A 140125-nucleotide genomic window follows, 5' to 3' on the forward strand; every position below is an offset into this window, starting at 1 on the left:
CATGACTTTTTTCATAACTTCTTTCATTGCTTTTTTCCCTAACTTTTTCATTACTGTTTTCATGACTTTTTTATGACTTTTTTCATGACTTTTTTCGTAACTTTTTCATTACTTTTTTCATAACCCTTTTCATTACTTTTTTCATAACTATTTCCTAATTTTTTTCATAACTTTTTTTCATAACTTTTTTCAATACTTTTTTCAATACTTTTTTCAATACTTTTTTCATTACTTTTTTCAAGACATTTTTCCTGACATTTTTCCCGACTTTTTTCATGACTTTTTCATAACTTTTTTCAATACTTTTTTCGATACTTTTTACATTACTTTTTTCAATACTTTTTTCATTACTTTTTTCATTACTTTTTTCATAACCTTTTTCATTACTTTTTTTCATTACTTTTTGAGACATTACTTTTTGAGACATGAATTTTTTAGACATTCTAAATCATGACTTTATTCATGACTTTTTTCATGACTTTTTTCATGACTTTTTTCATGACTTTTTTCATGACTTTTTAGCCATGACTTTTTTCTAGTGCTGTCAATATTAACGCATTAATCTTTGCGTTAATTATGAAATATTTAACGCGTTCATTTTTTTTTACGGAATTAACGCAGCTGTGTTTTGTTTACTTCCTTGTGTTTTGGCGACTTTTTTCCTAACTTTTTTCATGACTTTTTCATAACTTTTTTCATAACCCCTTTCATTACTTTTTTCAAGACTTTTTTTCATAACTATTTCATGACTTTTTTCATTGCTTTTTTCGTAACTTTTTCATGACTTTTTTCACAACTTCTTTCATTGCTTTTTTCCCTAACTTTTTCATTACTGTTTTCGTGACTTTTTTAAGACTTTTTTCATGACTTTTTTCGTAACTTTTTCATGACTTTTTTCATAACCCTTTTCATTACTTTTTTCATAACTATTTCCTAATTTTTTTCATAACTTTTTTTCATGACTTTTTTCATAACTTCTTTCATTGCTTTTTTCCCTAACTTTTTCATTACTGTTTTCATGACTTTTTTATGACTTTTTTCATGACTTTTTTCGTAACTTTTTCATTACTTTTTTCATAACCCTTTTCATTACTTTTTTCATAACTATTTCCTAATTTTTTTCATAACTTTTTTTCATAACTTTTTTCAATACTTTTTTCAATACTTTTTTCAATACTTTTTTCATTACTTTTTTCAAGACATTTTTCCTGACATTTTTCCCGACTTTTTTCATGACTTTTTCATAACTTTTTTCAATACTTTTTTCGATACTTTTTACATTACTTTTTTCAATACTTTTTTCATTACTTTTTTCATTACTTTTTTCATAACCTTTTTCATTACTTTTTTTCATTACTTTTTGAGACATTACTTTTTGAGACATGAATTTTTTAGACATTCTAAATCATGACTTTATTCATGACTTTTTTCATGACTTTTTTCATGACTTTTTTCATGACTTTTTTCATGACTTTTTAGCCATGACTTTTTTCTAGTGCTGTCAATATTAACGCATTAATCTTTGCGTTAATTATGAAATATTTAACGCGTTCATTTTTTTTAACGGAATTAACGCAGCTGTGTTTTGTTTACTTCCTTGTGTTTTGGCGACTTTTTTCCTAACTTTTTTCATGACTTTTTCATAACTTTTTTCATAACCCCTTTCATTACTTTTTTCAAGACTTTTTTTCATAACTATTTCATGACTTTTTTCATTGCTTTTTTCGTAACTTTTTCATGACTTTTTTCATGACCCTTTTCATTACTTTTTTCATTACTATTTCATAATTATTTTCATAACTTTTTTTCATAACTTTTTTCATAACTTTTTTCAATACTTTTTTCAATACTTTTTTCATTCCTGTTTTCATGACTTTTTCATGACTTTTTCATGACTTTTTCATGACTTTTTTCATTGCTTTTTTTCATTGGTTTTTTCCCTAACTTTTTCATTACTGTTTTCATGACTTTTTTATGACTTTTTTATGACTTTTTTCATGACTTTTTCGTAACTTTTTCATGACTTTTTTCATAACTCTTTTCATTACTTTTTTCATAACTATTTCCTAATTTTTTTCATAACTTTTTTTCATTACTTTTTTCATAACTTTTTTCAAAACTTTTTTTATTACTTTTTTCAAGACATTTTTCCTGACTTTTTTCATGACTTTTTCATAACTTTTTTCAATACTTTTTTCGATACTTTTTACATTACTTTTTTCAATACTTTTTTCATTACTTTTTCATTACTTTTTTCATTACTTTTTTCATTACTTTTTTCATAACCTTTTTCATTAATTTTTTTCATTACTTTTTGAGACATTACTTTTTTAGACATTCTAAATCATGACTTTATTCATGACTTTTTTCATAACTTTTTTCATGACTTTTTTCACAACTTCCTTCATTGCTTTTTTCCCTAACTTTTTCATTACTGTTTTCGTGACTTTTTTAAGACTTTTTTCATGACTTTTTTCGTAACTTTTTCATGACTTTTTTCATAACCCTTTTCATTACTTTTTTCATAACTATTTCCTAATTTTTTTCATAACTTTTTTTCATGACTTTTTTCATAACTTCTTTCATTGCTTTTTTCCCTAACTTTTTCATTACTGTTTTCATGACTTTTTTATGACTTTTTTCATGACTTTTTTCGTAACTTTTTCATTACTTTTTTCATAACCCTTTTCATTACTTTTTTCATAACTATTTCCTAATTTTTTTCATAACTTTTTTTCATAACTTTTTTCAATACTTTTTTCAATACTTTTTTCAATACTTTTTTCATTACTTTTTTCAAGACATTTTTCCTGACATTTTTCCCGACTTTTTTCATGACTTTTTCATAACTTTTTTCAATACTTTTTTCGATACTTTTTACATTACTTTTTTCAATACTTTTTTCATTACTTTTTTCATTACTTTTTTCATAACCTTTTTCATTACTTTTTTTCATTACTTTTTGAGACATTACTTTTTGAGACATGAATTTTTTAGACATTCTAAATCATGACTTTATTCATGACTTTTTTCATGACTTTTTTCATGACTTTTTTCATGACTTTTTTCATGACTTTTTAGCCATGACTTTTTTCTAGTGCTGTCAATATTAACGCATTAATCTTTGCGTTAATTATGAAATATTTAACGCGTTCATTTTTTTTAACGGAATTAACGCAGCTGTGTTTTGTTTACTTCCTTGTGTTTTGGCGACTTTTTTCCTAACTTTTTTCATGACTTTTTCATAACTTTTTTCATAACCCCTTTCATTACTTTTTTCAAGACTTTTTTTCATAACTATTTCATGACTTTTTTCATTGCTTTTTTCGTAACTTTTTCATGACTTTTTTCATGACCCTTTTCATTACTTTTTTCATTACTATTTCATAATTATTTTCATAACTTTTTTTCATAACTTTTTTCATAACTTTTTTCAATACTTTTTTCAATACTTTTTTCATTCCTGTTTTCATGACTTTTTCATGACTTTTTCATGACTTTTTCATGACTTTTTTCATTGCTTTTTTTCATTGGTTTTTTCCCTAACTTTTTCATTACTGTTTTCATGACTTTTTTATGACTTTTTTATGACTTTTTTCATGACTTTTTCGTAACTTTTTCATGACTTTTTTCATAACTCTTTTCATTACTTTTTTCATAACTATTTCCTAATTTTTTTCATAACTTTTTTTCATTACTTTTTTCATAACTTTTTTCAAAACTTTTTTTATTACTTTTTTCAAGACATTTTTCCTGACTTTTTTCATGACTTTTTCATAACTTTTTTCAATACTTTTTTCGATACTTTTTACATTACTTTTTTCAATACTTTTTTCATTACTTTTTCATTACTTTTTTCATTACTTTTTTCATTACTTTTTTCATAACCTTTTTCATTAATTTTTTTCATTACTTTTTGAGACATTACTTTTTTCGACATTACTTTTTGAGACATTATTTTTTAGACATTCTAAATCATGACTTTATTCATGACTTTTTTCATAACTTTTTTCATGACTTTTTTCACAACTTCTTTCATTGCTTTTTTCCCTAACTTTTTCATTACTGTTTTCGTGACTTTTTTAAGACTTTTTTCATGACTTTTTTCGTAACTTTTTCATGACTTTTTTCATAACCCTTTTCATTACTTTTTTCATAACTATTTCCTAATTTTTTTCATAACTTTTTTTCATGACTTTTTTCATAACTTCTTTCATTGCTTTTTTCCCTAACTTTTTCATTACTGTTTTCATGACTTTTTTATGACTTTTTTCATGACTTTTTTCGTAACTTTTTCATTACTTTTTTCATAACCCTTTTCATTACTTTTTTCATAACTATTTCCTAATTTTTTTCATAACTTTTTTTCATAACTTTTTTCAATACTTTTTTCAATACTTTTTTCAATACTTTTTTCATTACTTTTTTCAAGACATTTTTCCTGACATTTTTCCCGACTTTTTTCATGACTTTTTCATAACTTTTTTCAATACTTTTTTCGATACTTTTTACATTACTTTTTTCAATACTTTTTTCATTACTTTTTTCATTACTTTTTTCATAACCTTTTTCATTACTTTTTTTCATTACTTTTTTTCATTACTTTTTGAGACATTACTTTTTGAGACATGAATTTTTTAGACATTCTAAATCATGACTTTATTCATGACTTTTTTCATGACTTTTTAGCCATGACTTTTTTCTAGTGCTGTCAATATTAACGCATTAATCTTTGCGTTAATTATGAAATATTTAACGCGTTCATTTTTTTTAACGGAATTAACGCAGCTGTGTTTTGTTTACTTCCTTGTGTTTTGGCGACTTTTTTCCTAACTTTTTTCATGACTTTTTCATAACTTTTTTCATAACCCCTTTCATTACTTTTTTCAAGACTTTTTTTCATAACTATTTCATGACTTTTTTCATTGCTTTTTTCGTAACTTTTTCATGACTTTTTTCATGACCCTTTTCATTACTTTTTTCATTACTATTTCATAATTATTTTCATAACTTTTTTTCATAACTTTTTTCATAACTTTTTTCAATACTTTTTTCAATACTTTTTTCATTCCTGTTTTCATGACTTTTTCATGACTTTTTCATGACTTTTTCATGACTTTTTTCATTGCTTTTTTTCATTGGTTTTTTCCCTAACTTTTTCATTACTGTTTTCATGACTTTTTTATGACTTTTTTATGACTTTTTTCATGACTTTTTCGTAACTTTTTCATGACTTTTTTCATAACTCTTTTCATTACTTTTTTCATAACTATTTCCTAATTTTTTTCATAACTTTTTTTCATTACTTTTTTCATAACTTTTTTCAAAACTTTTTTTATTACTTTTTTCAAGACATTTTTCCTGACTTTTTTCATGACTTTTTCATAACTTTTTTCAATACTTTTTTCGATACTTTTTACATTACTTTTTTCAATACTTTTTTCATTACTTTTTCATTACTTTTTTCATTACTTTTTTCATTACTTTTTTCATAACCTTTTTCATTAATTTTTTTCATTACTTTTTGAGACATTACTTTTTTCGACATTACTTTTTGAGACATTAATTTTTTAGACATTCTAAATCATGACTTTATTCATGACTTTTTTCATAACTTTTTTCATGACTTTTTTCACAACTTCTTTCATTGCTTTTTTCCCTAACTTTTTCATTACTGTTTTCGTGACTTTTTTAAGACTTTTTTCATGACTTTTTTCGTAACTTTTTCATGACTTTTTTCATAACCCTTTTCATTACTTTTTTCATAACTATTTCCTAATTTTTTTCATAACTTTTTTTCATGACTTTTTTCATAACTTCTTTCATTGCTTTTTTCCCTAACTTTTTCATTACTGTTTTCATGACTTTTTTATGACTTTTTTCATGACTTTTTTCGTAACTTTTTCATTACTTTTTTCATAACCCTTTTCATTACTTTTTTCATAACTATTTCCTAATTTTTTTCATAACTTTTTTTCATAACTTTTTTCAATACTTTTTTCAATACTTTTTTCAATACTTTTTTCATTACTTTTTTCAAGACATTTTTCCTGACATTTTTCAATACTTTTTTCATGACTTTTTCATAACTTTTTTCAATACTTTTTTCGATACTTTTTACATTACTTTTTTCAATACTTTTTTCATTACTTTTTTCATTACTTTTTTCATAACCTTTTTCATTACTTTTTTTCATTACTTTTTTTCATTACTTTTTGAGACATTACTTTTTGAGACATGAATTTTTTAGACATTCTAAATCATGACTTTATTCATGACTTTTTTCATGACTTTTTTCATGACTTTTTTCATGACTTTTTAGCCATGACTTTTTTCTAGTGCTGTCAATATTAACGCATTAATCTTTGCGTTAATTATGAAATATTTAACGCGTTCATTTTTTTTAACGGAATTAACGCAGCTGTGTTTTGTTTACTTCCTTGTGTTTTGGCGACTTTTTTCCTAACTTTTTTCATGACTTTTTCATAACTTTTTTCATAACCCCTTTCATTACTTTTTTCAAGACTTTTTTTCATAACTATTTCATGACTTTTTTCATTGCTTTTTTCGTAACTTTTTCATGACTTTTTTCATGACCCTTTTCATTACTTTTTTCATTACTATTTCATAATTATTTTCATAACTTTTTTTCATAACTTTTTTCATAACTTTTTTCAATACTTTTTTCAATACTTTTTTCATTCCTGTTTTCATGACTTTTTCATGACTTTTTCATGACTTTTTCATGACTTTTTTCATTGCTTTTTTTCATTGGTTTTTTCCCTAACTTTTTCATTACTGTTTTCATGACTTTTTTATGACTTTTTTATGACTTTTTTCATGACTTTTTCGTAACTTTTTCATGACTTTTTTCATAACTCTTTTCATTACTTTTTTCATAACTATTTCCTAATTTTTTTCATAACTTTTTTTCATTACTTTTTTCATAACTTTTTTCAAAACTTTTTTTATTACTTTTTTCAAGACATTTTTCCTGACTTTTTTCATGACTTTTTCATAACTTTTTTCAATACTTTTTTCGATACTTTTTACATTACTTTTTTCAATACTTTTTTCATTACTTTTTCATTACTTTTTTCATTACTTTTTTCATTACTTTTTTCATAACCTTTTTCATTAATTTTTTTCATTACTTTTTGAGACATTACTTTTTTCGACATTACTTTTTGAGACATTAATTTTTTAGACATTCTAAATCATGACTTTATTCATGACTTTTTTCATAACTTTTTTCATGACTTTTTTCACAACTTCTTTCATTGCTTTTTTCCCTAACTTTTTCATTACTGTTTTCGTGACTTTTTTAAGACTTTTTTCATGACTTTTTTCGTAACTTTTTCATGACTTTTTTCATAACCCTTTTCATTACTTTTTTCATAACTATTTCCTAATTTTTTTCATAACTTTTTTTCATGACTTTTTTCATAACTTCTTTCATTGCTTTTTTCCCTAACTTTTTCATTACTGTTTTCATGACTTTTTTATGACTTTTTTCATGACTTTTTTCGTAACTTTTTCATTACTTTTTTCATAACCCTTTTCATTACTTTTTTCATAACTATTTCCTAATTTTTTTCATAACTTTTTTTCATAACTTTTTTCAATACTTTTTTCAATACTTTTTTCAATACTTTTTTCATTACTTTTTTCAAGACATTTTTCCTGACATTTTTCCCGACTTTTTTCATGACTTTTTCATAACTTTTTTCAATACTTTTTTCGATACTTTTTACATTACTTTTTTCAATACTTTTTTCATTACTTTTTTCATTACTTTTTTCATAACCTTTTTCATTACTTTTTTTCATTACTTTTTGAGACATTACTTTTTGAGACATGAATTTTTTAGACATTCTAAATCATGACTTTATTCATGACTTTTTTCATGACTTTTTTCATGACTTTTTTCATGACTTTTTTCATGACTTTTTAGCCATGACTTTTTTCTAGTGCTGTCAATATTAACGCATTAATCTTTGCGTTAATTATGAAATATTTAACGCGTTCATTTTTTTTAACGGAATTAACGCAGCTGTGTTTTGTTTACTTCCTTGTGTTTTGGCGACTTTTTTCCTAACTTTTTTCATGACTTTTTCATAACTTTTTTCATAACCCCTTTCATTACTTTTTTCAAGACTTTTTTTCATAACTATTTCATGACTTTTTTCATTGCTTTTTTCGTAACTTTTTCATGACTTTTTTCATGACCCTTTTCATTACTTTTTTCATTACTATTTCATAATTATTTTCATAACTTTTTTTCATAACTTTTTTCATAACTTTTTTCAATACTTTTTTCAATACTTTTTTCATTCCTGTTTTCATGACTTTTTCATGACTTTTTCATGACTTTTTCATGACTTTTTTCATTGCTTTTTTTCATTGGTTTTTTCCCTAACTTTTTCATTACTGTTTTCATGACTTTTTTATGACTTTTTTATGACTTTTTTCATGACTTTTTCGTAACTTTTTCATGACTTTTTTCATAACTCTTTTCATTACTTTTTTCATAACTATTTCCTAATTTTTTTCATAACTTTTTTTCATTACTTTTTTCATAACTTTTTTCAAAACTTTTTTTATTACTTTTTTCAAGACATTTTTCCTGACTTTTTTCATGACTTTTTCATAACTTTTTTCAATACTTTTTTCGATACTTTTTACATTACTTTTTTCAATACTTTTTTCATTACTTTTTCATTACTTTTTTCATTACTTTTTTCATTACTTTTTTCATAACCTTTTTCATTAATTTTTTTCATTACTTTTTGAGACATTACTTTTTTAGACATTCTAAATCATGACTTTATTCATGACTTTTTTCATAACTTTTTTCATGACTTTTTTCACAACTTCCTTCATTGCTTTTTTCCCTAACTTTTTCATTACTGTTTTCGTGACTTTTTTAAGACTTTTTTCATGACTTTTTTCGTAACTTTTTCATGACTTTTTTCATAACCCTTTTCATTACTTTTTTCATAACTATTTCCTAATTTTTTTCATAACTTTTTTTCATGACTTTTTTCATAACTTCTTTCATTGCTTTTTTCCCTAACTTTTTCATTACTGTTTTCATGACTTTTTTATGACTTTTTTCATGACTTTTTTCGTAACTTTTTCATTACTTTTTTCATAACCCTTTTCATTACTTTTTTCATAACTATTTCCTAATTTTTTTCATAACTTTTTTTCATAACTTTTTTCAATACTTTTTTCAATACTTTTTTCAATACTTTTTTCATTACTTTTTTCAAGACATTTTTCCTGACATTTTTCCCGACTTTTTTCATGACTTTTTCATAACTTTTTTCAATACTTTTTTCGATACTTTTTACATTACTTTTTTCAATACTTTTTTCATTACTTTTTTCATTACTTTTTTCATAACCTTTTTCATTACTTTTTTTCATTACTTTTTGAGACATTACTTTTTGAGACATGAATTTTTTAGACATTCTAAATCATGACTTTATTCATGACTTTTTTCATGACTTTTTTCATGACTTTTTTCATGACTTTTTTCATGACTTTTTAGCCATGACTTTTTTCTAGTGCTGTCAATATTAACGCATTAATCTTTGCGTTAATTATGAAATATTTAACGCGTTCATTTTTTTTAACGGAATTAACGCAGCTGTGTTTTGTTTACTTCCTTGTGTTTTGGCGACTTTTTTCCTAACTTTTTTCATGACTTTTTCATAACTTTTTTCATAACCCCTTTCATTACTTTTTTCAAGACTTTTTTTCATAACTATTTCATGACTTTTTTCATTGCTTTTTTCGTAACTTTTTCATGACTTTTTTCATGACCCTTTTCATTACTTTTTTCATTACTATTTCATAATTATTTTCATAACTTTTTTTCATAACTTTTTTCATAACTTTTTTCAATACTTTTTTCAATACTTTTTTCATTCCTGTTTTCATGACTTTTTCATGACTTTTTCATGACTTTTTCATGACTTTTTTCATTGCTTTTTTTCATTGGTTTTTTCCCTAACTTTTTCATTACTGTTTTCATGACTTTTTTATGACTTTTTTATGACTTTTTTCATGACTTTTTCGTAACTTTTTCATGACTTTTTTCATAACTCTTTTCATTACTTTTTTCATAACTATTTCCTAATTTTTTTCATAACTTTTTTTCATTACTTTTTTCATAACTTTTTTCAAAACTTTTTTTATTACTTTTTTCAAGACATTTTTCCTGACTTTTTTCATGACTTTTTCATAACTTTTTTCAATACTTTTTTCGATACTTTTTACATTACTTTTTTCAATACTTTTTTCATTACTTTTTCATTACTTTTTTCATTACTTTTTTCATTACTTTTTTCATAACCTTTTTCATTAATTTTTTTCATTACTTTTTGAGACATTACTTTTTTCGACATTACTTTTTGAGACATTATTTTTTAGACATTCTAAATCATGACTTTATTCATGACTTTTTTCATAACTTTTTTCATGACTTTTTTCACAACTTCTTTCATTGCTTTTTTCCCTAACTTTTTCATTACTGTTTTCGTGACTTTTTTAAGACTTTTTTCATGACTTTTTTCGTAACTTTTTCATGACTTTTTTCATAACCCTTTTCATTACTTTTTTCATAACTATTTCCTAATTTTTTTCATAACTTTTTTTCATGACTTTTTTCATAACTTCTTTCATTGCTTTTTTCCCTAACTTTTTCATTACTGTTTTCATGACTTTTTTATGACTTTTTTCATGACTTTTTTCGTAACTTTTTCATTACTTTTTTCATAACCCTTTTCATTACTTTTTTCATAACTATTTCCTAATTTTTTTCATAACTTTTTTTCATAACTTTTTTCAATACTTTTTTCAATACTTTTTTCAATACTTTTTTCATTACTTTTTTCAAGACATTTTTCCTGACATTTTTCCCGACTTTTTTCATGACTTTTTCATAACTTTTTTCAATACTTTTTTCGATACTTTTTACATTACTTTTTTCAATACTTTTTTCATTACTTTTTTCATTACTTTTTTCATAACCTTTTTCATTACTTTTTTTCATTACTTTTTTTCATTACTTTTTGAGACATTACTTTTTGAGACATGAATTTTTTAGACATTCTAAATCATGACTTTATTCATGACTTTTTTCATGACTTTTTAGCCATGACTTTTTTCTAGTGCTGTCAATATTAACGCATTAATCTTTGCGTTAATTATGAAATATTTAACGCGTTCATTTTTTTTAACGGAATTAACGCAGCTGTGTTTTGTTTACTTCCTTGTGTTTTGGCGACTTTTTTCCTAACTTTTTTCATGACTTTTTCATAACTTTTTTCATAACCCCTTTCATTACTTTTTTCAAGACTTTTTTTCATAACTATTTCATGACTTTTTTCATTGCTTTTTTCGTAACTTTTTCATGACTTTTTTCATGACCCTTTTCATTACTTTTTTCATTACTATTTCATAATTATTTTCATAACTTTTTTTCATAACTTTTTTCATAACTTTTTTCAATACTTTTTTCAATACTTTTTTCATTCCTGTTTTCATGACTTTTTCATGACTTTTTCATGACTTTTTCATGACTTTTTTCATTGCTTTTTTTCATTGGTTTTTTCCCTAACTTTTTCATTACTGTTTTCATGACTTTTTTATGACTTTTTTATGACTTTTTTCATGACTTTTTCGTAACTTTTTCATGACTTTTTTCATAACTCTTTTCATTACTTTTTTCATAACTATTTCCTAATTTTTTTCATAACTTTTTTTCATTACTTTTTTCATAACTTTTTTCAAAACTTTTTTTATTACTTTTTTCAAGACATTTTTCCTGACTTTTTTCATGACTTTTTCATAACTTTTTTCAATACTTTTTTCGATACTTTTTACATTACTTTTTTCAATACTTTTTTCATTACTTTTTCATTACTTTTTTCATTACTTTTTTCATTACTTTTTTCATAACCTTTTTCATTAATTTTTTTCATTACTTTTTGAGACATTACTTTTTTCGACATTACTTTTTGAGACATTAATTTTTTAGACATTCTAAATCATGACTTTATTCATGACTTTTTTCATAACTTTTTTCATGACTTTTTTCACAACTTCTTTCATTGCTTTTTTCCCTAACTTTTTCATTACTGTTTTCGTGACTTTTTTAAGACTTTTTTCATGACTTTTTTCGTAACTTTTTCATGACTTTTTTCATAACCCTTTTCATTACTTTTTTCATAACTATTTCCTAATTTTTTTCATAACTTTTTTTCATGACTTTTTTCATAACTTCTTTCATTGCTTTTTTCCCTAACTTTTTCATTACTGTTTTCATGACTTTTTTATGACTTTTTTCATGACTTTTTTCGTAACTTTTTCATTACTTTTTTCATAACCCTTTTCATTACTTTTTTCATAACTATTTCCTAATTTTTTTCATAACTTTTTTTCATAACTTTTTTCAATACTTTTTTCAATACTTTTTTCAATACTTTTTTCATTACTTTTTTCAAGACATTTTTCCTGACATTTTTCAATACTTTTTTCATGACTTTTTCATAACTTTTTTCAATACTTTTTTCGATACTTTTTACATTACTTTTTTCAATACTTTTTTCATTACTTTTTTCATTACTTTTTTCATAACCTTTTTCATTACTTTTTTTCATTACTTTTTTTCATTACTTTTTGAGACATTACTTTTTGAGACATGAATTTTTTAGACATTCTAAATCATGACTTTATTCATGACTTTTTTCATGACTTTTTTCATGACTTTTTTCATGACTTTTTAGCCATGACTTTTTTCTAGTGCTGTCAATATTAACGCATTAATCTTTGCGTTAATTATGAAATATTTAACGCGTTCATTTTTTTTAACGGAATTAACGCAGCTGTGTTTTGTTTACTTCCTTGTGTTTTGGCGACTTTTTTCCTAACTTTTTTCATGACTTTTTCATAACTTTTTTCATAACCCCTTTCATTACTTTTTTCAAGACTTTTTTTCATAACTATTTCATGACTTTTTTCATTGCTTTTTTCGTAACTTTTTCATGACTTTTTTCATGACCCTTTTCATTACTTTTTTCATTACTATTTCATAATTATTTTCATAACTTTTTTTCATAACTTTTTTCATAACTTTTTTCAATACTTTTTTCAATACTTTTTTCATTCCTGTTTTCATGACTTTTTCATGACTTTTTCATGACTTTTTCATGACTTTTTTCATTGCTTTTTTTCATTGGTTTTTTCCCTAACTTTTTCATTACTGTTTTCATGACTTTTTTATGACTTTTTTATGACTTTTTTCATGACTTTTTCGTAACTTTTTCATGACTTTTTTCATAACTCTTTTCATTACTTTTTTCATAACTATTTCCTAATTTTTTTCATAACTTTTTTTCATTACTTTTTTCATAACTTTTTTCAAAACTTTTTTTATTACTTTTTTCAAGACATTTTTCCTGACTTTTTTCATGACTTTTTCATAACTTTTTTCAATACTTTTTTCGATACTTTTTACATTACTTTTTTCAATACTTTTTTCATTACTTTTTCATTACTTTTTTCATTACTTTTTTCATTACTTTTTTCATAACCTTTTTCATTAATTTTTTTCATTACTTTTTGAGACATTACTTTTTTCGACATTACTTTTTGAGACATTAATTTTTTAGACATTCTAAATCATGACTTTATTCATGACTTTTTTCATAACTTTTTTCATGACTTTTTTCACAACTTCTTTCATTGCTTTTTTCCCTAACTTTTTCATTACTGTTTTCGTGACTTTTTTAAGACTTTTTTCATGACTTTTTTCGTAACTTTTTCATGACTTTTTTCATAACCCTTTTCATTACTTTTTTCATAACTATTTCCTAATTTTTTTCATAACTTTTTTTCATGACTTTTTTCATAACTTCTTTCATTGCTTTTTTCCCTAACTTTTTCATTACTGTTTTCATGACTTTTTTATGACTTTTTTCATGACTTTTTTCGTAACTTTTTCATTACTTTTTTCATAACCCTTTTCATTACTTTTTTCATAACTATTTCCTAATTTTTTTCATAACTTTTTTTCATAACTTTTTTCAATACTTTTTTCAATACTTTTTTCAATACTTTTTTCATTACTTTTTTCAAGACATTTTTCCTGACATTTTTCCCGACTTTTTTCATGACTTTTTCATAACTTTTTTCAATACTTTTTTCGATACTTTTTACATTACTTTTTTCAATACTTTTTTCATTACTTTTTTCATTACTTTTTTCATAACCTTTTTCATTACTTTTTTTCATTACTTTTTTTCATTACTTTTTGAGACATTACTTTTTGAGACATGAATTTTTTAGACATTCTAAATCATGACTTTATTCATGACTTTTTTCATGACTTTTTAGCCATGACTTTTTTCTAGTGCTGTCAATATTAACGCATTAATCTTTGCGTTAATTATGAAATATTTAACGCGTTCATTTTTTTTAACGGAATTAACGCAGCTGTGTTTTGTTTACTTCCTTGTGTTTTGGCGACTTTTTTCCTAACTTTTTTCATGACTTTTTCATAACTTTTTTCATAACCCCTTTCATTACTTTTTTCAAGACTTTTTTTCATAACTATTTCATGACTTTTTTCATTGCTTTTTTCGTAACTTTTTCATGACTTTTTTCATGACCCTTTTCATTACTTTTTTCATTACTATTTCATAATTATTTTCATAACTTTTTTTCATAACTTTTTTCATAACTTTTTTCAATACTTTTTTCAATACTTTTTTCATTCCTGTTTTCATGACTTTTTCATGACTTTTTCATGACTTTTTCATGACTTTTTTCATTGCTTTTTTTCATTGGTTTTTTCCCTAACTTTTTCATTACTGTTTTCATGACTTTTTCATGACTTTTTTCATAACTATTTCATAATTTTTTTCATAACTTTTTTTGTAACTTTTTTCATAACTTTTTTCAATACTTTTTTCAATACTTTTTTCATTACTTTTTTCAAGACATTTTTCATTACTTTTTTCATGACTTTTTTCGACATTACTTTTTTAGACATTACTTTTTTAGACATTCTAAATCATGACTTTTTTCATGACTTTTGTCATAACTTTTTTCTAGTGCTATCAATATTAACGCATTAATCCTTGCGTTAATTATGAAATATTTAACACGTTAATTATTTTTTTACGAAATTAACGCAGCTGTGTTTTGTTTACTTCCTTGTGTTTTGGCGACTTTTTTCCTAACTTTTTTCATGACTTTTTCATAATTTTTTTCATAACCCCTTTCATTACTTTTTTCAAGACTTTTTTTCATAACTATTTCATTACTTTTTTCATAACTTCTTTCATTGCTTTTTTCCCTAACTTTTTCATTACTGTTTTCATTACTGTTTTCATGACTTTTTTATGACTTTTTTCATTACTTTTTTCATAACCTTTTTCATTACTTTTTTTCATTACTTTTTGAGACATTACTTTTTTTCATTACTTTTTGAGACATTACTTTTTGAGACATGAATTTTTTAGACATTCTAAATCATGACTTTATTCATGACTTTTTTCATAACTTTTTTCATGACTTTTTTCATAACTTCTTTCATTGCTTTTTTCCCTAACTTTTTCATTACTGTTTTCATGACTTTTTTATGACTTTTTTATGACTTTTTTCATGACTTTTTTCGTAACTTTTTCATGACTTTTTTCATAACTCTTTTCATTACTTTTTTCATAACTATTTCCTAATTTTTTTCATAACTTTTTTTCATTACTTTTTTCATAACTTTTTTCAATACTTTTTTCAATACTTTTTTTATTACTTTTTTCAAGACATTTTTCCTGACTTTTTTCATGACTTTTTCATGACTTTTTCATAACTTTTTTCAATACTTTTTTCGATACTTTTTACATTACTTTTTTCAATACTTTTTTCATGACTTTTTCATAACTTTTTTCAATACTTTTTTCGATACTTTTTACATTACTTTTTTCAATACTTTTTTCATTACTTTTTTCATTACTTTTTTCATAACCTTTTTCATTACTTTTTTTCATTACTTTTTGAGACATTACTTTTTGAGACATGAATTTTTTAGACATTCTAAATCATGACTTTATTCATGACTTTTTTCATGACTTTTTAGCCATGACTTTTTTCTAGTGCTGTCAATATTAACGCATTAATCTTTGCGTTAATTATGAAATATTTAACGCGTTCATTTTTTTTAACGGAATTAACGCAGCTGTGTTTTGTTTACTTCCTTGTGTTTTGGCGACTTTTTTCCTAACTTTTTTCATGACTTTTTCATAACTTTTTTCATAACCCCTTTCATTACTTTTTTCAAGACTTTTTTTCATAACTATTTCATGACTTTTTTCATTGCTTTTTTCGTAACTTTTTCATGACTTTTTTCATAACCCTTTTCATTACTTTTTTCATTACTATTTCATAATTATTTTCATAACTTTTTTTCATAACTTTTTTCATAACTTTTTTCAATACTTTTTTCAATACTTTTTTCAATACTTTTTTCATTCCTGTTTTCATGACTTTTTCATGACTTTTTTCATTGCTTTTTTTCATTGGTTTTTTCCCTAACTTTTTCATTACTGTTTTCATGACTTTTTCATGACTTTTTTCATAACTATTTCATAATTTTTTTCATAACTTTTTTTGTAACTTTTTTCATAACTTTTTTCAATACTTTTTTCAATACTTTTTTCATTACTTTTTTCAAGACATTTTTCATTACTTTTTTCATGACTTTTTTCGACATTACTTTTTTAGACATTACTTTTTTAGACATTCTAAATCATGACTTTTTTCATGACTTTTGTCATAACTTTTTTCTAGTGCTATCAATATTAACGCATTAATCCTTGCGTTAATTATGAAATATTTAACGCGTTAATTTTTTTTTACGAAATTAACGCATCTGTGTTTTGTTTACTTCCTTGTGTTTTGGTGACTTTTTTCGTAACTTTTTTCAATAGTTTTTCATAACTTTTCAGGACTTTTTTCGACATACGAAACTGTAATATAGTATGTTAAAAAAAAGTCAAGAAAAAAGTCAGAATAGTATGTCAAAAAAGTCACAGTAGTATATACGGAAAAGGTCATGAAAAAAGTCAGTATAGTTTGTCTGAAAAAGTTATGAAAAAAGTCATCGTATAGTTTGTCAGAAAAAGTCATGAAAAACGTAGTATAGTTTAAAAAAAATGTCAGTATGGTATGTCGAAATTGGTCATTAAAATGTTTGACTATATTATGTTGAAAAAAGTCATAAATAATGTAAAATGTTCGTTGTGCAAATACAGTGGGAGAGTTGACAGCCTGCAGGTTCCCTGGGTCAGCATAGAGTAAAAATGTGCAATGTGCAAATCCTGTGTGAGCTGCACACCATAGATCAATGTTTGCAACACTAAATATCCTGTTCATTTGTTACAGGTATCTAGCCTATAAGCGCTTTGTGAGCTGGTGCTGGGGCTTCCTTGGGCGCAGAAACCGGATCGTCATCTCAGCCTCTTTGGTCCTGTGCATCCTCATGGCGAATATCTGGTTTTATGGCCCAGAGCTACGACCTCTTCCTGCTCAGGCCACTCGAACTGTGCAGTGAGGTCCTCTGGAACAGGGATGGCCAATACTGCATCTGTGTATGGGACCGGGTCCTCGAAGACTTTTCTCATGCCTGGGGAGTTAGTAGACAGGCTAGGGACACACATTATTCTTAGAAAACCATAATGAATTTTGCATAATATGGGCCCTTTGAATTTTTTGGGCTTGTGTTAACAACAGACCTTATTTCAGGCATCTAATAAAAAATCAATAAAACAAAACATTCAATATAGCCATCGACTACAAGACGAAGCAACCAGTATGTTAAATGTTAAACTCATTTCCAGGTTTTAGGCTCTTTCCTTCAGAAAAACTGAACTGCAAAATTCAAAAGTTACTGGGTTTTTTCCCCTCAGAAGTGTGCGAGTGCTACAGTAATTGTCTGCTCCCCAAAAGCTACAGCTGCTATTCTGCTGAGAGAGCTCAAGAAGAATGTGTTCAAGTGAACCTGTATGACCGCTGAGGAAGATTTACGAGCTCATGTGTTTCCCAGCTGGTCCTTTTTCAGGCCCTATGCCCCCACCCTTCACCTTAACACCCCCAACCTCCTCCCATTCTCCTCATCCTCTCACTGCTTGTTAGGAATGACAGAAATAGTAGGTTGATGACTCACTACACCCAAGTCTTTTCTGACACCAGGTGCATTTTCTCCTCTGAAAAAATTAAAAGTCATATCATCATGAATTCATATCATCTTGAGAGTACACAAATAGTTGAGAGTGATGCTTTATTGAATTTCAATAGTTCTTGCCTGTTTGCATTAATTAACACGTTTCATCTTTGCAATAAATACATCTTCGCTTTCATGACTTCCTGTGACTCGATTATGTAACTGAAAGCAGTGAAACAAACACTTCCGACCAGGCTCAAGTTATTAAAATACAGTTCTTAGACAGCAGCAGCCATATAAATTACCAGAATAAGGCACAAAACAAACATGTATGAAAATAAACATCTTTTTTATAAATGTACAACCCTTTTTCAAATGATTTAATTGTCCTGTATTTCTCATATACAATTACAGATAAAATACCTCACTGAAACTCTATAGTGAACAAAGCGTTTGCACAATATCCTTCCAATTCACATTTTTTAGTGTTCGATGCAGTACATTCTTAAAAAGAACATCACTACTCTCTACAGTAATAAGATTTCCAATGAGTTACCTTTGCTTTCTTTTTTTAGGTGTAAGTGAAGGACTTTATACCTTTGAGGTGTAAAGCTGGTACAGTTTGTATGGTGGTGAAGCTCCACTGAGGTCATGTGATCGCACCTCAGGCATGGAAGAGAGGCACCACTCGGCTGATGCTCTGTCTGCATATGGGGCACCGGCCGTCTGGAATGGCCTGGTAGCAGCTGTGGCAGCAGCACACATGCCCACAGTACAACAGAATACAGTTACGTGGCTGACTGAGGCAAATTACACAGGCATTTTCTATCTGTTCGTCTGCACCATCTTGAAGTGCCTCAGGGCCCGTTACTGGAGCATGTCCTCTTGGAGCTTCAGCCTGCAGTCTCTCAAATAGCCTCCTTTCCTGCTCCCTCTCCCAGCGAACCTTTAGATGGTAGTAGTAGCGTCGGCCAACCCAGAGGAAGACCGATGCCCCTACCAAAGCAGACGCAATAGCCAGCGCCTTCCACCAAAACGCCACGCTCTCTTGCTCTCCTCGCAGGGTGTCAAAGTCCATTAGGCTTAAAAAGTACTGTGAGCCATTAGAAGGGGGTCGGAGATTCAGGGTGCCGTCCGTGTCCATTATCAACTCACCCACACCGGTAAGAATTGTGTGCACCTTGAAAAAGAGGGGAATATTTGTGAAATGTATCATGAATATCAGGTTTTGTTCATATTTAGCAAAAAACAATAATTCTCTGTGAAATAAATATGACTTAATTATTAAGTTATAGAAGTTAACAATGTTAATATCTCATCAAACTACTGACTTTTAGCATTTCCTCTGTCTCCAGTTGCCCTTTCAGCTTCTCCCCACTCAAGTATTGTCCTATGATGTCACCCAAGCCGTAGTTGACCTGGTGAAACTTCTCGTAGGTCGTCTCCATGTTCAGTCCCGAGGCCTGCAGAGGGCACAGCACTCGGACGGCCGTCTCATTCGATCCCACCAACACAAAGGGCACTGCATTCACGCTATTGTGCAAGACTCGTTCACTGTCTGTCCTGCATCAGGGAAAGGGAGGAACAACAGGTCTTTTTAATAAACACATAAGATTGCACTAAAAAAGAACAGACAGAAAGAACAAGAGACTACAACACTGGCCTCCTCTCTCACCATTCCAGCCACCAGCACTAATACAACAGTAAAGCCCCAACCCAACAGCAGCGCTGCACTGTATTATTGTCTTGATAGGGTTCTCACCAAGTGCGTGAAAGGCCGTTCCACACCAGCTTGTGTTCTCTCAACATGAATTTCTGCAACACTCCGACAAATTCTTTTTGGAAGTGGCTTGACAGAGGCTCACCTACTGGTTGGACAGCACCTACAGTATGTATACACACATTACAGAGAATAAGACAGTAACCCATTTTCAGAGGAAAAAACTATGCTACTATCAATTCTTGTCTGTTTTAGAAAGAGCAATATACGGTTTACCTTCGATGACAGCATACTGGAGACACGCTCCTGGGGTAACTTTCAAAACGTCTTTGAGTTTTCCATCTATGGTGAAGTGTGGAGCATCCTGACAACACCAGACACAGACTGTTTAAATATGCAGTGTAGTAGACAGGAAGAGGTATGTGAAAGCTGAAGATTGTTGGATATAAGATTATGTTGAATAAACATGAACCATAACTAACATTGAGTTTATCTATCGTCGTCCGTCTCTTCCTATAGATATAGTAGCAGATGCCTGATAGGGCAAGGCTGGCCCCAAAACACACAGCCTCTGTAATCGTCACAGGATTTATATCCATTCCGTCTGAGTCTCCTGTCACTGCAGACCTGGAAGAAAGTACAAAATAAAATTAAAAATCAAACTTGTTGTCTTGTTTCCCATCAGTGATGGCAGAAAAGTGCATGTTGCTGTGTGTGTTATGACTGAGAGCAGTGAAACATTCTGCTAAACTGATTGTACTTCAGTCACTGCGAGATAAATAAGTATTGTTATAAGCAGAACTATAAATACATAAAGGGAAGTAATACATGTCAGTATTTACACTTGAGTATTATGGAAGATCAATTTAACTCTTGCATTAATAGTCAATTAATGTGTCAGCAGTTTTAAGTGCAACCTCTTGCACATGACTAGAGTTAGTTAGCTACCACATGGTTTTTACATTCATATGGTTCATCATTGAGGATCCCTGAAGTACCATCAGAACTACTACTAGTACTACTACGTAAATAGACACATTTCTATCGAAAATAACCATAAGAGAGGCACGAACTGGAGCTAGTACTTGGACATGCAAGTTAACTGTTACTTACTAAAATGTGAGGGTGAAAGAAATACGACAGATTCTAGATGACAGCTAGTCTACCTCACTGAACTACCTGGATAGTGAGTACGAAGCAGTGGACAGGTGAGTGATTTCAGACACAACCTTTGTCAATAGTGCCACTAAAATGATTAACAATATACCACATAACGTACGTCAGTGAATTAACTTCCTTTAAAACATCGATTAAAGTCAGTGTCGTAGAATGAGTGAATGAATTCTCGTTACACGGCTCCAGCTAACGTTAGCAGCTAGCAGCTAATGGTGTCAAGGATGCAGGGAAACCAGTCGTGACCTCAAACTTTAGCCGTTTTCACAACATTAACGTTAGCCAACCACGTGAGCAAGATTACACAAGTATAACAACATGTGTGTGCGTGTTTATTGTCAAGTACAATTATTAAACAATCCGTTTTTTTTTACCTGTCAGAGAAAATAAGTCTCGCAACCTGCTCTCAATTTGACATATTCGGTTGTTGTCCATGTCACGTGACGCAGTTGATCGAAACGTTGCGTGATGACGTGGACAGCGCATGTCATCTGCGGCCCTCTCCCTCCCTCCTTCTCTCTCTCGCTACCTACGCCGCCGAGATGGCTGGAGGTGTGCGGAGGAAGTCCCCCGGTTCCCCGTCCCCGTTGTGGGGCAAACTTCACACGCTGTGGCAGGACAAGCATTTGGTCCTGTTCAAGACGGAATACACGTTACTGGTCGTTTCGGTGTTGTGGTTGTTGGAGATCGGGATCAATGTGTGGGTCATACAGAATGTAGCATGTAAGTAGCTGCGCGGCTAGTTACCATGCTATGGGGCTTTGTCGCGTTTCTTGACGTGTATGAACGCTAAGTAGCTAGCATTAGCATACCTAACTAACTCGCACTGCCACCTGTCAAAGGGAATCTTCTGCCCTTGCACGGCCACATACGACGGTCTGATCGAGTGTTAAAAATATTCATTATTTACAGGAACTGCGCGCTAAATACGATGTTTAGCGACAATAACTTTTTATATTAGTTTACATTTTCCTGGGTTGTTCAAAACCTAAATATATTCAAATACAATTATACAAAGTAAAGACAAATAGGGTTGGGAAGCTGGAGGCTGTGAATGTATTAATGTTTCTACTATAGTTGGTGATTATATTTCTGTCAACTGGCTAACCGATTAATCAACAAATCACTGATTTGATGAAAAGTGACTTTTTGTTTATTAATTAATTATAGTACACCACTTTAAACCCAGAGAAGTTGTGCTGCACATTTGTCATAATTAAAAAAATGTACAAACAAAGATTTAAATTCTATCCAGTAGAAAACAATGATAATGTTGGTAATATAAATAACAACACAATTCTGTCAACTCTGCAGACACAGAAATAGACTGGAAAGCCTACATGGATGAAGTGGAGGGAGTCATCAACGGTACCTACGACTACACAGAGCTCAAAGGAGACACCGGCCCATTAGTGTGAGTTTCAAAGGTTTTTAGTCATGCAAGTCTCTCACTGTAGTTAAAGGTTTCCAGTCCAGGATGAATTGTTGCTGTTGCAGGTACCCGGCTGGCTTTGTCTACATCTTCACGGCTCTCTACTACATCACCAGCCGTGGAGTGAACATCCGTCTGGCTCAGTACCTTTTTGCTGCTTTCTACCTCGTCACACTGCTGCTCATCTTCAGGATATACAACCGCACGAAGAAGGTCAGCTGTGCGACAAAAGCTTCAGCTACCATATATGACAGTCTAAAAAACTGTAGTGTGAAGCCACTCGGTTTACATGAAGCCATTTCAATGCACTTTTTCCGTTTAATCTGCTTAATTCCCATAATTAAATTGTTTTTTTCTTTGTATTTTCGCAGGTTCCACCCTACGTGTTCTTCTTTGTGTGCTGTGCTTCCTACCGGATCCACTCCATCTTTGTGCTCCGTCTCTTTAATGACCCAGTGGCCATGATGTTGCTGTTTGCATCCGTCAACCTCTTCATGGATGGACACTGGACTCTGGGCTGCGGCCTTTACAGGCAAGTGTGTACACCTTAAAAGCACAATGCAGCCTTTCTCTGGAGGAATATGTATCCGTTGTCATATGTATCTTTATAACATAACAGATTTATATTTCTGTGTTGCATGATGAAATTACAACTCAATCTTCCTCTCTTTCTGACAGTTTAGCAGTGTCTGTGAAAATGAATGTGCTCCTTTTTGCTCCGGGTCTGCTTTTCCTCCTCCTGTCTGAGTTCGGTCTACTCAGGACAATCCCCAAACTCTCTGTATGTGCAGGCATACAGGTAAAGTATTCCCTATAACATAAAACCACTTTTACCAACATACAACATGTTTAATAATACCGGTATCCAGTATTGCTATGCATCATCTCAAAAATGAATCAATCTTGATGTCACAGCTTCTGCTGGGCCTGCCTTTCCTCCTGGAGAATCCCGTGGGTTATATGAGCCGGGCTTTTGATCTGGGCCGTCAGTTCATGTTCAAGTGGACGGTGAACTGGCGCTTCCTGCCAGAATGGCTCTTCTTGAATCGGTACTTCCACTTAGTCCTGCTGGCCGCCCACCTGCTCACCCTGCTGCTCTTTGTTTTCCGCCGTTGGAAGAGGTGAGACCGACTGTGATATGCAATGACAACACCGTTTTGTTGCCACCATGTTTACTCTTAAATAACCTGGCATCACGAGATGAGATCATGCATCGATTCTTGGGCAGGAAAAAACGCACTTAATCTTAGTCAAATGTAGGATTTTTTTTACATTATAAATTAGTTACTATTTTAGGGCACTTTGTCATTGGTTGTTGGTACCATTGGTTGTTTTCCACAAATTACTTTTGCCAATTAAAGTTACAGGTGTAAAATAAACTATTTTCTTTCTTACCAGGCCAGGAGAAAGCATCTTCGAACTCCTCAAGGATCCAAGCAAGAGGAAAATGCCTGCTCAGAAAAACACTGTTGATCATATCCTTTTGTTCCATTTGAATCTAATCCTGTATTGTTCTTTAAATGACAAATTAGGATCGTCGGGAACACCATTACTTTAAATTGGCTAAACATTCATGATCTTCCTAATATTCAAAGGCGTTTCTGTCAAACCTTAACATAACAATCACAGATGGTATTGATTCTGTTCACCTCTAACTTCATTGGCATGTGCTTCAGTCGTTCGTTGCACTACCAGTTCTACGTCTGGTACTTTCACACGCTGCCTTTCCTGCTCTGGAGTGGTGGAGTGGAGAAGATGGCCCACCTGCTCAGGTAAGAGGCTGTCTAAATATTAAACTACAAGTTCCCTTGTAGATACAATGAGCTTTAGGCCTGCAGCATAGCATATCTCCTTGTGTCCAGGGTCCTGATCCTGGGTCTGATCGAGCTTTCGTGGAATACCTACCCCTCTACGAATGGCAGCTCAGCCGCCCTCCACGTCTGTCACCTCATCATGCTCCTCTGTCTGTGGCTGGCTCCGCCGCTGCCTTCAGCGCCGGCAGAAACACAAGGACATACACCCGTCAAGGACAAACGCCAGTGAGCCACAGCCTGATCCGACCAGACACTGATGTCTGATCAGCCGCCTCCATCATCCTCCTCTTTGATCCTACAACACCAGTGAAGAGGGAACTCACTGGGACAGACTGTTCATGAGTGAATACAAGGAGCCGTTAAATGCTTCTCAGCTCAGCTCACGGCTGGACGTGATGGAAGCCAACGCGTTGGTGCAGTCTGCAGATACATACATGATGTAGTAGTCCCGTGAAAAGAGGAAGGAAAATATGGATTCTCAGGTTTCATTTTCAGATCTATAATAAGAGTGGAGTAGAGTGAGGATATTGTCAATGTCAACTGTCCTAATCATTTCCCCCCTGCTTGATATTCTCATTATCAAAAATTAATGGTGCACAAATGATCATGAACATTGAATTAAGAGGGCAATGTGTTATAATGTATTGTCATTGATACATCATTAATATGATACAGAACTTGAACGTATCACCAAAAGCTTTAAATTATTGCACACCATGCATTAGGCTGTGGCATAGAAGTTAGAGTATTCTACAGTACAAGGTCAAAACCCTTAAGTGGTTATCATTTTACACAGACGTGTAAAACTAAGCTGTAGACAATCATGGCTGTCTGATATGTTACTTGGTGGATTCATCGTTTGCACTCATAGATTTAATCAGAAACATTTGCAGTAGAAAGCAAAAGTGTGATGTTTTATATTAAACAGAGATGCCACTTAAACTGGGAAGTTTTCTCTTCTTCTTGCATGTATGTTTTTGTTACACGTACAACAAATGGCTAAATTCCACAGTTTTTAATCATTTAAAGTAAGATTTGATGAGTTTATCACATAATCATCCTGATAATCAATATTATTTGCCATTCAACACTGACTGGATAAAGCAATACATACATTTATGATGGCTATTTTTAGGCTTCACCATCATTGGTAAAAAGGGATTGTGTTAATCGGTAGATTTATCAACAAAGATTCTTGATACTTGGCATTGAAAAGTCCCAACCAACAGCAGTCAAAGCTAACTCGGTTACTCGGCTAATAAGGGCTTTACTTATTTAGAAGACACAAAGACGTCTGGTTGACAGCTTATATCTTATATTTATAATAACTGCCAGACTGAAGTGGAGCGCTATTGAAATAAGTTTAAATATCGTGAAACTAGATGTCAGCCTTTTTAAGATTACTGTAGCATCTCAGCAGTGAACTGGAATCATTTAATATAGTGTTTTCTTTTTCTTTTGTCTCCAAACTGCATCTAATATCTACTTCTACACAAACACACACAGCACAAAAAAGCAAGGTGGTTTGTTCATATATAAACATTAACAAACAGAATCAAATTTGAGTTAAATTATAAAAATCATAATTTTAGTTCATCATTCTACTCTTGATTGTCTTATACCAAGTACTTTTATTCAATAAAAATATGACACTGTATGTCTGTGTAGTTCAATTGTTATCAAAAATAAATCTGCAGTGTTTCTATATAAACTAAATCATCATCATCATCACCACTCCATTTAGATAAAGTGGATATTTCATTATTGAACAGTTGGTGGTTAATGTGCATTTAATGGCAGTTAATGCGAGTGTTGAGGTCATAATAGATCTAATTAACAACATGTCTAACAATGACCCACTCCAGGCCGGTGCAGACGAGCTGCTTCTGCTTGACTATTGTCAGCGGGTTCAAGTGTCTGTCTGTTCTGACATGTTGGGAGCCTCTTCTCCGCTGCGTACCCCACTGACCTAGATTTACATTGTTTTCCGCCTGAGACAATGGGAGAAATGGTTTCATAACCGAACACAATACCTGGGAACACCCAACAATTCAACACGTTTTCTTCATGTAACCACATCATGATTTCTATATGTATGAGACATTACTGTCAAATACAGTATTTGTTTTGGTGCTTTGAGAACCACAGGCCAAGGGCCATATAACTATAACTATATAATTATATTGGAGAGAAGGCAGAGATCTTGAAGGCCAATATCTCCAAAACTATCTAGATCGATAAACAGCCTGGAAGAGGCAAGCCCATCTCTGCATGCTTTTCATTTTTTATTTCATTTTTTTGTAAATGGGTAAAATAGTCAGTAGCGATCAAGCAATTATATACTTATTTCACATTTTAAAAACGATCCAAATAATAATTTCTTATTTTCTTAGGTATTTTTGTCATGCCGATATGCAATGATGATTTATGGGTAACGTGTATTGATGAGACAATGATGATGTAGGTTTGTGTATCATACCTTTGGCTCTCCAGCTGCAGAAGCTCCAGGATGAGGCTGAGTGGAGCTCTGAGCAGGTCAGTGTGTTCTATCAGTCCACCTGCACACATCAGGGTCAGGGGTGAGAGTTGTGCTCATTAAATCAATACAAACTGACTGGCATGGGAAAAAAACACAATGCTGCCAAAGCATTATAATATAAAAGTACACAATAATATTATATTAACTATCATTGTCGTCACCTTAAAATAATGGCCTCAGTCACAAAAGCATGTTTGTAAAAATAATCCTCTTGTGTTACATAAATGACTGGCAGCATTAACTGTATGCCGAAAGTCATGTATTGTCATAACTTTTTTGTGAATTGATTAATAAATATATACTTGGTTCAGTTCTGTTTTTTTAAAAACTTGAAAATATGACTTGGGCCATTATTTTAAAAAACAACAACATTTGCACCATCGCCTAAAACACAGAACTACTTACACACGCAGTCATTCACACATCAACACTTAAAGGAGTCATCACCTGGTTTTATACGTATCCAGCCCCCCTTGGATCGCTTTGGATCAATTCGTAAAACTTATTAGAAAAAAAAAAAAAAAATTTAATCTAACATTGAGCTTGTTCTGACCCTTTTTCGTACCGCGATTTTATCACGCGAGATTACGCGCGAGGTTTTGACTGGTCCGGATGTGCATTGTATAATATGTAATGAGGCGCGCGTTGATTCGCCGCAGGAAGGACAGAGCCGGGGGGGCTTGCCTGCATGCAGACTCCAAAACATAATGGCGGCGCTTCGGCGATTTCAGGTAGCGGACGGGGCGGGGTTGGGTGGTGAAAGAGGGGTGGGCTTATGCAAGTAGTCGCCACGGTGACGTCACCGAAGGCGCAGAATCAAAATCTCGTGCTTTAGGAATGCACACCCTTGTGTGCTATTCCTGTTCGGAAAAAGAGCAGAAGCGAAAAAACGGCGCCACTTTCAAACTCCAGCCTTTCAGGCAAGTTTCAACTGAGGTCAAACACAGATATGCATGTTTTAACAAGAGAAATTGCGATTTCCAGGTGATGACTCCTTTAAAAGGACCAATCAGGCGCACGTTTGTTTACTGTCGGTCCACATGCTAGGCTGCTAGCTAACGTGCTAACGCTACAGCTAGCAGTTAGCTAGCAGCAACATTTAAACTGATGTCGCTCATTTCTGTTCGCTGAAATACAAAAACACGCGTACTTACACTCAGCTCCTCCTCCTCCGACCTCAGCAAACCCCGGAGCGACTCTTCCGGAAGCCGCCGGTGCTGCCTTCGACGAGTCGGAGCACTCGCGCATGCGCGCTACAGCTGTTATTTAAACAGCGCTCCCATTGGAAGCTGGTCCACCTGCTCAGGTAAGAGGGCGTCTACATACTAAACTAGCACATCATCTTGTACGTTACGAAGGAAGAGTATTGATAAATCATTGATATTTCATCAATATAATACAGAACTTGAACATAGCAACCAAAATCACATAATTGATTGATTCTTCTGTTGTGAGGAGTTCACTCATAATTAGATTTAATGAGGAAAAATGTGGAGTAGACGGAAAGAGCAAAAGTGGCATTTTATAGTAAACAGATGCAACTTGAGTTTTTTTCTTACATGTATGTTTTTGTTACACATGACAACAAATGACTAAATTCCCCCAAAATAATTTCATAATGTAAATCAAGATTTAATTAGTTTATCAAATAATCATCATGACAATCAAAATCACTCCCATTTAATAACGACTGACTGTGATTAGACATTTGGCAAAGTAACTGACAACATACAACAAAAAAATCAGATGGTCAAGGCATTCTTGTGATTGCATAAAGCAATGTATAGATTTATGATAAAAGGCCACTTGGTCTATTTATGTGTATTCACATGAATATTAATTATCGGTAAAATGATTCATGTGCAACTCAGTGGCACTGGGTTATGGTATTAGCTGATCCTGCAGATAAAATAGAGGATTTACTCTTCCATGTCAATGTGTTGCTTCTTAGGACTCACTATCATCGGTGATTATTCGTCACTGGAATGATAACTCATCGTCACTGGAAATGAGGGAAACCTCAGTGTCCTACGAGTATAAATAAAGGTTGATTGATTGATTGATTATGTTAATCAGTAGATTTGGCTCAGTTTCCTCACATATTATTGGGGTTATAGCACAGCATGTTGAGCTTGATGTTCTCGTCCCAGTGGCGCAGCAGCAGGAACAGCTGCCTGGCGGCGCCCTTCAGCCCGGCCGGGTCCACTCCCTCAGGCAGCTCCTGACAGCGCAGCCAGAAGTCTGCTTTCGCCGCCACCAGCTCCCACTCCATGAAGTAGCCGGCACAGCGGTGCTCCAGCCAGGCTAGAGCCACAGCCGTGGCCCAGCTCGAGCCCTCCAGGTCCTCTTGAGCCAACTGGCTGCTCCCTTGGGGGTCGACGGGCTCTACGGAGGAGCCTTCACACACATCCGTCTCCGATCCGCGGCCGCTATCCGCCTGGCCGTGGCTCTGGCTCTGAGAGGGCCCGATAGAGAGCTCCAGGGAGCCCTCCTCCGAGCTGGGGAGGTCAGGGGGAGAGGTGACGGGGTCTCGGTCCGACAGCTGTCTTCGGCGCAGCCTTGGTTCCAGCATCAGGGGAGTGTCGTCTGGTGTGTGGTGGAAGGGAGGGGCGCTTGGTTTGGCTAGCGAGCAGGAAGAAGGAGAAAACGTCACGTGATGGCTAGTGGGAGCACCAGGAGGCTTGGCAGAGGTGGATAAAGACGGAGCGCTGGGAGACGAGCAGCGGAAGGGCGGGCTGAGGCTGCGACGGTGGAGGCTGTAAGGTGAAGCCCTTTTCAGGCGGTCCAGGGGGATCTGGACACACTCGGAGTAGACCTCCGTCAGAAGAAAAGCTCCCGATGCCAGCTGCAGATGCACCTGAGTAGACAACGTGTAGGCACAAAAGAATAAATGTGATTGCACACTTGTGTGTCGTTATGTTGTAAGTGTGTGCACAGCTCACCAGGGGCACGTAGTCTGGAGCTTCGGCTTCAGGCTGTTTCTCAGTCTCTGCAGACAGACAGTGGGACTTGAGAGGGACCTGCTTCCCCGATGAAATAGAGGACCTGAGTCTGCCCAGGGGAAATCTGGAATATAACATAGACATAATACACACGCCACACAGGAACTTGAGCACATTCACAAGAAATGTAATTTAATGTGATAGTCTTACCTGGCGCCAAAGAAGCTCTCCATGGACTTGCTCTCGATGGATCGCGGTGAACGAGCGCATGAGCTGCCTGATATTACCGGGGCTGTGGCAGAGTAAGCACCGCCTCCTACACATGAGACAGCAGCGTGGAATCAAAGATTAAACAGTATTAAAGCACACTGATGAAGTGATGTTTCCCCGACTGTGTTTAAAGGCTCAGTTCACCCTTTACATGACATAGACCTTACAAACAAACCAAAAACACTTTACAGTGAGTTTTTCTGGATTATTAAGTGTAAAGGGGGAAATGTTTCTGGGATGAAATGTTGCGACTATAGTTTTTTTTCAATGCTGTGATTAAAAAAATCCTTCAGGTTCAACAGATATGACGCAGATAACTTCCTTTTTTGTAATTTAGGTATTCTGATCACTTAAGAAATACCTCGGGGTTGCTTGTGTGTCAGGGGAGAGCACTTCAGATTTCTCTCCTCCCAGACAGACTCACCTTCAGTTTTGAACTGGCTTCCTGATCAGACGACTCTCACCTTGACGCTACACTGGCACTAGAATATTTTCACCTGATCGAGACGACAATACTTACTAGAGTCCCAGGATGTAAGGCTACAGGGTGGGGCAGGAGTGTCATCTCTGTCTGAGAGATACAGAGATTGTTGATGCCCTAATGTCTTGACAACAGAAATGGGGCGTCGGTGCCTTCAAGTCCGTCTACCTGTGGAGTTCCAGCTGTCCTCGATCTCGTCGCTGTCTCTGCTGGTGCGTCGCCGGCCTAAACCGATAGAATAGGCCCTCTGCCTGCTGCTACCTAACTGGGAACCCCGCCTGTTCCCCAGATGCATCCCTGCACACACACACACACACACACACACACACACACACACACACACACACAGAACATATAAGTCACATCCTTATCGATGCCTTAAAGCATGAAATCAAATCTGTATTTTGCTAGTGATAACAATGCTAGTGATTTAGCATTATTATCATTAAGAAAAGGGACTTAAAAGAAACAGATAGAAAAATATAATCCAGACTACGGTTCGGATACCAAAAACACTGATTCCTATAATTCCCATAATGCACCACATTAGCATCCTTAATAGACCCATGCTGCTTCCATGACTCGATGGCGTTCAGTTGAACATTGGTGGGTTGGGAGCCACACCTGGGTTTTGGACGTCCACGCAGTCTGGCAGGCCTTTGTTGGGGTTGCTGTCCGTGGTCGTGAAGGCTGTGTACATGCAGACGATGTTACAATGCTTACTGGTCTGGATAGCCTTCATGCGGTATCGCTTAGCCGAACCTAAGACACAGTAAGGTACACAGTTTGTACACCCAATAACTTCAAGTTGAGGTAAGCGTTTGAAGTAGTTGAGCCTCACCGTGCCCGATGTCGCTCTCCTTCTCCGCCATTTTCTCAAAGTCCCTGATAACTGAGCGAGCAGTCAGTTGGTGAATGATCTCCTCCCACGGCCCTCCTCCTTTCCCTTCTTCCCCTCCTCCTCCTCCTCCGCATCCCTCAACCCCCGGTGTCTCCTGGCCCTCAGGGTCCCAGAGGTGCCCCAGGTCCACAGTGACCTCCCAGGACACGGGTTTGCCGTTAAACAGGCCGTGAATGAGCGAGCGGCACTGACCCGGTAGAGGATCCTCCAGTGGGGCGGCGTTGAAGAGGTACTCTGGGTCTGTGAAGCTGTCCCAGTCCAGAGGAGAGGCGGGGAACAGGAGTCCGTCTGAGGGTCAGAAGGGTAGAAATTTGTTGGAGGCAAAGTAGGAATCCTGCTTTTGTGGTTTCCACTACTAAAGCTTACTAGAGTCAGTGAGGCTTCTGCGGGACAGCGTGCCTCTCGATGGGGACTTGGTCTCCCCATCGCTCTCGTCCAGCCTCCCTCCCAGCGCCTGGTCGAAGGAGACCCTCTCCAGAGCTCTCCTGAGGCGATGCATCTCCAGCTCGCCCTGGGGGGACGAGAAACTCCGCGCTGCCATGGTGGACCGGGCCAGTGTCTTATGTCTCCTACGAGACTCCTCACCTCCACCCAGACGCCCACCCTGCCGGAGGAGAGAAGTTCAAAAAGGAGTTAGAGCGCTATTTTCTCTGTAACCAGTTACGGTTATCTATTTGTGATATTTTGTACATTACAGTATTTCTGCATCGAAACGTTCCCAGGAACCTGCAGGCACACTGCTAAGAAAGCTGCTTTAGTGTGACTCTTCCAGGGAATCATACCGTCTCTGACCCGTTTTCAGGGTTTTCTGCGGAGAGGTTTTGCTGCCAGGCAGCGTCCGCCCAGCGAGACAGGGATGATCTCTGTTCCGGAGGGGGCATCTTCTCAAGGCCTTGGGGTAGAGAGCCGGTATCCAGCACCGAACCAGAGGAGTGAGGGTCGGGCAGAAAGACCCCGCCTGCAGAGTCCGAGTTGGACGAGGCATGTATGTGCGAGTGGGACTGTGTTTGCAGACTGCGCTCACTACTGAGGGAGCAGCAGGTGAGGACGTACTGCTCCTGGATGTAGGAGCTCTCCTGGATCCTCCTCCTCACGTCACTGGACCAGTCTAGCTCCACACCTAGAGCGGACAAAAGCCCGACATTAACCACAATTGTATGAGGTGGCCAGTTTTCAATTTATATCTATTCACTGTGGAAATCCATTGATGAGTGACCGACCTGGGCTGGTTCCAGGATCTGTGTTTCTGGCACAGGAGAACTCAGAGGAGATTTCTCTGGAGATTTCCCTCAGTGCCTCCTCCAGGTCGGTGCCATCTGCACACGTCCCCACGGACATCAACTCAGAGGGAGGCGGAGGTGAAACCTCATCATTTGATTGTCCAAAGACTGAACCCGTGGAGCCGCGGTATGCACCTTTATAGCCGCGTCCTTGAGACTATAAGACAGCTCGATTAGAGACTTGCTATTGAAACACATTCCATACATTTAAAGAGTGTGGTTATGTGTACCTCTGTCCTTTTTGATTTGAAATACGTCATATCGTATAGAGTGCAATATCCAATGAGACGGTTCCCTGGGTAGAGCGGAGGGATTTCATTGGGTGATAGAAACGCCTCCATGTTTTCTGGCAGGTACCAGTCGATCCGTACATCCGTCAGCACAGGTTCAAAGGCTCTTTTCAGAGACTTTATCAACTGAGAACATAGATCACAATCTTTCTCAATCATTTATACATCTGAATGGGAGCCAGTGGTGGAGGAAGTAGTCAGGCTCTTTACTTGGGCCTTGCATTCAAAATCTTACTTACTAAAAGTGAGTAGATGTACTTGTTCTGAATATATTACATTATGAGTAGTAATACAGATTCATCAATGTGTACTTAAACTAGTATGGTCGTTTAGTTTAGTGGATCCCAGCCTAGGACAGCGCCCCCTTCAGAGGGTCAAAAGAGAAATCTGTGAAGAGAATTGTCCTTAAGAGGAGTAAGCAACTAATGGCTTGTGGATTGTAAATGTGAAAAACTAAAGCTGTATGTATTTATCTTGTAAGAATAATCTTTCTGTAATTCATATTATCGACAATAGGTGGCAGTGCTGCAGCGCTGCTGACCTTCGGCTGAAGTCTCTCCTCATCATCCAAGAACTCTGTAGTTCCTCCCGTCAGCCTGGCGATGCCCTGCAGGAGTCTCCTGCAGGCTCGGGGGCCAAGGCCCAGACCGAAGCATCTGCAGAAGAGACATTATTATTATTATTATTTCATGATGACCACCATCATTATGTCATAACAATGAGATAATTATCTTCACAACTACCAGCCTTTCCAACTATCTATTTGTGAACCCCCATGATATGCACAAGCTTCAATTGGTCAAAGGAAAGAGAACATTTGGAGTCATCAAACAGACAGAACTGTTATTTGGTTAGTCAGAGGGATCACAAGCTATTTAGCTAATTGAGAGTTTGAAAAGAGCAGGGGACAGAATAATTGAAGAGGCTGGGCTCTTGCTTGTGTGCCGTCCGGTTGGCCACATACTGTCCATCTGAATAAGAAGACAAAAAACCCAACATGCTATAAAGGCGATTTGTATTTTGGGGACTACAGATAGTAGTTAGACTGAAATGTAATCAACATTCATTTAAATGAGATGGACTGAGAATAAACAAATATGCACATAGTGTGCATAGGGAATGCCAAAAATACAGTGGGGAAAGAAAGTCAGTCCAGCAGGAGAATACTAATGAGATAAATGGAGTTATTGTGCATTGCTGAAGGCCTGGGGAGAACCGGAGGGGCGTGACGCTCACTGCAGAGGAGAGCACTTAACGGGATTACTGGGCGGGGCAGAAGAATACCTCCGCCCTTCCTTCTCTTTCTTTCACGGTGCTTTGGTCTCACTTCTTAAATTCGCTGTTTGCTTGTCTCGTCCTCTCTCTTCCTTCACAAGGTGTCTTAGTAATATTTATCACCTCGTTCTGCCTGCACTCACTGCACTCCATTCCCCGTCGCCCACAGTGATTTATTGTCCTCTCTCACGCCAGCCGTAGAATAAATCTGTATTAACTAGTTGTTTGACTTAATGTCCATTTGGTGTGTTTTCAGACATCCAGCTCATATCGCTGTTTCATTCTTCACACATTGGAGGTTAAATAGAGGTTGAGTTTTGCCTCCATACCTGCCAGCACATGTGTTTCTACGGACCAGCTCCAGCACTTTGGCCACATTGCTGATGGATCCATCCGTGACGATGAAGACCTGGCGAGGATGTGAGCGCTGCATGGGCTGCTGGTACACCCAGGACAGCGCCCCCAGCAGGTTGGTGCCTCGCATGTCGGCTCTCATCCTCTGGACGTACTCGTACGCCTGCAGCAGGGTGACCTGACGCAGAGTAAAAGAAGAAGGAGATGATGATATCAGATCTGGAGTAAAAGGTGGGAGAAGCCGACAGCGTCTGTTCAATGCTGCCTGTGCACACAACACCCATGTTATTAAGATTGGCAAAGAATTGAGTCGGTACGTCTAATAAAGGGAGAGCAAACATAGATGCATTAGCAACTACCAGCTGGAATCACACCGTGGACAAACACGCCTGACAGGAGCGGAGATGCAGAGACGTCGTGCCTTCGTGAAAATGCATGAAAGGTCACCATATGGTAGGTAGGATGTGCAAAGACTGTTTGTCCCTGCAGCCCCTGGTCTGGAGGAAACCTGATACTCTGCTACTAAGGCAACCCAAGGAACTGACCTATTGTCTGATTAGAGACAAAACAGGACAGATAGTCCCATGTGGTAAAAAAAACTAAACACACATCTGCTTTCAGCAAACACAATCCAAATGCTTTGCAAAGGTTGTTTTTTTCACAGAAAATAATTCACATGTAATTAAGAATAATTAGTTTCACTGAAAATCCTATAACAAGACATATTCTGATGATGATCTTATTGCAGGTTATTGGGTGAAACTAACATCAGTGCAGAGCTTGCTGGAGGTGAAGAGAGGCTTGATGGTGGTGCCGAAGCCCACGATGTTGAGCATGGTGCCGGATGGAAGACTCTTCAGCGCCACCACCATGGCGTCCTGTGGGAAGACATGAAGGGGGACAGACAGGAGCCGGATCAACGTCTCTACATCTAAAAGCTGAACCTGTGTGTTTTCATCCCGCCTGCAAGCTCACCTTCACACGGTGGATGTTGGCGCCGCTCATGCTGCCGCTGCGGTCCACGAGGAACAGCAGCTCTCTGGTGGCTTTGTGCAGCTCCAGAGGTTCCCGAAGGAGGTCGGGACAGAAGTTGAGCATCAGGACGGGGCTGCTCAGGATGTCCTTGTGGTACCGCTTCCTCACAAACTCCAGCTGCAGGCCAAGGGGGAATGTGTTATCTATGCAGTGACACCATCAGGGTCACATGACCCGGCACGTGTGTGAGATTTCAAATAACCCCCAACCTTCCTCTCTGGTTCTGAGTCTTTGCGAGTGCAGCGGATGAAATCGCGGCGGGAATAGATCTGCTGTTCATACTGGCTGAACGAGAGTCGGCCGCTCTCTAAGATGACTAACGGGCTGTGAGGTTCTGTGGAAACAAATTTTCATATTAATATTCAAATATCAGGGTGGAGGGGGGAAACTGAGTGTACAAGCAAGGGGACAGGATGATGGACATCTCACCACTGAGGTGCAGAATGATCTCTATGTGTCTGTCGTACGGATGCTCCTGGGCCAAGGTGATGTAGGTCGCAGAGGCACTTTGGGCACTGGGGTCCGCATCGGCCCTCAGAGCATGAGTGGGGCTCTCCAACCCTACCAATCAGTTAGGGAAGAAATAAAGCTTTTCATTCATTTTCATAGTAATGATGACTTTTCTGATTTAATAAACACCAGTCATGCATATTACATTATATATATATAATTATCTTAGTTTCCATTTCTACAGCACACACCAGCAAAGGAGATGAAATCCTCACTTTGGATTTTGGATTCAGGCCCTTTTTGTAAACCCATTCATTTTTTATTTTGTATTGTCATCGCTCAATATTACAATATTTCACCGTGACCAGCCGTACCGGCCAGTAGGCAGGCCCCTCTGACCAGCAGCTGGAAGTTCAGCTCATACGGGGCCAGGTTGGCAGCTGGACTGGTGAACATGGCGTGGGCACACTGCTGCCCAGAGTCCAGGGCCCGGTCTGGTTTTCCTGAGGTGGCACCGAAACAGCTGGTTGGTCTGAGGAGGAGAGACGTGGAGTATTTCAATAAAACAAAATACAGCAGTGGTTTGCATATTATTCATTACAATATTTAATACCCAGTTTCTTCACTTTTCCCCCCATTGTCACTCTTGCTCGGAGTCATCTGGCCGGTGACGATCGGTGTGAGCAACGTGGGGTAGACGATGCGGATCGCTCCGTTCTCTAATGTGGGGAGCTCCAGTGTGGTGCTAATGACGACGGACACGATGTCCATGGGCCCGATGACCCCCGTGCCCACAATGAAGGTGGTTCTTTCAAGGTCTTCGTCCAGGATCAGATGTCCTGAAGCAGAAATAAAGCAGCTGTGTATAAATGTATAATCAATATCTCAAAATCATATATTTCTGGCAAACACATCAACAACACATATAATGAAATAACGACTCTTCCAAAGAGCACAACGTTTAATACTTAAACAAACATTAATATGTTGTTATTTACTTGTAAATTAAAGACTGTCTCTCAAGATCTTCTATTCCATATCATATCTTTTATTAAAGGGACCATTCACCCCAAAATCAAAATATATATGTTTCCCCTGAACATGTGGCTATATTTAAAAATGGTTCCATGCACATTACACCGTCCAATAAAATATGCGTACTTCAGGCTGATATATGTCTGTACTAAGTGAACGCCATATCACCATTAGGCAGGCGGCCAAATCTATTAGCATGTCTCCTCTATCCCTTCTCTCCCCAGAGCAGCTAAAACAGGAGAGCAGGGGGATTAACTGTGGCTCTACTCATAATTATGCAGACCCAAGATCATTAAAGCAGTGGACAACGATCCCCATTACATTATAGTAAAAGTGACCATTTATATCTGCGAGGGAGACACAGGAAGTCCCCCCCTCCTCACCATTGGTGCATTGCATGTCGAGGCTGGAGCGACCGCAGCAGCCCCACTCCAGGCCGTTCCCATACTGGCCTTCCAAACCGGATCCAGGGCAGCAGTCTAAGCAGCAGTCCTTCAGCTTCCCCCGGCTCTTGATCTGGACCCCCACCAACCGGCCCGCGATCACGGCCTCGAAGCCCACCACGACCTCCTTTTCCCCCAGAGGGTACACAAACACACCTAGGTGACCAAAGATGTTTCAAAGTACAAGAGATATTTAGCATGATGAAGATTTCCTACTCAGCTGAATGTTTTTATTTTACTTGATTCATTGACATAGCAGTGCTGTTTTATTCCCTTTCTAAAAATCTTAGATAAAAAATAAAAGATACATTTCGTTTGTAAATCCCGATGAAGCTTCCTGGCTATGAATCCTATATGAGACCAGTTTTGGTCCTGTTAGAGTTAAATACAACTTTAGATCACTTTGAAGCGTGGATCTTCAAATAAAAATGTTATTGCTCCTCTACCACAACCTTTCTTGTTGTAGAAGACTCTAAATCTTTAAAAATTATCTGTGGTGTTCTACAGGGGTCAGTCCTCGTCCTCTACTGTTTCAATTCACAGTATATTTTCCTCCCAGTGGCACCGTTTATAAAATACAGTCGTTTTCGAAATACTTGCTGTGATTCTGACTTGTTGAGAGCGAATCACTCACCTTCGACAGACTCGATGTCAGCATTAGCATAGGTGAGGTGTGCGGTGATGCCCAGGGAGCAGCCGTTGGCACAGGACTTAATGCAAGAGGCCTTCAGGAGCAGCGGTTCCCATGTGGAGCAGTTTCTCAGTCCCACCATCTTGGCATCTAGTCTGCTGGTTGCACGGGAACGCAGGTGAGTCTCAGCAGACAGGAAGAGGAACATGCGTGCATTTCAATTCTCGGATTTTCACAGTTTTCTTTGCTGCAATGATTAAAATGTCGGTTCCACATGTATTATTATGTATACTGTATATGGCTGCCAGATATCTATACCATATGTACACATAAGCACTTGGACGTGTAACCAAGCTTTCTCCTCTCCCCAGGCTCTTAGCAACCACCCGGAGTGTCCGAGGCTCGGTCAATCATTAACCTTGCAGGTCAGCACTTACACGCTGCACCGGGCCTATCAGATGCAATCAGTAGTCAACGTCCATGCAAATCACTCTGAACTACTGTCTCACTCTTGCCTCACTGCACTCTGAGCTAAATGTGAGGACACACAAAACTTTACTCTTCTGCTTTTTCACAGAAACAAACCGCAAACTAATCTGATTCATCGTGACTGACCACTTACTAACTTTGAGTGCAGCAGGTGCAAAGACCAGTGTGCAGCTTAGGGAATGGTAGAGTGCACACACACACACACACACACACACACACACACACACACGCACGTGCAGTTGAGTGTGTGTGTGTGTGTGTGTGTGTGTGTGTGTTTGCTGTGGTCCAGGTAATGGTTTTTTTCACATCTACCTTTCTAACAAGATCAACAGCATCCATCTGGCTCCCGTGCTCTCGGGTCGTAACAGACAAATAATAAATGTCTGGGTCGTTAAAGTGGAACAAACTTCTGCTGTTAGGATACACACAAAGCTAAGTACGACGTAGCATCTCCTAGCAGACTGCAAAGCTGCTGAATATGCCTAAAAGAAGTACATAACAACTCCTTTACACTTTATTAGTGTGTGATCGTGTGTGTGTGCTTTTACTTACAGTCACATGGTACAGAATCATGTAAACAGTGCACATGCATGTAGTAACCTTGTAAAGTTCTGGTTGACGCTCAAATTAAATATGACAACATTCAGTAACACATCTTTGGTAAATGTCAAAGTAACTACAGAAGGTCTTATGTGGGGAAATAAAGCATTCAAAGGAGACCAACATCGTACAAAGTGCAACATTCTGCATGATGTGAGGTTTAGTTATGATGTCTGGGTGTTTGCAGCCGCAGAGCTGGCTGAGTTCGCTCTGGGCAACGCTGCAGTCCATTATGTCGGCCACCGGCTCCAGATAAGCAAAAGAATCACAGAGGATCACTTACTGTACCGGGTCTGATCATCTGCCTCTGGGTCCAGCGTCGGCATCACTCCTCCATCACATCTGCTTGCAGCTCTGCTACGGATACAAGGGAAGGAAGCTCTCTCTCTCTCTCTGTGTCTCTCACTCTCTCTCTCTCTCTGTCTCTCACTCTCTCTCTCTCTGTGTCTCTCACTCTCTCTCTCTCTCTCTCTCTCTCTCTCTCTCTGTCTGTCTCTCTCTCTCTCTGTATAATGTATAAAGGGATTTGATATATTACAACTACAGTACAGAACAGTACCTGAATATGAATATCTTCTACTACCTAAAGATAGTAGATTATATACTAATATCTAAACCTACTCTGAGACATCCACGCAAAATCTGGAGTAACTACAAAAAAAAAGGTAAAAGCAGGAAATCATTGAATACAAATTCAAATGTCAGAAAAACTGGAAATCTCAATCACACACACACACACACACACACACACACACACGCACACACACACAGAACTAAGCGGAAACTCTGATCCTGAACCTGCTCTTCGCTCACACCGGTAAGCGAAGCAGAGCCTGCGTTTCATCCAGACAATTGGCCGTGATGGTAGCAGCACCATTATTCATGGCTAATGGCTTGGCCAGGGGGGGGGGGGGGGGGGGGGGGGGGGGGTCTGCTGCCTCTCCCAACAGGTCAGTCAGACAGCAGCAGTGGGGAGGTGAGACCTGGATGAGACCAGCTGTCTGTCTTCTGATCTCCAGTTTAATGAGTCAAAAATAAGTGACCATGACTAACTGTTTTTGGATGTTATTTATAAACAAAAAGTAGATTTATTCATATTTTAAAAATTAATCTAAATGTTATCAAAGCAAACATGTTGTATAAAGTCTTTATTGTACACCAACGCAAAGAACAAAGGTGATAAATAATTAATTTGCTGTATCACACACATAAGTGAGCAGTTTGACTCGTAGATTAAAAATTAGCAATTTGGTTGTTTCCGCTAATTAGAACTTCAAATATCTGCCAGTTAAGCTGTTATGTTTTATTTACTAATCAGTAATTACTTTTCTTAAATTACTGTTTTCTTGGAAGTTTAAAAAAATTCATATAGTATATTACTGCTCTATATAATTTAATTTTCCTTCATTTTGCCAAAAAGTGAATGTTGTTTGTTTGTTTAAGGTGGAACTGCCTGTTGATTGCTTGGATTTAAGTGTAACGTTCAATCGATGCTATGTGGTGCATTTGGTTGACACAGACTCCGTAACAGGCCACCATTATTTCAAGCAGCCAAACACATAATTAGTACAAGGAGCAACAAAGGAAGTGATAAATCCAAGAGGACAACGTGATTATAATATTGCTTTGAAAACAAGTAACGGGTCGGTGTTTTGAATCGGTGTCCCATGCTGCCTCCATGTGGCCTTTTTCATCCCCCTCTCTGTGTGTTCCTGCCGTGGCGTCTGATGGAGGAGGGACTTCAGTCACAAGCTCTCAGTAAAACAGATACAGGTCAAATCAATCAGAAACCATTCATTGTGTATGGCTCCTCTGCAGACCGTGACTGGTGAGTAATTAACAGTAATTACAAAGTAACTTAACATACAGGACTCATCATTGTCATGTTTGTTGTTGTTGTTGTTGTTGTTGTTGTTGTTGTGTTACACCTACAACAAGCTAGTTTAGTAGCCGCTGCTGTTACCTGCTGCTCACACAGGAGCAGGTCAGACTGTTTTATTCTTTTGTCCGGCCCATGAAAGTGGTAGGCTTAGATCAGCGGCGGGAGGGGATGACATTGCAGGAAGGGCCGCCGGGCGGATTGGAACCCGGGCTGCTGCGGTGAGGACTCGTCCTCGGGACGTGGGGCGTCGACTCTACCGAGCCATCCCGGCACCCCCTGTGTTTTTTATCTAACAGACCGGCTATTTGTGATGTTATGTGGTGGGCCGCTCTGGGCCAAAAAGCCAGGATGACATGAGTCCATAAGCAAAGCCATACAAGGTGTCAAAAATAACTAGATATTTAGCATAAAAAAACAAAACAATCTATATAGTTTGAGTTAAGTCAGCTAGTGTGAGGTTATTCAGCTGAGTGTGCAGGGAGCTAACAAAGCTTACTGAGCTTATATCACTTTAACAGAATCAAAGGTGTGATCCCATTAAAACCCCCCGTTACACCCATCAGGGCTAATGTTAGAAATCATGCAGAACATAACAGGTCCAGCAGAGGAAGATGACTGCCAAACTGGAACTTTATTCAAAACAGTTTCAATATTTCAACACTAGATGTCAGCCTTTTCCAGTCTGCTGGACTGGAATCACTTAATAAAGGTTCTTTTTTTCTTCTTTCCCCTGGTCTGGTCCGCTTTGTCTTTGGTCCACACCGAGAACCAGAGACCATTTCCACCTCTCTGATTGCAATCTACTCTGTGAGCAGTCTACATCACTTATTATGGTGACAATATCGTTTTCTCATTCTGTTTCTGGCTGTAGGGTAAAGAGTGGGAGGCCGTGTCTGAACTAGCAGCAGGTGGACAGAGTGAAGACGTACAAACTGAGGTAGATCTTAGCCTGGCCTCCCTCCCTGCAGGTAACACACACTCACCTGCAGATGTAAAGTAGTTCCAACAGGTCCACCAACAATCAAGGATGCAGCCTCCCGATATCTCTGACGATCACAGCATTCTGTGAGGGGCCGAGGAGAGGAAGGAGCCTTCGCTTAATGCAGAAATAAACATTCACAAAAGCAATTTGAGGTGATTTTAATGATATGCCTTTGATTGAATTTGACCAAGCACGTTTTATTCAATACAAATATGACACTTTAATGGACTGTGTAGTTTAAGTACCAGGAAAAAGAAAATCTCTAACTTAATCATCATCATCATCGTCATCATCATCATCATCACCACTCCATTTAGATAAAGTGGATATTTCATTATTGAGCAGTTGGTGGTTAATGTGCATTTAATGGCAGTTAATGTGAGTGTTGAGGTCATAATAGATCTAATTAACAACATGTCTAACAATGACCCACTCCAGGCCGGTGCAGACGAGCTGCTTCTGCTTGACTATTGTCAGCGGGTTCAAGTGTCTGTCTGTTCCGACATGTTGGGAGCCTCTTCTCCGCTGCGTACCCCACTGACCTAGATTTACATTGTTTTCCGCCTGAGACAATGGGAGAAATGGTTTCATAACCGAACACAATACCTGGGTGTTATTCAACACGATTGTTGTGAAGGTTCTCATTGTGGTGTGATTTTGTGCTGAGCATTGTTTGTTTTCTTGTAACCTGCCCCAACAGCCAGCCAGCGAGCAGCCAGCGAGCAGCCAGTTCACATCACCGGAAAACACTGGTGACGGGGCGTCAAATACAAACACGCTTTTTTGCATGCAATCTTACTTTTTAAGTTAATTGTGTCACTAAAAAAAAGTGGACAAACTCATTCAGACATTTAAGTAAGTTGAGTTGGGCAAGAAAAACAGAATCACCTTGGGTATGACCGACTCATTCACTGATGGCTGATCGTCCAACGAGGCGAGGCCACTTTATCTGGAAAGTGTCTGTAAAACAAAGTACTTTATATAAGTCAAAGAAATACACACAGAAAAGCAATAAATAAATTAGAATAAAGTTATAAAATAAGATAAAAAGGTACAAGTACAAGTTTAAGTTATTGTCAATTAACAACAGGATTGAAAAATTGTATTTTAGTCCCATTTTTGCTACATAAGAAAACACTCAAAACAACCTTGTATCCTATGGAGGAGAGTGGAGGATGCATTGTGGAGTCTGGCAGCCTGAGGAAATGTGAATGTGGTGGTAGAGCTGGTCTGGGCGGCCAGACGGCAACAGGTGAACAGGGTGAACAGGTGAACAGGTGAACAGGCTGCGATGAGTGTTGTCTCATCACCGTCTGTAACAGATTCCTGAAGAAATACAGCCATTTTCCCAGCAGGATGTGTGATGATCAGGTTGTTTGTGCTGCTGATCCGCAGGAACGTGAAACTGTCCAATCAGGAAACCCCCTCCCGTTGTAAGAGGAGATGCCCAAAATTCTATGAAGGAAGTAAAAGCACAATAGAGAAATGTGTCAATCAAAGGGTTAATCTAGATTTTTATAGTTGACTAAAGTTGGACACATTAAAGATTGTCAGGTCGGTTCAGCAAAGCAGCTAAAAACAGCTTCTGATTGTGATGAGAGGGAATACCGAATATAAACTTCCACACGGTGTACCGGATCTTCATTCATGTTGCATGAGCATATAAGTACAGTCATAAAATCTAGGCCTTTTCTGATAAAACAAGTCATCACTTGATCACTAATGCATCACGTAAAAGTATAAACATAAATAACATTAAGCATGCACAACGAGTAGTTAATAGTTGCATGTGGCCCCCGAGAGAAGCAGGTTTGTGGCGATGGAGAGGAGCGAGGCCGAGCGCTCCGTGTTCGGTGAGGAGATGAAGGAAGAGCGAGCAGAAGGCAAATTAATCAAAGGACATCAAAGGCGGACGGACGGAGGGAGCGGAGGAATGAAAGAGTGCCGCCCGTTTGTCCCATGCCGTTCCCGCTCCGCTCCGCCTGAGCCTGCTCTCAGATCTCAGGGCCATTGTGCCGCACGGGTGCATGAAGGGGGCTGGGGCACAATGCACACACACACACACACACACACACACACACACACACACACACACACACACTAACAAAAGTCTGAAAGCACTTACTCAAACTTTTGCTTCTTAGCGTTACATATGAGGTTTTGGGGTTTTTCACAATAAAAGCATTTGAATCCCCCCGAGTTGACATGAACACACAGACACACACTCTCCAACACGTACTGTATGTTGTTGTCAGCTGAAACTCGGGGCTGGCTTGTGGCAGCGGTGGACGGCTCCTCTTTGATAATGCCCCGCCAGACTCAGCCGCCACTCTTTTTATCCTTCAGCCAGTTTGTCGGCTCAAAGTTGACTCCAATTTGCGCTCCTCGTTTGGGTTAGTGGTCGCCACAGACTCCTTTCTGTGCATGAAGACTGTCTGTTGTCTGTGAATGTACAGAACATTTTGTTTATATCAGTTTTATACTCGACTCACTCTCTGCAGAGATGTTTACAATCCAATGTGGTAGCATAATGAATTACATTATATACTGAAAGACATGATCTGGACTATGGAAGGTCATCCAGCACACAGCAACTGTTTTGCTTCAACTATAAAAAAGATTGCACAATGGCACCTTGCATGCACAAACGCTTTAAAATGTAAGGTTTGACTTTATCTCTCCTCCTGAATTCCATTTCTGTCAAATGTATTTGGTGAAGTTGATAAGAGGTCCTAGTTTTATTACGTTCTGCATCATTAAGAAGACACGTTTACCTCATTCACTGGGAGAACATAGAATGTTCTTGTCAGAGCTGTAGGAGGACAAAGAAGACGAGCTTCATTGTTTTCAGATACAAGGATTTAGAAACGTGTTTCACTTTTCTATAAAAACACTATAAATGTGTGTTAATTAATCAGAAGCATTCACTCCTTGAATCTTCCTGAATAAATAAACATGTCTGAAAGTCAGTATGTCCGTTTACCTCAAAAACAAATAAAAAGTTGACTGTCAAAGAACAACGTACATTTCTTCAATGAATCATTACATTTGGACTTTAAAAATAGTGTTAATTTGCCTTTTTTTTTTTTTTTACTGTATCTTTATGTAACAAAAGCAGAGTTCAGCAGAGAAAGACAAAAGTGATGTGAACTGACAATATTTTAATGGGGGGGATAAAAGACTGTAAGTGATCAATGGAGGCGGCGGCCAAGTGATGCCCGGGGGACGGCTTTGATGTGGGCATCCTCAGAGGGACGCCGGGGACAATGCCCTCTTTGAGGGGCATGCAGAATGGCAGACACTTCCCTCTCGCTCTCTCACACTCTGTCACTCAACCTCCCTCCATCTCCCTCTCCGCTCACGCTGCGACTCTTCGCTTCAGACGGCCGTCCACGTCCCGTTCCCTTCGACGTGGCTCTCCCCCGGTGTCACATCAGCCCATATCTTTATCTGCATAACTTTCTCCCTCTCCCCCCTCGCATTAATTAATTCAAAATAACACCCCCTTCGCTGCCGCCCAGCCAATCGCTCTGGCTTCCCCTCCTCCCCCCTCCCTATCGGCATCCCTCTTCCCCTCCCTCTCTCTTTTCATAGAACCAAACCTCTTTGTGATGTCCAGCCTTGGCAAGTTGCACCCGATTTGCTGTCACAGTCTTAATGAATTCATCTGTTTGTGTATTGGCCATGGGAGCATTTCTCCCTCCTCCCTCTCTCTCTCTTTCCTCTCTCCTCTCCCCCTCCTCCCTCTTACTGGTGTTCCCCTGGGGACTCTATATATACCAGGGACCACTCCAGGCACCTATTGTTCCTCTAAGTAAACTTACAGACAGATGCCCTGCACCACAGTGTGGGAGAGAGAGCCCAAAGAGTCAGGAGGAGGGAGACCGTTACGGAGCAACCAGGACCTGGAAACACATCCGGCAGCCCAGCATCCTCTCCAGCCGTTCTGTGCGTCTCGCCGCCTGTTTGCTTGTTGTCACCGTGGAGCGGCGGTCTGATGCTCTGACACCATGCTGCTGCTGACATCGCTGCTGCTCGTGGGACTCGACTGCCTGCTGGGGGCCCCGACAGGTCGGGAGGTCTACAGGATGCCTCAGAGTGCACTCAAAGGTATGGCAATAACATATTATACATATATATATATATCCTCAGAGGTGGAGCTGACTAATTAGAAATGACTTGAGTGTATACAGTCCATCAAAGTGTCCTGTAGACAAATACTTCTCTTTTTTATTTCATGGATCCTAGTTAGCAACCAGACACTGCCGATGCTGTGATGCTTCAAAAGCTTCTTTCTAGTCGAGTCAAGCCAACGAAACATCTGGTGATACTACCAATCCCAATGAGATACTATTAGTTTAATATGGGCGTCATACACATATCAGATATGTGTCTTCAGCCTGTGTGTGAGAGCTACAGCAGAGAAACTTAGATCCTGCAGTAAGGCACATGAGAGACCTCTGGCCTACTCCGGAGCACAGCAGAGCCTCCATACAAACGGCTGGTGATGGCGGTGTGTGTTTGGAGTGTTTAGAACAAGGGGACTCGGGTCCCGGCTGCCCCAGGGCTGCCTGCCCAAGCCCCTCGGGCCCGTCGCTGGCCGCCAGCTTCTGCCAGCTCAGCCCTGGCCTTCTAATTAAGTCTTCAATCAGCATTGTGTTGTTAGTGGCCTATCCTGTGATGTGGTGCGGCACAGAGGGGGGCTGCCGGGTCGGGCGGCACGATTGATGTGTGCCTGCAGAAGCCTCACCAGCGCGCTGAGCGTGAGCTAGCTTCCCTAACACGCTGCCAATGAGCTCAAAGAGCAGCATGAGAATGAAGGGGGCTACTCTCACACACACACACACACACACACGGGAAAACTGCACCAGTTTATACTTTAGCTTACATACACATCTTAACAACCTAAATGTCTGTATGTATTCGGCAAAAGTGTATGACTCTGAAAAGTAGAATCAGTAAATTATGCGTTACTGACAATATTTATTTCATACATTTTTAGAAGAAATAAAAGTATTTGTTACCAAGATGTATACCGACCAGTTGTGGCAATACCACAGTTTTGTCATTCCATTGTAATACAGTTTCTTGTCAGGAATTGGCCGTCATATACGACACAATTTATCAGCGTATCATGTTGACCAATATGTCGTGGCGGCTCCTTCTGTGTCCGTCTCACGTTTTTCTCTCTTTCCTCTTTGCTGCAGCTCTGTCTGATCGTGGCACCGTGGTTCTAGAGGCGGCCATGACAAGCGCCCTGTCGGCCCTCGAGCGTTCATCCTCAGAGAGGAGCCGGGCCGAAGCAGGCTGCCAGGGCTGTGCTCCCTGTCTGTTTCAGGACTGTGGACAGCTGTCTGGGTCCTGTTGTAAGTTCAATAAGACTCTTCCTGCCCTTTTCTTCCACGTGCAGTTGTGTCCCGTATCACCAATGAAGTGTTTCTTAGTCCATATCTCCCTTTGTTGCACGACAGCGTCTCCTGCCAATGCCCTATCGGAGCCCAGCTGTGATGTGATCAGTAAGGCCCAGAAGCTCCAGGATGAAGCGGAGCGTAGTTGGGCTCTGAGTCAGGCCTGTGCGTACTATCAGCATCGCTGCCCGCCCGGCGACCTGGACAAAGAGAGCTGCATCAGGATCATGGGCGAGAGCTGCAGCGCCCGCGTCCTCCAGTGCAGCCTGCTCAACACCATGCAGAACCTGGAACCGGCCACGCAGACGCACGCACAGGGTGAGGCCATCAGGCCATGCAGATCCTCTCTGTCAAGAGGCTCATTTGCAAAAGGTAGCGTTTGGTTCCAGTTTTTGACCACCCGTGTGTCTCTGTCCCAGCAGCAGTGTGTGGTCAGCGGTCATCCACAGCGCAAAACATCACCCAGCCTCGCTCGCGGATCGTGGGCGGCTCCCCGGCCCCTCCAGGTAGCTGGCCCTGGCTGGTCAACCTGCAGCTCGACGGGGGCCTGATGTGCGGAGGGGTCCTGGTGGACAGCTCCTGGGTGGTCACTGCTGCTCATTGTTTCGCTGGGTGAGTGTGCATCATTTTTTTATGCGACTACAAGGAGATCTTTGATTTTTTTTTAATCGTTTTCCTCTCTCTGACCTCTGCAGCAGTCGAAGTGAAAGCTACTGGACGGCCGTGGTGGGGGAGTTCGACATCACCAAGACCGACCCCGATGAGCAGGTTCTCAAAGTGAATCGCATCATCCCTCATCCTAAGGTAACGATCCGAGTATAGAGAGGCACAATGTAATATAATCTCACATCACACCTCCACTTATCAAACCAGTCTGTCATTCTTCAATTCATCCAATCAAACGTTCTCCCCCTGCAGTTCAATCCAAAGACATTCAACAATGACATCGCCCTGGTGGAGCTGACGTCCCCGGTGGTCCTGTCCAGCCGTGTCTCCCCGGTGTGTCTCCCCTCTGGCATGGAGCCCCCTACTGGCAGTGCATGTCTGGTGGCGGGCTGGGGCTCCCTCTATGAGGGTGAGTGGGAGAGAGTTTTCTGTGCACAAGCGGTTTGGTTTCCTGCTTGAGAGAATGTGTGCTGTCGTGAAAGCTGCAAGTCTAAATATTTAACCCTGCGTATTTTTCTCCAGACGGCCCGTCTGCTGACGTAGTGATGGAGGCCAAGGTGCCCCTGCTGCCTCAGAGCACCTGTAAGAGTGCCCTCGGCAAAGAACTGGTCACCAACACCATGCTGTGTGCCGGCTACCTCTCCGGAGGCATAGACTCCTGTCAGGTGAGCACGACAACATTCCTCTTTTCAGATCTTTCCACTCTTATTTGGGGATTCAGTGACTGAATGACTTTCTGTCAACTGCAGGGAGATTCAGGAGGCCCCCTGATCTACCAGGACCGGGTTTCAGGTCGGTTCCAGCTCTACGGGATTACCTCCTGGGGCGACGGCTGCGGGGAAAAGGGCAAGCCCGGAGTCTACACCCGGGTGTCTGCTTTCTCTGACTGGATTCAGGCTGAGATACTGAGTGAGTTTCCACCAAAGAAACGAAAATGTTCATAAGTCATCATACATCGAAATATTAAGATATTATCTGCAATACTACAATGTCCGCCTTTGATTTTTTTTAGAGTCATTTGGAAGCAGGGAGCCGACGTGTCCGGAGCTTCTAAAGACGACAGAAATGACGGAGGAGGAGCAGAGGTCGGAGTTCGGGTCTCTCTGTCGCTTCTACACCCTGACCTGCCCCCCCGGTCAGTCTGCCAGCACCTGCAGACGAATGGCCGAGGACAAGTGCCTCACCCGCTTTAAGAAATGTCGTGAGTGTGCTTATTATCATTAGAAAAGCTGATGAAGTTACTAATTATTATTCATGTTGCTTTGAGGGTATGCTGTCCACGTTTCTGATCTGTTGCTCCCCTTCTGTCTTCCAGAGTTGCGTTCGTTCCTACAAACCCTGCTGGACTTGCTCCAGAGGGCCGAGGACTACATCCGGGACAAAGTAGACCTGACCTTCTTCACCCAGACTCTGCCTCAGCTGGTGGAGCACATCTACAGCACAGCGTTCATCCACACCAGAGAGAAGAGGGACCTCGGCTTGAGCCACGGCCTCACACAGATTAAAGGTAGAGATTATGTTAATCCACCTTCTTTCCAAGTTTAACGTGTCCATCATTTACAACTGTCATTCTCAGGTGCTTTGTTACATATATGCAATAACATATGAACATTTTTTTTTTAATTCTTTGCAGGACAGCTAGGTGGAGCTGTGGTGCCAACAGAGCAGGGTCCTTCTCCGGTTGCCCCAGGCTTATTCAGAGAGGTGGGGCCCTCGGTGGACGACTGGGAGAGATACCTAAGAAACATGGCTGAGGACCTGGTTAAACACCCAGACACATCCACAGACATCTCCACTCCAGCAAGACTAGAGGCCAACCTCTTCTTACAGGTACGTTTCTAAAAATGTCCAAATACGGATGAGGATTCAACACATTATTTAAGCTTTGAAATATAAAAAAAAAACAGATTTCCTAGAATCATTCGCTCTATTTTTAAATGTCATCTCCAGACAGAGGACGCCTCAGTTCATCAGCTGCAGGGAGAATTTCAATCTGTCATCTCGGCTCTACGCTCCAAATTGGACTCCAGAGCTGCTCCTCCCATCCTGCACTTGGACCCGGTCTACCTTCAGGAGGATTCTCCCAACAGTCCCCCTTTAACTGCTTCTACCACGGGAGCACCAGTCCAGACTGGCCCCTCATCATCCTCCTCCTCCTCTTCTCAGGGACCCCAGGAGCCCTGGTCACTTATAACAGCCCTCATGAATGAAATCCAGAAATTAAGGACCCAAGATGAAATTGTTACAGATGATGCTTCCCAAACTGAAACCTCGTCCAATAGAGACGCTTCTCCTGATGTAGAATGGAGCGCCACGTCGGAGGATTTCAGTTTTGTTGAAAATGAAGAGAGAACGGAGTCAGGATCTTCGGCCCTCCCGTTTCCAACAGCTGCCGATCAGCTGGTCACCGTGGGAACCGAGACCGAGACGACCGCCGAGCCCAGACAAGCGATGAAGCCTTTAAGTCTTCACCGAAAATACAGGAGCCTTCTTCGCAAGAGGCAGATACCCAGCGGGAAAAGTATGTGCCACACCTCGTAAAAATACCATCACTGAGCAATCCATGTCATATTTGTTCATTTCTCATAAATGTTTTTATCGTCCCTGTAGTTTGTCCCGGAGTGAGAGAGTCCTCGCAGCAAGTCAGCCAAGTCAGAGACTCGTACAGCTGGGTCTTAAGCATCCCAAACAAGAACCTGCGCATGAGCTTCCAAGAGGTAAATCATCACTTTAGACGATCAAGAGAGGTTCAGAAAACAGGAACACTCCTCATTTACTAAGTTCTCTCTCTTCTGTTCAGGTGTTAGTGGATCTGAACTCCAAGAACGATCGAGGACTTTACCAGGCCCGAGTCAGAGCAGTGGTGGGAGGACGACCCTTGACCTTCTACAGTCTCGTCGGCCTCGAGAACGAGTCCTTCTACCGCAGCGTGCCACGGATCATCGCGTTGGCGCTGGAGGCCCTCAAGACTTAACTTCCTCATCACAGCGAGTGAGATGACGTGAAAAAAAGACACTCAGACAATGAGAGACGACGGCACAAAGACACTCGTTGGGACCAGAAAAGCCTCGTCGTGGGACGGAGAGACGCACAGAAACGAAAAGCACTCAAACTCTTCTTCTCCCTCCGTCTCCTGTGAAAAGCATTATTTTCTTTTCCCTATTTAAGAGCTCGACCTCGGCTCTAAATGAAAACACAAACGTGAATGTATGAACCCAGCTATCGCCGCCCACCACCCACAGGAGCTATTTTTTATGTGGCTGCAGCCTTGTCTACCTGACCAATCTGTATAAAATGATAAGTTATTCATATTGTCTTTTGCAAAGGTTGAGCCTCTTGTGAAGCACACAGACTGTATATATTATTCTTATTCTTACCATATTTATTTGTATAGAGAAAAGCATTTGTATTTTTGTAACAAAAAACAAACAAAAAACCTATATATGAATTAAAATTGTTAATGCTACGGCATGTTGTGTTGTAGTATCTGTAGTTATGTAATTTCAGATGTGTGATATTCAAATTAGCTGACAGTAATGCTGCTAATCCTGCAGCGGTTCTGCTGACACCCAAAGAGATAGGTGTCGATACCGATTGGTTCTTCTTGTGAGCCTGACTGACCTCACCCCCCCCCCCCCCCCCTCCGGGCCTTTAAGGGTAAGCTTTCCCATCACCACGGCAGCTGCCGAGGTGACCAGCACTTCCCACCACATCCCGTCTCCGCTCCTCGTTTCCAGGACGGGGCGACTGTAACGGGACACGGGACCCATCTGACCTTTAGAGCTTATTATTGTCCGTCATGAGTCCCGGCATGGCGAGTAAAGACAACTGGTGCTTTGAGGAAGTGACGCTCCAGACGAGCCAAGCTGCGTCTGCTGAGTGTTGACTTTTGTCGGCGGTGATGGAGGAACCTCACAACTAGCCTGTGGCCCGGTCCAAATACTGATATAAGAGAGACATGCAGGGAGACGAGTGGGACAGCTGAGTAAACACACACACTTCTGTTGCAACGCGTCAACCTGGTGTGTGTTTATGGCAGGAACACACACACACATCACAGAGGGTGTGCTGTAAATGGACCAGACTTATCACCTGTTCTCTTCTCCACTGTACTGCTTTTTTTAAACGCCCCTCTTTATCGCCTAATCGTTCCGTCTGGGATCTTTTTGTTGTAGAAAACGCATTTAACCGCGGCCGCTGGCAAACTTTTTTATAGATCGCAGTGTGTCCACGAATGTTATGTTGTTGTTGGGGGGGGGGGGGGGGGGGGGGGGGGTTGTCTGACTGACAACAGCCAGGTGCACTGAACACAATCGTGCTTTAGTGGTGTACGTTAAAACTGGAGGGCAGCCATGCACCGAGTACAATGCCTCAACGAGGTGTGTGTGTGTGTGTGTGTGTTGTGACAGCTGGCTATGCCGTACTGGAAATAAACTCTTGGATTTAACCCTAACAATCATCAACCCAACCCAACCCCCCCCCTCCCAACAACCCCCAATCATTCCTCTAAACCTCAACCCATCCCATCTTCCTACACTCACACACACACACTCACACACACACACACACACACACACACACACTGCCAGCAACTCCATCAAGTCCAGTCCAGACAGCAACGCGGCACCAACACACACTCATGGATTCTGCCCCTCCGCTCTCGCTGCCACTCTGCCTGAGTGTGTTTCTGATTTCTGCTGCAGGTAGGCTGATCGACCTGCTGCCACATTTGGGAGAGAAGCCATAAATGTCTCGTTTCCAGGGATTTGCATGGTGCGGTGTGAACTTGTGATGTCAGATTTACAGATGTATGTTGTATTGATTGCATTAAGGTACAACGAAATTCAAGAAGGCGTCTAATTCACACGCAGACAATTTGACTTATCCAAATGTAATAAGATGAATTTAAAGATACATGAACAACTTGCTTTCTTTATTATTCACTGGGCTTCTCACATTCAAACCATATGTGGTGTCATTACAAAGGTTGCAGTACAGCATAACAAACTGTGACAGACTTCATTCATAGAGCTGAACCACACACTTCATACTGTGTGTGTTCTCTACTGCACACTCCATTGTTTGTCTGTGGTTGGTAAGTTTGCCAAACTCACCTAACCGGCGTTCTGTTTGCTGTCTACACTTCATACACTTTAATTACCCAAAAAGAAAGCTTCTTCTTTATTTCTGTCCTAATGTGATGTTCTAACAAATGTGCTACTAAATACTAAACCACGATCTTGATTTTAAAAAGTCATCTACTCTCATGACCATTAATATTACTACACAGTGTATGTTGGGGGACTCAGAAGAGGCAGATTAACAAATAATGGTCAGAATTGAAGCAGCAGAAGTTCAGATATCCTGACTTTAACATCAAAAACTACGGATCCTATATTTTCCCAACTGAATAGTATAAAAATAAAGAGGCTCAGGCTGGCTTGTTTTAAAGGGAGGTTGTTTAAACTGGTGCCCCCTAAATGTCTTTTGAAGTTCACACGTCCAGTTTTTAATGCTGTTTTTTTGTTAATATAACAAACAACTATTAGCTATGTAAAGATATCGAGGAGTCACGTCTACCTGCATAGAGAGAAGTCGCTCTCCCTCTGTGTGTGTTGTTATTCCAGCGTCTCCTTGCTTTGTTGACATTACCGAGACACCCACGGGTGCTTTAAGTGCACGGCCATCAAAAAAGCTACCAATCTCATGTCATGCACCTTTAACAACACCTCCAAGCCTTTGGAAAGTTCCAAAGCCACCAGAGACATTCAACAACTGTTTTCTCAGTTTTCTGAATAGTACAACTATAGTATAACTGTCACTATTTGAGTCTCTCATGTCTTCTTGCCCGACCTGTGTGGTCTGCATGCAGCATCAGCAGTCAACCTCGAAGGGGAACTTTTCAAGGACTTGATGAGAGGCTACAACAAGAACATCCGGCCCATGGAGAACAGTGGTGACATCACGCAGGTCGACATCAAGATGACGCTCACCAACCTCATCTCTCTGGTGAGTGGAGTTCAGTGTGGTACCGGTGGCTGCTCAGGCCTGCTAGTTCACATCCTCAACTTCACCATCTCTCCTTAGAATGAAAAGGAGGAGGCTCTGACAACAAGCGTCTGGATAGAACTGGTAACCTCCCACACACCTCGCCTGCTGGATTTCTCTTTGTTTTTAGTTGCTTTGCAATAATGCCAGACACACTCTTTCTGTGTGTAGCAATGGTGTGACTACAGGCTCAGATGGGACCAGCCGCCCAGGTCAGCTCTGTACGGGAACATCACCTCGGAGCTCCGGGTCCCCTCCAAGAGCATCTGGCTTCCAGACGTCATACTGGAGAACAAGTGTGTGCCGCAGCCTTCACATTTACACAATACAACTGCCATGTAGAATAATTACAAGACTAGATGGTCATAAAGGCTCTGTGTAGCTTACAACAGATAAATGAAAGCAACAAAAATGTTTAGCACTCGACAGACGGTTGCTTTCTTTTTTTCCACTGAGATGAAAACCTGATTTTGAGAGCAGTTTGTTGTAAATGACACTAAATCAAAAGTTGGATTCATTTTTAAGAGATTTGTACAAACTCCAGTATAAAATCTGCTCTAACCTGCACAGTGTGGACGGACAATTCGAGGTGGCACTTTACTGCAATGCTCTGGTGTCTCCCAACGGCTGTGTGTACTGGCTGCCTCCTGCCATCTACCGCAGTGCTTGTGCCATCACTGTCAACTACTTCCCCTTTGACTGGCAGAACTGCACCATGGTCTTCCGGTGAGTAGGGACCGGGTCGTTTGGGGTTTGAAGACTGGCCAGTGGGCAGTATACATGAAGTTATATTATGTCATATCACTAAGTTCACTCTATTAAGGAGATAAAGTGCTTAAATTATGCCGTATTCTTTAAAGATCTGCTGTCATTTTTATGTATTTTTTATTGAATTGATCCCTGAAGGGAAATTCACATGTCACGGCAGCACAGAGACAGCCTGAGAGGTAAGGCTGAGGGCAAAGAGAAATAACTCTTTGAAGCATAATGGAGGACATGAAAGTAAAATGCTTGCTACAGATATCATTTATACAGATTTATTTTCTTATTTAAGAATAAATATCGTCATATTCACAGAGCTGTGGCCTCCAATGACAGAGCGGTCATGCCCTCAATAGTTTCTGGATTTTTTTTTAATATGACAGTTTTATCTTAAATATTAAATCAGATTTAATACGGGGGTCTAGTCCTTCTTAACATGTAATACATTGGCAGTATAGGTATTACATGTTAGTCTTTAAAAATAATTGAATTGATTAATTAATAAAAGCAGGGGAAGGTAGGTTCACTCTGAAAATCTGGACTCTCGACCTTCAATTCACATGTTCACATCAGGTCTCTTTGTCTTTTAATAGAATCCAGAGTCCAAACCAGGAACAATGACTGTCTTGTAAAAGTGAATAGATGGCTGTGTTTTTGGTGGTGATAAGTCTTCTCCCTGTGATCAGCTCCCAGACCTACAGTGCCAACGAGATCAAACTGCTTCTCAAAGAGGAGGACAACCACACGTTGGAGTGGGTGGACATTGACCCGGAGGCTTTTACAGGTATAGGTACATCTGAATGAGAGATGTGGAACAATTGTTCAAAGTAAAATCTCGTAGCAAAGCGTCCATCTGCAATCTAATTGTGTCGTTAGAAAATGGAGAGTGGGCCATCAAACACAGGCCGGCGAAGAAGGTGATCAACACTCAGTACACCAAGGATGAGCTGGAGTACCAGGAGGTGGTCTTCTTCCTCATCATCCAGAGGAAGCCTCTCTTCTACATCATCAACATCATCGCTCCCTGTGTGCTCTTCTCCTCCCTCGGCCTTCTCGTCTACTTCTTGCCAGCCAAAGGTCTTTTCTTAGATTGTCACACCTCCACATTTCTAGTGAATATCTGTTTTCGTCAACATAAAACATCACCACTGACTGATTCTTGCTTTTCTTGCAGCGGGTGGTCAAAAGTGCACCATGTCTGTTGCCACTCTTCTGGGCCAGACTGTGTTCCTCTTCCTCATCGCCAAGAAGGTTCCAGAGACTTCGAGGGCAGTGCCTCTTATTGGAAAGTAAGCTTGTGTGATTTTGGTTCGGAGTTTGGGTTTGACTACAGCTGACCCAAAGAGAGAAAAAAGATTTGACTCCTGAAACTTTGACTTGCAGGTATTTGATGTTTGTGATGTCAGTGACCACCACGGTGGTGATGAACTGTGTGATCGTCCTCAACGTTTCCCTGAGAACCCCAAACACTCACATAATGACAGACAAAGTCCGAAAGGTGAGACTGTGGCAAGGACCCTTCTGATTTCCATTCAGAAGTTACTGAATGAACGAAGTAAACATGGGTTTATTTACCACCGGATCACCTTCTGACCCTGTGACCCCTTCAGATCCTCCTGAACATCCTGCCTCGGCTGCTGAGGATGCAGATACGACCCTGGACACCAAACGCCGACAACTCTTCAGAAACTGGACGCGGAGGAACTCCGGACGGGAACGGTGTGTTCCTGGTGCCCTGCCGCCGCCGCCGCAGCTCCATGAGCCTCATCACCAAGGCGGAGGAATACGTCATGAAAACAGCCCGCTCCGAACTCATGTTTGCCAGACTCAAAGACAGAAACGGACTGATGAAATCAGTATTAGAGAAGCTGCGTAAGGCTGTGAAGGAGTTTGCAGGTTAAAGTGCAGATGAAGGTATGTGTTCCCCTTCATCATGGATATCTGGTGTGTTTTGCACACAGGTGACGGGCTGGACGGGGGTTCAGCTGAGCAGCTCAGTGCCAGCCTGGCAAAGGCCTCTCCACAGCTGAAGCAGTGTGTGTCCTCCTGCAAACACATTGCTGAGACTGCAAGGCAGCACAACAACTTCCAGAATGTAAGAACATTTTTACATTTGCTCGTTTTCTTGGTTTACAACGTCATTGATTATCTCCCATTTTTTCTTCCCACCCAGGAGAACGAAGAGTGGTTCCTGGTCGCCCGGGTGATCGACAGGGTCTGCTTTATCGTCATGGTGTCGGTGTTTTTTATTGGAACGATTGGGATCTTCCTGATGGGCCATTTCAACCAGCCTCCCTCATTGCCTTTCCTTGGGGATCCCAGGAAGTACCTCCCTCCACTAGACAACCTCACTGATCTGACGGAGAATGAGATAGCCGGACTAAACTTCCTGGGGTGAACCGAAGAAGAAAAATCTCCAGATTTTATCCCTAAAGTGGGAAACCGACAGGGTCTGTCAGTGATCTTTCAGTGATCGGTGCACGGACAGAGTGGGGTCTGTGGACTATCGCAGCGTTTTAGTCAAACGAGTTCTTGGTGATAAAAGATCCACTGCACAGCTGTGTGGACGCCACGCTTGATCTGCAGCAATGCATGCTGGTATCAGGATGTGACCGATCGCTGAATACTTTTCTCATGAAATGCAGTGTAAGAAAAAAAGAGCATGTTCCTTCGCTCTGAATAAAACTCAAGGCCATCATGACAGACAGCATGAGACGTGTTGATCACACACGGTGAACAGCCAAGTGAATGATTTCTATCAATAAAAGTACAACTGTAATCTTATGACGCCTCGCTTTCAGACATTTCTTAATCCAGTGTTTGACACCCTTTTTTTTGGAGGTACATACAGAGCAGTGACACCCTCCAGACCCCCCTCCACCTCTGGAAGCAGGATTTCAATTACATGGCTGAGTGGTGCCTTTCTAAACCAACAAAAGACAGATCCGGCTGGTTGAGATGGAAACGGAGTCAGGGGGCGACACAGAGCCGGGTAACGGGTCACACAAACACACAGAGGTGGTGAGACGGGCTTGTGGTCCGCCCCTCCAGATAATGATGACTCTTGGTCTCTTCCTTCTCAAACATAAGATCATCAGAGTCTGTAGGTACCTGGAGGTCGGTCGCAGATGGTACGTAAGACACTTTTCATGCTCTTTTATGCCATTTTCTGTCTTGATTTGAAAAGAGTAAAATACTGTAGAAGATGTTGTACTCGGGAATCACTGTCTATATGCAGGACATGAGGTGGGGCTCCTTTATGGTCCTTTGTTGTGGAGGAATATACTGTTCAGTGTTGCATGCAGCTGCAGAATGTGTGTGATGTGAATAAATAAAGAGGCTCAGGCTGGCTTGTTTTAAAGGGAGGTTGTTTAAACTGGTGCCAGATAACTGTCTGACTGTGCTGTGAGGAACTGTGTGTGGTCAGGCAAAAGCTGGATTTCTTGAACCTTGCCTAATTCAAGACTCAGACTAAATTGTAATTCATTTAATAGCAAAAACACAAAGTTTCTGGATTTCCATTTACAAAACACAATACTACTGCTATATAAAATGATGCATACGTTTCTTTAATAGCTCTTTTTAAATCAGGTCCTAGTTTCACAGTAGCTCTCAATCACTTGTAAGTAGGCTTAACACTTAAAATGATTGTTATATTTCATTATTTATTATTTTTTTCCACCCTGTGTTGCTAGAATAATTTACATCATATATCATAAATGTTCCATCTTCCCCTTTATTATTATTGTGTTGTACATTATTTTGTCTAAGGTATGGTAAGAGTTAATTCCACGATTGCTGCTGTGATGAGAGTAAAGTCAGGCCATTGTAGTAAATACATTTAGCTGCTGTTCAAGCAAACAGACTTTATTCAGAGACAGAATGCTAAACGGTGGACTTGCATTTCTACAATATAATCTTGGATTTGCATCTTGAGTATTTGCATCGGACAGCCTATCATCGGCCTTCCATGTCAAAAGCTCCACCCTTTGGATTCATTGTGATACTGCACACATCCTGAAGACATTGGCCTTCGATGCAGACATTTTCTTCATATAAACCCAGAAGTTATGGGTTTCTTTGAATGGGGACATGTATGGAGGGTTTATTGAAAACAATTCACAACGGCCAATTATGATAATTAGGAAATAATACTTCTAGTGACATGTTGATTACATTTTAAATGGCCAATTTGAAGATTCTGCCTTAACATGCCTCTACTAAAACGTCTTCGCTTCATTCTTAGTCTGTTACGAACTCACTCCGGTCTCAACGCGCCTGTGGAACACGATGACAGTTCAACTGTCTTTGTATTTTCAGTTTTACAGCATGTCAGCGGTGACCAATCAGCCTCTCCCCTTTGGTCAACTGGAGCGAGAGAATCACATCCAGATGATCCTGAGAACTTTTCAGAACCGCTGTGGGCCGTCATGTGAGCGTCACACTCACTCCCCTGGACCCAAACGCCACCTGTGGGAATCTGAGGAGCAGCTGTCAGATCTGGTTCCTGGGGGGAAGATGGAGGTCTGCGACACGCATCCACCGAGGAAGGTGAGCAGGCCAGCAGTGGAGGAGCAGTGGCCTGGAGCTGCAGCAGGATCACATTTTATGTCTGTCCTGGAAACAGTCAGCCAAATACACATCACTGCCCGACCAGAGCTGCAAGGTGAGTGTAGGAGGGACTACTTTTGCATACTACGTGTGTAATGATGCAGAGATTTGTCTGTTTGCCCAGAATAATGCTTAGTCTTCTTTGTAGGTCCACAATGTGTTCCGAGGAGGATCTACAGCATCGCCGCTGGAGGCAGCAGGTCACAGTTATTTGTGGCTGTGGAAGGTACTGTTCAACTGAGAACATGCACCTCATTCAAATACAAAGTGACTTGCGATGTTTTTTCCCCCAATGTATTCTCAGTCTCTCCCTGATCTCTTCCTCCTGGCAGAGAGTTCTTGTGTGTGCCTCCAGTGTTGCGGTCCAGCTCGGGCATGTTCCTTGCAGGGCTATGACCGCCAGGGAGGGCAGGTGTTTTATTTTGAAAGGCCCCTCAGGGTGGACGCCTGCTGCCTCGGCTGCTGCCTGATGGAGATGAGGGCCTACACACCTCAAAAACATCTCATTGGCACCATATGTCAGAGGTACATTTACACAAGTACCCTGCTTAAGTAAAATGTGGAGGTACTTGTACACTATGGAGTAGGCCTATTCTATTTTGTGCAATTTTATACTTCTTAATTCTATATTTTACTCTTTATTTACATGTAAAAACACTAGATATTTTTTTATAAAATGTGCTACATTGTTATAGATCTATGATCTACTTCCACATTCATGCATATAATAATAATAATAATAATAATAATAATAATAATAATCCAACAATATAATTTGTTGTTTTTTGTACTTAAGTATATAACGTGAGTTCTTCTTTCCCTACTGGATATGTACTTGCCATACCCTAATCATGATTAATTATTTTCAGTGAGATATACAAATATTTAATGATCATCAATAAATAAAACGAGCTATGGAAACTGAAACTACTTTTAGAATCTGGAGTAGAATAAAACATCACCAAAGCAGACAACGACATGAACATGCAGCCGGGGTTACGTTATGCCGTCACTTTATGTAGATAATAAAATAACAATAGAGACTTGGGTTGCATCAAGAGGGCAACTACCATCCAACCACAGCGCCATTACGTCCCGCCCTTCACAATAAAAGCACACATCCACTGCTTCCCTGATGGGACTGAACGTGCATTTGTACGTTTCATGAGGCAAACTCAACAAATTAGCTCACATAAACAATATCAACTCCACCGCGTCTGAAGCCATAAACACTTTGCAGCAAACGAGAGACAAGTAGCGCGCGCACGCAACCACCTGTCTGATGACGTTTTCACCGGCAGAGTGCAGGTGTGTTGTTGTACTCACCTGTTCCACTGTCAAAGACGAACCGTCTCTGTGCCCAGTCCCAGTCCGCTCACATCAGTCTAGTCCAATGAGGTGCTAGCATCACATCCGGGACTCGAAGTCTCAAACCGTTGAATGCAGACGTCACCGCTGGAGGCTCCACCACGATGTTAGCATTCGGCATGCTAGCTGCTGTTCGTGGGTGCTAGGCGACACGCCCACAAGGTGAACTAGAAGTTACCTGGATGTAGCTCCAGAGCCCTCCATCAGGCGGCGCTATTGGTTTACCCTCCGAGACACATTTACGTTTACATTTAGGGCATTTAGCAGACGCTTTTATCCACGGCGACTTACAATAAGTACATTTGGCGGAAGAAAGTGCAAAAGTATATCGCCATCAGTACAGTTAGGACACCACTTCGGTAAAAAGTGGTGAAAAATATAATTTTAATCGTCGCCCAATCGAGCGGAGGAAGGAATCTAGTGAAGGTTTCTCATGCGCTGCAGCCCCAAGCCGCACCACCAGGGGAGCTGCTGCGGGCATCATCCCAAGGAGTGACCACAACCATGGGGTTAGCCACCATTGGTGGATGGCTCACTGTTGTCTCAGTGTTTGGGTAGCCATCTTTAGCTGGAGCTGCAGGGTTCCTCACGATGCATATTAACAACACATTGTTTTTTATGGACAGAGATGTAGCTGTTTTTTATTTTTTAAATTAAATCAGGGTGTTTTTCTCATTTGACCTTTTGACCCCCCCACTATTAGAATACTGTACTAGCAATCTTAATACTTTACATTCTCAGACTGTACAACACGTCACGTGAGCCTTTTTCCATGTCACTCCCGGCCTCTGGACCACCCTGAACCATCGTAGAAACCCGTCTGTAAATAGCAGAGCTTTTCCTGTCCCACCCTGCTGGGATGCAGGCTAAACCTGGGAGACTTCATGCACAAAACAGCTGCTCGCGCAGAGACACGCCGACAGAACGGCCTTCCTAATGGGAATGTTGGCTAATGGGAGGAATGGCATCACCAAGTCTCTTGTAGTCATTTGGCCTCCATCTGACTCCAGGGTTAGCCAGGGTGCCTTTGTGTGTCAGATTTAGAGTTTTTGAAGAAGCAACACTCACACACACAATTAAGTTTTCACCAATTAATGCTGACCTGGCATCAGAGATCTACTAGGAATAAATATTCTTTCAGTTGTGCCCCGAATAAAGCGTGCCCCAGTTTAAACTCTTGCGACACCAAGCAAACAATGGTTTTGGTGCTGCAGAATCATGACAGCTGAAAATGTGATCAACCAAGCATCAAGGCGTGTGTGAAGTGCTGGCCAGTGTATCTGCCAGGTTGCTTATTGCACAATTATGTAAGGAGATGTGTTAAGTTGCTGTGTGTCGGGCCGACTGTGTGTTTGTCAGGTGGAGCGTGTTCACGCCTCTCCTGGAAGTGTGTGGTTCAGAAGGAGCGTCGACCATCAGAATCCAGGGCTCCTGCTGTCCGTACCGCTGCTGCTCCAACCAGCAATTCAAGGTAGGAACATCGAAGAATACTGCAGAATAAAACATGTTTCTACAAAACAGTATTTTTTTTCACCCAGATCGTCTCCAACATCGGTGAGAAAATCGGTACAATATGGAAGAAATGGCCTGGCTTCAATGACGAACGTAACATGGACCACGAATATTTTGGGTTGGAGGGTGAGTTGTGTCTCAGGAAATATGATTTTTAATTCCTCATGAAGCGGCTCCAAACTTCTCCTGTCACGTCAAAAGTTGAATTTAATTCAAATAACAATCATTCTCATCTAGCCTTCTCATTGGCTTCTCTTCTGCAAATTAAAATGAGCAATTAATAATGATAATAATAATGAATTTTTATTTTAATCTCTTCCAGTGCCACTGCATATGGATTCACACACCAAAGTGCTGCTGCTGGCAGCCACTTTCTTGTTGGTAAGTATATGATTATCCTTGTGCTCTTGTTCCTGTATTTTATAGCTGCTGGTTTACTGGCATATAAATGAGACATTGCTAATGTTTTATTAATACCTGTGTTTTTCATGCTATGTCACATCTAAATGTCTGCTTTGAAAAAGGCCGATATAATGATATACTCTCCCTGATCGAATCACCTGTTTTCCCTCTTTTCTCAACAGAATTACATGTTCTTTGAAATGAGCTGATCAATGAAAAGGATCAATCAAGATTAAAACTGTGATCGTTCAAAGTGGTCCAAGACAATGAGGCGCACCAGACGAATCAGTTCATGGTCCAAGACTATTCATTGGATCATCATTGAATCCTATTTGGAAGACGGTTGAAATTTATGACAGAAAATGACACGGAACCAGCGTTAGCAGCAGATGCATATTTGACATTTATTGCTATAATCCATCAGGTGTACATTCAACAGTGTTTTTTTCACTTTTGACACACACACCTGCACCCATCATCACACCACCAAACATTGGCAGCATTACAGTTTTTCAACAAACTATAAGCGCTTTCTTGACACGATTCCAAAAAAATGCTCCCGAGGAATTGATAAAAACTGTAAGGGACCCTGACCGTGATTCAGGTATATACAGCTTTGTATGTTTGGACATTAAAGCAGAGCCCATCCTGTGGATTCTTTCAAGGCGGGATAAAGACAAAACAGACAGAAGGGAGAACTGGTTCGGGTCGGGCTCGAGGCCAGGCACAGTGATTTAGGCAGCTTGGCAGTCCATTCTTAAGATGCCAGTTATACAAACTTCTGCCCAACACAGGATGGTCCTCATCCTTTGGGATTCAACTTCCAGGTCAAAGATGGAGAATCATTGCCGATTCACTTAAGTGATCTTTGAAGTGGACTGTATTTACAAATATATCGTACACAACAATAGTAATCATTCTAGTTTGAAATGACCAGAAGAATTGTAGTTAAAATACAGCACTGTAATAAAATAACATCTACCTGCAACCCTGTTTGAGTCCCAATAAAACAGATTATCACAGATTAATTTTGAAACAGCAAGTGTGATGTTATGTTAAGCAAAAAAAAACTAAAAAAAAAAAAATCAGATCTAGTATTATAACAGATTGGTTTTGTTGTAGTTTGTCAAGTACACTTTTGTTAACGACCAGATCAGCAAACACCAGTCCCATGGCCTCCCTCTGGTGGCAAGTTCACAGATGTTACAACTTGCATTAAAAAATACAATAGAATTGCAGGCTTCGTTCTTCTCTGGTTGATTAAAAATAACGCATATTTCTCTCTTCGGCTTGGTTCAGTGTTCTGTTTGAATTTGACACAAAAAAAGGAACGCTGTTCTTGCCTTTGTTCCTGACTTTTGCTCTGTCTTCATTTACACAGTGCCATGTAGAGGTATCCTTCCCTGGACTTGTCATCCCCCAGCATATCACATACACACGCCTGCATACCACAAACAGAGAAACACCATTAGCATCAGACAAAACACACCAGAGAAAGACTATTTCTAATGTAGGAACAATTCTTACTCTTTTAGAGGTCGTCTGTGTGGGAAGCTAACGTCCGCCACTAGCAGTCACCAGTCCATGGAAGTCTTCCCATGCTCTGTAAACAAAGGATGCAGCACATCATCATTCAAAATAAACAGCCTTGGTTAAAAATATATTTTATTTTTTGAGCTAAGAATGTTGTAATGAAAGCATTTAACCAGAAAATGCACATTTGCCAAAGAAAGGTATATCAATAAATAGCACTGCAACTAACACCTTTATTGGTGGAAAAGGAACATTTTCGAACATAAATGTTTCTTTATGTCAGAAAATTGTGAAAAATTATAATTTTCCTAGAGCCCAAAATGACATCTTGAATTTTCCCAAAAACATTTGCAGTCGTTTATATCCACAGCAATACAGTTGGTGTAATCCCTCCAGAACTGTGACAAAATGTAACATTTGTGAGCATGCATACATGTATGTGTGTGAGAGAGAAAAATAATTAAACGATTAGACATACATACTTAATGCTGTCTGTGTGAGTCTTGTACTCCATGATGGTGTTGGGAGGCAGGTTGAGGACTCTGCGCAGGGTGTCTCTGATGCGGGCAGTGGTCGCCTGGTCACTCGCTGTTTTGTTCCAGATGGAGATGATGTCCTCCTGCAGGAAAGGAACAGACGAGGCATATCTGAGTATACTGAATTAGGCAGGGTGTGACTAGGTAAAGAGAGTGTGTGCGTCTGTTTGTGGTTTACCTGGAAACGTACTGACACCACAGCCCCACAGATCTCCTCTCCTACCATGAACTGCTCCCCAAGCATGGCCAGGATCAGGTTCTCCCAGCACCGAGATGCCAGGCCTTTCCTCAGTCGGATAATCCACTTCCCACCCATCTTATTGGCATCATCCTAAAAACAACACAGACAGGTTTCAGAGTCGGCTCGTCGTCTATAAAACCAAATAGATTTCAATGTATTACAAGAAATGGTCTTAATTGTCCGAGATCTCAGTTCCCACCTCCCACATGGGTTTAATGCCGTCCTTAAAGAGGTGGAAGTCACTATGGCCCGTCAGGTCACCTGGCCGGATCATGTGACTATAGAAACGCCAGAACTGCTCCACCTTGGGAAGGACAGCAAATGTTTACATCAACATGATTCAGAAAAAGGCACTCTCATCTAATGGGATCATGAGGAGCAACCCACCGAGGCGAAGGTGCCAATCTGTTTAATGTTCTGCTCGTAGCTCTGAGTACTGGCTGGTCTCCCTGGGGTGCGTCTGGAGTACCAGAAGGAGTAGTTGTACTGAAGAGGATGCTCTCCTGCGCCTGGCACCACCATCTGCAGAACACAATTAAGGTACTGAGCCATGCATTTAACCTCGACACACACACACACACACACACACACACACACACACACACACACGGTATTGTTTAATAGCCTGACCTTTCTCCTGGTGTTCTGTTCCTTGTCCTCGTCTTCAGTTTTTTCCTTTTCACCGTCTTTCGGTGAGCCTTGGTCCTGGTCGTGGTCTCCACTGTCATCATCTTTCAGACTGGGTTTGATGGAAACACAGGCAGCAAAACGAAAACGTAATGTGAACCACGGGGGACAGTTGTGTCTAAACAACTATAAGTAAATAAGTTGACAGGTGTCACGTCGACGTGGTGGTCACTTTGGAGGCGGAAGTTTGTAGTGCAGTCCAACTGCGTTATAGTGACAGGTATTTCCGATATGCAATGCGACCTCATTGATATAAATAGGGTAGCCACAATTTAAGAAACACTGCAAAAATGTAGACTGTTTAAGGTTCACACGTACACATGTGTAATTAAACGTATCTGCCCGTGAATATCCCACAACATATGTTTAGCTATCTGCCCGTACTTTGAGGCCACGCGAGCCTTAGTTTGAACCGACACAGCGCACACCTTCCGCCGCCTCTCTACTACTACCACACCGAGGCTTCCGGGCCTGTCCGCCTTCCGCCAGGCTAAGCTACAGCTAACAACACAACACATTCTCCATTATAATACGAATACTACCTAATGTCTGTCGCCAGTTCCCTTCGTTTTAAACGCACCCGTGTTTGTGGACCTCGTTCCCGTGTGGCTTTACAACCGTAACGTTACAGAGGATGCAGGAACAAGCAATAAAGCTGACACACCTCTCTTTTTACACGCAACAGCTTTCATTAACGATGTGCTCCCCCGTGGATCTGCAGGAACGACGGGGGGGGGGACACTCTGGCAGACAATCCACAGAAACGTTTCATTACTCACGCGTCAAATTTGTTGTTCATTATTTTCTAGGTAGAAGCCTTTCGGAGTCCGACCACAGCCTCCTGAATTCCGCAGGAACGGCGGCGCGCACAGCAGATGCACGTGTACGCGCACGCAGTGTGTTGAACGTGCTGATGAGCATGGGTTGACACAGCTTCCTCAGTTTTTTTGACATGTATACTTACTGGAAACCTGCATGATGCAAATACATGTATATGTATGCTAATAACTGACACATCAGCACCATGTTATGTTTCCATATTTATTCATCACATCCCACACCCAAACTTATTACATACACAGCACAGTGCTCTGTAAAAGTCTCTGTTAACTCTGACACAGACATAGCAACGAGCAGACAGATACACACCACCACACGTACGCAGCCTCATCACAAAAAAGGGCTGGCGGCACCTTTGATGCGCCGCATCCATCGTTTCATCCCTCCCATCCGACAGTTTGTCATCTGTTCTTGCGGTAACTTCAAACCGTGGCTCCGTTCACATCCCAGCAGAGCTGTGGACAAAGTCTGGGGGGACATAAAGGGGGCTGGGTGGTGTGGTGTGGGGGGGTGAGGAGGGAGAAGTGGACTTCTTTAGGTCCAGCCTCCCTTTTGTTGTTATCCTGGATGGTGAGCATGTTTGGGGATGAGGGTCTGAGAAAACCCCATGTCTGTGTCTAGAGACAAACAATGCAAGCTAGGTAAAGTGCAGAGTGTCTGGGGTGAGGGATGGGGGGAAAGCTCTGGCATGGTATGGCACGGTATGGTGTGGTGTGGTTTGGTTGGCTCTGCTGTCGGAGACCATCCCCTCGTCCCTTGCCCCCTGTGCCTCTGTGAGGACCTTCATGAGAGGGCCCTTTGTTCTGGGCCGGCAGGCGCACCAGTGAGTGAATGAGCGAGAGCAGGGGCGGCCCTCTTCAATGGCGGCTGTTTGTTTACACCAGCCAGTCACGTCATACTTCATTAGCAGCCCAGCCCACGACAACCTCTGATGTCCTAATCGCCGATGAGTGTGTGGCTGCCCATCAGCCCTGAGCCTCAGCGGTTCAGGATAAAGGGGTTTCCAGGATTCCCGACACACACATTCCCACTAAATCTGCAAGCCTGCCTTCTCAGCCACTGGTGGTACACATACATACACAGACACAGTCCCACACAGACACACACTGGATGGGAGAACTCGTTCTTTCATCATGGGCCAAGAGGCACCAGGAGGTGAGCCGACATCAGTGAAGCAGCAACAGTCCCAGAGAAACTAGCTTTGCATCACAGAGATGTGAGAGATCTGCCGCCCAGAATGAGACAAAAGCAAGACAGAGCGATTATTCAGCGCTGGCATCCTATGAGCACAATCACAGACTTAAAAACGTGGGTTTAAGATAGGAGTTGAATTGTCCTGGAGGCAGGAGTAGCCGTCAGGCTGCTGCCCCGCCTGCCTCGTCCTGCCTCGGATGTATAGAGAGCATGTTTTTACAGATTCTATAAACCACCATGATTTACCATTGGTTAAATAAAGAAGATTCATCAGCCAGTGTTGCAAAGTTGTTGTTTTTTCACATTTAACACATCATAATAATAAGCTTGAATTAACTGACCTCCTGAATGGCTCTTCCCAGCCTCTCCTTGCTTTTCACCACTTTCCTGAAAGAGACACACATCCATTCTCACAATTATATAATACTACGACTAATACTTATTTAAAATATCTCGTTCCGATTACAAGATCAGGACAAAGGAAAAAAACCAACCTGTGTATTCTGCGAGCGAGGCCGAGGGTGAAGTTTGCCGAGCAGTCAGGATGATAAGTGGACGGCACTATGGAGTAAGCTCCAGGAGGAAGACGGCAGGCCAGACTCACATCCTGGGTGTAGCAGTGAGGGACACAACTGGCCACAGGATCCTGGTCCCTTGGTAGTGTCTGCTCACGTTCCCCTTCTAGGAACTGGATACAAAGCGAAGGCCAAATGCCAATTATAAACATCATTTTATGTACTATTCTATTGTAATATTACAGCAGTTGTAGTCAACAAAAGTCACACTGTTTCTAGTATGTTAATGTTGTTTTTTTGTCTTATTTTAATTGTGTTGGTACTAGAAGTGCAAATTATTTGTTGAGTTGACCGTGGGACTTTCACGTTGGCGTCATTCATAGCCTGCGAGGCACCGGTATTCTCCCTGACTGACCTTATAAATGTGGAAGCCGACGGGATGCAGCTCAGTGTCAGGGCGGTTCTGGTGCAGGCTAATCCTGACGTTGACTCCTGATGTCACTGCCGACTCATCACTCAGTGTAAAAGGGAAGCAGGGGTTCTGCCAGTGAGACAGGAAGTTTCTACTTCCTCCGGCCGTCCTTCCCTCCACCCACGAGCCCCGGAAGTAGCTGGTCTCCCACTCTCCATCTGTGGTTAATGGCAGTGACGGTGCTGGACTTTTCAGGGCACTGAGGAGGACACCAACACCGTCATGTCAGGGATACTTTAATGCCATGGCAGCACTTTAAACGGAAGTAGGAAAAAACACTGTCTGACAGGAAATATGTGGGGTAACTAATTGACCAGCAGATGTCAGCATTTACTTGCCGTCTAAAAGGAGGGACTAGATATGCTTTTTTCTCTCCATGACACCTTTTGGCCTCTATAGGGAAACAACATCCACAAATATCTGTAACAGCACCTGACCTTTTTGAAGATGGAATAAAACTTCTTGGAAAGTATGAGAATGAGAAAAAAGAGACCTGGATGTGCTGCGTGTTTTCCTGTAATGTTCACATAGGAGTGCATCTGTTAGCTGGTCCTTACCTGAAGGATGTGGACGAGGAAGAAAAGGCCCTGATGAGGAAGCGGGCCTCGGCTCCCGGCTGGTATGTGCTGGGGATCAGCAGGTAGTAACCAGGCTCCAGCTGCTGGTGGAGAACCACCTCTCTCTCGTAGGCATGGCAGTGAGTAGAAGCACAAGGAGGTTTGTTTAACACCCGGCTTAGATTAAAACGCCTTTTCTCCACCTGGTGACAGAAAAACACGAGTGACATGATGCAAAGACACACACAAAAAAACTGTTTTTTTTTCTATAAGTGATGACACAAACCTTCCACATGTGTAGAGCGATAGCCTGGTAGTGCTGGTGAGATGTGTTCTCGCTATCCTCCAGTGGCGTTTGTGTGGATTTCTCAGTGTTCCTCCTTTTTCTATGCTGGAGCAGGGACACCGCCACCTCTCCTCTCTCACACACTTTGAGCCAAAACTTCGGGTTGCTGTCGTAGCTGCTGCTGTTTCGGCTGCCGCCGGCGGAATGACCTTTCAGCCAGCGGCCGGCCAGTTGTTGCTTGTGTGTCAGCAGGTTTCCTGTCGGATAAGAGAGTTGAGAAGGAGGTCAAAGTCAATACGTTTAAAAGAAAAACCCTAAGCAAAATGAGGTAATTACCGGTATAGATGTTCTTTAGGTGCCCATCATCACTGATAGGGTAGCCCACTGTGACATCATCAAACCGGGACAGGAATTCAGTCTTGTCTAACCAGAACTCCCCCTCGGCCACCCTGCCTTGTAGGTCCAAAGCAGTAACCGGGTCAACAGAACTCCAACCAGCACCACTGTGGAAAGAGGTTGATTGAGTGAATGCAGACTGAGGCTGAAGCTGAATCAATGCACTTCTCAGCACTCAGCTGACAGATGTGTACACGTAAGTGCCTAAAAGACAGTCCAAATACACAATAAATCAATTCTCAAGGGTTCATTAGTGGAGTTTTTGGGACTTTCTCCAGACCTCCAGAGAGTCCAACCTCGGTGCAGACCTCAGACTTGGAAGTTATTTACAAGGTTTGAAGATGTAGACCATCTTCACGTCCATTCATATATAACACTTTGAGACTTAATTGTCAACGCACACTAACGTGACTCATCTCTTAATCTTAACTTTGACACACATAAGCAGACACACGGGCCCACCTCCCGATCCAGGACCCTCCCCAGGAGCATCTTCCCCAGGGGTTTCTGATCCTGAGCAGCAGCACTTCGCTCCCCGACACCGTCTCCACATCCAACCACTCCATCACAGTCAGCGCATGGTACTGACCCGGCTCACTGGCACCTGCAACAGTCATCAAGGTCATCAGCTTATGTGACGCAGGTTCAACATCTCTTGTATCCGCAAGAAAACACTTCTTTCTGACCTCCGGAGCTGCTGTGAGTGGAGCAGCTGACCGCACATTCGTCTTTCACTTGACACAGAAGGTTCAGGTCCATCCTTCTCCTCCTGACCTGGTCACTGTCCCGTTCTGGTCTCTGCTCCTCCTCCGACTCTCCCAAGCTCCAGCGTTCCGCCAGGCCGCCGGTCAAATCCACCAGAGCCTCGGACACCTGCCCTGCCCACAGTCGCTCATATGAGCCATGAAGCCTAAAGCAGATGGAAGGGACAAGTAATGGGATTTCCAAACTCCACATAGAACGTGGCTGGGAATGCATTACAATGTTCACTGTGTTGTTCATGGAAGGTTAAACTGAGAGATATGATGGGGAATTCCATGGTTTTCTTACTTGGCATAGGCCTTTTCCAACAGGGCTACCCAGAAGGCCATGGGGGAATGGCAGCGTGAGAAGCAGAGAGTGGAATTGATGCAGGGCAGACGGTCATCGATGGTCACCTCTGTCCAGTGTCCCTGCTGCCAAAAACAAAACTGGAAGGAGCCCCTGTACCTGCTGTCATCCCACTGGGGCTGGTCTGGAGGCAACACCTACAGAGAGTCACGGACTAAATCAACAGAGCAGAATAGGATGCAGTAGATAAACATGACATTACAGCTTCACTTAATTCTGTTCAAAGCCAGAGCATAAACAAATCTATTAAAATCTGAATGATAACACAGTTGTTGCTCTACCTTGTTCAGGAGGTGTTTGCTCTTGAGCAGGAAGGTGCAGGCACAGAGGAACCAGCAGTCTCCTAATAAGCCTTGCTTTGCATGACCCAGGTTGATGTCGTCGGGGAGGAGAGCTGGCGACTGGCAGATCTCCTGGAGGTGTCAGACAGACATCGAGTGAGACAGAAGTCTTGCAATAATCCTGAGATTTGTGTTTATGGGGTTGAGGTGCAGAAATGTGTTAACAGAAGATGTTAACTTGGAGGTCAAGGACTAAAATGTTGTACTTGTCACACCATCAATTTGTCGGGTTACAAAACAAATATATGATTTGATCTTTTATTACATATATTTGCTTTGTGTGACACTACCTGTAGACCTGTTAGCACTATTTCATAACCAAGTCCACCACCCGGTAGGGGAAGTCCCTCCTCAGTTGATCAGCCTGTGACAGGTCACGTAATGTCTAAGCCGTGGGGGAAAAAAACAAGGAAAACACTGCGGCATTTCCCATTTCCTCTTGCGTCTGACCTGTGGGCGTCGCCAGGTAATGTCACCCTGCAGGCTGGCGATGGGCGTGGAGCTGTCAGAGAACAGGGAGGTGTCGTCTGGGGGGAAGTCCAGGTCCTCAAACAGAGGCTCGCCTCCACACAGGGACCTTCCCGCTTCTTTCATGGCCCCCCTTCTGTTCAAGGGAACCTGCTGGTTCAGTGGGGCTCCATCATCATGGCCTCCATGTTTTATTTACACCTACAAAAATTAAAAATACATACATGAGATTTAAAAGTTAAACAATATATTACAATGACATATAAATGTTACATTAGGTATCTATCGTTGCAGCCATGCAGCTAAAGTGTGATTTAGTGGGAGAACATATTTTGTTAAGTGAGCACAAACACATATTTAAGGGTTGTTTTACGTCACAACCGTAACAGAAGGTAAATATAAAGAAAAGCTGCACACGTCTCCCAACTAAACTGTAATATATAGCTCACTGTGTGTCTTACCTTTCTGTCCCTGTCTACATTTACATTTACATTTAGGTCATTTAGCAGATAATGTCTCTTACCTTTCTCCTCTTTTAAGCACGCCCCCCCAGTCCTCATTCTTCACAACACAGCGGCTAACCGTTAGCATCAGCTAGCTTACAATGCACAGACGTATCGTAGTTAGCATCTCCGTATCGCTTCATCGTATCATGGGTTGACAACCATGACGACAACCACAGCGAGCGTTCCTACCCACCAGCGCGGCTGCCTTATTATTAACATGGACATCCACATGAAAGGGACGCCATCTCTCTGAGTAAACGGGAAGTCTCTTCCGCTTGGACATCCAGCATTCATTCAATGAGTGAATCCTTCCTGTGCGGCTGAACACGCCCGCCCCCTACTGGACGTGCCGTGAATTACACATCGTAGGCTGCTGTCGCTCAAGTCTTGTATGGATGAAGAATAATATTAACAAAATACTAAAGTAAATCTATCTATATATATATATATAGATATATATTTTTTTTTTATACAAACTTCTATATATATATATATATTTTTTTTTTTGTAAGTTTATATTACTTCACCACTTTCCTCCCATCTTACTTTTCTTCCTCATGTGTTCCCCTTTTTTATCTGTCTATATTAATTTCCTCTATGATTCCTTCTCGTCTTTCCTCCTTCTTTCCTTCCTTTCCTCCTTCAGCTGAACAAAAACATACTTTTACTTTTGCACTTATGTTGTGTTATGGCTATAAAGAATATAATGTTATGTTTTTCATCATCATTTCTATTGAAAAAACATCGGATCCAGGTTCTTAAATGGATAAAGAAATACAGAAACAGAAAATTATTTAAAAATATATATTTTATTTATTGGCATAAAGTATTACAAAAATAATGAGATGAATTGAATTTGTAATAATACATTCAATTCATCGTGGCTTTCGGCTGATTTCCTCGGGGGGTTTCCACGAGTGAAGATGCTAGGTCAAGGTTTTCTATTCAGAGAGGCAAAAAGGTAAAGGTTAAATTGATTTACATACACAGAATGTTGCAATGTGACTCAATATTGATGCCTGCTACTCAGAGATTGGTTGGATAGAGAAATTAACTCACTCAGGTACAGACTTCATGGCCCTTTTCACCCATTGTCTGGCAGGATCCGCACAGAAAAGTCTGTTTTTCACTGTCTTGAAACTGTATTGAGACGAGGGAAGAAGTTCAGACATTACAACCAACAGCAGAGCCGATATATCTGTTTGTTACTTAGTGTGTTCTGATTATTCTTCCTTACATTATTGCCTTGATGTTGCAGTGATCTGTGATGTCCTGGATTCTGTAGAATTTCAGATATTTCACTGGGATTGGAGTGTCTTGGTACTCTGTGCAGCAAAATGGACCTTTGAAGAGAGAAATTACAAACATTTCAGCAACAAAAATTATTTAAGGAGTCACATTAATATGGCAACAAAAACACAATCAAAAGAATTAGAGGCAGCAACTTCTGCTCGCCTAAATAAATAACATTAACAATAAATAATTGCTGAAGTCACACTTACTTCCATCGCTCAGCGCCATCAGCAGCACAAGCATCACAGAGACACACAGGGCAAGCTTCGCCATCCTCACAAGAGTTTCTCTTCGGCAGTGAATCAGGTTTCAGAACTGGATTCTCAGAGGCTTTGACAGGCGAGGTTAAATACTCACAAAATACTGTCAATGCCAAAGGCGGTGTCACCTCGGGCCATGGAACTAACGCTGGAAATACCGATGCGCTAATGTACTGGGTCAAGAGGGAAGTTCAGCAAACTTGAACCACAATAGTGGTACACGTTTTTTCCCCCCTCTATTCAATAGATAATCAAGTAGTATACCGTACATGTGCACTACTAAAACTAGACACATTCAATAAGCAGAGGTGGAATGTAATTATGTACTAATACTACTAAGTATATTAAAATATGGTTACAAATGTGAGGTATTTGTATTTGATTATATTTGCTTCTTTATGCCTCTAGTTCTAGGATCTGTTTTATGGATTCACTCAGTCTTACTTTAACTACTATGCACCGTATATGCTGAAAATACTTGTCAAATGGTTTCATTTGCATTTAAATTGAACGTTTTGATGTTGTGGCATTTCCAACCACAATATCTGAATATTTCTGACAGCAATGCTAATGAGGTGTCATTGAGATCGCTATCTGTTGTTCAAGAGGACAAGAATTATACAACAATAATAGTAGTCTGACAGCACTGTTAAAAAAACACACGACATCCTGGTTGATGTTCACACACAACATTATGAGGCAACGTAGAAAAGACGCTTAGCCTGCATTTATAACCACATCACATTTACATCCAATTTATAATCAATATTTAATGTCATATATCACACAGCATCTTTGCTTAAAGTAAATATTTATACATGACAGTGAAATGCAAATGAGTGACAGTAAAGTCAAACACATTTTCTGATGAAAAAACCTAGAAACACGATACGAAGACAACACATGTATTGAGGTCGTAACGTCTTAGAGTCAAAGAAGACAAATACATATTTAAAGTAAGAACGAATGATGTCTGAACTCCTTAGAGCTGCAGTCTCAGGGTTAGGGTCCTGGACTGTCGTTTCTTACTGGGACAAATAAACAGAACAGTTGATCATTTTACTAGTGAAACATTCTTCTAATAGATTTGTGCATTTGTGTGTTTCGTCTCAGCTCTTCTCCCCGGTTTGGAGTGGGCTGAGAAAAAGTGACATAGAAAGATCAATGCGGAGCTGCAGACTGAAGCCTTGTGCTTTCTTCTTTCCGTGAGTAGGTGTCATTTGATGTCTTGTTCTCACAGAAACCTGGTTTCCTAAAATATCCCTTACATTAAAGTAAAGGTTTTCGAAAGTCTGAGAAATACTCCCTCGATGCCCATATTCAATTTAATTCAATTGTATTTATAGTGTCATATCAGAACAGAAGTCATCTCAAGACACTTTTCACATCAAGCACGACGAGTAGTATAGTAGTAGTAATAATAATAATAATAATAATAATAATAATAAATATATTTAGAAAGCACTTTCCATCAAATTGCTGTACAACGAGAAGAATATAAATTCAATAAAAAATAAAAACAGTTCAGAAAAAAACATTCACAGTAAAATTACAATTAAAACCCCCCCAATAAAACACAGCAACACAACTCAGGATTCAATATTAACAGCTGTAGTAGTAGTATTAACAGTAGTATTAAGAGTAGTAGTAGTATCAGCAGTAGTAGTAGTATTAACAGTAGTATTAAGAGTAGTAGTATTATCAGCAGTACTAGTAGTATTAACAGTAGTAGTAATAATAATAATAATAAATATATTTAGAAAGCACTTTCCATCAAATTGCTGTACAACGAGAAGAATATAAATTCAATAAAAAATAAAGAACAGTTCAGAAAAAAACATTCACAGTAAAATTACAATAAAAAAACAGCAACACAACTCAGGATTCTGTGTTAGCAGTAGTGGTAGTATTAGCAGTAGTAGTATTAGTAGTAGTAGTAGTAGTAGTAGTAGTAGCAGTAGTAGTAATAACTTATGTATAAAGCGCTTTCCATCAAAGTGCTGTACAACGAGAAGAAGAAGAAGTGTAAAAACAATAGTCCAGAAAAAACAGAACAGTAAAATTACAATAAAAAAAAAAACCAATAAAACACAGCAACACAACTCAGGACTCAATATTAACAGCTGTAGTAGTAGTATTAACAGTAGTATTAACAGTAGTAGTAGTATCAGCAGTAGTAGTAGTATTAACAGTAGTAGTAGTATTAACAGTAGTAGTGGTATCAGCAGTAGTCGTAGTATTAGCAGTAGTAGTAGTATTAACAGTAGTAGTGGTATTAACAGTAGTAGTAGTATTAACAGTAGTCGTAGTATTAACAGTAGTCGTAGTATTAACAGTAGTAGTGGTATTAACAGTAGTAGTAGTATTAACAGTAGTAGTGGTATTAACAGTAGTAGTGGTATTAACAGTAGTAGTAGTATTAACAGTAGTAGTGGTATTAACAGTAGTAGTAGTATTAACAGTAGTAGTGGTATTAGCAGTAGTCGTAGTATTAACAGTAGTATTAACAGTAGTATTAACAGTAGTGGTATTAGCAGTAGTCGTAGTATTAACAGTAGTATTAACAGTAGTATTAACAGTAGTAGTGGTATTAGCAGTAGTCGTAGTATTAACAGTAGTCGTAGTATTAACAGTAGTATTAACAGTAGTAGTAGTATTAACAGTAGTATTAACAGTAGTATTAACAGTAGTAGTAGTATTAGCAGTAGTATTAACAGTAGTATTAACAGTAGTATTAACAGTAGTAGTGGTATTAGCAGTAGTCGTAGTATTAACAGTAGTATTAACAGTAGTAGTAGTATTAGCAGTAGTATTAACAGTAGTATTAACAGTAGTATTAACAGTAGTAGTGGTATTAGCAGTAGTCGTAGTATTAACAGTAGTATTAACAGTAGTAGTCTGTGGTGGCAGGCACAGCCACCCTGAGATGGATCCAAATCAAACATGATACCATTCATACATTGAATATGTTTAATGAAAAACAAAGATACACTGAAGTTGAACTCAGACGTCGTCTTGCTGAAGGATCAACGTGGACGTTGTCTCTGAACGCTGCAGGATGACGGATGTATCTCGAACATGATGTGGTTTTGGTGGAAAGTTTGTGTTGCACAATTGGACATATATTAGGCGTCTCACGACCTATTTCACTGTTCCCCTTCACTCTTTCCCTTTGATGCAGTGTTCTTGGTCGTATAGTAAGTCTTCCTCTGACCTAGAAAAGAACGCCGTGCAACCTACTTGTTGGGGCGCCACATCAAGGCAGCGCACGGCGAGGCTTCATGTCTCCATCCTCTCTAAAATGTAACCGCTTGCTTTGTTTTAAATATGTTGAATAGTTTGTATGTGCACTGAGAGAGGAGCCGCACCTGTAACTTCCCATGTTGCACTGGCTCTGCAGGACTCTTTGTTGTATGGAGGCGTGGTGATGGGAACACCTTCACCCAGCAGCATCATCACTTCTTCTTTTATATTTGGTTAGGGAAACCCTCAGTCATTAACACTATTCATAAAAGATTGAGGCTAAAATCCCAGAAATTCCTCTCCAACTTGACCTTTTAACCCTTTACATGTTTTTAACACGTCAACATTTCTACCAAACTTTGGAATATTTCCAAATTGATATGATCTGTTAGTAAACACACACACACACACAGCACTGTATGGATGTGTGTGTGTGTGTGTGTGTGTGTGTGTGTGTGTGTGTGTGTGTGTGTGTGTGTGTGTGTGTGTGTGTGTGTGTGTGTGTGTGTGTCTTCCCCCTTTCCTCTCGTTGGGGAAAGTGAGGGAGTTTTTGGGTGGTGTTGGTATTGTGATGTAATTGATGTGTGTAGATCTAATGTGATCAGAGTGGAAGTTTCCTGTTCCTCTGAGAATATAAAAGGGCGTCTCTGATCAACCTCTCAGTCACAACCAGCTCTTCACTCCACCTGAAGACGGACGAGAAACAGCTCAGAGTCACCGCCGCCAACACCGAGGAAGACCATGGTGTCACTCAAAGCTACAGTCGCGGTGATCACGCTCCTCACCGCTTGTCTGCTGGCCACAAACGCATCCTCAGGTATTTCCTCCATCTCTTGATATTCTTTAATATATGGGTCGTCCATCAAGTAGGAATCATTTGCAAATGTCTTGTCTTTTATAGCGCCAAACAAATGTTATGCATGAATTAATTCCACCTAATCAGGACACATGATGTAATCACCTGGTCAAAGGTGATGACTGATGCATTTAAATAAACAGAGGATTGTGTCTGAAAATAAAATATTCCAACTTTATGGGCAACAGTGTATTATGTTACATTATGTGACATTTTCTTCTCTCCCAGGATCTAATCGTCTTTCCTCCCGTTTCACAGAATACATCGGATGCTGTCGAAGTTACATGACATCCAAAATACCATTTCCCAGAATCCAGGGATACTCGGTGCAGACGGTCACTGAACTGTGTCCCATCAACGCCATCATGTGAGTGCTGCGTCCTTCAACAGAATAAATAACACATGAGACGTCACGCTCGTGTTTTATTATTATTATTATACTTATTATTATAAGTGTATAAATGCTCATTTTGCTTCGTTCCTTTAGTTTCCACACAAAGAAGGGCAAGGCGTGCACCAATCCTGCTCTCAACTGGGTGATGGAGTACGTCAACCGTCTGAGGTAAGATTAGTAGTGGAAATTTTTTTTGCAAAATAACTAAATATCTTTATTTACACAAGAGTGTGGATATAATGATAACATGCTCCAATCGTCATTGCAGGAACAAAGCACAAAGGGTTCACATGAATACGTCAAAGGCTCACAAATAGAGTTTTTCTGCGTTTGAGGAGAGAAGCTGGAGCTCCGACTGTTTTTCTGCCTTTTATCCAGGAAGCAAAAATGTTTCAGTGTTAATAATTCAACAAACTCCCCTTTGAGCTGCTTTAACAAAACTGTTGATCATCCTTTTTAAAAGTGTTGTTGCACAATGCTCAGTTGAAAGAGCATTGTATATATTATTTTAACATTTATACCTCTTGTTTTTTTTACAAATGTTGTATTTGTGCATGGTGTATTATAGAATCATTAAACTTTGGTTAAAAAACAAAGACTACGTTGTATCAGGTCTCTTAATGAAAACACACGTGTGTACACTTCCTCGACATTTATCTCAACTTCCTCGTTTGTGTTGTTGCGGTGAGAAATTCCAGCCCTGGCAGTTTAAGCCCGATGACATCAGCCTGATGACATCACAGCAGGAAGTTGTGAGAGCGGTTTATGTGTTTCTATGCTGACACAAATGCTGACCTCAGGTGTGTCGCTTATAGGTCATAGTGCAATGTTGTACAATTATGTGTGTGAATATACACATACATGCATACATTGTTTATTTTCTTTAATTCAGTTCAGTTTGTTCTTCTTAATCCCCATATCCCATATTATATTATATTTATTTATTTATATATTATATTGTTTTGTATGCAGCTCTCTACTTGCAGATAAACCAGGAACATTAATCCTATTAGTGAGACTGATTGTCAGGTTGCTGTCGATGAAACATAATGTGTTTAAATCAACAAGCAGTGAAGTTCAGCTTGATGTAAAATGGGAAATAAAAAAATAAAAAAATATGTGCGCATTTGGATGACTCAAGAATAAAGAGAAAATGAATCAAGAAAAAAATGTATTTGTGGGCAGGATGTCACAATAAATCCCTAACATGTGGGTGTCCTCAATATAAAACCGTCTTCTCTAATAAGGAATATAAAACCCTGGCAGAGTATTTAGAGACTATTCATTTAATTTGGTCTGTTAATGATTCACTTCAGTGTATTCTTGTCTTTGACTAACTGGTAGTTCTTATGTAAGGAAGTCATTCAGTAAAACTAGATTAGTACTTTAAATATTCCAACAAAAAAACAGGGTTCAAAAGTGATTCACTGTTACAAAAAAAGGTGAAATAATTATGAATACATTTTTAAATCAAAGCAGAAAAAAATGTTGTAGATCGAGGATAAGATGATAAAATCATAAAACAAAGTAGGTCATACTTTAATTAATAACGACGTGTAACCGTTCATGTCATTTCAACATTAAGGAAACCAGCGATTAAACATGTCATGTCAAAAATAATTAAAAAACTCTCTTTGACCTCTAGGTGGCGGTAGTATCACCTCAAAGAAGAAATGAAAGAGTCTCAGCAACACTTTTATGAAGTTTTGCTGTTTGTAAGTGAAATGTTTCATCACATGATGACGTGGACCTTTAAGGTGAATGACTTCCATCTCTTCCACATCGTAACATTGGAACATCGTGGGTGGCTTTCATGTGTTTTTGTACTTAAAAATGGAAGAAAACGTAGATGTTTTATCGTGGATGTGCTTCATGTCTGATCACCGGCCCTCAGCCGTTGGTCGACGCGAACAAAGGCAAACAAAAGAGCTTTCCTCCCGTCGCATGAGTCCATCCCAAATGACTGGAGCGACGCTCGCAGCCTCCATTACATCACCTGCGCTGTTCTGCATCACTGTGCAGAGTGCTTTTCTATGAATAATACAGGGACTGGGGGAGAGAGGGACATGGACATGAGTTGTTAAAGGACAGGAGGAGAAGGGGGGGGGGGGGTATGTCCTCTAAGATGGAAAGACGGGAGTTAGAAGGATATTCAGGAGTGAAATATGAGTTTTATGTGGAATCCACGCCGCAAATAATCACATCAGACGCTAATGCATGGTTTCTGATTTAGCTTTATTGAAGTAATGAATGGTGTTATTCCTACATGTATATATATCAACTGTGTGTTTACATTACATGGATTTACGGATGGGACGGAGTGTCAGAGAGCTGCTGCAGACGGCTACGATGAGAGATGGCAGCAGAAAGGCCGGTCTCACACCGTCTGAGAAGACAAGGTTACACACTTGTGTTTCCCATGAGGGAGCGGGCTGCTCTGGTACAGGAAGAAAATAACATATTGCCCTCTGAGATCAGCAGACAGGTCTTCTATCATGATGCACACACACACACACACACACACACACACACACACACACACACACACACACACACACACACACACACACACACACACACACACACACACACACACACAGAGGCGGAGGCAGGCAGGAAGCCAGACAGTCTCTCATGAAGCTCAAACACAGATAATGAGACATCCTCAGTCAGAGAGGTGAAAACAATCTTGCTTTTCAAATTGCTTACATCCCGGCACATTTGCTGCAACACCAGGAGGAATATTAGAATTCATCTACTAGGAGGCTAAATAATAACTTCACCGGAGCTATAATCTTTTCTTTTTTTTTTATTGTTTGCCACCCTTGTCCTCCCTCTCTCTTTGTCACTCGCTCGCTCTCTCGCCGGCTCAGTTAACACAGAGTTAACTGAGCTCGGTATATAATTAGACAAACAAAAAAGAGAGGGATGAAAACATCTAAAGGAGGAGAGACTCCAAATGATTACACATTCACTCCGCTTCCTTCCCCCCTTTGCTGCACACATAACCACCAATTAGAGGAGAGGAGAGGAGGACAAGCGAGCCGCCAGAAGTCTATTTGCGTCTCTATCTCTCTCTCCCTCCCCCTGAAGACTAGCGAGCGCCGGGGAGGGAGGAAGAGAGGGGAAAATAGAAGTGAAAAACAAGAAGAGCACATAAATAAAGAAGATCGGAGGGTTTCACATCCGGTCAGCTGATTGGCCGAGACGCACGGCGGGCAGATCCGGGCCACAGTTGCACTCATTGTTCAGTGAGCTTTTCTACACAGTCCAACCCAGCGACAGCAATGAATGTTGATTGTGACCTTTTCGGGTCTTTTTGGGTGCAGTGGAAACAGTGTCACTTGTGTGTGTGTGCGTCTTTGTCACCGGGGGTCTTCGCATGCACCCACGTGCCCCCTTTTTCTGTTTTGCCCTGGACGTGGTCAGAGGCAGGCCTCGGGGCACAGTCAACGGTCGATGGTTTTCATGTGATCCATACCAAAACTCACCGACAGCGTTGAATGTTCACCGAGGCGAGCAGGACTGTGAGCGTGAGGCGAGCTGACAAGACGAAGAGGAGGGAGGACGGACGGAGACGGAGCCGAGGACGTCATTCAAACGCCCCCAGAGGTCGGGTCGCTCAGCGGAGGGACGTAATGACACAGGACAGCAGCAGAAAGAGTCCACTGTCCACCGCAGGGCAGACATGCGTCTAGTTATTATACATGATCATAAAACTGAGAGGATCTGCTTTATTGCACTACCACCACCTCATTAATCAGAGGAACGTCTTTCATCTCCACTTCAAAATGCTCCGTATCTGAAACACACATGAAGAGGACGTTGTTAGCACAGATGTCGCGCAGTAGTTTTAGTTTGTAAAAGGGACAGTTCACCCTAAAAACGCACTCATCTCCATTTCCTCTTTTTGTTGAGTATTTAGCCGTGCAGCTGCAGTGGTTTCCTTTGCCATTTCGTGGATTGTCTGATATCCGTCTCTGAGATATAATGAAGGGGAATCGGGAAATCAAATATTCAACCTCCCGGCTAAATAATCCACAACACCGTTCTCACAGGGACGTGGTTTTTCAATGCAGTGAACTACACGGATGAAATTCCCATCGCTCCCATTGTTTTCAGAACCAGAACCAGCTTTACTGGCCAAGTGTGTGTCCACATGCAGGAATGTGACTCCGGTTTTTCTCCTCATCTCCCTCACGCAGGAATAGAAATAGCAGCCGACGTGAGGAGCGGGATAGTAGTGAAATAAAATAAAATCTAAAAACCTAAAACTACTTTAGATTACGTGAGAAATGGTTTTACAACAACAAAAATAATATAAATGTTTGAAACAAATAAAATAAATGTACTTTTTAAAATTGAAACCTCCCTCTGTGGTTTAGCATGGATCAGCACAATTTAAAATAATTTCCAAGCCCCGGTTCTTATGGACATCTAGTCCCGGGGACAATGCTGCGATGTCCTACTGTGCAGCCAAGCTCTTCAGACCCCGGGCTGAGAGCGGCCATTGTCAGCAGCGGGGGGTGGGGGGGGGGGGGGGGTGGGGGGCCTAGCAGGGGAACAACCACCGGCAGTGTCGCGGCGCTCCTGCGCAGACTGGGGGGCTGACGTCAGGGTGGCGAACGCTGATCTGTGGTCATTCATCGCACCGTTTCATCGGCTTAGTGTGCTGATGTCATTGAGCGGGCCAGACCTGCATCCATTACTCTGCTGAGGGAGGCAGACGTCAGGCTAGCGTGATCACACACACACACACACACACACACACACACACACACACACACACACACACACACACACACACACACACACACACACACACTACAATGAATGAGTAATGCATCACATTATGGCAGCCATGATTCAGAAGGTCATAAAATGGACAGTTTGGTTTTTGTCCGCGTCGTTTGAATGATTGCCCCGGCGTTCTCTCACGGCACGCCGGCCTTTATGAATATGTAAAAAGGGTGCAATTTCATTTGGATGATCGCAGGAAAAAGAACAATGTCCCGTGTGATGGAGGCTGTACATTCACAGCCACTAAGTAAATAACACAAACCACCATAAAGTTGTTTTCAACCCTTTTTTCCCTCTGAACTGCTGCTTGTCAACTAGAAGTCTCTGTTCTCTCAGGCTGAAGCAGCTCAGATCAGAGATTCATAAGCCATATTACATCTTTTATATTCTTCACAGTCTCTCTCTCACACACACACACACACACACACACACACACACACACACACACACACACACACACACACACACACACACACACACACACACACACACACACCCCACAATGAGACCTAGACATAAAAAATAGGCAGAGGGTCGAGGGAGAGGAGAAAAGGGGGGCTTTGCCATGGCAACCCCAGTGTCAGCCAGCCATTTCTCCTTAATCCCCCCCAGTTCAATGTCGCGCCCTCTGAGGGACCCCCGCTCTACAGCTGAATATTTCTTTTGTGTTGAGAGACTCTGTGTATATGTGTGTGTGTGTGTGTGTGTGTGTGTGTGTGTGTGTGTGTGTGTGTGTGTGTGAGGGAGGGCTCAGGGAAGGGGGAGGGATTGGGGTTAGAGGGGGGAGATCATAGCTAACCCAGCTTAAATGGGGGGCCAAGCTGCAGGCTACAGAGTCTCAACATTACACCGGGGGTACAAACCCGAGATCAAATCTCCCACACACACACACACACACACACACACACACACACGCACGCACACACACACACACACACACTCACACACTCACACACACACACACACACACACACACACACACACACACACACACACACTTAAACGCTGTATTGATGGAGGGAGATACTCTTTTGAAATGGTGGATAATTACATCATATGGCAAACAGCCTTCCTCTCTCCAATCACCAACAAACTCTGCATCTTGTTCCGGTATGAAACTCTCGTGGTCGCTCGCCGCTTTGCCCGAGCAGGCCGCGCTACATTACTGGGGAAAAGCGGTTTTGGAGGAGTGGGTGGGGAGAGGCGTCAGCTGCTAGACAAAATTAAAAGGCCTCTATTTGTTCCCGACAATAAAACGTCCCCATCTTCAGAGCTCCTCCACAGCTGCAGCCGGAGAGGCTAAGAGACTAAGAGGGAGAGAGAGAGAGAGCGGCGTCTCCTTCCTCGACTGTAAGCCGATTTAGTGCGCTGGATAAAAAAAAATCAAGGAGCTTTAAAGTCATCTTTTCTGTGATGCCTCTCCACCGAGAACGGGGGCAAAAGAATGTGACACATTGGTGGGGATTCAGTAATGGAGAAACTAAGGCGTTTATGAAGTTTTAATGACAAAGTGCAGCGTACCTGCTGGAAACCATCTTCATGGACTCGAAAACCTACAGAAAGACGACAAAAGCACATATAAGGGCAAAACGGTTAGACAGAAACAAGCTTTTATGGGATGATCTATTATATAAATGATTTTAACTACAAAGTTTCCTAATCAGAGGACAATTAATGTCCTCCGGAAATCCCCCCCCACCCCCCGAGCGATGGGAGCGGGTGAAGGAAGTGCCAGCGGTGTCTCTGGGGTGGTCTGATGTGGCCGTGGGCGAGACTTTAATGTAGCTGCATGTCCACTCCAGTGTATACTGTACATTCAGCCGTAATGACTAACAGACATGCAGGCTGCCTGTTGGGGCCTCACACGCCACTCCATGCCTACACATGCATATGCTCCACTTTAATGGCAGCCTTCAGACTTTATTTGAAGTGTGCTGTGGTGTTCAGAAGAAAAAAAAAAAAAAGGCGGCAGGATTTTTCAAAAGGGAGGACAAACACGACTTTGAGGACCTCCAGTACCCCGCGGCCTAATATCTGACCCTGGTGAGTTCACTATGTATAGAAACCTATTCAAACTATGGATAATTGCAGTTTGGCTGCTTTGTGGTTGTTCTTTGTTCAAGCATATATATATATATATATTATATATATATACGGTATATATATATGCTTGCCAAACATCTGGCTGAGATATTATATGTGACATAGCTGCAGACATAATCCTAAAAAAGTACATTGTCAGGCAAACTTGGACAAAGTTAATTTGAAGGTCTGTGCAGCGTCTAGCATGTACTTTCTTGTACTTTCTTGAACTCGGATGTATTTGTACATTTGAATTAGCTGCCCGAGCCAAAAGGAGATTTAACAAACATTATGTAACCACTGAAGTGCTCCATGCCAGTCCAGTCTATTAGAGAGCAAAGGGCACATTGTAACACAAGGTGCAGAGTCTGTTCAACAAGTGCGAAGACATAAACCAAAAACAAAAGGCACAGAGTTAGTGCCTTGGGACTGATTGGCAGGGTGGGGTCGCTAGGTGACCCTTGACCTTTTTAACCCCAAGGAATGTTGTCGTGCTGGTGCGTGTATTGTTCCAGCCTCCCCGAGGAGCCCAGCGGTGTATCGGATGAATGTGAACGCTGAACGTTCCTCAGGGTTTCTCCTTTCCCCGTGAAAAAAAAAAAAAAAACGCCTTTTTTCTTCCCCTAATCCCGTCTTTTCTGCTCTTCATCCTTAGACTTCAACAAACAAAAGGTGTCACCGGGTCTAAGAATCGGCCGTTGTTGTTGGCCTGAAGTGCACATGCATGCGGAGAGGCCACTAAAGAGGCTGCCGGGGCTGACCTAAATGACCTAGATGCTTCTATGCACTATCGCTTATCATATAGACCACTTCAGTGGTCCAGGGTCCAGATCGAAGAGTATCTTCAGGCAAGTCTGAGTCTGGAGGAAGTCACCCACAGTAGAAGGAGACTGACAGATGAGAGGGCCAGACAGACAATTACTGGCCAGGTATGTCCTTTATATCCACCTAGGGCTGGTCAGAGGAAATGGAGGAATTTATGATGTCATAAAAAAGAGCCAGAAGAGAAGTGCCTGAGAACAGGTTGTCTCTGGAGCTGGAGCCATAAAAGACTCCTGTGGTTTCTGCTCCCTCCCCCTGGCTGCCACCCGAGATGATAACACCCGACCGGCGCGGCCAACTCCGCTCATCATCTAATCATGTGGCCAAATATTGTTCAGGACAATCATATTCTAATAAATGCTGCATAAAACTGGAGAAAAAGTAACAAATATTTACAGATTAGTTTGACTCCATTTATTGAGCTGCTTCAACTTTATACTCGTCCTTGACGGCGGAAAATAAATACATAACAAGTTCATAACATATTAAACTCTCCAATAGTAAATGTATGAAATAATTCAAGCTTAAGTGAAATAGTCTAAATTGTAATATGTCCACTGCTGCATAAGTAAATTATTTGAATAGTATTATGATCAATAATTTAACCACTTAGACTAAAAAAAAGAAATGACGTTGGGCTCAGCTGATGAAACTGGACGGCTGTGTAATCATTTACATCATTCACCTCTTTATTGTTCGCGTCTCTCCCTCGACGTGTCGCCCTCCTCTGTAACGTTTAAACCACAACAAAAGCAAAACCTCCACACGGGAAACATCTTCAACAAGAGACGCACCATCTGTCGCCTCAAACTGAGCAGGTGGAAGGAAGAGAAAGGCCCAAAAAACGTTCTATGTAGACATAAAGGATTCCCTTTCCTGTGTGCATGCACACACACATCTATATACGTTCACACACACACACATCTATATACGTTCACACACACACACATCTATATACGTTCACACACACACACATCTATATACGTTCACACACACACACATCTATATACGTTCACACACACACACTTCTTTGCGTACTACAAAAAGATAGAGACGCTCTCGGTCTCGGTGCTTGTTAAATAAAAAAGAGGAAGATGGAAGGTGGTTATTTGCTCTACAACCTCACTAAGGAGGTTTCCCATTGTAAAAAGGAGTGGCTGCACAGCCCCGTTTCCTTTCATCCCTCTCCTCGAGGCACGCTGCCTTTGTCTCACGGAGGACAGAACAAGCAGCCTCCCGGCCACGCTACACTGCTCAAATACCTGGGAACTACCACCAAAACAGACTGGTGGGAAAAAGAACAAGAGGAAGAGGAGGAGAGAGAGAAGGGGGAGGGGGGAGGTAAGGTGTGAGTGTTAATCTGAGGTCTGACCAACAGAGAAAGACAAAAAAAAAACAGCCTGTTCAATAAAACCTGTTATTACATCTCAAAAGAACGGAGGAGGAAGTTAAACCCTGAACACCTGGTACCAAAGTACACTTTGAAAAAGATGTTAGACTTGTTGAAACTGAAGGAAAAATGTGATTTTAGAAGCTTAAATCATGACCACCTGGTTTTACTTCCCCCTCCCTCCTCTTTCTTCCTTATTAAAAAAAAAAGGTAGCAACTGTGTGTGCAATTAAGGGCCGAGGTTAAGGAAGGCAGGTCTAACTTTTTTTCTTCTCTCCCCTCCCTCCATTTCTGCACTTTCATGCCAGCTCAGCAGAATGAAAGCAGTTCCTGTATACGAGGCACTGTATAGGGGTGAAGTGAGTTTAAGTCCTCCCCAAACCCGAACCGCAGCCGGCTGAATGTAAAGCTTTACGTTCCAGTTCCACGCGGACTGCCTCGGCAACCAGGCCTCACTGTCACACCTCATAAAGCCGAGCTCCAGCGGCGGGGTTGTGTTTAAAGCCGGGGGGGGAGATAAGACAAAATAAGGACAAATAAAGAGAAAAATAAGAATGCACCCATTCACGGAACTGTAAAGAGTGAAAAAGCCCTCGACCGAGCTCTTTAGCTGAAACTCTGATGGCATGTCTCCTGTAAGCTGAAGAAGGAAATATACTTTTGGGACAAAATGCAGCAGGAAACATTAGAAAGTAAAAAAAAGGCTTTGAGGGACTTTTAAAACCATAATCCTCTCTTCTTAATTCTAGTTTCTGCTTCGCTGTCGAGAGCAAAGTGAGGACCCACAAGTTTATTTTCAAATAGTCCACAAAGAATGCCTGTCATTTCCTGGCGTTCCCCACTTCCATATGAAAGCCCCCGTTCCTTTAGCAAACAATGGGAAAGATTCCAAAATTTCCATGGGGAGTTTCTTGCGTGGCGGTACAATGGAGAGCATGTTGTGACAGAATTGAGACGGGGCCGTTTCTCTCCAGCTGTGAAAAGATGGAGTCTAATGCTCCGCGCTTGTCTTACGTCTACAATACTGGTGATTAAAGCGGCGGCTGCAGCGCCCGACACACCGGTCTAATGGCGGACATGGATGTGTTTCCAACATTGTAAAAAAGGAGGATGTTGTGAGATTAACAGGTTTAACGGCTTTCTCTCACCTCGTAATCTGTGTTTTCTAATCTATAACTAACACCGAGCACACACACACACACACACACACACACACACACACACACACACACACACACACACACACACACACACACACACACACCGTTTCTTAATTAACCAGAAGAACATGTTTGGTCCTGAAGTGCAGAGAGTTCAAATGTCATGTGCTCCTGAACGTGCCAATAGGCTCTTGAAAGCCACCTGGCTCGACCCGAGCAGACCCGAGCCTTTGGCTAGACAAGAGGTCGGAGGTCATCCACTCAAGTAGATAGTCAGTATGTGGAGATGCCTGAGGCAGGGTGGAGGGTCTCCACCAGCTAACCTTTCCATTTAGCCAACAGTGCGAGCGCACACTTGAGAGGAGCACAAACACGTAGACTGCAGCTACGAACCCGTTCACCTCTAAAGGCCATTTACCTGGAACGCATGACCACAGTCGGCTGCTGTAAGATCACTTTGGATGCACGGATCTACAATATAGTGTGAGGTGGAGAAAATTAAACCAACTCTTCTTCTGTACATTTAGTTTCCACTATCATCTGTGCTTCTTTTATTTTTTATCTCTTCCAGACGACGCAGAAATAACGAATGAAAAAGTTTGCAGATTGTATTTTAATGATCACATTTGTGCGTTGGGCGTTTGACGGCATTGGGGAGGGAAGCGGGTGCTGCTGGGAGTCATGTGACGGTGGCGAGAAGCGAGCCGGGGACCGACGTGACATTTCCACTGACTAATCGAGACAATGGGAACATTATTTTTTCATGAGATTTTCTTTTTCTTCTATGAATGCCGGTTGAGGCGGAGAGGATGAGCAACCGTGGGATCTCTCCGCTGTGATGCCAGGCTGCAGCATGAAGCCCCATCACATCCAATGATGACGAGCATCCCTCCAACAGGAGATGAGATAAGCCGACGTCCAACCACCACTCAGCAGCAGGAAGACAGCGGCGCTGCGCCCTGATAAGTCCGAATGGCCAACTCCAAACTGGATTAAAACCCCACCAGAGAGCCGTGCACTCGGACACTCGCCGCCCTTTGCTGCAGCTTCTCTCTTCACCGGGACAAAGTGAATTATACGTAACTCAGCCCAGTGAGGCTGCATCACAGCACATCATCACATCATCACATAGCAGAACTCTCCATCCGTTGTGCATTTCACTAATCACATAACACATTTGGATTGTGTGTAAGAAATGGAAGAACAAGCCTTTTAAATGTCGTTTTTCCGTGGAGGCACACTGTGTACAACCCACAGCCAGTAAGAACATAGTGCCGCACTAAGCGTCTAGACCTGCTACATCCAAATGGCAGGAGGATTTATGGAGACTGCCTCATTAACCTTAGGGCATATTAGTGGCTGGCACTGCAGGCTGGGAGCTTCTAAAGTCTCCTCAAAGAGAGATGCTGGCAGCTGCTTTAAATTACCTGGACAGTCGAGAGGCAACATCAGACCCCAGAACGGATTGTAACGCTGGTTTATTTGGTCCGGATCCTCTCAGGAGTGGCCACCCTGAAGCGCGGCCGTGTCCGCCATGTGCTGCTGGAGGAGGAGGAGGACGAGGAGGAGGAGGAGGAGGACGAGGAGGAGGAGGAGGACGAGGAGGAGGAGGACGAGGAGGAGGACGAGGAGGTGGCCCACGCTCCGAGTCTGATGCGCAAAAAAAAAGCCGCGCGTGTAGTTTTAACCCCGCAGCCCCGCATGCATTCACGTTGCACTGCGCCTCTTCGCGAAGCATGCGCTATGTTAATTGCGCCGGTTTGTTCCGGAGCTGCGTTACGCACGCATCCACACGGACGGATCACGTCACGGCGAGAGAGAGAGACGGGTGGCGGCTCGCCGTCTGCGTTCTGCTCTTCAGGTGTCTCTCCCTCGGATTCTTCGGGGGGCCACGGGGGGAGGGAGGGAGGGAGGGTCGTCGATACAATGACAGATGGTCCGCACAAAGCCGGTGCGCATTGTTCGGCTGAAAAATAATAGCCACCATTTATCAGCGCTCGCCGACTTCGGGACAAACCGCCGCTGAGGGAAACGAATCAAAGTTGGTTTATTTAGAGGAGGCTCCCGGTCAGCGTTCCGCCGGGCTGCACCGGCTGTTCCGGCTGTTCCAACATACCGTGGAAACTTTCCCAGCAGCGGCGGAAGCGGCGTTTATAGAGTCTGTACACTGTGTTCCGTCCGCGCGTCGCGCGGAGTAAAAGTTGGAGCGCGCACAGATAAGAGGTCTCGCGGGCTAATCGGAAACCTTTTTTCTTTTTTTTTATTATCCCCCTCGTCGAGTCACACGGATGCATTTATGGAAGATGAAGACACTTTTCTACCCGCCGGCGTGTTTCACGTGCGCTCGCGGAGCCGCCTCGTTATCAGCCGCACGAGCGCCAAACCCCCAGAAAGCACCACGTTCCCACCGTTAGACACATTCAGCGGAATAAACACATGGATATGATTCCCAGCATCCGTTTATACTGGCTTTAACAACAACAACAACCCTATTTGAGCTTTTCATTTATGCATTTTACATGATGGCATACTTACAAAAACACAAAAATCCCCTTCATGCAGAACACGAGTCATCGTCCCGTCGAGGTGGATGCGTTTTCTTCAAGCGTGCCAGTTTCACTCTCATCACTTCCGTCCGAGACGCGACTCCACGGCGACTGAGCGTCCTGCTCCTCCGGTCCGCGGATTACGTCGGTTTGAGAGGCAGGAGGGGAGGGCATCCGGTTTACAGGGATCACCGGGAGGACCGGGATTGGCTCGCAGGAGATAGCTTGATAAAAATGCGCGTCTGCCATTGGGCGGCGGGGGGGCACGCGGGGGAGTGGGGCGTCGTGTATTATTCAGGAGAGACCGGGGTGGGGAGTGGGAGAGGAGGATACTCGGGGCAAAGCGGCATATGCAGACAATGCCCTGTCTCAGAAATCCACATTTCATTGGTGGGACTTATCCTCCACACTTTATGGCTTCTAATCTCCTCGTGGACTAACGAGGCACGTTGGAGGATTCATTCTCACCCCGATGTGTCTGTGGTAGCTATTAATATTTATAATGACCTCAGATTTCAGAATATAAGCTCTGGGATCACTGGAGTAATAAACCCCATAATGACAGTTTCATATGGGGGGGGCGACAAAGAGAAAACATCACACGAGTACATATTTCTGTTTGAGATATTCTTTCTATGTTTGTCCTATTTCGAGATGAAAATTAAATATGCTGGACCAACCAGACGGAAGGGAACAGCTATAAATAAATCAAACAACCATTATTTTGCAACATCAAAACCTCAAGAAAGCCAGCCTGTGCGCGCATGTGACTTTCTGTGTCTGTGTGTGTGTGTGTGTGTGTGTGTGTGTGTGTGTGTGTGTGTGTGTGTGTGTGTGCGTCTCTGCGCGCGAGCGTGCGCGCGCGTGTTTCTGCTGTATGTAGGCTACGAGACAGCTGGAACTGCAGAATTTTCCACACAGGAGCAGGGGAGGAAATGGTGCATGGATAATTCTCTCTTCAGATCCTCTGCTATAGTCGCTCCGAAGAGTACTCAGCTGAATCAATACTGCTCACAGCGTTCTCATGTTCCCACGTCGGTGCTCGGGTGGGGGGGCGGCGGGGTCCGGGGCCTCAAACGGACCCCATTTAAGGCGTTTTCTAGAGATGATTATTTCAATTCTAAAACAACAAAAACACGCCACCACTCCTTGTTTAGAGGGGTAATTACGGTACAAAGCCAAATCACCCCTCGGCCCACGGGCCCTCCATGCGCGCGCACGCAGATCCACATTCATAATGCAGACTGTGAGCTGTTAACCTGCATACTGAGCCGGTTTGTGAGCAGAAAGAGAAATCCTAATAACCACAGCGGGGGCTCTTCTCTGACCGGTAGCCATGGTGATTGAACACATTTCTCCACACAGCAAGAAAGGCGGTGCGTCTGCTGCGCTGCGCCGCGCAGGGCCTTTATTAGGCCCCGAGCCTCGGACTGCAAGGAAGGAAGCACCAAGTGGTCGATCACACCCATTTCATTGTGACTCCACGATTTTACGACAGTCGAGAGGGCCGTCCACCACAAATTAGCTCTGTTTTTTTTTCTTTCTTTCTGGGAGACGTTCTGCTCTCGTCTCCGTTAAACCGATAAAATAACACGCTCAAATCTCAACAAAGAGGCACATCATCTGATTATTGTGCGCATCTGAAGGCTCATTTGCATAACTGGTGGGAATGATGCTCTCAGAACGATAGCACCTAGATTTATGCAGCATTTTCAGTCTAATTTCAAACAGCCCAACGAGAGCAACAGCCTTGGCTTGGTTTCCTTTAAGCTTCTAATCTCTCTCTCTCTCTCTCTCTCTCTCTCTCTCTCTCTCTCTCTCTCTCTCTCTCTCTCTCTCTCTCTCTCTCTCTCTCTCTCTCACACACACACACACACACACACACACATCTAATGTGTGGGAGTTTAGTTTATGTGTGTGAAAACCTTATCAATCCATTTTTCAGTGAAATTCATGTTTTCATTTTAGCTGAATGGTGGTTTTCCAGTGGGTTTGAAGATTTTGGCACCACTCTCTGATAAGCCAGCCTCTCTAACAGACCTGTGAGTTGTTATTTCTTTTAATTTATTAACCACTTATTAAGATTGATAACTACACTCTTAAAGTCCTCAGCGTTTACTTACAAACTGTTCAAACTCCAGACGTGATTATAAGTGATGAAACTCACATTTATTAATGGATTATGGAAATTTGTAATAAATAGAAAAGTTCTTCTCACTTGGTCTTATAACAACAAAATCATGTTAAAATAAAAAAAATAACAGGCCTGTCATCCCTATCATAGCCCATATGTTACCAGACTTCAGATCTTGGTTGTGAAAGTGTAATATTACTTCTGTACTTGTGCTGCTGGAAACGTTTCAGCATGTGTGGAATCAATATTTCATGCAGGAAGTAAATGAAGTGCACCTGCACCATGTGCGAGTTTTCCTGCTCTTGTTCCCCATTTCACTCGCTCTCAGTCATTTCACCTCCGGCTGATATCTTTGAAGCAATAAAGTCCCTTTCACACATGCAGCGCTACCCTGAGCATATCTAGACATTACTGGAGCTGTGTGTGCCGACATTAAACGGACGTACAGGGTCGGGGTGTGTATGTGTGTGTGTGTGTGTGTGTGTGTGTGTGTGTGTGTGAATAGAGCCGGACTTGTCACAGCGAGTGAGTGGGTGTGTTCATGACGTCTCCCCACAACTGGCGCGAAACTGGAAGAATATGAAGAGTGAAGTGAAGAAGAGGGTTCATTTACACACAGACGGCAGCGAGAATGTAACGGTTACCACCCTTCACCTGCACCAAACCTGGTATTTACAGTAGCCGAGAAGGCACCTGACCTCGGACAATGCCCTGTTGTGTGCCACATGTGTGAAAGGGAAGCGGAAACCACTGAAGTCAGGCTACCATCCTCTGAATTATACTTGTTGCTAAATCTCCAAAATGCATTTTCATGAATGTGAAACACGCCTGCTTCGCTCACATAGAGTTGACATTTGTGCAGCCTGTGAATTTACTTTTATGTCCATATGTGACCCAGAGACGAGCCAAGTCCCCCGGAGACCCAGCACAGATAGAAAGTGTCCGCTATGCTCCTGTTGGTTACCATGACGACGTATTAAGCTGGGGCTTAAAACCATGGCTGTCCCATACTGTGCCTAGTAAGAGTGACATCTCCAACTGCTCCGGTAATGAGCTGGCTAACACGCTAACATCCTCTACAGATGGAGCGCTAGCTTTACAGTAGGCTAGTCGTGAAAATGGTCGATTAGTCATTTTAAGGAAATATCTTTATTCCCCTTCTTGTCGAGAGTTAGACGAGAAGATTGACATGACTCTTTGGGTCTGTAATATAAAGCTAGAACCAGAAGTCGGTTAGCTTAGCTTAACATGAAGACTGCCGCTAGCAGTTAGCTGTTTCCCCCTTGTTTCCTTCCTTTATGCTACGCTAAGCTAACCGGCTGTATAGATTCACATTATCAATCCTCTCATCCAACTCCCAGCAAGAAAGCTAAATATTTTCCAAAACGTCAAACTATTCCTTTAAAGTAACAGCAGTTAAACCTTACATATCAGATTACCCACAATACTTAGTGCACCATACAGTCAACCATACAGGGCTAATGTAGCTTTGGGTAATTTGGGGGAGCCACATCTACAAAAGAGAACAGGGGATATTAGCAATAGTGATCAACGGCAAATTTTTTTCGTGCCTCTAAACGTAAAGTAGCCATTAAAGCCGGATTATCATTAGACACACACAGGTTTTGTTTACTTGATGGGTCAGAACATCTTCATATAGCTGTTGTCTGGTAACTGCGCTCACACGGCTAATTGCGAAACCCACAGTGCGAGCGCCTTATCTCACATCATCGGCAGTATGGCACGGTCCCCGGCAGCCCCGGACCACCTCAACCAACCCCCGCGTACCGCTCTGCCATCATGGATGCCTCCTGTCGGGTTTCGTTCTCGCTCGGGTGCCAGGAGCAAATTCTCCGTCTCAATTAATCACTGAGTTTCTAATGGAATGCTTCCCTTCAGGATGAGGCCCGTCACAGAGGGGGCTGCCGTCAGTGCTGTCGGTGAAGCTGCTCTGATTGCCTGAATACACTCCCAGCTTTGGAGTCACTGCAGATGTCTGCTAATTGTGGTGATTATGGCGAACGGAGGGGGGTAGGAATATGTAATGAATTTCCCATTGCTTTCATGCCTCACATCCTTTGGTTGTGTGCATCTGCTGTACAAGCGGAGCATCCGCAGGGTTTGGAGACGGACAAAAGTGACGTGGGGGATTGGGCACGGGCTTTTTGGACGGGCAGCTATTCTAACGGCAAGTGCAGCCAGATTGGGTCCATTTATTCTTTTAGTTCTGTTCATTTCTGATACAATGCTGGTTTTAATTGCTCTCCTCTTTTGCTCCATGCTCTTCCCAATCCAGTCACTCCCTCTCTCCTCTCTTTTTTTTTTTACAAATCTATGAACGGGTGGATAACTTTAACAACCTTTCTCACATTTGCTATCACATTTACACATAAGTCAAATCAAGTAAATCTATATAACTCAGATTTGGTTTGTTCTTTTTCATTTGTGACCATTTTTCACACTTTGAAACAGTGACCAAATAAGAAACAAATATGGGTTTATGGGGTTCAGTACATAAAGGCAAATTTGCCCAATTTAAAATAAAATATTGCACATGCTTACATGCAATAATTATGAAACATCTCTCTTGCTAAATAAGCACAGTGTTTTTCACACAGCTGCTCTGTGGGAATGTGTGAACTAAAGACAGTTGTTGTTACCTTTTTACTTGCAAGATCTTTACAAGGTATATCTTTACTTTTGTTATATATTTTTTGTTTAGTTTGATCTGCAAAAAAGACTGTCAGACTGTCTCCATGCTAAACAGCTGCTAGCCTTATATCTAAAGTTCCAATATGAGAGCAAGAATAAACACATTTCCTAAAAATGTCAGATTATTCCTTTTTTATGTAACATGACACTTGATATAAGCTGTACTCTGTGATGCCTGAAAAAATGTAATACAACTATTCGAAATTTTTAAGGAAATAAATTACACATTATTGTGTAAATATTAAACATGATACCTTGGAGAATTTCCGGCCGTGTGTGAACTGGAGCGAAGACTACAGCTCAGAAAAGATGCTTCCTCTTAACATTTATCCCAATTGCATCCTTGAGGAAGCACTGAAACTTCAGCTCTCATGTCAGCAACACTGTGTCATTTCTGTGTTTTTACAGGAGAACTAAAACCGGTGGTTGAGCGTATTTAAAAAGCCATATGTAAATTGCTTGTGCAGCTTAACAACCTATTAAATCGGTAGGATTATACACGCAAGCGGAATTTCTGCACATTCTTCTCTTTATGGATAAAATGCCACCCTTGGACATGCTACTGGAACAAATCATATTCATACATTTAGCATATTAATGAAGTTAAATATCAGCCATTCTCTGTTTGCAAATGCAAACATGCCTGATTTATTGTGGATGTGCCTTTTTGCGAGGCAAGAGTTGGCTAATTCCTTTAGGGCGAGTGCCCTTCCTGTCACACTGATCAAAGACTTTCTCTTGATATGAGCATAAACTGCTCTATGCCCCATCACCGCCAATGTCTGTGCATGCGTGTGAGCTTGCGTGTGCGGGTTTATGTGTGTGTGTGTGTGTGTGTGTGTGTATCCATCCCCCATCACCAGAGGCTGTATTATGCATTGTTGTTGGCATGGCCTACATGCTCAACCAAGCATGGTCCAGTGTGGTACAGTACACACGTCTTCCCATCCCCACCGCACTCCCCTGTCGTGTCCGCAGGCCCGCTTCATTTACCTTTGCTCCTGAATTAATGCTAGTTAACTGTCACATTAACTCAGATCTGTTGGTCCCTCTTTGTCAACAACATAAACTAGCCTCAGTGTGCGATAGCCAGTGTTATTTTTGCTTTGATACACAGAGCACACGCACGGGCCCCCTTGAGTTTGCCTCGATGTATGTAGGCTACCTAAAGCTGCAGCCATCCGTGCATAACACCATCCGATAAAAAAAATCCACTGTTGTGTAAGATTTTAAAACTATACGCCTCAACTAAATTGCGGAGAATGCTGAAAAAAAAAAATGCTAAAATGTCCCCGCCGAGCACAGTCGTGGACGCATAGTGCAGGTGTTTCATTCAGGGGCTCAATAGGGGCCAAACGGTGGGTGTGGACGCCGGATTGAATGAGTGCACGGCCTTGTATCTGTGTGTCTTCACATGTACATGTGTGTGGAGCGTATATTTGCCCGCCAGAAGCGAGTGTGTTAAATTCTCTTAGCATGTGTGACGAATGGAGTGGCTGGGAAAAGAGCAGCGCGTCTCATGGCCTCTGTTGGCCTCTCACAAGCGGAATTCTATCGATCTGTCAAGGTCTCAATCCGCACAGATCTCACTCATCTTATCTACGTGGCTTTGTATCTGCATCTGTGTCCGCCTTTTATCTTTCTTCTTTATTTCTTGCTCATTTCTTTTTTGAATAGATATCATCATGTGGGTGAGAGATGGGGCGAGCCTGCGAGATAGATAATAAAAAAAGAGAGAGAGAGAGCATCCCCCACTCATATGTCTTTCATCCTAATCCGTCGTCTCTGTCCAAGAAAGGGCCTCCTTTTCACTTGTGTGCCCTAAAGCCTCTTATATGTGACCCCTCTGTGTCTCCCTCGGGGCTTTCTCCCACGGCCACAAACACACCACCACTCACATCTGTGCATTTCTTTAGTTCCTGGTGATAAACCACGTAGAGTTGCATGTGTTTCTGTACAACAATGTAATGTTTCAACTTAAAAAAAAAAAAAAAGCAAGCAAGAGGTCAGAATGCATTTGCTCCGAACACCACCAACCGAAGCTGTCCAATGTCACGATTTGCCGAACTGACAGAGCCTCTTGCTATATGTTTTGCCTCAAGGTGAAGGCGAATTTACCGCCAGGCTGACTCACACAGCTGCTGGGAGAGCGTGTTTCTCGTTAAAAGAACTGACCTCAATAAAGACGGACGTTTGGCAGTTCGTTATGTAACTGACTGAGGATGATCCTGAGGCTGTGTGAATGTGTGTGTTGGGTTTTTTTTTTTTTTTTTTTGCAAGAGTGCTTTCATGTTCGGGGCAGATTATGTGTGCATCTGCTTACGTGTGTGTGTGTGTGTGTGTGTGTGTGTATACACAAGGGCATATATGATGTACGTTTATAGAAAAAAAAAACTGTCATGCCTGGTTAGGGACCGGATGAAAGTTATGGCGGGGAAGGATCTGAATCTTACTTTTTTTTAAACACATAATCAGTTTTGTCTTACTTAACACTGCAACACATTAGTAACACAGTAGTACAGCCGGTCCAATGTGTAACAGGCTGTCTCAAAGGCCGCAACAAAAATGGGAGAAAGTAACAAATAAGTAACCACAACTAACGTGGAAAGCCAGTAATCACTAATGTAAGCATGTGTGAAAATGTCTGAAACAAATAAAACCAGAGGAGAAAGTATACGAGAGGTCCATGTTCCTATGGTGATTCCTTTTATACCTGGAGCGGCACCAGGCTCAGGTGTGGCCCATCAGCTGTCAGAGTCCTTTAAGACAACGAGCTGGGGAAAGGAACACAGGCGCCTAGTGGTTTGGAGGGGTCATCACAAATGCCTACCCCAATTAAAACCTCAAAGTCTTTAAAGTCAATGTGCAGATTAGATCAGACGTCACAAAATGCTTCTATAATTCGGAAATGGCAGCTCTGAGAGTCCTAATGTTTTTACCCTGCCCCAGATTCCACATAAAAAGAATAAATGTTAATTAGATTAGATGATGTCGTCACGGTCGTCTCTCTCCCAGCAGCTGCATCAGTGCGACTCGTTCAGATGGGCCTTAACTCGGCTGCACGTCACCGAACTCAACGAAACAACTCCCTAAATGCAGTATTTCACTCACAGGACTCGCCTTCACAACGGGGGCGGGCCAACAAACCCCATGATGAAATATTTATCCAACATCCATCATGTTCAAGTAAGAGCTTGTTGCATTTTTGATAACCTGAGAATGACCAGCGTTACGCCGGATTCTGTTTCCCCGACAACCGTTTCATCTTCGAGTAGCATTAAGTGCTTTGTGCACGCAGAAGAAGAAAAACAGCATTCGATTTAGTCGATATTTGCTGAATGATGAAGTGGAATTTACTTTTGCTTCTGCCATTTCCACATCTCAACTACCTAGACATATTTGATAATAGATAGATTTGAATGTGATATGCGGATTCGGAACTGGATTCAGATGGACTCACGTATAACACAGTAACCTTACTCCTGATGTAGTTGGATAAAAATGGCTCCTGCTTTCCCACAAAAGTCAAACCACTGTCTTTTCAGCCAAACCCTTCTCTGACCCCCCTCCCCCTTATCCCCTAATCATGTCCATACAGTCCCTTATACTGCTGACTATTATGGGGTTAAAACAACAGAGTCACGGTCTCTGTAGCACAAACTATTCTCTATTCCGTAAAGACACACACATACACACCAGGGCCACAATCAACACAGAAACCACACTTCATATGGAGTGACTGTAATCTCTCAGAAGTGGTCGTACAGTAAACATATCACACTGCACTCACTAAGAACAGAGGCTCTCTGTCTGCACCGTATTGAGGGATTGGATGCCGGCTTGCATTCTGCCTTAGAGTGACCCCACCCCTGGTAAATACAGGGTTGGAGGTTTCCTCCGTGGATAAAAATACACTGGCCTCTCAGCAGGGAGAGAGAGAGGGAGGCGGGAGAAAAGACAGAATTCTTCTCCCTCTTCTGCGCTCCATTGTGCACAAGGAGCTCAAGACTTCACTATAAGTGTTGTTGTCTTTGTCTTGGGGGACAAGGGGGGGGGGGGATCAATGCTGTGAGAAATACACGGTTTCATAAAGTACATGTTATAGAAGTGAGCAGCAATGCTGGTCAACGTTTGAATATAGCATCTTTACTATCATACTCTTTAATACGTCTAAATAAAAAAGGTACACAGTATGTAAAATGCAGTATGAAAGCCAGTATGCTTTTCTACCCAAAGTCCTTTGCAAAGCAAATATATGAACAAGAGGGTCAAAGTTCAAGGTGCAGCATTAATATCTAGTACAGTATACAGCTGCAGTATGTTCTAAAGTATGCGACTGTATGTAGTATGCAGGGTTGATTTTCCCCCCTTCTTCCTGCTTGTGTCTTTTGTCCTTCAAGAGCTCCCGTACTTCATAAGCAGTGACGTCATCATTCTGTGTAAAAGTTTCAAGCTGGCCGAGGCCTACAGGCACAGAGGCACGCGCTCAATGATCTGGATCCCAGAAGTGTTGAGAAGACTCTGGACACGTGGAGTCGGCCTGAAACGTGCACTAAGAGCTTCCTGTTCAGACACGTTCTTCGTCCGCTCGAACTAAACTGGAAAAGGACACTCTGAGTGACTTCCTTATTCGCGCCGGGATCACAGGCAGTCAGTTCAATTATGGCTCCTGGGACTCCATGCCAGTGAGTAACGTCAGCAGGTTTATGATCCTTTGAGTCTCAGTTTGATCCACCTTCGATCTATTAAATGTTACATTTGCTTTGTTGGTACACAGTCGGAACAAAAAGCCCAACATGTTGTCATCTGACCATAAATCTGAACTTCTTTTTTTAATCTTTTTACAGAAACGTGAATGTCCAGGAAATGGTGCACCTCTCACTTCAACTAGTGAAGTCTGTTTTGAAGAATATGTCGTAAAATCCCGTTTGATGCCGCCAGCTTGTGTTAAAGGAGGCTGAGTAGCACCAAAAAGAACATGAGTCACGGGGGACAAGAGGATCCGGGGACAGGACTGAAAGACGTCTTGGACATTCTTATTAAAACACATAAGGAACGGTTGCTGAGCCTGACATTCCAGCTGGGTGAGTCTCCTGAGGAGAATATCGTGCACGCCTTGTGTCTGATCATTCTCCAGAAAGAGGAACGGGCCCTGAACAAACTGCAGATGCTGAAGGACAACTACCTCGCTACCCATCTAGCAGAGAAGTGGCAGGCGAGTGAAGGGAAATCAGAGGATTTTGCCGTTCACTGTGGTCGCTTTCAAGAGCTCACAGGAGAATCTTTGGCACCGCTGGCTCGTATTTTCAAGGTTTTATCGGAACAGAGGCTGTGTGATCCACATCTGAGGAATGTGGCGTATGGGAGAGCACTATCCGGTGACAACAGTGAGGGTCTGGAGTACGACCGGCTCAGAGAGGATGCTAATGCTGTCTGTGGGCCTGAGCTTGCAGCGGGGATGTGCTCCTCGAAGGATCTCAGGTCAGAGCTTTACCGTGATCCTCTCGGCACCCCCGATGAAGGAAACACCACTTTGAAAGTCACCCTGACTGAGGCTCAGTCTGGGGGAGCTCACAGTCTTCCCAGCCCACTGCAGGCGTCCTCTTCCATGCCCTCGTATCCGACACATCTAGAGATAAGCATTCCTACTACCGCCTCATTTCAAGCCGACAAAAGAAGCCCAGAAACGTGTGATGAATCCACACTGAAGAATCCCGTCCTCCTTGTTGGGGAATGTGAACTCGGGCAGAGCCACACATCTCAGCCTCAATGCAGCGAACCTCCTCCATCTTTGAAACACTCGAAGATGGACGAAACGTCAGAAGGCAGTAAGTCAAACAGTCTCATAACTCAGAATGAAACCACCAAACCCACAAGTAGACCAGACCTTTCAATACCTACTGCAACAAGCATCCTTCTACCCAAGATGGCCGTTCCGAATGAAACGCATGGAAGTGCAGAAGAGGAGGAAGAGGAGAAATTTTACGCGTTTGTCATCCTGCACGCCCCGGAGGACGAAGATGTGGCCGAGAGCATGAGGGAGAGAGTGGAAGCGGTCATCGAAAGCGAAGGCGCAACATTTTCCGTGGACTTCGCCATCCCGGGGAGGAGCATCCTGAGGTGCGTGGAGAACGCCATCAACAACTCGGCCTTCACTCTCCTGCTGCTCACCCGCAACTTCAACACCCGCATGCTGGAGGTGGAGATGGACTCGGCCCTCATCAACTCCATAAACAAGACACACAAGTACAACACCGTCATCCCTCTGCTGCCGCGGGAGAACCGCATGCCCAGAATGAGCCTCCCGACCGTCTTGCAGGCCATAAATTCACTCGAGGAGAACAGCAGCTTTGAGAGGAAACTACGAAAGGTTTTCACTCCAGCGAAGATTAGACAGCAGAAGAAAATATGGCAAGCGGAGCAGACAGTGAAGAGGGCGATAGAGAGGAAGGAGAGACTATCACATGTAAATCATTGTCAAACGCAGCTGATGAAAGAGTATGCATCAGCACAGTTGCTGGAGAAAGAGAGCCTGAGACTTTTCATGGCAGAAAAACTGGTCCTCGGTGCTGGAGGGCCGTTCGAGCCGCAGGGTCAGCAGCAGCCACAAAATATTCACATTGAAAACGCTCAGTACATTATGATTGGCAATGATTCTCAAATGAAAGTGGATTTGGGTGGAGGTGCAGACAAAGATGATGCAGAGGAGTAATAATAACCTTTAAGATGAACACAAAAAAAATGCATTTGTAGAAAAAGAGACTTGTGAAATCATGTTTTTATTTGTATTTGTTTTAACACTAAAATGGCTGTAACAACCGCTGGGAAGTAATCACACACTGATCTGTTGATTTAATTTAAAACCTGTTGGAAGGAAATTCAATAAAACTGTCAAAAGAGGAATTAAGTTTCTTCTTATTGATTTCAGAGGATAAAGAGAGCAGAACAAGGGTTTCAGGTGAATATTTAGAGGAGGACTGCCATCTACTGACCGATGTGTGAAGTACAGTTCCTGATCTCATCTGCTGTACGAAGCCACTGTCGACACTAGGGGGCAGAGTTGTTACACATTGCCCTTCACATGATCAGAGACATCTTATTATATATTACATATTGTGTGTGTGTGTGTGTGTGTGTGTGTGTGTGTGTGTGTGTGTGTTTTGAGGTGCAGTATCTTGTGTCTTTTCCACAAAGTGTCTTTGAGTATCCAACATGATTATTATTATTATTCCATGTTCTACATCCAAACAGAAGATGAATGCATTCGTGAAAACAAACACCTGATGGCCACAAGGAGGCCTAGAATATATGCTTGCCTAGAACAAATAAACTGAAATAATATACACATATTATATTATACACGATATACACTGCAGCCTGATTTACCAGACAGACTAATAGTTCACACTGGAAATTCATAACTTCCTTGTTGATAATGTTTTACATTTCTTCTCATATCTCCTCCTATACTGTTATGTTTGTGTGCATATAATTGTGTTTAGGTAGTGTTTCCCCTTGTGTTGTGTTTTCTGCTGACCTTTGACCTTACTGAGCAACACTGGAAGCCTCTCCGATGTCACTGTATAACATAAGCCTTGTTTCATACTCAATCTGCTCGTGTTATTGCTTATTTAATAAATGGTGGAGGCATTTTAAGAAACTTGAGAAAATATCATAATACAACAATGGAAAATACCAAATTCTTAAAAAATGTAGCTCCTAAACTAAAATCACGCTTTATTTTCTTGACAACTTTAACAACTTATAAAAGAAGTAAATAAATAAATCGCACGTGAACAAAAAGTGCTTTTTGAAAATCTTGCATTTTGATTAACATTAGCATTATAATCAAATTAATTAAATTAAATAGGATAGGAAAGGAAAAAGATAGGAAAAGTGATCAAAGATGGACAGACAGACAGACAGGCAGACAGACAGACAGACAGGCAGACAGACAGGCAGACAGACAGGCAGGCAGATAACGAAAGAACACCTGGGGTTTAGACAGAAACCTTACTGCCAGTTTACTCCACCTTGGTTTTGTGCTACTTTCTGCCTGTCTGACTGAATAGAATGGGTGGGTGGGTCGCGCACGCGCACTGCGCTCTATCCTCCTATCAGTGCCGCAGAGAAGACGCCGCGGAGAGAGAGAGAGAGAGAGAGAGAGAGAGAGAGAGAGAGAGAGAGAGAGAGAGAGAGGTTGGAAGGGAGACAGAAGACCAACATGGAGACGAGCCGCGTCTCTAGCTGATGTGTGAAGCGGCGCGTTGGACCGCCTCTCCTCCTCCTCCTCTTCCTCCTCCTCCTCCGGAGAACAGCTGCTCCGTTATGTCGGACACCCCGAGGAGAACCATGTCAGGGAATGGAGGAACCGTCCAGAGATCCTGCTGCTGATCCGGGCCGTCGGGCTTTGAGGACACCGAGGAGCGCCCTCTGCTATCCAGCTCCGACCACCAGGCCACCGGGCTCCAAGTTGTTTTCCCTCTCTCCCCCCTCGGGTTTTTCTTTTTTCTTTTTTTGAAGCAGAAGGGGAAATTTCGCTGCATTGAATTCCTTTGGACGGGATGTCATCCGCAGTCGGGATGCATTCCTCCGGCTGAGCGAGCCTCCAGCCGCAGAGTAGCGGGGTGAAGATGGGGGACGCGGCGGACGACCGAGCGGTGAGACGGACCTTCATCGTGCCGGCCATCAAGAGCTTCGACCACTACGACTTCACCAGGGCCAAGATCTCCTGCAGCCTGACGTGGCTGGTGGCCAAGGCGTTCGGCTCGGGTAGGTGGCGCCTCTCCGTCGCTCTCCTCTGGGTGAAACTACTGTAAAGATAATCCTCTAAAAACGGACAGATGTTTGATAAACAGCAGCCTGTAATCAGACACCCACGCTGTAAACAGTGTCCTTCATTGTTATAAATACAAACGGACATATTTCCTCTCTTTCTATTCTATGAAATACCAATTAATAACCAATTAATACCATTCATTGATTTAGATTTGCAGTTCTGTAGTTTTCCATATAACAATCTCTCCCTGGAGGTCACAGGTCAAATCTGCTCTCACTGCTCCAATCATGTCTCAGTGTTATTGATCTAACCTGTTGACGTTAATTACCCCCCCAGTGAGGCTTAACCCTTAAACACAAAGGTCATAGACACATAGAATGGATCTGCTGAGTCTAATTCTGGAATAAAACTGTCTATCTGAATTTCTTGCAGCCAAAAATTAAACAAAAATCCCAAATTCCTGCTTCCTATCACAATAGATGATGAAAAGCAGCAAAACCTCACCATTGAGTCGCTGTAAACGGGAGAATTAACTCTTTATCTGCATGAAATGTCAGAATATAGTAACTGATGTCCATCTTGAAATATCTCGTTTTATCAGATAAAACAAAGAAAAACAATCTTAAACTTAATCTGGACACAAGTATCAGAAGCGTTGCCAGTTAAGTCTCTCGTGATGAAGTTTCATCTCAGTTCCGACATGTATCCGAGTATCTCTGGCCCGTCTGCTGTGGTCCGGCGGCCTCATAAAGATGGAGTCATGCCAGCCTGCTCTCTTTACTCCGGCTCCTAATGAATGCCTTTAACTGCTCCTCCGTGTTTATCTATCGTCTATCTAATCTGACAGTTTATCTATCGTCTATCTTTTACTACGAGAGCAACGTGTCTTAGTTCAATAAGACCCGCCGCCTTGTTTCTTTCCCTTCATACCTCCGGTGACACAGTTTCAGCTCCCAGCAGCACCGGCGAGAACTGTGGCCCACTTCATGAGGCGTCCTCGGAGCCTTGTGTGGCCTAGTTCGGACAAGTGAGCGCCGGTTTCTCATCTCACGGAAACTTTCAGAATGACGGATGGTTACGCTGACCGCGTAGCAGGAGAAAGTAAAGGGGGGGGGTGAAGAGGACAAGCCCTGAAGTTAAACCAATGAAATCAAAATAATGGTCTTTAAGATGCTTGGTAGAGATGTGGACTGATGGGAAACATGTGGAGGTTTGTGAGGGGACGTGTTATTCATTTCACAGCTTCACTGTCGCCACACTTCAGTCCTCCTGTCGGCCTCAGATGAGCAAATACCAGCAGAAGTGGTGCTAACCTAAACGTATTCAAGTGGTGTTAAAGAACCCCAGACAAGTTTCAAGACATAAAACTCCGCCTGCCCCCCCCCCCCCCCCCCCCTCTCATTGAGAAATCCAGAATCTATGAAAATGCAAACATTCAGTCCAGAAGCTGATGTCAGCGCAGGCGAGTGCCGGAGGTTTCAGGTTGCACGTTGGACCACGTGTTAAGTGAGCGCTGATAAACAACCTTCAGTGGACGAATGTTTAAACAGTTTTCTAGGGAAACTCTGCACATGCATCATTCTGCAGCTCAAACGTCCAAGTGACGCAACAACAAGCCAAACACATGTTGAGGAGGAGGAGGGAGGACTGTAAGGAATCAATGCACGAGCAGCAAGCTGTTATGATTTGAATATTTACTGAAATATGACGGTGAGTGCACGCAGAAGGGTAATATCACACTATCAGCTGCAGCACAGACAGCACAGACGGCTGGACTGTGAGGGATTGATCAGATTGGCTTGAATGAAACATCCTCCTTCCCTGCGGTTGATAAGCTGAACAGCCGTGCAGAGATTTTCATGACTTTATGAAATGAGAAGCGAGCTCAGGCTGTCCAGCACCTTTCAAACCACATTGTGTAGGAAAATAATTACATATTTGATTATCCAGTACAGGAATACGTTTTGCACTAGGAATGATGCAGCAGAATACTATGAGAGATCATTTGTGACTTACCTAGCCCCCCGCCATCCTCTAGAGTTTCTCTCCCGCTTTTTGCAAAAAAAGTTGCAATAACCAACTGGACGCTACCTGCCCAGCACCAGCTGACAGCTAGACACGGCTAGTAACCGGCTGGTGAACATAGTGGAGCATTTAGTGGCTAAAGAAGCAGATATTTCCCTCAGGAGGTGGTAGAAACCAAAAACAGCTAAAAGGTTTGCTAACAAGTCATTCTATTATAGTTTAAAAGGTGCCTTTAACTGCAGTTTTAGAGTATTTATTTTATTATCTGGTCTATTATGGGAGATCAGTGGTTTTAAATGAACAGTGAGCCAACACTACGTACTAACATGTAAACCAAAGCTAATAAAGTCTTAATCTCTGTAATAACCTGTAATAACAGGCGGTAACGCAGCTCGCTCAGCAACTTTAACAGAGCCTCAGAGATAAACACTGCTGACCCTGGTGTTGTGTATGCTGAGATCCCAAGGGGAGCAGGCTTCTCCATGCCTGCACTTCCTGTGGCAGCTACTTCCTGTCCGTTTCCTCTTTGATGGCCGACACAAAGGAGGAGGTTTTTAACTTGACGAGGCAGATTTTCATGAACTCAGGAAAAACACTCCGTCGTAGCCTTCTTTCAAGGTTTTTTAAAAAAGCATTCTATTAACCTCGAAGCTTAAAGATGTCCGATGAAATACTTTCAACTAACTAGTAAAACAACGTTATTAACTTCACACCAACGTCCCTTTAATTCACTCATTTGTATTCACGGCGGCGTCTTTAAATACAGCTCCATTAATCAGCTTCATGGACATTCTGACAAAAGGGGGATTGATGTAATAGTTGAGAGGAGACACAGGAGGGCTTGTTATAAGATAGATGTTGATGTGGGCGAACATCTGCCTGTTGCTTTAAATATCTCTTTCCACCGTTGGAGGTTGGGAGGCTGCTCCGACCACAGCCGCCGTGAAACCGCCGAGGTCTGATCACAAGCTTTTGGAGTTTGAGTGTTATTATGTTCTGTTTGCAGCTCTTTGGTTGCTACAGTTTGGTTGTTTCAGACGATTCAGGAGCCGAATGCTGTACCTTTAAGAGTGTATTACTATTATTATTAACATAATATATTCCTTCAGTGTGATTCAGAGGAAGGCAGAGGAAATGAGCCCATACACCAGGAATACACACTCACACTGGAGCATGCAGCGTTATAAAGTGTGTCACCACACACACGCACACTGACACACACATTCCTACACTAAACTCTGAACACATAGAGCTGCATAGATAGAGGATATATATAATTGATGACTAGTGTCGTGTCACTTTGAGTCACAACATGTGGTTAACAACAACAACGTGAAGAAAGAAGAGGGAGTCCTGGACGTGTGTGTGTGTGTGTGTGTGTCCAGCTATTTTCTTCAAATCAGATTTACTTGGTGAGGTAACTGGATTAGAAGGTACTCCATGATGTGTAACACACACTTCCACCTATACACTCGACACACACACACACACACACACACACACACACACACACACACACACACACACACACACACACACACAGTGACTTTGTGCTCACGAGATGTCCGATGCTGATCTCCGGTCAGATAAGCACCAACAAAAGCACACGTGGACGGTGAAAACTCTCTACCCCACGTTTGCCTTTCACCTCCAACTGAACTCATTTTGTAATAATATGCGTCTCCGTGATGACGTTCGTTTGTGGTGACCGCCATCTTTTCTGGGTGTGTGTGTGTGTGTGTGTGTGTGTGTGTGTGTGTGTGTGTGTGTGTGCAACAAGCTTTGAGGTGGTTGTGGCCCTGAAGGCTCTGAGCTACAGTGTAGAAGAGCCATAGCAACAACAAAGGCAATAAAATAGAGAAACAATTGCAGCATAGCTTCTTCTTTTTTATTGCCTGCCTGCAATCAGCTTCTCTGTCTGGAGGGCAGGAGATGCATATCGATCAACCCATACACCCTGTCTCTTATTTCTGGGTGTGTGTGTCTGCTCAGATGCCGTACCAGAGGAGCTGGCCGAGCCTTTATACAGAGACCAGTACAACCAGGAGCACCTGAAGCCCCCGGTGGCCTGCCTGCTCCAGTCCGCAGAGCTCTACTGCCGGGCGGGAAGCCTGATCCTCCGCAGCGACGCCGTCAAACCTTTACTGGGACACAATGCCGTCATCCAGGCGCTGGCCCAGAAAGGCCTGTATGTCACGGACCAGGACCGCCTGGTCACTGAGAGGGATCTGACCAGCACGCCCATACACATGGTGAGTGGAGACGCACCCACACTTGCTGGTTCTCTAATTTACATTTTTGCATGTTTTTTTTCTGCCTAAGATTTCGTCTTCACACTTCAGAATGCTTATTATGTTAGTCGCCATGGTGATATGATGTGTGAAACGTTATCACTGGATTTTCATACGTATGCTCACACAAGAAAACACAGAAGCAAATAAATCAGAGCCGAAGGATTCATTTGAATTAATTGTACTCGCAAAAAAAATGGCTGCTTGTCCGAAACCCAAACGTATAACATTTCCGATGATATAAAGGCAGCAGATCCATGTGAGACGCTGGAAGCAGCGAATGCTTGATAAATAACTGGCTGTGACGTGTGATTTGCTGAGTCTTCGTGGGGAATAAGTGTGTGTTTGTGTGTGCGGCTCCATGTGGCCGACTGTTGGAAGATTTGAGAGAAAAACGGCCGCTAATGCCGGGTTTCCTATTGCAGCCCATCGCTCAGCGTTGGGTCTCCGTGTGTCTGAGTGAACATGGCGTAGAGACATTCTGCCAGGATGCTGGATGGAAGGACATAAAGCTGCAATGTTCATGTGTTAACATCAGTATCTCAAGAAACGATCATAGCTGATGACCTCCTATTGACTGACTTAATTGTTGTTGTTGAGCTGATTGTTCCAGCTTTAGAAGCGCCACCTTTAGGAGGTAGGAGGACTGGATTCTGCGGCTCCAGACTGCTCCCACATGCATGGCTGGAGACCGGGCACTTCTGCCGACGCCAAAGGTGTCTGCATTGCAGTGCACGCTCTCTCTCCCCCCTCCCTCCCTGCTCTCCCACTCCGTCTCCTCGTCTGTCTTCCTGTTCCTTCGCTCCTCAACTCTCTTCTTTTGTCCTTTCCTACCCGTCTCATCCAAAACGTTTATCTTTGTGGATTAAATGAGACCGGCATATTGTTATCTCCTGCATATTTGATTGAAGTTTAAATCATGTGTCACACACGTTTCTCTCGCCCGGCGTTTTGTGCTCTCCCTTTTTTAAAGGCGAGCGGATGATTAAAGTCACCAGCCGAGGGCATGTGTTGATGCTAACAGCTGATTGTTCTCACCCATTGATTAAAGGTGGGAATGATGGGCGGCGAGTAGCTGCAGCCCCTCTCTCTCTTCTCACTTAGGAAAGTGCATGTTTGTGTGTGTGTGTGTGTGTGTGTGTGTGTGTGTGTGTGTGTGTGTGTGTGTGTGTGTGTGTGTGTGTGTGTGTGATTTAGTGCACAGTTTAAGTGACAGCGTTAAGTAGACAAATGGAGCCCATCGACTGTTGACCTTCATTGGTGTAACTCACATGAATGTGTCCGTCCTTACTGCCCTTCTGCCTTCGTTAGATTGCTTCTGAGGAGTGGAGGAACTGCCTGTGTGTTTGTGGACTCAGCAGGATCATTTCTGTCACGCCGAAGTTGAGGCTTTTCATTTCGGCTGTAGAGAAAATGATGACCTCACGGTTTTCCAAATACTGTGCAACAGAAGAATAACATGTCAGGAAGGAGGAGGAGGAGGAGTATGGCAGTCTGTCAGAGAGGGAGTGGATATAAAGGGAGGAGGAGGGAACGGAGGGAAAGATGGAGTTTAGGGGGGGGCTGCCATATGGCTGCAGTCCAGGAGGAAGCAGGAAAGTAGAGCAAGAGAAGAGAGGAAAGGTGGACGGTGGGGAAATGAGCTGGAAGGAAAGATAGAGAGGCGAGGAATGGGGAAGGTATTGCCTCTCTGGCGGACGGGACGACGCGAGTGTGCCAGAGAACGGAGTGGAAAAGGCCCACAGTTAAATATGGCCATCTGGAAAGAGGAGGAGAGAGGAGGGGACAAAAGGGAGACGACGGGGGAGGAGAGCCGACGGAGAGAGGGGAGGGTGGAGGAGGAAGACGTGATGTGCACTACTGCAGCACTGTGGAGGGTGGGGTCTCACAGTGAACACGTCTGGTGCACAAATGAGAGCCCCCCCCCCTCCCTCCTCACACACACACACACACACACACGTACACTCACACACCTCCAAAGTCCTCCACCAGCAGTGTGCACATGGCCTGTGTGCCCGTGTCTCGCTTTACTTTTCCGACTTCACTGCCCTCCACGTGTTTAAACGACGAGAGGAGAACGTGGCGGAGAAGACGGAGCCGCAGCGGTAATTTCATTTTCCTGCAGAGGGACGTGCACCTCCACTAAAAGCCTCCCGCCGAATAGCTAAGCTTTGCAGGATTTGGTTAGGACGTGTGTGTGAGGGTGAGAGGGGTGATTATTTTTAGTGGATAAACGGTACACACTCAGATTCCAGCGTGACGTGTAGGTGTGAAGTTGTACGACAAAAACACTCGTGTTCTCGCCGTCTACCTGCAGCCAACGGACCCTCTTTGTTGAGAACGACTTTGATTATCTGTTTGCTCAGCTGTATCGTGCTTTCCTATAGATGCCTTTGATCAAGGACACACACACACACACACACACACACACACACACACACACACACACACACACACACACACACACACACACACACACACACACACACACACACACACACACACACACACACACACACACACACACACACACACACACACACACACACACACACACTGACAGAAGTAGTGATGCTCCTGAGAGTGATGTGAAGCATTGCGGCTCTTTATGACCAGCATGTGCCATTTCCACAGCCTTATAAGGCGTGTCTGTCACCATCAGTGGTTTAGACTTGCTTCTGTGGACACACACACACACACACACGCACACACACACACACGCACGCACGCATGCACACACGCGCACACACACACACACACACACACACACACCGAGGTCTTTGTGAAGGGATAATAGACTGCACATGGCTTTTAAACCCATGCAGTAGTGTCAACAGTAAGAACGGTGTGTAGATATGTATGCAGTGTCTCCATAGACAGACAGACAGACAGGCAGACAGCCTGTCTTCTTGTGCACACACACATGCACACAAATGTACACACATGCATGTAGATGTGTCCTTTTAGAAACGGTGAGAACAAACCTACAACACACTTTAGGGTTAGTTAAGTGCTGTAACTATTGTACTGTGTGTTATTACTCTAAGTCTACTCTCAGCAAAAAGAAAAATATTATCATCTTCCCCCTTTTTTGTTCTCCCTCTCATTCTCCTTGTTTGGTTTATAAATGCAAATGTTAATTTACAAAAACGCCAATGAAACAATTGACAAAGTGATTTGTCATTACTAGTTAAATTCAAATGGCTTCTTCGTCGCGTGAACACACACACACACACACACACACACACACACACACACACACACACACACGCTTCTTAACATTAAAGATGTGTGGGGGGGGGAGTTCAGAAAAGCTTCAATCACAGAGAAAGCTTAGTGGGTTTTCATGGAAATCATGTTTTCTGGATCTTCAGCTCCAGTTTAAGCTGCTTGGGCTGTCTCTCCCCTGTCTGTCTGTCTGCCAGCCTGTCTGTCTGTCTGTCTATCCCTCTCTTTGTCAGTCAGACCGGCGACTGTACCTCTGGATGAGAATGTATGCGATGTCAAATATCCTGTCTGCCAATATAATGGCAATATCCTGTCTGTCGACTGTTTCATACCAGACTGCGATCCAAACGATGCCGTTTACACATTTAATTCACTACAGCTGAAGCGTTTCAGTGTAAGATACGTATCTCCCAGCATGCATCATCATGATCCCCCAGCATGCATCATCATACAGGCCAGTGTCGGCATCCTCTCTATTTCCTAAGATCAGACACATAAGTCCAGTTTGTTCAAGTATCTCAGCACTTCTTTCCAGGAGGAGTTTGCTTCTAGCAGCCATGTTGCTTTGGTACAGGCTGGCTGTTTAGACTGGCAGACATTAAGCACCAGCACAGTCAGGGTCCTGGATCAGTCGCTGATGTCTTGGGGGAAACACTTAGTCACTCTGGCTGTTAGAAGAGACGCCGTTATGAATAGAGGCCTGTGCTCGACAGTCACCTGGGTCACAGAGCACCTGACTCTAGGTGTTTGTTCAGTTCGGCTGCACACACACACACACACACACACACACACACACACACACACACACACACACACACACACACACACACACACACACACACACACACACACACACACACACACACACACACACACACACACACACACAGGAGGGTGAATGTTTTTGAGTTGACCCGGTGGTTGGACAGGAAAGGGAAGGGGAGGTCTGCTGGTCTGACCGGCCTGGAATGGGATTAGAAAGGCCAGGAGAATGTCACGCTTTGTGTGCTGTAGGTGTTGATGGCTGGTAAAACCCCATTAGGTCATATGTGGACTAGAGCGGCCGTCCTACGTGTGCAGACGTTCAGGAGAGGGTTTCAGGGCGGTTGGAAGGATGGCTTTGATTCTCCAAAGATTCAGCAACTTCCTGGTGTCCACAAAACCTTTTCTGATGACCTCACAAGACGGGGTGTTGGAAGCGTTGCAGATGTACCGTTGGTACAGGAACCTGGGTCTGCTACATACACATCTAGCAACCATGCAAGATCCTTGATTACACAGCAAACACCAGCACAGTGGCTTGACTGAGCTCTGTTTGAAGGTCACGAATGAGAATCCAGGAAGTAAAGCCAGGGTGATGTTGGTTCCTACTGTAACTAAAAAAATAGAAGTAAAACGCCCCTGAAATACCACGGTATGGGAATATTTAGACTCAAGACAAATCTGTATTTGTTTTCCCAGGAAATGACATCATCAGGTGTTCAAATAATCAATGTTTCTCTTCTAGAAATCTGAAACCTGTGATGTCATCACATCACTCGGGAACTTGTTTTATCTAATGAGTTTTTGGTCACTTGGTGTTTAAAAATACACAGAAATGATGTTTCTACCGTCAGTGTGATGCACTACATGGAAATACAAAGTTCGGCCTTTAATCACCAGTTTGATGCTTCCTTTTGGGAATAAGTGGTGGAGTGACCTTTGCTCATGTTCCTACAGAGTTCCCACCTGGCGCTGATAGACACCCTGATGATGGCGTACACTGTGGAGATGGTGAGCGTGGAGCGGGTGATGTCCTGCATCAACAGGTTCTCCTCCGCTGAGCCCTCGCACAGCCACGCACACGCCCAGGAGCTGCCTTACGACACCGAGGACGCCATCGCCACCTGGATCAACAAGGTATGTGTGGTGGATGAAGAGCTGGAGGCAACCAGCTGTTGTCATGAGAGATAACTGACTCCATCTATCCTCCTCTGGTCTGCTAGAGCAGGATCGGGAGGGTGACGTCAGACCCGGTGTGGGCTGGAAGCTTTAAGAGGGCAGTGGTTAAGTCTCTGGGATTGGAAGCTTTAGTTTATTTCTTCTTTTTACAGATTATTTAGTCACTTTTACTGGTCTTACAGCAGATGTTAAGGGAATGTTGATGGTGCTTTAATTCTACTTCGAGCCACGGTGGTTCTTAAGGGTTAAAACCGTTTCCACACTTAAAATATCCTCAACTTCAACCCATCAAGTTCATAAATGACATCTTCATGCACATTTGACCGAACTAGCTGATTTCAAGAAGCTTGTTTATTTGTTACTAAATGGACGTCGTTTAACAATTCTAATGCTTTAAAAACAAGTGATGCGTTACATTTAAACTGTTCTGCCCACATTTATTACATATTATAGATACACAACATATTTATACACAAATAGGTTGTAAAAAATGAATGACAAAAAGTAACCTTAACAGTTTATCATTAGAAATGTAACAATTAATCTAGCCGATTCACTTATTTGTATTTAATATATTATTTTTATATTGTTGAATTCAAAGCACATTTAAACAAATGTGAACATAATTAATGATTTCATTTATTTGATATAACTTTAAGATGTGTTGTGGGTTCTTCTGGGTTAAATAATGGAGCCCCAGTGTGCTGCGTATTAGTCCATTAATCGTATCATGGACCCTGACGTTCCTCCCTGAAGAAGCTCGTGTACTTTTCCAGCGACCGACGGGGACACGACACGTTTACAGACACGCACATTAGAAAACACTTTGGCCATTGTCTCTGTGTCGCCCTGAGACATAGACATGTGTGGACGTAAGCTTTAGGGGCAGAAAAGCACTAATTGTACAGAAAGGGGGATATTTTCTAAGAAAAATACTGTTGGAGGTCAGCTGCATGTTGTAGCTGCATCAGGTTACGGTGATATTTAACATCAACGGCTCAACGACAGAGCAGGTGGTGAAACATTCTCTTTTTATGTGAGGAGTCTCCTGTTTCTCCTCTCTCCATCACAGACTCACCATTCAGTCTCTGTGTGCACAACATGCTTGTCTGAAATCTGACCTTGGTCTGTCTGTCTGTCTCACTCTCTCTGTCTGTCTGTCTCACTCTCTCTGTCTGTCTGTCCACTCTCTCTGTCCAGGTGAATGATCACCTGAGGGACATCCTTGTCGAAGAGCAAAAGCTGAGAGAGGCTTCCTTCCAGGAGTCGAACACAACAGCAAACAAAGTAAGAACACACGGACACAAACATTCAGTCAGTGATCCAAGCAAAGCTGGGTTTAAAGGGATATTTCAACATTTATTCTGCATTTTAAATACGGAGCTAGCTTGGCTACCTGCTTCCGTCAGGTCAAACTCTTCCCACCAGCATCTCTAAAACTCACTAATTAACAGATTAAAGAGATTAACAGATGTCTTCCGAAAGTAAAAATTACAATTTGGGGTTTTAGAAGGAGTTTCTTGCGGCCCAAATGTTGTTGTTTGTGGACAAATTAAACTGAGACAAATACAGCACATTCATTTGTGAGCTTTTGAGGTGTTGTCAGCATATTTTTGTATTTTTCTTTAGAAAAAGCGAGGCTTGCTGTGTCGCCCTTATTTCAAGACTTTGGGATGAAACTAAAGTCATCTATGAGAATATCAACCTTCTCATTAACTCTCAGCAACAAATGAGTCTATTTCTACAAACTACTACTTTGAGAACAGCAAGAAAAACCTTTATCTATACATGTCTTTATCTGATTTGCTTTTGTTGTGAGTTTTAAGCCATTTTTCAATAGGTTTGTTTTGTCTCCCATGTGTTAGATATTTAAAGGTATAAGATTTTAAATATGTCCTCCGTTGACTCAGGCATTAGGACATGTCTGTAAATCAGAGGAATAAATGAACTCATTCTCAGACCAGCTGCAGAGAAATGTTGGCAAGAGTCACAGCACCGCTGTTAGAGGAGATAAAGACATGTGGAAGAGGGAGGGAGGAGAAATGACACCGGAGTGGGAGACATGGAGAGAGCCGCTCAGCTGTAGTTAAAGACAGTGAGACAGACAGAGCCGGTGTTGTCATCCTGCAGGCCTCGTGGTTATGTAAGGGCCATGTGACACAGCGAGTCGCTGTCTGGGACAAACACACAGCAGTCTGCCGCTGTGCTCTTCCCCTCACTCCACCGTCAGGCTGCAGCACATTGGCCGATAAGGTCACGACCCCTCGCCTCGGGTCGGCGCTCTAAACCAGCGACACGGAGGAAGAAGTATAATCGTACTGCTAGCGTACGCAGGGAAACATACAACCACGGGAATGAAGAGGTAGACTTCCTCCAAGTCTATACCAAGTCAAAGATGTAAACACTGATAGGTTGCCATGGTAACCTGTGTGGCTGCAAAGATGGCTTCAGTTAACTAGTGTGCTAATCTTTGTCTTGAGAGGTTAAAGGTCAGATTCAATTAAAAAGCTGTTTCAACCCTTTTACACTAAATCACACACCCGGCCAAATTGTGCACCCATTTCTAAATATATGCAGAAAAATGCAGATTTATTTGTATAATCAATACACTGCTCAAATATTCCTCATCACCTGGGTTGTTCTCACAGTACAGAAGCTAAAGTCTCTCTAACGTCCGTTTCATTAGGACTTTAGAGTCCACAGCCGTGCTAGCTGCTCTGCGGTCCTTTAGCTTAATGCTAATGGAAACGTGCTCACAGTGACGATGGCAAGTTGCTGATGTTAACAAATAATGTTAACCCTCTTAGTTTAACATGTTAGCGTTTTCTAAGTTAGCTCTAAAAGTGGAAATAAGGTGGAATTTAAGTATTTGGTGCTATACTAAAATGTTAGATGGGACATGAATTTCTAAACTCAAAAACCACAATAGTCAACTTATGGTGGTGTTAGAAAAAAGGTCAGGGGATCACCAACGTAAGGAGGGTTCATCCTCTGGGAACCATGATTTCCTATACTAACTTCCACCCCATGAGTTAAAAATCAGACATTTTAATCTGTGGTGGACACACAGCAACAATGGCATTATCATAGATTAACTGTAATCATGCCACAGGTTGTAAAATGGTCACGACGACTCACGAGTGTTCCCTCAGTGGACCTTTTTCTCTTCAAAGAGCTGTGTGATGTCACAGCAGCTACATCAGTTTAGAAGGAGCTTTTATCACCGTCTTGTTTGTGTGTCGTGTTGTGAGAGTAATCACTGCATTATTGCTCTGTGAGCCGGTAACACACACGAGGTCTGTGACCCGTCCAACGCCGACTCCCAGACTCACTCAGGCAACGAGCTGCACCGAGGGAAGAGGGAATACGACGTACGCTCGGCGTCAGTCAGCTGCTTCCTACTGCTCACTCCATCACACAGCTCCCTCTCTGCCTTATCAGCTTTAAAAGAAGTCCATTCACACACACACACACACACACACACACACTCACACACACACACACGCACAAGCACACACACACAAGCACAAGACGCTCCTCGGTCTCATCACATCTATTCTGGGCTGGTGTGAAAACTCTTTAACTGCGGTCTCATGACTAAAAGCTCAGCGTCTGTGTGTGTGTGTGTGTGTGTGTGTGGATGCTGTGAATGGAAGCTTGTAGCTTGGAGGACTTCCATCACAGAGTTTTAGCTCCCATTTCTGTCTCCTCGTTAGTTTGCAACATTAAAACATCTAAAAAAAACAACTCCATGGGCTTCAATAAAGTTTGGTGGAATGTTTTGGACAAAGCGTTTCCCAACACGAGATGAAATACCTCGACACTTCTATGGACTGCTATGACATGCTGTACATTTGTGTTCCCCAGAGGATCAACCCCGGAGTTTATGACCAAATACCGTCCAAACTCCAAAACCACGAGCCTCAGCTGCACTTTGTGTTCAGTGTTTATGAGCTAATCAGCATGCTAACAAGCTTCCAACTGTACACACAGATATTTCAAGTATCTCTGCCAGAGAATTGTTTGTTATGTGACTTCAGTCCATTTTAATAGCTCTTTATAAGGAATTATTCTGGTTGGAATTTAACAGACTTGCATTATGTTTTAAGAGAGCACCTTTTTGCTGCAGATTTTATTTGTAGAGGGGAGACGGTCCTTTGTTTGCTAGATTACATTTAGAGGATTGTACACCCTTTGAGTTCAGTGTTAGAGGGTTCGTCTCACCCAGTCCCAGCTGTAGTAGCTGTTATTGTTGCCGTCGGCCTAACGCCTCTCTCACTCTCTCCTGTTGTCCAATCATCGTCCACCATCAAGTCTCCTAGCAAATGGTACTGGAGATTAGTACCTGTAAGTCCATCCATTCTGTAGCAGTCGTCTTCACCGACCAGCACCAGCTGCCTCCTTCACCACTTCACCGTATATCCCCTCCGTTCCCCTCATTGCATGTAAGCCCCCCATCATACCCCGGTCCCATACTCCCACCCGACCATCGTCCCCACATTCACAGCAGCCTGATGGAATGATATAATAACCGTTTTAAACTTCACGCTTACAGTCGTGCAATCTACCCAGAAGAGCCGTCCAATTAGTATGATCATAGAAAACCAGGCATTTATCTTCTGTAAGACTTGAACACATAAGAAACTAATGGCACAGTCCCATACACGGTATTGTGAGGCGGTTAGAGCTGCTGTTATTAAAGCTTCTATCGTATCTCTTATAAAATTAACACGTGGCGCCACTATAGCGTACTATGTGTATAGTTTATGGGTACTGATACCCTGAGGAGTATTTGGTTGTATTCTGTGGTTTTTAAAGGCCTCGAGAGACAGAAAGGATGGATGCAGAAATTATTATTAAACGTTAAATCACATGGCCTCTCTGACATATAAACAACTCACTCTTTACATTCCTTCTGGACAACCAATCGCTCGTCACAACCAGTGAAAGGGAGCAAAGTGCTCGAGTGTCAAATTGAAGAAGACTGTAATTAAGATGGTAATCTAATGATTTGCATGGTGAGTTATTTGCAGTGTTTGCCTGAAGCCCACCCTGTGCTTGAAACACCTTTGTGATGGAGTTGTGCGTGAGCGCTGGTGCATGCAGAGGAAAAGTGTTTCTGCAGATGTTGCACCCGCAATTAGAGAGCCAGCTGTACACATCCACCCCGGTGACACAAATAGGTGATGTCTTTGTGCCGTTGCCATGGTTTCAGGCTCGCTACAGGAGGGAGCATGCCCAGCAGAGGAGCACTCCACCGCTCCCCCTGGTGGAGAACCTGCTGAAGGACAACACGGACGGCTGTGCCCTCACCACCCTGCTGCACTTCTACTGCCCGCAGGCCGTCAGGCTGGAAGGTGGGACCGCTATCCGTCAACACGGCCACTTCATCTCACCAGACACGCCCACTTTGATTGTCATTATTGCAAACAGCATATAAACTAAAGTCCACTCACTTATACAATAAGAAAGGGCAAACAATGAGCTAACCACAATGACTTTCAGTCTCAACTTGTCAGCACAAAGGAGGCTCTTCTCTGCTCTCACTGCTACATACATTTGAAAAGAGGGCTTCAAACAAAAGGCACGATTATCATCAATTTGCTCTCATTTTCAGGGAGTTTTCTCCCCTTTTGAATGTATAAGAAAGTAAGTCAATTCAATATAACAAATGCTGATAGTGTAGAAGCCTTTTAATGATCCAAATGGAGGATGTTGTTTTATATGTTTACCAAAGCAAGGCGCTGTGAGGCAGAGAGGATTCAGGAAAGACACACGGAGAACAAAGACTCGTTTCCTCTCAACTCGTCCACGCCCTCATTTCTAAAAATGCCCAGAGTAGGGCTGTGATTGGTCAGGACGGGTGTGTAACGGGGAACCGTTAAGAGGAGTCGCTGGCTGCTATTTCAGAGATAAACAACTGTCGTGTCGGTGCTCTGAGGCTCTTGGGATTGAATATAGTCCGCGGGGCGCTCATACACATGTGGACCATATGTGGAAGTGGGTTGATTTAGGTATCCTCGCTGGCAGCTTGATTTACTGTAAGAATAATAAAGGAGGGCAGTAAAGTACAGAACGACATCATTCCAGAGAAATCAGCTGCTGTAATGTTCCGTTGTGCCTGGACATTATACATGTGCAGGGCCCTCCTTACAGGAAGGTGATAAATCCTGATGATTCATCCAGAGGGACTTGAAAAATGTGTGCCGTGAATTTTTTCAAGGATTTGTAGTGATTCAAATCAGCCACTGCATATGGTGCAAATTCTAGTGGGAAAAGCAGGGCACTCAGGTTCCTTTTTTTTAACCATAACTATGCCTTATCTCTTCCTCGTCTTCCTGTCTGGGCTGTGCTATCACTCCTCCCTGGTGTGTGTTTATGTGCGACCCCTCCCCTGCCGGAGCAGATATCTGCCTCAAGGAGACCATGTCTTTGGCTGACAGTCTGTACAACCTCCAGCTGGTGCAGGAGTTCTGCAGGAGCAACCTCAACCACTGCTGCCACTTCAGCCTGGAGGACATGCTCTACGCACACGCATCCATAAAGGTAAGGATTGCATTCAGATGTTTAAAAGAGAAGAGACGTGTGTGTGTGGAGGGTGTGGACAGTGCCAGTTTGATCACGATGATTCAGTCAGAGGAAGAAAGAAAATGGGTTTTGGCGAACGAGGAGAGTTCGGGAGGGAAATTACAAATAGGCAAAAATGAGTCATGCAAGGAAAAGTTTCATGATGAATGTGCATGAGCAGGATTGGATCTCACGGGGGTTGTTACTGTGTGTGTGTGTGTGTGTGTGTGTGTGTGTGTGTGTGTGTGTGTGTGTGTGTGTGTGTGTGTGTGTGTGTGTGTGTGTGGATGTATTAGAAGGGACAGAAAGATCATTTTGCAACAGTGGGTAGCTCTTTACTGCCTGATTAAATGAATATAACAGCCTGTGCGCGTGTGTGTGTGTGTGTGTGTGTGTGTGTGTGTGTGTGTGTCTAAGCGAGTGTTGGTGCTTTTCTAGTACAAATGCTGCAAGCCGAATCCCCCCCCCCCCCCCCCCAAACACAGAGGACAGATTCTGCTCTGAGGAGATTCACAGTCCTGACCCGTCTCTGCCTGCCTCCCTTGTCCCCTCCCCTCCACAGCCCCTCATCTTACCAAACAACACAATCTTTTAACTTCAGAGTGAGCGTCAGTCCTCGGGCTGAGATGTCACAAACATTTGTTTCTGATTAATGACGTGCTTATACTGTACAACCTAAAAAGCATCTCTGTGCCATCCAGACATCAGAGGCCGTGTGGGAGCATAGTATGCAGGGAGCGTGGGTAGAAACATTGGGATTCAAGTCACGGTCCAAGCTGACCGGGACTTTCCGTTCTTCAAAACAACTCAGCAGACGCTTCTCACACTCGTGCACACTTTGCTCTGTATTTCTCCCTCCCGCTCTCATTCACGGCATTGTTTATAGTGACTGTAGTGCTACAATTGGACAAGTAGGCAGAGGAGGGGAGGAGCGGGAGAAAAGTGGTGATGAAGAGCAGCCCCTGCCTCTTCACCACTCAATCAGAACCAGATCCAGTTATACATATTTGGGTCTTTTCCATCCCTGCTAGTAAATAAACTGATGTGTGTGTGTTAACAAAGAGGTGTCGTCCAGATGAATCATGTGAAGGAGCCCCGAGAGCCTTTCTGTTTCGAACATGAAGGAAGTCATCATTGATTTGGGCACATGTGACATATTTAAACTGAACTCCAGATGATGGGTTTGGCAGTTTTCATTAAACATGCAGACTATGAAACACGTACTAATTGTCAAACACACACACACACGCCTGAGCCTGTTACCTAGCAACGGTTTGCAGGCCGTGACCTGACTGATCTGTCACAATGCTGTATGATATTGCGATTGGAGCTCATCTAACATCTTAACAGAGACACAGTGAGAAGGAGCTCAGAGACAAATGTTGTGCTAATGACACTAATAAACAGCTGAATATATGACTGCAACATTAACCTTACTTAAAGGTCTGTGTGTGTGTGTGTGTGTGTGTGTGTGTGTGTGTGTGTGTGTGTGTGTGTGTGTGTGTGTGTGTGTGTGTGTGTGTGTGTGTGTGGTCTTGCAGAGTAACTACCTGGTGTTTATGGCTGAGCTTTTCTGGTGGTTTGAAGTGGTTAAACCCTCATTTGTACAACCCAGAGTCTTCGATCCAAACGGTACAGTACAAGTTAACAATGACATCATCAGCATGCTATTCTTATCATGATAACGATGAAGATTTCAAATTTCAAATTTATTAAGGGATAACCCCTTGAGATGCATCATCTCGTCTTCCAGGGGGTCCTATACATCAAAACAATCAGACAATACAATACAATACAATACAATACAGTCACATATACACAACACAAAACATACACTTAAAGTGTACACAACAGCTCCCAAATCCCTCCCGCCCACCCCACCCCATCAGCCCATAACCCCATCACCAGGGCAAAAAAAGAAAAAGATGATGATGATGGCAGTTTAGCATACATGCATGCTAGCAGCTAACTAATAACTAACTGGAGGTTGCTGTTGAATACTGATTAACTGTCTGTCTGTCTGCAGCCTGTGATCCTGTATCATCCTGTAGAAATATGGCTCCTGTGTCCAGTCCAATCAAACAGAGCTATGAGGACGGCCCCGACAGCCCTGAGAAGACCCCTGCACAGGGTACGATAGGTGTAATCCATCTGTACAAATCCATACGGTATCACTATTCATATCAACAGCTTTCACGGACCTCGACCACTACTTTGTCAGACCAAACATACTGGTGTGGTAAACAGACATGACACTATTATCTGAGGCGTGAGCACAGAACTGAAGAATGTGTGGATGTAGGAGGTTTTTGAAACCTGAGGCCCTCTAGTGGCTGATGTACGTACATGCAGTTCCTTATGCTATGTTTTGGAGGGTTACACAGATTTAGCTATTATTTATCATAGAGCACTTAACCTGTGAACCAAAGATGTTGATGTTGAGAGAAGGGATTTATAGCCTCCAGTAAGAACCTTCTTTGTCTGCAGCAGGTATAATGAAGAGGTCTACCTCCATGTCCTACGTGGATGGCTGTGTCGGGACATGGCCCAAAGAAAAACGGTTAGTACCTAACCTCCACTGTGGCTCAGCAAGAGCAGATGAAATTCATCCACTTACATCTGTGAAGTGGTGCCATTAAACCAACGATGTATTCCCTTCCTCCCTCAGCTCCTCCTGTCGGGGAATCTCCTTTGAGATCCCTCTGGACGGAGACCCGCCCTGTGAAGGGCCCCCCCTCCGCGGTATGACCCGCTCCGCCAGCAGTGACGGCCTCGGGTTCAAAGTTCACTATGCACCCCGAGGGGGCATGAAGCGCCACCTCTCCCTCATGCCCGTCGACGCAAACGGCCAGAGCAGACATATACCCGAGGAGGATGACGAGTTCAACTCCCAGAAATCCCTTGGGCGGAGCAACACATTCTCACGCAAGAACCAAAGCAGGTACAGCAGGGATTTTTAAATAACAGACACTTCTATCCTTGTTTTGTTATTTTGGGGGTTCAGTAATTTTTCATACCAGAGATAAATGAAATGATGGCTTTTAAATAAAACACTTTAGAGTCTGATCAAAGCTATTTATATTGATTGATTGATTTATTTGGACATTTGTGTGTTTAAATGATAAAAGGATGTATTGATCCTTATTATATCTGTGTAACCAGTAAGATTAGTTTGTTTCTGTTGCCCGTCAACTTTCAACAGTTCATTGTACATGTAAACTTTACAGATAAAACACAAAATAATTAGCTTAGATCCCACAAAGAATGTGTGACTTTCAGGCTCTGCTAAAAAAAAAGTTTAATTTAAAAATGTTCAAACTGCATGAAGAGACAAAGAAGAGAGAAGTATATAAGTATAAACTGTTACTTCAAACCGTTTTTTACCCAAACCCGTCTCTAGGTACTCCAATGGAGTCCTCCCAGACAGCAACCACAGCCCCAACAATCGTCACGGCAACCGCAGCGGCCACGTCAGCCCATCAACTCCTCCGAGCATCGAGGAGGCCCTGAAGATTATCCACGACACTGAAAGGCCCCACGCTAGCCTCGGCGGGGGGGACGGAGACAATGGCTTCTTTCTCCACGGTGCGGAGCCTTCAGGCCCTCCAGGGGCCCAAGGTCAAGGAGACGACCTGGGTTCAGCTAAGGCTCGGCTGAACGACCACGACCCCAACTCTTTGTCCACTGATGAAGTTGACACGGGCATCCATGTGAGGACAGAGGACATCCAAAGCTTGGACGAGGACTCGTCCTCTCTGAGAGACTATTCAGACATAGACCCAGACTGTGAGGCCGTGACCCGGTCGTGCCCTCTGCCTGACCAGCAGGAGGAGGAGGGCAGCGGGGAAGGAGGACGGAAAGTGGCGGGCGGTGCTGCCCCCGTGGGTGAGAGGGGAGATGGAGGCGACAGGAGCTCCCCCTATTCCAGTCCAGCACCCACAACGCCCAGATCCCACACGGTCAGCCCCGCCTCGTCCTCTGGAGGCGGCATGGTCCGGATGACGAGCTTCGCAGAGCAGAAATTCAGGAAGCTGGAGGGAAGGAGTAGCGGAGGAACCACACCAGAGAGCTCCGAACTCAATGTGCCGTACACACACCTGCCAAAAAGCATTTCCTCTCAGGTTCGTGTCCTGGTGTGTCCTCCTTGTTGCAGACAGAAATACCATTTGGAGTGAGGTTAGTTGTTTGCATACTATTCATATCAATGATCTTTGCATTTTTCTTGTAGTTGTCGACGCCTCCTTTGCCGATCACATCTCCCTCTCCAGTAACGCCCTCCCCCAGAGACCCCTCCCACATTATAGCCTCGGAGATGATTCAGCTGAGGATGAAGCTGGAGGAGAAGCGGAGAGCCATCGAAGCCCAGAAGAAGAAGGTGAAGAGATAGAGACAAAGAAAGATCGCCATCAGTATAGCTTTAAATATACACGTTCACAACCTGTTCTCTTCGCAGGTGGAAGCGGCTTTTACTCGCCATCGTCAGAGGATGGGCAGAACCGCCTTTCTAAATGTAGTGAGGAGAAAGGGAATCACCGCCCCCCTCAGCCCCAGCTCAGCAGAAACAGCTTCTCCAGAGCCGGCCTCCAAGGGAACGAGCCAGGGCGGCATGGAGCGGGCGGAGCGATGCAAGCCGGACGGAGCAGCTCCTAAATCCCCCTGTGAGGATGGCGGAGGTGGGTGTCGCTTACAGATACGAACTTGACAATTCACAGTCAGAGGAAGTGAAAAAAATCACATAAATCTTGTGGTGGGTCAGTTTGCCTCCAGACCACAAACGAACCGCGACAGAGTCCGCATGCAAGCAGAGCGAGAACTTCCTTTTCAGGCCATCTCTGTCCGGTTGTTTAGTCCAAACCAGAATTTGATTTAAAGCTTTCACTCCAGCCCAGATTAAGGAAACTGTAAAAACGTGGCAGAGTTCATGCTGTGAAAGCACCTTAAAATTATTTTCATTGGAAATATCAAAAATATCCCATCCTCACATTTCAGAGCCTCGTAAAACGGGTGTGATTTTTACTTTTAGCAGTAAAACCACAAAATAAAACAACCATATGATCATATGAGATCGTTAATTGACTGGCTGACCCGTGTGTGTGTGTGTGTGTGTGTGTGTGTGTGTGTGTGTGTGTGTGTGTGTATGTGTGTGGCTGCTGATGCAGGCGTGGCTCCGGGAGAAATCGACCTGACAGAATACACGCGCTCCATTGAGAGGCTGAACACGTCGCTGGGCTTCCTGCAGACCGAGATGCAGCGTTTGGCCCAGCAGCAGGAGAAGATCATGTCCATGAGAGAGCAGCAGCAGCAGGCCTGGGTCATCCCTCCTCCTGCTCCATCTCCACACAGGTAGCACATCATGACTTATAGATTTGAATGATTTTACAGGTTTTTCGAACACATATTTCCTTGCGTTTTCCTCCACAGGCAGCTCCGTGAGTTGCGTAGCAGCAGCGTAACGGGCCGGGGATCAGGCCGAGGCTCTGTTGGCTCTTTGTCTCCCATCCTTTCTTCTTCTGGCTCTCCCTGCGCTCCCAATCGTTCCCCTGCTGGCCTTAAGCGGCGGCCAGCCTCCTTCCACGCCAGGACGCCTCGGACTCCGCGACCAAACGATCTGAAGGTCACGCCCTTCAGTCGAATGCTCAACACCCCCACCTCGGTGGACAGCCTCCCCAGACTGAGACGTTTCACCTCCAGCCAGAGCCAGAACTGCTCGTTTTCGTACCTGAGCCACGACGAGGGGCCTCAGGTGAGCAAGAACGGGGACGACAAGGACAAAGAAAACGCTAAGGACAAAGAAGAGGTAGTGGGAAAGAAGAGTGCAGGCACTCCTCAGCCTTCTACTAAAGACGCAGCCAAAGAGAAGGAAGATGAGCGACGGGGGGACAGAAGGGGTGAAGTCAAGCAGACGAGGTCATCAGAGGTGCTGAGCCAACCGGCGTCCGAGATCCAACAGCCCACGAGCAGCCGGGTCAAGGGAGACGCGCAGGACAGAAGAGACCTGGTGGAGGTGCCTCTGTCTGGGCTGAGATCTCCGGGAGGACGACCCCGCGGTCAGGAGAAGACGGGAGAGGGTGAAGGAGACGGAGAGGCAGGAGGAGACGCAACCGGAGAAGACCAGAAGATGTGCTGTGGATTCTTCTTCAAGGTGAGTTATATGAAGGATCATATTTATAGTCTCATAAAAACATTTAATATAACGTATGGGATGATAATCCATGTAATAGCTTCTTGAGCTGGACGAACACACGTGGGCTAAATGTGACATAGTGTTTATCCATAAACTAACTTGACTTGGTCTGCTTTCTGTTGCCATGTTTTAGTGCCTCCATACTGCTTTTAGTGACTTTTGTAGTGTGGAAATGCCAAGAGTTTATACACACATAACAAAAGGCTCCCTTGCAACTAAAGACCAAGATACCACAACACTTACTAATAAGAAGCCCGTTGTTCTCTGCTTATATCGAGTATCACTATTATATCAAGATTTGCTTCAAACCCACAAGAGCAGCCTGAAAATGATTCGAATGTGAAACGTTAGTATGAGAGTTTATGGAGGCTGGTGGGGCGATCCTGACCCCAACACCTGGAGGCCAACGCCTTATCTGAAGCCAACCAGCTACACAGTGACGGGTCGGGCCAAGAAATGCAGTGGGATTCTAAATTACTGCTAACTCTTTAAAACCAGTTTGGCTGCTGAATTAAAATAAAATAAATTTAACATTTTATATGATATAGGGGTCCCTCCACTAGAGGCACTAGAGGCCTTGGGGGTCTTGGCCTGAAAACGTTGAGGACCCCTGCTGTAGAGGCGTTCCTGTAGTCACCATGGGTGCTGCAATGCTGGTGAACTTTAGTGACTCTTTACGCCTCAAACATGTGATCACCAAGTCAGAACAAACGGCCAGCTGTTGTGTGGCGTTGCTCTTACCTGCTGAGGAGGAGTCATCTGCGTCCCTCCGAGGCCCGAGGCGGCCCGAGTCCGAGGCCCGAAGTGGCCCGAGTCCGAGGCCCGAGGTGGCCCGAGTCCGAGGCCCGAGGCGGCCCGAGTCCGAGGTCCGAAATGGCCCGAGTCCGAGGCCCGAGGCGGCCCGAGTCCGAGGTCCGAAATGGCCCGAGTCCGAGGTGGCCCGAGTCCGAGGCCCGAGGCGGCCCGAGTCCGAGGCCCGAAGTGGCCCGAGTCCGAGGCCCGAGTCCGAGGTCCAAAGTGGCCCGAGGTAGCCCGAGTCCGAGGCCGAAGTGGCCCGAGTCCGACGCCCGAAGTGGCCCGAGTCCGAGGCCGAAGTGGCCCGAGTCCGAGGCCCGAGTCCGACGCCCGAAGTGGCCCGAGTCCGAGGCCGAAGTGGCCCGAGTCCGAGGCCCGAGTCCGACATGTCGGCGCTTCCGCCCGGATCATGTTAACCCACAGTCGGCGTCCTTCAATGCAGCAACATCCATCTTCATCCGCGCGCCAAAGTTCATAAAAATAACGGCTAACATAGCGGCTTCCTTATACGTCACTATAGCTGCTGCAATGCTAGTGAGCTTAATACCGTACATCCGGGTACGTCACGGCCCTTAGTTACCTGAGAGACGCCATGATGACGGTTGGAAACGGCTTGTTTCCCTCGTCTGTAGTCTGTAACCTGTAACCTGTAACATGTAACCTGTAACCTGTAGTCTGTAGTCTGTAGTCTGTAACCTGTAACCTGTAACCTGTAACCTGTAACCTGGCCGCAATTAACCACCCGTATTTATAGAGTCACATGTAGGCGACTGCCACCTAGAGTGCAAACAGGTGAATTGCATCCAAATCAACACAAAGGTAGACAAAGGGATACTTAACCACATTTAATTATCTTCTCATAACTGAACTGATCCAAAAAAAGAGAAAGAAAAACAGCCAGAAGACAGATGCTGGTAAACCATGATTATAATTACAGTGTCAGAAGGCCATTACACTAATGTCACATCAACTACTGAACACCGCCGGGATTTCTGTAATTACACACTTGGATGTCATTTGTCATAACTTAATACACGATGTAGATCATCAGCTGAGTAAACAACAGGACTGCTGCTCATGATAATAATAATAATAATAATAACAGGCATGGTAAGACTATAATTTGTGTGTTCCCACCATCACACACCAGGATGATATGAAAGGGGAGGAGGACATGGCAGCGAAGAAAGCAGCGCTCCTGGAGAAGAGGCTGAGGAGGGAGAAGGAGACTCAGGAGAAGAAGCAACAGCAGGAGCTGGACCAGGAGCAGAAGAAGGAAGCTGCAAGGTCTGTCTTACTTTCTACCTTTCCATCTGTTGCCAGGTTTGCAGCACCAATACACACAGTGTGTCTTTTAAACTTGACTGTGCTGTCATACAACAGATCTTTACGTCTTTCTCCTCCTGCAGGTTGAAAGCCGAGGAGGAGCAGCTGAAGAAGGACGACGAGAAGGCGAGGAGGGATTACATCAAGCTGGAGTATTTGAGGAGGAAGCAGCTCAAACTGATGGAGGACATGGACGAGGTCATCAAGCCCCGATCCGGGAGTCTGAAGAAGAAGCCGCGGCCCAAGTCCATCCACAGGGACGTCGTGGAGTCGTGCACGCCTCCCGCGAGAGCGTCGGGTGAGCAACACAGATGAAGCACAAACGCATGCTTTGTTGCTGCACGAGCGCCACTCTGACCCGTCCTCGTGTTGCAGGGGTGCGTCCTCGAGGCTTCTCCGTGTCGAGTGTTTCTTTGGCGTCTCTCAATCTGGCGGACAATGACAGAGACCAGCCGAATAACAGGAAGAACAACAGGTAAGAGCCACTCTGCCTCCAGCGAGGATCAGATGGATGTAAGAAGCACAAGAGGATAATAACACCTCTGAATTAGGTGTAAATACACTGTTGCCCATAAAGTTTTCAGACTCAATCCTCTGTTTATTCCTATTTAAATGCATCAGTTATCACGTTTGACCAGGTGCAATGATTACATTATGTGTCACACAATTAGCCAGGTGAAAATGTATTCATGCATAACATTTGTTTGGCGCTATGAAAGACACTTTATGGGCGACCCTGAGTAATATGGATCAATGTTGAAATGTTTACCGATGTTAAAGGAGCCTCAATGATTCCCATTCAGTTACCGTTGATGCAGGTTTGTATTTTGCATCCTTAACGCACTGCACCGTGTGCTGATTTGAACTCCTGTGGTGGGATTGCATATCAAATTATTTGAATCATCATATTCTCTGGTTGGGTCTGGAAAAAAAAGCTAAAACAACAAAATAAATGACACTTCAGTTCTGCTTTGCTTATTGCTTATTAAAACCTAAAAACCTCGCTGATTTGAATTCCATGAGGTGTTTTGATGTTGAGGTTATTTTTTGACTTTTATGAGCCTTTACACTCCTGATTTTCTTGTACCCCTTCCCTCATTTCTCTCCCTCTCTATCCTGCATGCGTCCCTCAGAGGCACTAAAGTATCCCACATCCCGTTCTTTCTGAGCTCTCCCAAAGAAAGAAAGGGAAGGTTAGTAATGCTGCCGGGAAAAAGCCACGCTGCAACAGAAGAAGTTAGCTCCTTAGCTCCATGTGACTTCAGTCTGCATCTCATTCGACATCCTCTCAACAGACATAAAAGTAGAGACAGTGAAAAACTTAGAGATAATCCATCCTGCTGTTTTTTTCTGCTTCTGCACTGAGGTACATAGGAGCCGCCATGTTTCCGCCTCAGCTCTGCTGCTCTTTATCCTCCCTCTGTCTCTTGTAGCTTCAGGCTGCTGTTTGCTCTCTTCTCTATGCTGGCTGCTCCTCGCTTTCGCCCGCCGTCGTTTGCCGTTTCCTCCACAAGCGCTCGAGCTCGAGCTCATCATCCCTCACAGTAGCCATAAAGACAGCACTTTGCTTTGACTTGGCTGAACATGCCTTTCTGTCCCTCGCTGAGTATGGACAGTATGATTTAATGCGAGATAACAGGCAGGGTGTGGGGAACTGTGTCACAGCGTCTGACCTTGTTTTTACCACATCTCTCTATGTCTGTATCCGTGTGTGTGTGTGTGTGTGTGTGTGCATGTCTGTGTGTGTGTCTGTGTCAACCTTTACACGTGTTTGTTTGGGGGTTTTGTCATCTCCGTGTCTGTTGTTGGTTTGTACGGGATCGTCTCCAGGCCGGACTCTGCAGAAGGATTTTCCTCTTGCCCTTCGACCGGTAGTCGTAACGGAGAGAAGGACTGGGAGAACGACTCCACCACCTCATCCACTCCCTCCAACAACGAGTACACAGGTACAACACATACCTGGACCGTGTACACAGATACTCTCCATGACGTGATGTTTCATTTCTTTGCAATCTTACCCTTTCTTCCCACAGGACCCAAACTATACAAGGAGCCAAGTGCCAAGTCCAACAAGTACATCATCCAGAACGCCCTGGCTCACTGCTGCCTGGCTGGCAAGGTCAACGAAGGGCAGAAGAACAAGATACTGGATGTACGTTTTTGCAGATATGTCTCCGTGTCATTCTGCATTCAATATTCTAAACGATGACTGTGTGTTTTTGCAGGAAATGGAGAAATCCGAAGCCAATAACTTCCTGGTGTTGTTCCGCGACGCCGGATGCCAGTTCAGGTCCGTGTACGCCTACTGCCCCGAGACGGAGGAGATCACCAAGCTGGCGGGCATCGGGCCGAGGAGCATCACCACCAAGATGATCGAGGGCCTGTACAAGTACAACTCGGACAGGAAGCAGTTCAGCCTGATCCCGGCCAAAACCATGTCGGCCAGCGTGGACGCCATCACCATCGCCAGCCACCTGTGGCAAACCAAGAAGCAGGGCACGCCCAAAAAACTGCACACCAAGTAGAGCCAGATGGACCGGCAAAGATCTGGATCTCTGGAACACACACGCAGGAGAATTTGTGGATTTGAACTTTTAAAACGGACACACGGTCCCACTGTAATAACTCCCAACTGGAATGTAGATCACAGGCGGGCCTCACAGACGCTGCTGTTCCAGAGCTGACTGTTACCTTGTGGACCACTTCAACCGGGCACATGTATGTTCTTGTCAGCATGTGTATCGATGTTCTCATGTGCCAAAAAAAAAAGATAGGCGGACCAATGCCTTACCTAGTTGAACCACTGAAGCACTGAATGTCACGCCTCCGATCGAGGCCCTTTGGTTTTTGATAAGTTGATCATGTGTGGCCTTATGCTTGTTTTGTGTCATATGGATGCGCTGTGAGTGTCATTTTGTCAGCGCCTGGTTTGAAAAAGCTTGTTTTGATACAGGAGCGTTTGTGTGTATGCACACACAGGTCTGGGATCAGATTACGGCCCCCGTACGAGTCACACGGGTTGACCTTTGTGGTCTGTGATCCGGCAGAGGCAGCATTTTGATGAGGGTTTTGCTGCTATACAGGCATGTTTTTGTTTTTTACATGTGAAAAAACATAATAACAACAGATTCAAATTTGTGTATGTGTGTGTATAGTGAAGTGCCAAGACGAGTGAGGAAAATACCTCAGTTGGTTGATCGCAAATTACTTTCCAAAAGTGTGAAATGATGAGACTATCGAGCATATGGAGTACCACGGAACAGTTCTGGAAAAAGCACCTGCGATGGACTCTTAATTTATTTCATTTTGATAATGCTTTGAAGATATTTTAAAAAAGGCGTCTTACATTTTATTCAGAGAAGCTTAATATACTGTACGTACATAAGTTAAGTTTGTATATGATGGCACATCCATTCAAAAATGAACAAGTCCGCTTGTGGTAGCTTTTAAAGTAGCTTTTTATAATTTATCACGTGTGCGTATCCGTGTGTTGTCGTTTGGGGCCTTTAATTGTGCTACAAATGCAGAAAAGTGTGACGGCGCAGCAGTGTCACAGGTGATCACCAGTAGTAGAGTAGACGGAAACCCACCCACGTGTCATCAGTCTGTGCAATCTAAGAGTGTAGAGAATCACCGTAGACCATGTCACAGTTGGAACTAACACATACTTAAAATGCCACTTTCATGTGGATGTTTGTCTGAACTATTAGATCTTGACTTCCCTCAAAGAAGCCCACAGTTGTAAATAAATGAACTCACCTATGATAGCACTTCCTCGTTGGTCGAGTCGTTCCCCCACATTCAGGACTGTCGTTCTCTTACTTTACTTTCACATTTTTAATCATGTTTCTTCAGTATGTGTTGGAACTGTACAGATATATTTTGGCATATAGAAGTATTTTTTGTAATGACATTGACCTGATGGAGGCGAGTACTAACGAAGCAGTACGGCCGATGAAGGAAGCGCGTTGAAAGCAAAGGGGAATAAAGTCTGATTGAGGCTTTATTGGGGGTTTGTATGAAAGCCATTAAGTATACTGAGAAAATAATTTTATTTCCAACTCTGACTTCATTTTCATTTCAATTCAGTAAATATGCTCAACTGTTCATGGATTTTTGTTTGTTTTTCTATTGCTTTGAGCTTTATTAAAATGCCAGCTATCAACAGTGTTCATGGTGTCTCATTTCACGTCTTTATTGATTTAAGTGGAGCAACAGCCTCATTTAAACTAACAGAACATCCCTCCACCACCAGAAGAGCTCATAGCATAGGTAAGTATCATGCACATATGTAATGAACTACCGTGTATTTACTGTGATGATACACTATCAACTTAGTTATTCAGAAAACCTGCGCTCCAGAGCCGGTATACCCTCATGTTGTTTTTAGATGGATATCCAATAATATCTTATTGCAAACATATCGCTATTCATGTCGGCTGAAGATTAAGAGGAAATTGCAGACAGAAATGGTTTGAGGTCATTGAGAAAGTGTTTCGGGGACATCGGGTGAAACGGAGAAAATTATATTCTTTTGTAACGTTTTATTTTTCAACAATAAAATGTCCCCTCCTGTTCTTATTTTCAAGATTTTCAAAAGTTAAGCATCTATGAAATGTGCCTATAATACTGTAATGATTCTTAGAAATATCACTACAAAGTCCTAGTGCAAGATGTTATTATTTTTGCATATGAATTAGAGCAGTGTTAACACTAATAGGATCAGGGGGTAAAACGTTGGCACCTGCCTCGTCTTTGGGTTTGACAGCATGGAGGTTCACTGAGGGGCCAGGCTGCAGGACATACAGGGAACAGCTTACCCACAATCCATTTTAGAAGACAGTATAAAAATAACCATGCAAGTAAAGGTACTGCATTCAAAATCATACTTAGTAAAAGTACAGAAGTACTGGAATCAAAAGTAAAAGTACTAATTATGCAGAATGGCCCACGTCACAATAAAAATGCTATCCTTTCTATAATATTATTGGATTGAATTTATGTGTAAGCATCACTCCAGAGCAAGAGGAAATATAAATACCTCAAATGGTACTTATAGAGGTTTTTTAGTAAATGTATTTACATTTCCACCATATAAGGCCTCATTTAACTCTTCCATGCCTGTATTTGTAAAAACTTTGACATTTTATTGATGTATTATGTGCTGCTGCTGATGTGACGTTTACGTGCAGTGCGTGTGTGCGGGTGGATGGAGGCGGCGCAGACAGCAGCAGGGCTGGGCAGCAGCGGACCGCAGCGGAGGAAGATCCGGCAGGGAGGGGACACAGTCGGGACAGCAGCAGGACAAACACCGCTGACGATACGGAGCAAGAGTCGTCGTCACAGCGGCAGCGCGAACAACCATCCCGGGGGGGCTGCGTGTTTCCATCCCATGTATTTTTAGAAACAGGTGAGCTTTGAACGCATCACGCAGGGAGGTTGCGTTGTTCGGGGAGGCTGTCAGTCCGCCCAGCTAACTAGCGGTGATGCCTCTCCCCTCGGCCGGCCACTCTCCCCGGTTAAATTAGCCCGCTTTATACGGGCTCTACCGCTAACTAGCTATTTGTCGCGGTAATCCGGTTGTTGTATTCAGAAGCTATGTGACGCTAACAAGTAGCCTAAGCTTCTTATACTGTTTGGCGTGAGGCTTAGTGGGCTGTGTTATTAGCTTTCTCTCATGCTAGCTTAGCAGGACTGCAGTGTCTTTGATACCTTGGGAAGCAAGTAAGTAGCCAACATGCTAGTTTGTGTAGCAGCAGATAACAACAACATAGTGACTGTTAGAGGCAGTAAACCAGCCCGTTACCTGAGCCTCTGTAATAGCACATCTATGGGTCACACTGGATTCACTCATTCACATGAATCACACATGAATCACACATGAATCACACATGAGTTACACATTCACATAACTTGTGACTAAATTGTGTTCAAACAACATGTAAGAAGGGATTTGTCAGGTTTGTTTGGGTGTGTGGTTTTATTGTTTTTTTATGATCTTCTTTGCCTTTGTCTCTGGCAGCCCGTCGTCACCATGACAGCGGAGGAAACCATCAACGTGAAGGAGGTGGAGATCATCAAGGCGATCCTGGACTTCCTCAACTCCAGGAAGCTGCACATCAGCATGCTGGCCCTGGAGAAGGAGAGCGGCGTCATCAACGGGCTCTACTCGGACGACATGCTCTTCCTCAGGTAGACCAACACTCTGCGTCTCAGTGTCCCGGCTCCAAAACAACTGCTTCTATCAAAACCCACTGTTTCTGTTTCAGGCAACTGGTGCTCGACGGCCAGTGGGATGAGATCCTGCAGTTCATTCAGCCCTTGGAGTGCATGGATAAGTTTGACAGAAAAAGGTGTGTTCGCTGTCGGCCTACAGCAGCAAAGTTAGACCCACGACATCAACGCTGGCTTCTTCTTGTGTCACGCTTCCTAACGTGAACTGTCACGTCCTCAGGTTTCGTTACATCGTCCTCAGGCAGAAGTTTCTGGAGGCTCTGTGTGTGAACAACGCCATGTCTGCAGAAGACGAGCCGCAGCACGTAAGTCACGAGTAAATGCAGCCGTGAATCGTCCTCCTGTTGGAAAGACTAGGTAACACTGCTGCGTTGTCTTCCCGCTGACTGTCACTGGTTGTCATGGAAATAAACAAGAAGACTCGATATCAAGACATTGTTCAAGACAACTCTGCTTGTCATCTGAACAAACTTGAGATGCAACGATATATCGATACTGATATCGGTCCGATACTGGCTGACTAATGGCTCGTGACAATGGGCCGATCTAGCATTGGATACCATTACTTTCACAAATAAGACTACAGTCCATTTGTATCTGTTTTTATTTGTTACACTGCATTTAGGAAAGCAATGTTTAAGTCAAGTCGAACTCAAAAGAATGATCCCAGCCACGTCCACACAGTGAGGCGTAGAGCTTTCTAGTTAAACACGGGTATTGGACCGGTGATCGCTGCATCCCGACAACAAACCTCCCGATCTTTGAAAGAGATGAGAAGGAAGGTCGGGTGTCTCGTAGTTACTTGCATGTGAGGAATGTCCCGGCTATTGGCCTCGCTGCAGCGAAGGGCTTATCCAGATTAAGCTGTTTATGTGCACCTCTCATTCTACGTGATCGACTGTCCATGTTAGAATAAGCCGTTTTACATAATACAGCCTGTTCACCTGTGATGACCCGCACACAGGTGATTTAGTGAAAATGCAAAAAGGAAGTGTGGCTATCTGCTGCCCCCTTCCTTTTTGTCTGAGCTGTAGATTGCATTTATCACATGGGGGGGGGGGGAGACTGGACGCCTCAATAGCAATAATAGTAAACAATGGGTACTAATGTGCTTCTTTTTCTCAATACTAAAACTAATTTTGCAAAGCAAGCATGATTATACCACAGTAATCTGTTTAGTTATGGTAAAAGCAAGTTGCCAACAGCTTTGGAGAACACTTGTGATACTGTGATACTCCAGCTGTCGTGTCCTATGAACTGGTCTGAGTTCTGTGGACATCAGTACATTGGTGAGCAATAGTGCACAGAGGGGTGTGTATTGGTTGTTCAATCGGTGCTTTTGAGAGAAAAACTCAGTCATCTGTGACCATTTTAAATTCCCTTTTGTAGTTGGAATTCACCATGCAGGAAGCAGTGAAGTGCCTCCACGCCCTGGAGGAGTTCTGCCCCTCTAAAGACGACTACAGCAAGCTGTGTCTGCTCCTCACGCTTCCTCGCCTCACAAACCACGCTGAGTTCAAGGCAAGATATATGAAAGTGGATGAAAAGCAGAAGCTTTTTACTTACATGTGTCCGGCATGCATCCTGATGAATGTCGTCCTGCAGGATTGGAACCCGAGCACAGCCAGGGTGCAGTGTTTTGAGGACGCCTGCGTCATGGTGGCGGAGTTTATCCCTGCAGACCGGAAGCTGAGTGAGGCTGGATTTAAGGCCAGTAGGGATCGACTCTTCCAGCTGCTCCTCAAGGGCGTCCTGTATGAGTGCTGTGTGGAGTTCTGCCAGGTTTGATGCACTGAAACTTAATTACTGTGGTCTAAACCAGTTTACGGATGGGTCGGTGTTATGCTCACTGGATGTGAATTTGTGTGCAGAGCAAGGCGACAGGCGAGGAGATCCCGGAGAGCGAGGTCCTCCTAGGCGTCGACATGCTCTGCGGTAACGGCTGTGACGACCTCGACCTCTCTCTGCTCTCCTGGATGCAGAACCTCCACAGCACCGTCTTCTCTTGCGCCTTCGAGCAGAAGCAACTCAACATCCACGTGGACCGCCTGGTCAAGCCCACAAAGACCGGGTACGCCGACCTCCTCACACCGCTCATCAGCAAACTGTCTCCGTACCCCTCGTCCCCGCTGCGCCGCCCACAGTCCGCTGATACCTACATGTCACGCTCCCTGAACCCAGCACTGGACGGGCTGTCCTTCGGGCTGTCCGGCCAGGATAAGAGAGCGAGTGCCGGGGAGACGGCGCCGGGTAAAGGTGTCTCTCCCATGTCCCACTCGTTCGCCAACTTCCACTACCCCGGAACGGGAGGACAGAGTCTGAGCAGGAGTCTCATGATGGAGAGCTCCGACTGCCACAGCATCTTTGAGGAATCCCCTGAAACGTAAGGGTTCGGGGCGGACCACGGTTTTAACAGTCCCACGTTTAATGTAGTACCTTGTTAGATCATCTGCTGCTCTGGTGTGTTTTCTCTGTGAAGGTCAAGGACAGACACGCCTGTGGACAAGATGCTGAGTTCAGCTGGAGCTCAGAACCTGCGTCCTGCCTCGGCTCCGGGTGAGGACGCACCATCGCCTGGCTCTGCCGACAGGAACGAGGTAAACGTCTATAGCTGACTTTGCTTTTTAACTCATTAGACCTTCTTACGGCTCTGCTGTGTTTTATTTCTTTGAGGGGTGGAGCCTACACCACAGGTCTATATATGGCTTCTGATAAGTCTTTTCCAGTAGGGTGTGTCATCCTCCTCTTGCAAGTGTGTATTACAGCCTAGTGAGTGTCAAGGCTGACTTGGAGTGATACTCTCTCTATAGCTATGTTGTCCTCTGCATCGATGAGATCATTTCATCGTGGCTTACTTTTTCAAAAAGTCCCAAACCAAAAAAAGAAGTCCATAAATCTTCTTAAATACTCTACATATACCTCCAGAAAATCATCACGATTTCTTCAGGATCACAGTAATCCAGTGATAGTTGTCTATAGACTCAAATGAGACCGAGGAGCCAAGGTGAAAGAAGCCCAGGTGGATTTGGTTCTAGGTGAGAAACTCAGCAACTTAAGCACAAGAACGAGTCATTTCTGCTCTCATGTTGCCTGTAAACGGTGTTGGGTTTCTGTCCGTCTCATGCTTTCTATTCTGGTCCCGTTGTGCAGCTCGGTGTGAAGTGCTTCGTACTGCCGTCTCGTCACCCTAGAAACACATAAGGCCAGAAACAGAAGCAGACTTTGGGGGCCTCTGTGATCTCTCCGTCACACTCCTCTTCCGTTCTCTTTCTTGTTTCCCGTCTCTGCCCTCCGAACCTTCTGAAGAGCTGGCACAGTGCCAGTGTCTGCCCCCCCGCCTCACATACAGGAGATCCGTTCCCATCAGCTTGTCAGGACAGGAAGCGGAGGACAGAGAGGGGAAGTGACCTGTCCTCAGCTCTCAGTCTCACCCTCCTTCCTCCTCTAATACCTGAAACAGGAGAAATGGGAGAAGCACGGCTCATCGGACAACAATGCTGTCTTTGTGCGGGTTGTACGCCTTGTTTGTGCTAAACTGTCTCCATGTGTTTAAATGACCAAATAAATCGTGTTCATTCCTCAGCTCCGTGACTCAACAGAGAAGTATGAGGAGTACTATCGCCAGCGTCTCCGTGTGCAGCAGCATCTGGAGCAGAAGCAGCAGCAGAAGCAGTTGTACCAGCAGATGCTGCTGGAGGGAGGGGTCCAGCAGGAGCCTCCGCCCAGCAGCATGCAGCACAGCCTCACGGAGAAGTTCCTCAACAGGTACGGGTCGTCTAAAACCCTCAGTCAGTGGCTGATTACAGCGCGGCTTTTCATTTCTTCATATGAGCAGCTGTGTCATGTTACGGCTCTGACCATGATGAGCCCCATGTGGCTTCTCCTCGCATTGATGCACACCTCCCCCTAACTGGAACACAGCTCCAGTCCACACTGCACCATCTGTGGTGATGGGCTGCATCACATCACATGGGATGGGACTATCGCACCATGTGTATGAGCTCTACACAATATTAGACTGAAAAATAGCACCCAACTCAAACATATACCACGGCAACTTAAGCATGCTTCAAAATCACAACCAAAGAGTATATGTAGCTCTGAACATGGGACAAAAATAACATTAGAGATGTGTTAATAATTGCTCCGTCAGCAGGACAAAGGCCCTTTGATTTGTCCCTTGAGAGTTCCTCCTGTCCCTTTTCCCCAACCTCTCCTCGTCTCTGCATCCTCTGCATTATTCACAAGTGTAGCTGTGCATAATTACAGCATTGTCCTTTGTCCTTTGTTGTTTAAACTGGATTTATCTGAGTGAACTCGGTCAGCGTTCTGACAAGTAAAGAGTACAAATACA

The 140125-nt window shown here is 42.7% G+C and overlaps 12 protein-coding genes and 1 long non-coding RNA gene across 19 annotated transcripts in view; 8 read left to right on the forward strand and 5 right to left on the reverse strand.

Moving 5' to 3' along the window:
• Positions 1-18345: 18345 nt before the first annotated feature.
• Positions 18346-21635, reverse strand: mul2 (mitochondrial E3 ubiquitin protein ligase 2). Its single transcript, XM_084007585.1, has 6 exons — positions 21500-21635; positions 20435-20579; positions 20229-20316; positions 19995-20115; positions 19564-19795; positions 18346-19412 (listed from the first exon to the last, which is right to left on the reverse strand). Exons 2-6 carry the CDS (start codon positions 20549-20551, stop codon positions 18897-18899), a joined length of 1074 nt encoding a protein of 357 aa, XP_083863711.1. The 5' UTR covers positions 20552-20579; positions 21500-21635; the 3' UTR covers positions 18346-18896.
• alg3 (ALG3 alpha-1,3- mannosyltransferase) lies at positions 21622-25313 on the forward strand. The gene is made up of 9 exons (XM_084007584.1): positions 21622-21848; positions 22440-22539; positions 22623-22770; positions 22929-23089; positions 23236-23356; positions 23473-23678; positions 23956-24031; positions 24184-24329; positions 24420-25313. Exons 1-9 carry the CDS (start codon positions 21668-21670, stop codon positions 24598-24600), a joined length of 1320 nt encoding a protein of 439 aa, XP_083863710.1. The 5' UTR covers positions 21622-21667; the 3' UTR covers positions 24601-25313.
• Positions 25314-28465: 3152 nt separating this feature from the next.
• On the reverse strand, positions 28466-42285 carry vwa5b2 (von Willebrand factor A domain containing 5B2). 2 transcript variants are annotated; one of them, XM_084007100.1, is made up of 23 exons: positions 42252-42285; positions 39670-39743; positions 38301-38452; positions 37607-37822; positions 36802-37027; positions 36563-36720; positions 36168-36299; positions 35948-36072; positions 35679-35855; positions 35471-35581; positions 34679-34881; positions 33616-33730; positions 33015-33200; positions 32725-32941; positions 32287-32624; positions 31871-32108; positions 31445-31792; positions 31228-31365; positions 30772-30900; positions 30643-30693; positions 30063-30168; positions 29853-29976; positions 28467-29767 (listed from the first exon to the last, which is right to left on the reverse strand). In XM_084007100.1, exons 3-23 carry the CDS (start codon positions 38437-38439, stop codon positions 29006-29008), a joined length of 4239 nt encoding a protein of 1412 aa, XP_083863226.1. In that variant the 5' UTR covers positions 38440-38452; positions 39670-39743; positions 42252-42285; the 3' UTR covers positions 28467-29005. The 2 variants fall into 2 exon arrangements, with proteins under 2 accessions (XP_083863227.1, XP_083863226.1); XM_084007101.1 differs by lacking the exon at positions 42252-42285 and having other exon boundaries at positions 28466-29767; positions 36548-36720; positions 37607-37793; positions 38301-38455.
• Positions 42286-46075: 3790 nt separating this feature from the next.
• On the forward strand, positions 46076-51666 carry prss56 (serine protease 56). Its single transcript, XM_084007272.1, has 14 exons — positions 46076-46360; positions 47458-47616; positions 47722-47976; positions 48081-48270; positions 48354-48462; positions 48577-48733; positions 48847-48989; positions 49074-49233; positions 49337-49525; positions 49640-49831; positions 49958-50154; positions 50275-50845; positions 50935-51041; positions 51125-51666. The coding sequence occupies exons 1-14, from the start codon at positions 46261-46263 to the stop codon at positions 51296-51298; spliced, it is 2703 nt and encodes a 900-aa protein (XP_083863398.1). The 5' UTR covers positions 46076-46260; the 3' UTR covers positions 51299-51666.
• Positions 51667-52921: 1255 nt separating this feature from the next.
• chrng (cholinergic receptor, nicotinic, gamma) lies at positions 52922-57818 on the forward strand. Its single transcript, XM_084007756.1, has 12 exons — positions 52922-53027; positions 54197-54333; positions 54412-54456; positions 54544-54668; positions 54943-55098; positions 55821-55918; positions 56011-56211; positions 56309-56423; positions 56518-56632; positions 56745-57006; positions 57096-57229; positions 57308-57818. Exons 1-12 carry the CDS (start codon positions 52964-52966, stop codon positions 57530-57532), a joined length of 1677 nt encoding a protein of 558 aa, XP_083863882.1. The 5' UTR covers positions 52922-52963; the 3' UTR covers positions 57533-57818.
• A 316-nt stretch (positions 57819-58134) lies between these two features.
• LOC311012937 (phospholipid scramblase 2) lies at positions 58135-63583 on the forward strand. Its single transcript, XM_084008773.1, has 8 exons — positions 58135-58265; positions 59455-59800; positions 59894-59971; positions 60078-60270; positions 62473-62584; positions 62652-62751; positions 62948-63006; positions 63210-63583. Exons 1-8 carry the CDS (start codon positions 58263-58265, stop codon positions 63234-63236), a joined length of 918 nt encoding a protein of 305 aa, XP_083864899.1. The 5' UTR covers positions 58135-58262; the 3' UTR covers positions 63237-63583.
• eif4e2 (eukaryotic translation initiation factor 4E family member 2) lies at positions 63407-66936 on the reverse strand. Of its 2 annotated transcripts, none has more exons than XM_084008774.1 (8): positions 66804-66936; positions 65968-66076; positions 65725-65859; positions 65537-65641; positions 65275-65427; positions 65043-65179; positions 64555-64630; positions 63407-64468 (listed from the first exon to the last, which is right to left on the reverse strand). In XM_084008774.1, exons 1-7 carry the CDS (start codon positions 66821-66823, stop codon positions 64582-64584), a joined length of 708 nt encoding a protein of 235 aa, XP_083864900.1. In that variant the 5' UTR covers positions 66824-66936; the 3' UTR covers positions 63407-64468; positions 64555-64581. The 2 variants fall into 2 exon arrangements, with proteins under 2 accessions (XP_083864900.1, XP_083864901.1); XM_084008775.1 differs by having other exon boundaries at positions 65039-65179.
• Positions 66937-67051: 115 nt separating this feature from the next.
• Positions 67052-72996, reverse strand: capn10 (calpain 10). The gene is given in 14 exon segments (XM_084007414.1): positions 67052-68061; positions 68063-68089; positions 68400-68445; positions 68553-68746; positions 68989-69244; positions 69603-69805; positions 69889-70145; positions 70225-70391; positions 70747-70888; positions 70971-71194; positions 71335-71531; positions 71676-71807; positions 72186-72404; positions 72727-72996. Coding segments are annotated over 13 exon segments (2055 nt in total). The 5' UTR covers positions 72330-72404; positions 72727-72996; the 3' UTR covers positions 67052-67995.
• A 520-nt stretch (positions 72997-73516) lies between these two features.
• On the reverse strand, positions 73517-74422 carry LOC311012959. Its single transcript, XR_014597090.1, has 4 exons — positions 74212-74422; positions 73947-74052; positions 73769-73849; positions 73517-73650 (listed from the first exon to the last, which is right to left on the reverse strand). It is a non-coding gene; the product is annotated as an uncharacterized lncRNA (long non-coding RNA).
• Positions 74423-78146: 3724 nt separating this feature from the next.
• ccl20a.3 (chemokine (C-C motif) ligand 20a, duplicate 3) lies at positions 78147-79816 on the forward strand. The gene is made up of 4 exons (XM_084007449.1): positions 78147-78322; positions 78620-78728; positions 78849-78923; positions 79024-79816. Exons 1-4 carry the CDS (start codon positions 78247-78249, stop codon positions 79070-79072), a joined length of 309 nt encoding a protein of 102 aa, XP_083863575.1. The 5' UTR covers positions 78147-78246; the 3' UTR covers positions 79073-79816.
• Positions 79817-100847: 21031 nt separating this feature from the next.
• ticam1 (TIR domain containing adaptor molecule 1) lies at positions 100848-103304 on the forward strand. The gene is made up of 2 exons (XM_084007642.1): positions 100848-101086; positions 101249-103304. The coding sequence occupies exon 2, from the start codon at positions 101380-101382 to the stop codon at positions 103111-103113; it is 1734 nt and encodes a 577-aa protein (XP_083863768.1). The 5' UTR covers positions 100848-101086; positions 101249-101379; the 3' UTR covers positions 103114-103304.
• A 1311-nt stretch (positions 103305-104615) lies between these two features.
• camsap2b (calmodulin regulated spectrin-associated protein family, member 2b) lies at positions 104616-133707 on the forward strand. 5 transcript variants are annotated; one of them, XM_084007358.1, is made up of 23 exons: positions 104616-105173; positions 109198-109457; positions 114444-114623; positions 115866-115952; positions 118980-119012; positions 119881-120022; positions 121072-121211; positions 122774-122864; positions 123259-123363; positions 123720-123792; positions 123901-124173; positions 124633-125353; positions 125461-125607; positions 125686-125905; positions 126392-126575; positions 126654-127374; positions 129362-129498; positions 129621-129835; positions 129913-130012; positions 130671-130730; positions 131368-131483; positions 131571-131689; positions 131763-133707. In XM_084007358.1, exons 1-23 carry the CDS (start codon positions 105035-105037, stop codon positions 132060-132062), a joined length of 4563 nt encoding a protein of 1520 aa, XP_083863484.1. In that variant the 5' UTR covers positions 104616-105034; the 3' UTR covers positions 132063-133707. The 5 variants fall into 5 exon arrangements, with proteins under 5 accessions (XP_083863484.1, XP_083863485.1, XP_083863488.1 ...); XM_084007359.1 differs by having other exon boundaries at positions 104617-105173; positions 123723-123792; XM_084007362.1 differs by lacking the exon at positions 130671-130730 and having other exon boundaries at positions 104617-105173.
• A 1065-nt stretch (positions 133708-134772) lies between these two features.
• The window catches only part of wdr47a (WD repeat domain 47a), an 8084-nt gene continuing 2731 nt past the window's right edge, over positions 134773-140125 (forward strand). Inside the window, exons 1-8 of the mRNA XM_084007014.1 lie at positions 134773-134947; positions 135560-135729; positions 135807-135890; positions 135992-136076; positions 137161-137553; positions 137643-138154; positions 138251-138368; positions 139355-139536. Of these exons, the coding sequence (XP_083863140.1) occupies positions 135572-135729; positions 135807-135890; positions 135992-136076; positions 137161-137553; positions 137643-138154; positions 138251-138368; positions 139355-139536 (1532 nt within the window). The 5' untranslated portion in view covers positions 134773-134947; positions 135560-135571. The remainder of the gene's footprint in view (positions 134948-135559; positions 135730-135806; positions 135891-135991; positions 136077-137160; positions 137554-137642; positions 138155-138250; positions 138369-139354; positions 139537-140125) is intronic.

This window comes from Eutrigla gurnardus, assembly GCF_963514095.1.
Source record: "Eutrigla gurnardus genome assembly, chromosome: 4".
Classification (NCBI taxonomy): Eukaryota; Metazoa; Chordata; class Actinopteri; order Perciformes; family Triglidae; genus Eutrigla; species Eutrigla gurnardus.

What these genes read in the sequence shown, in the direction of transcription:
- vwa5b2 (XM_084007100.1), bottom strand. Translation starts at nt 38,439, where the DNA reads ATGGTGGGACTGAGAAACTGCTCCACATGGGAACCGCTGCTCCTGAAG. An exon ending in CAGAAGCCTCACTGACTCTA is followed by an intron (nt 31,793 to 31,870) that starts GTAAGCTTTAGT and finishes TCTGACCCTCAG; the next exon opens with ACGGACTCCTGTTCCCCGCC. An exon ending in CTCCAGACTACGTGCCCCTG is followed by an intron (nt 29,768 to 29,852) that starts GTGAGCTGTGCA and finishes TTGTCTACTCAG; the next exon opens with GTGCATCTGCAGCTGGCATC.
- LOC311012937 (XM_084008773.1), top strand. An exon ending in TGCCCGACCAGAGCTGCAAG is followed by an intron (nt 59,801 to 59,893) that starts GTGAGTGTAGGA and finishes TCTTCTTTGTAG; the next exon opens with GTCCACAATGTGTTCCGAGG. An exon ending in ATTGGCACCATATGTCAGAG is followed by an intron (nt 60,271 to 62,472) that starts GTACATTTACAC and finishes TGTGTTTGTCAG; the next exon opens with GTGGAGCGTGTTCACGCCTC.
- mul2 (XM_084007585.1), bottom strand. Translation starts at nt 20,551, where the DNA reads ATGGATATAAATCCTGTGACGATTACAGAGGCTGTGTGTTTTGGGGCC. An exon ending in CCAGTATGCTGTCATCGAAG is followed by an intron (nt 20,116 to 20,228) that starts GTAAACCGTATA and finishes TACATACTGTAG; the next exon opens with GTGCTGTCCAACCAGTAGGT. An exon ending in AACGGCCTTTCACGCACTTG is followed by an intron (nt 19,796 to 19,994) that starts GTGAGAACCCTA and finishes TCCCTGATGCAG; the next exon opens with GACAGACAGTGAACGAGTCT.
- prss56 (XM_084007272.1), top strand. Translation starts at nt 46,261, where the DNA reads ATGCTGCTGCTGACATCGCTGCTGCTCGTGGGACTCGACTGCCTGCTG. An exon ending in ACAGCTGTCTGGGTCCTGTT is followed by an intron (nt 47,617 to 47,721) that starts GTAAGTTCAATA and finishes GTTGCACGACAG; the next exon opens with CGTCTCCTGCCAATGCCCTA. An exon ending in CACGCAGACGCACGCACAGG is followed by an intron (nt 47,977 to 48,080) that starts GTGAGGCCATCA and finishes CTGTCCCAGCAG; the next exon opens with CAGTGTGTGGTCAGCGGTCA.
- ccl20a.3 (XM_084007449.1), top strand. Translation starts at nt 78,247, where the DNA reads ATGGTGTCACTCAAAGCTACAGTCGCGGTGATCACGCTCCTCACCGCT. An exon ending in TGTCCCATCAACGCCATCAT is followed by an intron (nt 78,729 to 78,848) that starts GTGAGTGCTGCG and finishes TCGTTCCTTTAG; the next exon opens with TTTCCACACAAAGAAGGGCA. An exon ending in GAGTACGTCAACCGTCTGAG is followed by an intron (nt 78,924 to 79,023) that starts GTAAGATTAGTA and finishes TCGTCATTGCAG; the next exon opens with GAACAAAGCACAAAGGGTTC.
- ticam1 (XM_084007642.1), top strand. Translation starts at nt 101,380, where the DNA reads ATGAGTCACGGGGGACAAGAGGATCCGGGGACAGGACTGAAAGACGTC.
- alg3 (XM_084007584.1), top strand. Translation starts at nt 21,668, where the DNA reads ATGGCTGGAGGTGTGCGGAGGAAGTCCCCCGGTTCCCCGTCCCCGTTG. An exon ending in GGTCATACAGAATGTAGCAT is followed by an intron (nt 21,849 to 22,439) that starts GTAAGTAGCTGC and finishes TCAACTCTGCAG; the next exon opens with ACACAGAAATAGACTGGAAA. An exon ending in TATACAACCGCACGAAGAAG is followed by an intron (nt 22,771 to 22,928) that starts GTCAGCTGTGCG and finishes GTATTTTCGCAG; the next exon opens with GTTCCACCCTACGTGTTCTT.
- eif4e2 (XM_084008774.1), bottom strand. Translation starts at nt 66,823, where the DNA reads ATGAACAACAAATTTGACGC. An exon ending in GCATTAAACCCATGTGGGAG is followed by an intron (nt 65,428 to 65,536) that starts GTGGGAACTGAG and finishes TGTTGTTTTTAG; the next exon opens with GATGATGCCAATAAGATGGG. An exon ending in ACTCACACAGACAGCATTAA is followed by an intron (nt 64,631 to 65,042) that starts GTATGTATGTCT and finishes CTTTGTTTACAG; the next exon opens with AGCATGGGAAGACTTCCATG.
- camsap2b (XM_084007358.1), top strand. Translation starts at nt 105,035, where the DNA reads ATGGGGGACGCGGCGGACGACCGAGCGGTGAGACGGACCTTCATCGTG. An exon ending in CAGAGTCTTCGATCCAAACG is followed by an intron (nt 122,865 to 123,258) that starts GTACAGTACAAG and finishes GTCTGTCTGCAG; the next exon opens with CCTGTGATCCTGTATCATCC. An exon ending in CAGAAGAAGGAAGCTGCAAG is followed by an intron (nt 129,499 to 129,620) that starts GTCTGTCTTACT and finishes CTCCTCCTGCAG; the next exon opens with GTTGAAAGCCGAGGAGGAGC.
- chrng (XM_084007756.1), top strand. Translation starts at nt 52,964, where the DNA reads ATGGATTCTGCCCCTCCGCTCTCGCTGCCACTCTGCCTGAGTGTGTTT. An exon ending in ATCAGTATTAGAGAAGCTGC is followed by an intron (nt 57,007 to 57,095) that starts GTAAGGCTGTGA and finishes TTTTGCACACAG; the next exon opens with GTGACGGGCTGGACGGGGGT. An exon ending in AGCACAACAACTTCCAGAAT is followed by an intron (nt 57,230 to 57,307) that starts GTAAGAACATTT and finishes CTTCCCACCCAG; the next exon opens with GAGAACGAAGAGTGGTTCCT.